The 112,212-nt window shown below is 38.4% G+C and overlaps 10 protein-coding genes and 2 pseudogenes across 16 annotated transcripts; 3 read left to right on the forward strand and 9 right to left on the reverse strand.

Annotated features, from left to right (window-relative positions):
- Window positions 1-5,633: 5,633 nt before the first annotated feature.
- LOC112169071 (early light-induced protein 1, chloroplastic) lies at window positions 5,634-6,310 on the reverse strand. Its single transcript, XM_024306010.2, has 2 exons — window positions 6,188-6,310; window positions 5,634-6,068 (listed from the first exon to the last, which is right to left on the reverse strand). Exons 1-2 carry the CDS (start codon window positions 6,194-6,196, stop codon window positions 5,634-5,636), a joined length of 444 nt encoding a protein of 147 aa, XP_024161778.2. The 5' UTR covers window positions 6,197-6,310.
- A 23,047-nt stretch (window positions 6,311-29,357) lies between these two features.
- On the reverse strand, window positions 29,358-30,061 carry LOC121050033 (annotated as a pseudogene).
- Window positions 30,062-31,998: 1,937 nt separating this feature from the next.
- Window positions 31,999-32,976, reverse strand: LOC112174678 (early light-induced protein 1, chloroplastic). The gene is made up of 2 exons (XM_024312476.2): window positions 32,765-32,976; window positions 31,999-32,602 (listed from the first exon to the last, which is right to left on the reverse strand). Exons 1-2 carry the CDS (start codon window positions 32,912-32,914, stop codon window positions 32,168-32,170), a joined length of 585 nt encoding a protein of 194 aa, XP_024168244.1. The 5' UTR covers window positions 32,915-32,976; the 3' UTR covers window positions 31,999-32,167.
- A 2,173-nt stretch (window positions 32,977-35,149) lies between these two features.
- LOC112174679 (early light-induced protein 1, chloroplastic) lies at window positions 35,150-36,125 on the reverse strand. Its single transcript, XM_024312477.2, has 2 exons — window positions 35,918-36,125; window positions 35,150-35,743 (listed from the first exon to the last, which is right to left on the reverse strand). The coding sequence occupies exons 1-2, from the start codon at window positions 36,062-36,064 to the stop codon at window positions 35,327-35,329; spliced, it is 564 nt and encodes a 187-aa protein (XP_024168245.1). The 5' UTR covers window positions 36,065-36,125; the 3' UTR covers window positions 35,150-35,326.
- A 19,008-nt stretch (window positions 36,126-55,133) lies between these two features.
- Window positions 55,134-55,720, reverse strand: LOC112174587 (SKP1-like protein 1). The gene has a single exon (XM_024312387.2). The coding sequence runs from the start codon at window positions 55,671-55,673 to the stop codon at window positions 55,221-55,223; it is 453 nt and encodes a 150-aa protein (XP_024168155.1). The 5' UTR covers window positions 55,674-55,720; the 3' UTR covers window positions 55,134-55,220.
- Window positions 55,721-57,141: 1,421 nt separating this feature from the next.
- On the forward strand, window positions 57,142-59,681 carry LOC112174199 (subtilisin-like protease SBT1.2). Its single transcript, XM_024311938.2, has one exon. The coding sequence runs from the start codon at window positions 57,142-57,144 to the stop codon at window positions 59,452-59,454; it is 2,313 nt and encodes a 770-aa protein (XP_024167706.1). The 3' UTR covers window positions 59,455-59,681.
- Window positions 59,682-59,861: 180 nt separating this feature from the next.
- Window positions 59,862-61,256, reverse strand: LOC112174200 (photosystem II reaction center PSB28 protein, chloroplastic). Its single transcript, XM_024311939.2, has 2 exons — window positions 61,065-61,256; window positions 59,862-60,638 (listed from the first exon to the last, which is right to left on the reverse strand). Exons 1-2 carry the CDS (start codon window positions 61,138-61,140, stop codon window positions 60,169-60,171), a joined length of 546 nt encoding a protein of 181 aa, XP_024167707.1. The 5' UTR covers window positions 61,141-61,256; the 3' UTR covers window positions 59,862-60,168.
- A 9,584-nt stretch (window positions 61,257-70,840) lies between these two features.
- LOC112172792 (bifunctional TH2 protein, mitochondrial) lies at window positions 70,841-77,463 on the forward strand. 3 transcript variants are annotated; one of them, XM_040508807.1, is made up of 7 exons: window positions 70,841-71,100; window positions 71,204-71,312; window positions 71,826-72,116; window positions 72,225-72,645; window positions 72,738-73,004; window positions 73,145-73,567; window positions 77,334-77,463. In XM_040508807.1, the coding sequence occupies exons 1-7, from the start codon at window positions 70,928-70,930 to the stop codon at window positions 77,345-77,347; spliced, it is 1,698 nt and encodes a 565-aa protein (XP_040364741.1). In that variant the 5' UTR covers window positions 70,841-70,927; the 3' UTR covers window positions 77,348-77,463. The 3 variants fall into 3 exon arrangements, with proteins under 3 accessions (XP_040364741.1, XP_024166044.2, XP_040364740.1); XM_024310276.2 differs by having other exon boundaries at window positions 77,320-77,444; XM_040508806.1 differs by lacking the exon at window positions 77,334-77,463 and adding an exon at window positions 75,193-75,371.
- Window positions 77,464-77,660: 197 nt separating this feature from the next.
- Window positions 77,661-80,970, forward strand: LOC112174861 (MDIS1-interacting receptor like kinase 1). The gene is made up of 2 exons (XM_024312691.2): window positions 77,661-80,313; window positions 80,443-80,970. The coding sequence occupies exons 1-2, from the start codon at window positions 77,685-77,687 to the stop codon at window positions 80,850-80,852; spliced, it is 3,039 nt and encodes a 1,012-aa protein (XP_024168459.1). The 5' UTR covers window positions 77,661-77,684; the 3' UTR covers window positions 80,853-80,970.
- A 7,915-nt stretch (window positions 80,971-88,885) lies between these two features.
- LOC112173536 (auxin-responsive protein IAA11) lies at window positions 88,886-91,757 on the reverse strand. The gene is made up of 5 exons (XM_024311171.2): window positions 91,230-91,757; window positions 90,090-90,412; window positions 89,526-89,661; window positions 89,315-89,376; window positions 88,886-89,227 (listed from the first exon to the last, which is right to left on the reverse strand). The coding sequence occupies exons 1-5, from the start codon at window positions 91,580-91,582 to the stop codon at window positions 89,181-89,183; spliced, it is 921 nt and encodes a 306-aa protein (XP_024166939.1). The 5' UTR covers window positions 91,583-91,757; the 3' UTR covers window positions 88,886-89,180.
- A 214-nt stretch (window positions 91,758-91,971) lies between these two features.
- On the reverse strand, window positions 91,972-98,055 carry LOC112169220 (putative ribonuclease H protein At1g65750). 5 transcript variants are annotated; one of them, XR_005801729.1, is made up of 6 exons: window positions 97,910-98,055; window positions 97,345-97,488; window positions 96,464-96,651; window positions 95,849-96,067; window positions 95,563-95,657; window positions 94,925-95,029 (listed from the first exon to the last, which is right to left on the reverse strand). XR_005801729.1 is itself a non-coding variant. In XM_040508809.1 (5 exons), the coding sequence occupies exons 1-4, from the start codon at window positions 97,966-97,968 to the stop codon at window positions 95,874-95,876; spliced, it is 585 nt and encodes a 194-aa protein (XP_040364743.1). In that variant the 5' UTR covers window positions 97,969-98,055; the 3' UTR covers window positions 94,543-95,029; window positions 95,849-95,873. The 5 variants fall into 5 exon arrangements, 4 of the variants coding, with proteins under 4 accessions (XP_040364742.1, XP_040364743.1, XP_024161988.1 ...); XM_040508809.1 differs by lacking the exon at window positions 95,563-95,657 and having other exon boundaries at window positions 94,543-95,029; XM_024306220.2 differs by lacking the exon at window positions 94,925-95,029 and having other exon boundaries at window positions 95,525-95,657.
- Window positions 98,056-98,934: 879 nt separating this feature from the next.
- LOC112168912 lies at window positions 98,935-102,604 on the reverse strand (annotated as a pseudogene).
- Window positions 102,605-112,212: the final 9,608 nt, after the last annotated feature.

The raw sequence follows: 112,212 nt of genomic DNA on the forward strand, positions 1-112,212 counted from the left end.
GGCCAAAAAACAACTCAAAGGAGTTGAAAATTTCTGTTATGGAATTCTGGATATGCCGACAGACTGGGGATGTCATGAATCTAGATTCCATAGAAAAAAGAAAGAAAAATATTACTCTAAAAAATTCAAAAAGAGTAATCAGAAAAAAATTGGAAATTCAAGAAAAGTTCCAATTACAAGAAGCAGCAGGATGAAGATCCAAAAAAGAAATTCTTCAAGAAAAAGAAGAATACTTATCAACATAAACAACCGAGCAAGAAAGCTTGCAGATGTTGGTTATGTAAAACTGAAGGGCACTATGCCAATGAATGCCCGGAAAAGGGTAAAAGATCTACTAAAGCTCTCTTTGAAAAATATGAGCAAATAGTAGAAGTAGCAAACATGAAAGGCTACGAAATAGCCTATTCTGATGATGAAGATGACCACAGATCAGTTTATTCTGCCTGGTCTGAAGAAGAAGATTCATCAGATGAGTCTGATTCTAAAATAGAATACTTCGAATCCAGACAAATGAATGTTTTAAGAATCAAAAACTGGGAAGAAAGCAAGACAGAATCATTAATGTCTTCTTATCAGGTGAACCCTGGTACATTCGTTTGTGACTACTGCCTATGTCATGAAAAGAATGGTCTCCCTATGTTTTATGAAGAGTCTAAGAAGACTTATCACAAAGAATGCTTCATAGCTGAAGCAAGAAGAAAAACCAAGAATGGCCTTGTCAGCCAATTGGTTGAACAAGAATATGAAGAATATTTCTCTGAGCAGAAAGAGAAAGAAGTAGAAACTCTGTTCCAAAAAGTTATGGAACCATCTTCCTCAAAAATAAAGGAAGAAATCATCGGTGAAGAAAAAATCGATGAAGATATTGAACTGGTTGAAACACCAGAAATTGTTCCAGAAGAATGCAAACCATTCATTCCAAAGGAACAAGCTCAAGAAAATGAGCTTCAACAACCGAAAGTCGTCTCTACAAGTAGATACAGCAACTACATAGAGATTGGACTAAAATTCCCTGATCACAAAAAGTATCATCTACATGCCTTTGTAGATAATGGATCGGGATTTACTGTTGCAAAGAGATTTGCAATTCCAGATGAACTCTGGAAAGAAGATAAGAAAAAATCTGCTACTGGTGTTACATTTGATGGGAGCCATCTCACCATGAAAAAGGTAGCAAAAAATGTTCATATCACCATCGGTGGAGGAACATTTATCATCCAGAATGTTTGGAAATCTGAAGGCCAAGGATCTGATTTCTTGTTGGGCAATGACTTTATTCTCCAACAAAGATTCATTCAGGATGAAGAAGCAATAGGCTTCAGAAAAGGAGAACGGGTGTTCTGGGCTGACTGACTCACACAAGCAAAAAGTGTGGTAGGTCCCGATTTTACTACTCAGTATCAGAGATCGCAACAGAATAATGGTGATCTTACCCCCTACAAACCCAAATTCGAGCCCATACTCCAAATCAAGCAACAAGAAGAATTACTTGTTGACGAATCTTCTGAAGAAGAAGAAACTAGTTTCATCCATGAGCATAACCTCAAGCACTTTCAGAACAAGCTGGAGTCTCAGAAAATTCCCACTCTTGAAAAATCAAGAAACTACTCGAGCAGAATATCGATGTAGATCCTCAGAAGTTTTGGGAAAAAGACCCAGTGGTCTGTGAATTAAGATTACATGACATGAATGCCATCTGTCATGTCAAAGCCATTCCTCAGTACAAAGAGGAAGATCAAAAAGAATTCAGAAAAGATATTGAAGATCTCCTGAACAAGAGATTAATTCAACCTTCCACTAGCCCTCATCATGCTCCAGCATTCTAAGTGAGAAATCATGCAAAAAACTTAAGAGGAAAAGATAGATTGGTGATTGACTACAGAGATGTCAACAAGAAGACTGTCAAAGACGGTTATCAGATTGCTCAACTAAGAGTACGAGTACTGATGAACCAGCTCAGAGGAGCTAAAGTCTTTTCGAAATTTGATGCAAAGTCGGGTTTCTGGCAGGTCAAGATGCATCCCGAGAGTGTCCCTCTCACTACATTTGGAACACCACAAGGTCATTACGAATGGTTAGTAATGCCTTTTGGTCTAAAGCAAGCTCCCTCAATCTTCCAAAGAAAGATGGACAACATCTTCAAGCATGTGGCGGAGTTCTGCGTTGTCTACATAGATGACATCCTGGTCTTCTCCAAAAACAGAGAAGAACACATGAAACACCTCTATGAGGTAGTAAAGCTGATAGTTCAGCATGGAATCATCATAGGAGAAAACAAAATCTTCTTTATCCTCGATGAAGTTGATTTCCTAGGAATAAACATTAAAAATGGGGTGATAAAACTGCAGCCTCATATCCTTGAGAAAATCTGGAAGTTTCCAGATAGAATTCCTGATGCTAAAAGTCTAGAGAGATTCCTTGGTATCATAAACTATGGAAGAGATTTCATTCCCAAAATCTCAGGATTAACAGCAATGTTATTTCCTCAGACAAGTTCCAAAAGAAAATGGAACTTCACAGAACATGATGAAAAAATTGTGAAGCAGATAAAAAATCTCTGCAAAAACCTCCCTCCTCTTCAACAACCAGAAGAGAATGATGAAATTATCCTCCAAACAGATGCGAGTGATAATTATTGGTCCGGTGTGGTTCTGGTAAAAACGCCTGGAACTAACATTGAAAAAATCTGCAAATTTTGTAGTGGCAAGTTCAGCCCTGCAGAAATGAATTATCCCACAGGGGAAAAAGAAATTTTGGCTGTCAAGAAAACAATTTTAAATTCTCCAGCTTTTCTTGGAAAACCCTTTACTGTCAGCACCGACTGTGCTAGAGTAAAGAATTTTAAAAATTTTAAACTTGATAAAGCTGCTGATAGAGGAAGATTAGCTAACTGGCAATTGTTTCTTAACCAATATGATTATATTGTTGAATTAATTGCAGGAAATAAGAATTATCTTCCAGACGCATTGACCAGGGAAATGGCAATGTTTAGCCAAAAAGAAGACGACGAAGGTCGTAATCCCAGAAGCAGAAGGACTGGGAAAGAACATGAACCTGAAGAAGATCCCATGGAAGCTAGGGAAAAAATCCTTAAAAGGTTTCTGCTAAGTCCTAAAGGACTAGCCTCAACTGATCAATCCCAGGGTAAAGGATTGGCTAGCCCGTCTCAAACGGCAGACGGTAAAGGCTCATCAAGACCGTTGATGGCTGCTGCTTTGCCAAAAAGCAGACCAACTCCAACTGGAGTTATAAATATTTTTAATTATGAATTAAGAACTTTTGATACTCCTGTGTTCAGAACTGGCAGGAGACTAGCTTATCATCAGAAGGCAATCCTGGATAATCTTTTATTCGCCTTTCAAGAAAGAAGCAGTGGTCTGATGTTCCCAGCTCTCTTTGCATTAGCTGAAGAACTCTACGAAAATGGAAGACCACAGTTTGAAGAAATCCATACACAGCAGAGTGCTGTCAGAAAAGAAAAAATTCACTTCCTCGAAAGTCCAGAAAGTGCTAGGGTTCCAGTCATGGCACTCAATGAATCAGACTGGCATGAATTCCATAGTCTGATAGGAAGACACAATTCAGAAGACCAAGTTCCTCCAACCCTCTTTATCGTCTCAGGACCGTATGTTGGAAGATACTTAGTCAATGTTCAGAGTGAACATCCTCAAGAACATAAGCTCTAGCTTGTTGAAAATGGTTTTGTCCATAACCTGTGGACTAAAACAAATGATGATCTGAAAGGTTTGCAGCCTATCATTGTCAACACGGTCAAAAATATTAGAAAAAATGACTGTATGCTTCGACTAAAGTTCAGATCCACTCCTCCAGAATGGATCCAAAAGGCAAACGGCGAGGTTGAATATATCCCTCCATATCATTATGTGAGAATCATTCAAAGGAAATATCTTCAACCAGCCTGTGTAGGGTATAATGGCCAACCAAACTCAAGCATTCCATGGATGAAGGCCATGACTCTAGAATATATCAAGAAGATCATCTCTGAAGATATCCACAATACCTTCCTGGCAGTAGGAGAAAAAATTATCATCACTGCTTACGATCATCCTGACGTAGTCAGCAGTGACCTATTCATATCTCTTACCAGAAAGGAGATAGATTCGACACTGGCATGTTTAAGGTGGGTGGAGAAACTTGAAACTAACAACCAATACAAGATGTATGTTGATACAGATGTCGAAGATAATGCAACAACTGTTCAAATGGCCCAGGCAGATAACGACTCGTTTGTCCTCGGCCACAATTCAGAAACTGACGAGAACATGTGAAGCAGCAGGTGTAGAAAACACCGAAAGTACTTTTGGACTTTTCCCAAAAGATACTTTTGCTTTTCAAAAAAGCAGGTGAAAAACATTTCACCTAAAGGAATCTGCTTTTCCCCCGTCCGACCTCCACCAGCAGGAGCACTCAGGAAAGCAGGAAATCACGGAGTCGTTCTGTACATTTTGTTGTTTTGAATTGTAATTTGAGTTTCGTTCCCTATATAAGGAGCTTTAGTTTCTCTTAGAAGGCATTCGGAAAATCCGATATCAGTTCTCTCAAAATAAGTAGTAGTAGCAGTGTGCTTCCTGTCCTGTTAAAGAGTGAAGTAGTGTGCTTTCATTACAAGTAAGTACCGGTTCTCATTCTTATGGATAGCTAAACAGCCCTTTGCTGTTTACCTGAGAATGAGGCTCTGAATAACTCTTTAGTCTGTAATTATGTTTAAATAAATAATTCAGATTGCTCATCCACCTTGTCTTCATTTTATTATTATTATTTTTTTTTTTTTAGCATGTATATCTGTTTCTGCCTTGACTCCTATACTATTTTTAAGGTCTAAATCCTATTTTTCCAAAAGAAAAATTGACTCAGTTTAAGATAGAAACAAGCAGCAGTGATTCCGCCTGTTAAAGTAATCGCTAGGCAGGGAGCCGTTAGATGAAAAACTTGGGCATGTTGAAGGCTAGATTTGTTTTTGTTAAGAGTGTGAACAAGATTTCTAAAGAAAAAGCAAGGATTAAACACCTAAAAGTCAGCATAGGACATATTAGGCGCTAGTTTAGAAAAAACTACCCTTATAGGTCTTTTCCCCAAAGAGTTGTGTACTTGGGCAAAATACAAAATTTGTTGGTGCAAGTGGACAAAATACTTGTGATTTCTGGGTAAACAAGAATTAACCCTAAAAAAATATTTGATCCAAATCCTATTCAAATTTAGTAGATGCACTATATATACAGTCTCTTTCGGATGATATATACCACATACACATCCACTTCTGAAATGAAAATGGAACATCTTTGTCGGAAAATTAAGCGTAAAACGTGAATTAACCCATAGAATTTCAATCAATTGACAAAAAAAGAAAGGATTAGATCAATATATATGAAACTTGATATTCATTGAAGAGAGTATATTAAACCCAAAGAAACCACAAGTTCCATCAGGATACATGCATTCTTTGATTATAAAGATTACAAAGAGAAATTAAAAAAAGACCGAGGACGATCGAGTTAATCCTAGGTGTGAAGCTCTTGTATATTAAATGCTTATATATATGAATCTATAGGGTGTGCTTATACGAGCTAGCAAGCCCTGCCCTGTGAGTTAATTGTAATGACTGTCAGACTGATCTACACTAGGGTTCGACCAGTCACATATTCGGTGAAGGCCAAAGCTACAAGACCCAACATGGCCAACCATCCATTTATGAGCTCTGCCTCTGAGGTCATGATCCCGTCGGATTTGGACTTCACGCTCACTCCTTTCAATAGAGGAACCAAGGATGCCACTGATAGCAAAACACTTGTGCCGATGAACAATGGGACTCCGGAGCCATTGGATATCTGAGCAAACACATCTTGTCCCTTAGATAGTTCAACTGCCAGAGCGGCAACGAAGCCCACCATTGCCAGCCTGCCGTTGATTCTCTCTGGAGCTAGTCCACTGAATGCAAACACCTCCGAAAACTTAGGAGAAGGGGGAGGAGGTGAAGGTGAAGGAGTTGCAGCTGGCTGTGGATTCTTTGAGGCTTTTGTTACAGTTGTTGGTTGCTTCTTTTGACCACCCTGAAACATTAATTAGACACATGGTTAGGACTGGTTGTGCACTACATATGCATATCCTAGAGTTTATGTTGACATACAAATAAAAATTATACGTAGAAGAGAATGATTATCGTAATTACCTCGGCCATAGAGCGCACGCGGAGATAGCTTGAAACTGCATAACTAGCAGGAACAGTACTCTGTAGGTTCAGAGATCTGTTCTTGCCTGCAGCTTCGCAAGTAATGGAGCTTCCAAGGATTGATTGCATAGCAGTTGTTGCATCCATTGTAGATTCAAGCTAATTTTGAAGGCTTTGATTGAAGTTTGTTGAAGATGTAGAATTAATCTTGGTTTCTGAGTGTGGAAGTTGCTTGCCTTGGAGTGATTTATATACTACTTTAGGCAGCAGAGCTCAATTAATGGTTTACATTTTGGCACCCCATCGTGGGTTTGGTGTTCATAGTGATGAGTCATATGACGTGTAGTTATATCGAATTGGAAAATGATTTGTGGCCTCAATGAGGCCTAAGATTTATGGCCTCAATTCTAGGTGTCATGCCATGTCACCTGCACACATCACCTATTTGTCAAATCATGTCATGTAATTCTTAAGCATAAAGACTATCTTATCATTCCAAAATCTAATGGCTCTAAATTATTTTGGTTTTCATGTAAAAATAAAAAATATTTTTTTTTTCTTTTTCTTTTTTTCGTTATATATATAATTATATATATATATATATATATGTTTTTGAATATATATATATATATATATGTTTTTGAATATATATATATATATAATTATAGATATATATTTATAATTCGTAAAAAAAATTATATACAAATATGTGTTTTTGTGTATAAATAAATATATATATATATATATAATTCCTTACAAAAATATATATATATATATATGTATATTGTTTTAGAGAAACATGAATTGAGAGAAAATCGCTGTGTATTCTCATTGATAATAGGGGCCTCTTTATATAGAGGATTACAATGCATAGAATCTGAATTGTATAAGGAAAGGTAATCATACAATGAATGGATATCTCTAAGATATTCTCCGAGATTCTCTCTAATTAAAACTCTATTACCACTAGGTCAAGTAACCTAGAGTTTGGGCCAGACACACAATTAGAGATTTACTTGAACACTCCCTCTTGTGTCGCCCAAACGTGGTGCTTCTCTCGTTGCCTCGCTAAAAACCTTGCCGAGTAACAAAAACCCAGTGGGACAAAAATAACTTCGGTCGAAGGGGAAAAAGAGCACAACACACCATTCACGTTTCGAGACCATACATGTAGACATCTCCCCCTGATGTCTGCATCTCCCCCTGATGACTACGATCATGGGAGTTCGGATAACTTCCGTAAATAATGCTACCGACATGTTTCTCGAAAGTGGAATTTAGGCAATGACTTAGTGAGCAAGCCTGCCCCACTGTCCTCAAATTGAATGTCACGCCCCGAATTTAGAATAAAGAAATTCAAATCCGAAACGCGATAACTTAACAAGCACAAGAAAACACACATAGAAAATTTTTCATTTAAACTAAGCAACAAACAAACTGAGCTCACAATGTCAATACCGACTAGTTCTTTAGAGTCACATATTACATTACAGATAGTTTACAAATCAAACTGAATGACAATTCAATAAGTAAACACACCCACCACAACTCATCACTACCCAGCGGAAGACTTAAAACTAAGAGCACCCTTCCACGTCCACGCTATCGAACGTACACCTTAGATTTGATAATGATCACTCGATATTCTAACCTGCACAATAGACCCTACACCATAGAATAGTGCACCGGGATTGAACAAAACAAACCCGGTAAGCTTTTTAAGCCCGTATGAGTAAACTCAATTAAAGTGACTCACGTCACGCATGCTTATAATTTCTCAACTCGTGAGATGAATTAAAGCAACAATATTTAATTCCACAAAATACATGCTTTCACCATCTTAGCCTAACAAAAACAATATGCAATTAACACAACAAAAACATCAAGTTCAAATTAAACAATAACATGCTCAATAATTTCAACCCAACTAAAAACCCACATGCTCTGTCTCTCAATTCATTTTACGTCCCCACAATCTATTAGATCACTATTCCTTTGCCTCAACGGCACAACCAGGAAATCATACTCATTTCCCTCAACATAACGCGGTTGCCAAGATCATGCCACCCAAACTCATTTATCAATCACTACAGATCACAAGCCACAACTGTACCCACAATAAGAATTAAGCAAAATCAGTAATTCCTACATAGAAACTTAGTTCAGGAGATCACATGAAAACAAACAAAAGAATTCATAGTAATCCCTTCATATGGTTTAGTTCAGGAGATTACTAATAAAACAAACAATACAAAATGCAGTAATCCCTGCATGTAACTTAGTTCAGGAGATTACATTAAAACAAACAATTCAAAAGACAGTAATCCCTGCATATGACTTAGTTCAGGAGATTACATTTAAAACAAACAATTCAAAAGACAGTAATCCCTACATATGACTTAGTTCAGGAGATTACATTTAAAATCAAACAATTAGAATGACACGGAAAATAGATAAAGAAGTCAAACAACTCACACCAGAGTCGATGATCACCTATCAACTCCAAATAAATCATCTCACAACATGACTCGTTTTCAAAACTCGACATCCTTACCCCTTAAGGTAACATACATCACAAAAGTGATAAAAAATCATATTATCCCAACTCACCCATAATATGAAAATCAAGTCCCTCTTGGACAATAAAAGAAAGAACCCACACCACACTCTCAATTAAAAACATGTATTCAAAGGCTTCATGTAACCCTCGTGTTACTCCCCTGAATATACAATGGCAGACAGTTTAGAGCTCTAACTGAATCGTAGCCTGTCACCTCGGCCGAGGTTCAAACCTACGATAATGATTGCCTCTGTCACTACTTGTGACCCGGATCCGTAAACCCGAAAACTTTTAAAGTTCCACGTGACTCAAAACTTTACCGAACTCGACTACTCATTCAACACAATAAGCAACAGTTTCAAAACAATATTCTGAATAAATCACAATTCACTCATATCACAAAATCATCTTTTATTTCCAAAACCATATATTTTCCTCAACATCACATTGCACAACAATAGTAAACTACACATTCAATTCCACCAAGATATATATATTTCACATAAATATATATATACATAGTCATCCACTCAGGGATGCCACTAATACCAACTATAGTTTTATAACTTATACTTCTCGAAAATCATTTTATATCAAAACATTGTTTTCACTTACCCATGAACCGTTGTCGATCAAGTTCATATATTTTAAAACAAATAATTTGTTTCGAAAATGATTTAACAATTAAACAAGTAATTCTGAGTAATAAATAAATCCGTTCGTAAATGAACCACGTGAGATTTACTCACCTCTAAATCCAGTTGCGTCTTCAATACAGCCTAAAATCACAATCACAACCGTCCGCCCAACCAAAACCGTCAATCACCTAAACAAATACGATCCTAACTTAGCAATTGATTCATAACACCCTTAAACGACGATTCAACGGTCGGATTCTCACGGATCGCCCTTGGGATCATCCTATCAAAATTATACAAAGATCCAACGCTGGGATCCTCGCGGATTGCAAACCGAAGATAACTCATAAAACCGAAACCCTAGCATGCATCAACTTTCTCCAAACTGACCTTATAATATAACAAAACGACCATATCGATGCATAGATGAATATACTGAAAACAGAACACAAAAATAAGGCCAGACGCGCCACCACACGCCGCCACAAGCGGTGGTTCAGATTGTGGTCAACCACGGCGGTCAACGCCGGATCAACCACCTCCGATGCCAAAGTCACCAACTACAAACATGTTCAAAATGAAGAGATGAGCCACTTTCATACCTGGAGCAAAGTGAGATTCGGTCTAGATCGTCCTAGATCAAGCTTGGAAGTTGGATCACTCTCGTGCGTCTGATCAGATCCTAGATCGAATCAGGACCATCGAAAAAGTCAAACCTTGATCTAGCGCTCTACACCCCAAATCGAGATGCAAGGCCTATATGGGGATAATCAGCAGGAAGAGACAATCCCAGAACCGCGAAGAGATAGGCCGGGAAGTCGCCGGAGATTGGAAAACCGGTCTGATCTCGAAAGCATAAACTTTGGGCGCTCCGATCTGCTACTTCCGGCGAGGCACCGATGAACCCACCACCACAAAGAAGTCGGCGAGGCAAGTCTAAGTGTTCCTTGGCTTGTCTTGTCGCCGGAGGTGGCCGGAGATGAAAGATTCAGTCGGGTCGGGATGCCGGGTTTCGCCTCTGGTCGGGCTGCGCGGAGGAGAGAGAACTCTGGGGAAGAAAATGGAAATTTCGGAAGTTTTGGGATTTTTGGAAAAATCTCAGATTTTCTTATATTTATAGAAATTTCCCAAATTTCAATCGCTCATAACTTTCTCATACGAACTCCGATTCTCACGTTCCACATGTCTACAAACTCGTATCGATGCGCTCTACAACTTTTGTGAAGGAAGTTTTCACAGAATCTAAACGTATAAAAATTCAAACTTTGTGAACCCCCTAAAACGTGCACTTCGAATTATTATTCGTCCGAAAATAATTCCACTCCACCCTCGAACCACGAAATCATACAAACGAACACTTTATTAATCCCAGGAAACATTTAGGAATTAATAACAAATTTCTGAGGTCTTACATTAAACCTAGTTCACTTTGATCTTTGAGGAGAGTTTGTTGTTGCTGATTATGCTTGGTGTTGTCGCTTTTGATGTAGCCTTGCTTCATTTGTTCAAAACAAGCAGCATTATCCTAAATGCTCGTAGGCTCATCTGTGGTAGACTTCAAACCACAATTGTTCGAACATGCGTAATTATGAATCCAATCCATATACATTCACGAACCATTTCGTGAAGAGCAATGATCTCTGCATTGTTCGAAGATATAGCGACTAGGGTTTATTCTGTAGACCTCCAAGATATCGAGGTCTTACCCATGGTGAGCACTTAACCAGTTTAGGAATGACCTTTGTGTAGGTCAGAGAGATACCCAACATCAGCAAAACCTTCCAAAACACATGTTGTTTTGGGATGGGGATAGAGGACGCAGGCCAGTGTTGGCGGCGTTCCTGGTGTGTGATGGGTCTGAATCCATCATCTCTCTGTAGGGATAGAACAAGCTCATATCAATCATACATCTCAAGTACTGAAAGATATATTTTACACCAATCCTGATGGCGTCGCGTTGGCACAGAGCTATATCTTAGCTAACAAGTTCACAACATATGAGATGTCCAGTCTTGTGCATTGAGCTAAGTACAATAATGCGCCTATTGCACTTAGGTAAGACATTTCTGCCTCTAGCACATCTTCGTCATCATCCTTTGGACGAAGAGGATCATCTTCAGGATCAAGACTACGGACGATCGTGGAGGTGCTTGAAGGTTTGACCTTGTCAAAATGCCTAAGCATCTATCAACACGATGCTCAAGTTCCAAACTGAGACAAAATCGTGTTCTCCCAAAATCCTTCATCTCAAACTCGGATTTCAAGTGTTCAGCGGTTTCCCTTAACTCTTTAAGGCCTTCTAATGAAGATCATGTCCAACATGAACCGCGATAGAATCCGAAACTTGTTATAGAAACGCGTGGGCATATCCCTTCCCAATCAAGTAGTCAATTTAGTGAGCGTTTCAATCTTATTGTAAACGCGCTCCATAGTCTAGAGCCACTTGACTTGGGTAGATGAAGTTCACCATGAACCTTCATGTATATTCCCTATCTAGATCCCCATAGAGATACGTAGTGACCACATTTGTAAGCTGCATGATCAGTTATTCGGAAACTACCAAACTGACAAGGTAGTGGAGTGCAATGACATCTATTACGAGAGAATATGTCTCATCGTAGTCGATTCCAGGCCGTTTTGTGAGAAGCCTTGCGCCATAAGGCGAGATTGTCATCTCTTTTTCTCATCACGCTTTCTAACGAAGACCCATTAGTCAACAGGTTTTATGTTAGGAAGTGTTGGCATCATTGACACAAAACCTTCCTCTTCGTTAGAGAATCCAACTTAACCTGGATCGCATCTTTCCATTTAGGCCAAATCTTTCTACGTTGGCATTCATTCATCAACGGAGCGTGGTTCGATATCATTGGACTCAACAAACTCATGCGCAACGATATGCGCGACTACATCATTAATTATGATGGAGTTTCTATCCCACGTCTCATGTACACTAGTGTAAGTTTCACAGAGCTCTATATTCTCAGGAATAGGTTCTGACGTTGAGGCGTCCCCAATAATAACCATAATCGGCCAAAGTATCCTTCGAACTCACGGGCCTCCCACGCATCCTAGCTGGGGCCGTGGCCGGTAACGCCAGAGTGCCACTCTCTTTGGCGTTGGCGCCATGCCTACCTCCATGTAGGGTGGCGCTATGTCCTCTCGTAGGGACGTACTTCCTTGCAGGCATGTTTGCAGCGTATTTGTGTGATGTCGTCACTTTAGTAGGGATCGGGATGAGACAAAGTGGGGACAGACCACGACAATTCCTATCGTTCCTGCTGAACATATGTGTTCTTATCTCCTCCTAACAATGGAAAGACTGTCTCATCAAAGTGACATCCGCAAATCTAGCGGTAAGGAGATCGCCTAGCAAGGGCATGAAGTGGGGGACGATTGTTGAAGTCTCAAATCCAACTGAGTTGCCCATTCGTTTGTAAGGACCCATTATAGAGCGCTGTGGCGGCGCAATTGGCACATAAAGGCACACTCAAATATGCGTAAGTACGATACTTGTACGCAGTCACTAGCTGTAACGCAGAGGTAGGTTGAGTGGCAGTGGGTCGTAGACGAATTAGCATAGTTGCATGCGATATTGCATCACCCCAAGTGGATATAAGGAAATTAGTGCGCATTACCAATGTCCGGACTACCATCGTAGCCGTTTCCGCGAGACCAATTAGGTGTGTTTATGGGAATATAATGTCCAACATTAGTCCCAATGCAATAACCATCGAAAGTCTTCGATGTAAACTCTCTAACATTGTCAAGTCCAATTGACGGAAGAGGATGATCCGGGGAGTGAGCCCGTTGTCATATGATATGTGCTAGAAGTGTAGCATAAGCAGCATTTATAGATGGACAGTGGCATAACACGTGACCAGCGTGTTTGCGTATCAGCCAATATCATGAGATATTTAAACGTCCGCAAGTTGGTTGAATCAGTCAATAGAATCCCCATGGATTCTATGTAAGAACATAATGAGTATTTTCATATCCTTTGCATAGGACGGTCTCAGTCCTAGTTTCCCTAAGGAACGGGTTTTGTAAAACGAGCGAGAGGCTTTAGAAGCAACCAATGAGAATTTTGGTTGGGCCTGAGCGTCTGAAACGCTATTTGAAGCAAGTTGGTGATTGCAACATCACCTGGGGCGTCATCACCATGATGTACGCTATCCATGGCGTCATGGATAAGGACTATACCAGCCCTAGGCTGGTTGTGGATGGCAGTGATGGTGGTCACACTTAGTCCAGGAATCAACTGTTGATTCATGCTTCATTTCGCTCGAGAAAATAGATGTCCGTGTGAAGTCTTTAGTAGACGGATCATCATATCATGACTAGGATGACCTATCCTGTCGTGACAAAGCCAATATGTGTCTAAATCTAAGAAATCTTCTCTCATAACTTTATTGGATTTTATAGCTCGAATAGTGACATAAAGTCCACTAGAGAGACACATAAACTTCTCTAAGATGCGCCTTTGTTCGCAATCATTAGAGGTATTGTAAAGGAACTCATTTTCATTCTCTACATGCGTTTTCGCATGGAATCCATTGGCTATTCATAGGTGCGATTGGCCCTAGGAGCGTAGAGAGTTTCTGTGACAGTAATTAAGGTGCCATTTGGCAAGTGGAACTTGGGCTATTCCATGTCCTTGAATTAATACTGATGGCCCAGCCATAGTAGTCACAAAAGTCATATGCTCAGAATCAAAGTAGAGTCATAAAGAACTCGAAATTTTATTCATAAGCCAACGGAGTACATCATTATCTCTTAACCATTAGGAGAATCTAATCCAAATGCTAGTGAATGCAAAACAAAGGTAGTCGTTTGACTTCTTTCGGTAACTCCAAAATAAATATGACCAGGTGAGTAGAGAGATGTCGGTGGAGCAAAGCTCGCTTAAGTACCACTTATCTCAAAACCTTCCTAGACATCACACTTATTTTGGATGAGCCTATGTGAAGAAAAACTAAACCAATGACATTTACTACAAAATATATGGCAATTGCCTGTTACATCTCTTGGAAAATAAAGACTTAAACATAATTGGCGATCTATTGATCCCAGCCAGATTTGTAGTCTTCAACCCTTCACTCTAGATCATCTTCTTGATCTTCTTGTTCCATATAGTGAGCTTCTCTTGCTTCACAATATGCTTTGTAGGCGGTGACGATTTCTTAACGAGCTCTACAAATGTGTGCCCAATGATCAGACACTCCACATCGAGAACATACATCTCTTTGCTCAAACTCCATTGATTGAGGCGCTTTGAAAGCGTCATTTAGATGGCTCTTAGTGTTGGTGGCGCTACCAACATGGCCAGAGGCGTTGCCTCCCTCTCTCTTTCCACGTTGACCTCTTCGGTTCCGTGTTCGCCTATATTGGCGGTTACCTTCCCAAGTAGAGCGATTATATGGACCAAAACGTCCAGAAGTATCCCTAAGGTTAGGGTTTCGCTCTTGGCGCCTTCTCTTAGGGGCGCGACTATAATTGGATTTTGGAATATGCTCTGTTCCCACGGATCTCGAATTATAGTTCTTCACAAGGATGTTGTCATGCTTTTCGGCGACATTCATAGCTCCAAGGAGCTCATGAAACCTTGTGATCCGTCCTGCAGTAACATCGATTCGATAGTTCTTAGCAACCATCAATGCAGAGACGGGGAAGGTAGAGAGAGTCTTCTCAATCAACATCGCATTTGTGATCACTTTACCACAGAATTCCATTAAGGATTTAATGCAAAGTGCTTCCGAGTTGTAGTCAAGAATTGACTTGAAATCACAGAAGCGGAGGCTATGCCATCTCACTTCTAGGTCAGGAAGCAGGGAGTCACGGACGTTGCCAAATCTTTCTTTGAGTGAGACCCACAGGCTTCTGGGGTCTTCTTCATTCATACACTCATACTGGAGCGAATCATCCATATGACGAGTCATTAGGATGATGGCTTTCGCCTGATTTGCCTCTAAGGCTGCTCTATTTTCTTCCAAAGCTTGAGCTTGCTCAACAGTTAGCACGTCCTGGCTAGGCTCGAGAATCGTATCCAGGATTCCATCGGCCTTGAGATGCTGGCGGACATCACGAACCCACCTGTGATATCCAGAGCCAGTTGTTCCCAATGGAGTAAAGTCCAATTTGTTTAGGTTACTCATCCTGAAAGAGAACAAGAAAAAGGGTTAGTTTCGGAGCGAAAAAGTTATCACGAAAACATATAAAATTCGTGAGCGTAATCTTTTCCAAGAAATTAGGAATTTATGAGCGTAATCGCTTCCAAGAAATTCAATTCCAAGAGATATTGGATTAGATCGAAACAATGACGTAAGTGGTCGATCATAAATTCTCTACAAACTCTAAGTTTGGAGATCTCAACAAGCTCCAAGCTTAGAGTGAGCACGAACCCCCACATGTCGGCTTAATTAGGTCTCCCCTATGATGAAGAAAGGGGGTAGAAGAAGGGAGGTTGCAAGTCCCCGAGAAAAAGAAGAGAAAAACAATAAAAACTTCAAAAACGGGAACTAAAGGAACCTTTAAAACATACTTTTGAAAAGTGTAGAAAATTGCCAGAATTTGGTTGGAAAAAGTTGCCGGAAAAATCGCCTGTGGCTGGAGTTGGCTGGTAGGCTGCTTCTTCTTCTCTCAGTGGGCTGCAGGCCTCCTTTTTTTTTCTTTTTTTGTTTCTTCTTCTTCTTCTGTCAGTGGGCCGCAGGCCTCTTTTTTTTTCTTTCTTTTCTTCCTCTTTTGGCAGGTGGGTCGCGTGCCCTTTTTCTTCTTCTTCCTTTTATTCTTTTATTCTTTTGGCAGTGGGGCCGCTTCCCTTTCTTTCTTCTTCTGCTAGCTCACGTGGGCTTACTCTTTTTTTTTTTCTTTTTTTCTTTCTTGTAGTCTGGGGCCTGCTTCCTTCTTTTTCTTTCTTTGCTGCTTTGACTCTAAACGTGTGGGCCTTTGTGGATGATAACTGCACTGGGCTGGGCTAAGTGGAGGACGAAGTGCAGGTGTTGTAGACTACTTCAGGGGTGCCCGGCGGTTCAAGGGCGTGCAGACTTCTTTGAGGCCGGTCCGGTTGCTTTCCGGCAGGTTCTTGGAGGTCTGACACCGGTTCACGAATTCTGTAGTCAGGATGCAGGTGGTGGTCAAATATTATGGTAAATGGCGGTATGGAAGGTGGTGAACCGAGCAGAAATTCTTTATTTTTTCAGGGGGCCGGTTCGGTGCTCTTTGTTGAGTCACAAATTACTTACGCAATTGTGCCCCATAATTATGAAAATTGATTTGTCTTCCATGCTATTTTACCTTTTTTAATCCATTTCCTTTTATTTGTAGGAAACCTTGCATTGAGAATAAAATGACTATTTGAGGCTTGAAATGTGGAGATTTGAAGCTAGGGGAAGAAGACACGGAGATTGGAAGAAAATTGCAAATCGACTTTTCCGGCGAACCGCCACTCATGGATGGTCTTTTCTCCAGCAAAGGAGGACCATGGTGGTGAGAATCTCCCATCACTTGAAATTCAAATATCTCCCTACACCTTGTCCTTTTATCACCTTGCCAATTTGGGACCATTTGGGGGACAATGGTGTAAGAGCATCTCTTGCACACTTGGGGATCAAAGATGACACACCTAGCTGATCAAAAAGAGGCCAAAGACCAATTATTCAGATTCTTGGCTCCATTCAATCATCTTCATCCTATCCAAGATCCATTTTTCTCTCTAGAGAAGACACCATCATTTCCACCACTAAAACCACCATCTCCACCTCTAAAACCTCCATTTCCTCCACCATTCAACACCACAACTCATCTTAGAGATCCCAAATTTCACTATTCTTACCAATATCAAGAGCTTGGAGCAAGGAGAAGGAGATGACTACCACCACATCATGTTCTTGGAGACCTATCTCCACCACCTCTTCCGGCATCATAAATAGTCACCCTTTACTCTCTATCTCTTTATGTATTTGATGTTTAATAGAATGTTGAAGCTTGTGTATCTAGCTATGTGTGAGTAGTGAACTAGTTGGGGCTAGTGTTGAAAGCCCTAGCCAAACTTTCTTGGATTGATGCTTTTGTTTATAAATCGATGCAAATTCATGTTGTCATTCTCACATGCTAAGTCAATAGTTGAATGCATTACTTAGACCTAATCAATTTGAGTTATGTGTTTTCCATGACATGAAGTTTTTCCTAGAGATTGATTACCTCTAGGCAAAAAGGGAGCATGAAAGCACACCATGTGTGCATGTGAGGGTAGTGAGCTAAAATCACCTAGAGATAGGATTGGTTTGCTTGCTTGGTTACCTAAACTCTAAGCTTTATGCATTTAGGGGCAAATGATTGAGACTTATCCGGTAATTGAATTTGTCTCTAAGTAGTTATCTCTAGACTTATCCGGTTAGAGTTAATAAAATGAAAGGGGTTTAAGCCTTAGTAGTCCTATCCGGATGCTAAGAGGGTAGTTGGACAATTAGCTTTGCATCATTCATATTCAATTGCTTTAATGCTTGCAAGGGAGGCAAAAGGTGAAACCCGATGCCCTAACTCCCATCCATTTGATAACAACTTGTTTTGTTTAGGTTAGTTTATGTTACTTGCTTTCATTGTTTCAATTTGAATAGAAACCAATCTCAAAATCAAAATCAAATCTCTACACACCATCTTGCACATACTCACCATGAACTTTGGTTCACTTGTGAGCCTTTGTTTGTGATTGTACACTTGCATATTCTTCTAGTTTTTCCTTAGGTTTTCCCTAGCTAGGAAAGGATTTACCAATCCTTGTGGGTTCGACATCCTTACTTAATCCCCTATTCTATAACTTGTACCTCTTGCACTTGAGGGTGGCTTTAATGCTAACACTCTTCCAGCCGGTTCCGGTGACGATGCTGGCGGTTTCAGGCTCTTGAGATTGAGAGCTTCAATATGGGGGTCGGTAGTTGCTAGGTTTTGAAGGCTACGATTTTAGGGTTTCAGGGTTAGGGCTTCATGCTGATAACGTGTTTTAGAGAAACAGGAATTGAGAGAAAATCACTGTGTATTCTCATTGATAATAGGGGCCTCTTTATATAGAGGATTACAATGCATAGAATCTGAATTATAAAGGAAAGGCAATCATACAATGAATGGATATCTCTAGGATATTCTCCGAGATTCTTTCTAATGGATATCTTTTTAATTAGAAAGAATCTCGGAGAATATCCTAGAGATATCCATTCATTGTAGAATTAATATAATTTGGTATAAATATATAATTTGTACAGAAAAATTTATACATATATTCAATGTAGAATTAATATGGTATAAATATATATATATATATATATTAATATATATATATATTAATGTCATAATTCTAACCCACAAAATTTAAAAAAAAAATTGATTAAAAAAAAGTCAAATTTAAAATTGATTCCACAAGAATGGAAAGAAAATATATTAGTATCTTAATTATAACCCATCAAATCTGGTAAAATATTCAACTCTTTTAATAAATGAATTTAATAAAATTAATGGAAGATTAGTTACCTTACACTAACAAGTTAATTAGAAAAGTCAAAAATTAAATTGGATCCACAAAAATGGAAAGAAAATGTATTGAAATCGTATTAAAACCTATGAAATCTGGTAATTGAAGAGGTAAGGAAATATCATTAATAGATTGAATTGATGAAATTCTAAATTCCATCATTTCAAAATTTCTCGATAATTTAATATTGTCTCATCCAAACGCAACGTTAGGAAGTGTTCCTTAAAGGTCAATTGAGACTTCATTAATTCAATTGTTCGTTTATTTTTACATGAAAAAACAATCATAATCTTATTAATACTATGTAGAAATTCAATGAATAATAGGTGTATAACACAGCAATAATCAAAGAAAAAGTGCAAGTAAGGAGGGTGTAAAATAGAAGTCATCGTCCACATTAACATTAAGGTCAGCTAACATGTCTTACACAAACAAATAAGTAATAAGCAGCTAATAATGAGCCAGTAAAGTTTACTGGGGACTTTTCCCTAATGGCATATTTACAATGAAATAGAAATCATCATCCACACTGAAATTTAAAGTCAGCTAACATGTCTTACAATAACAAACAAGTACTAAGTAGCCAATGATGAGCTAGTAGAGTTCACTGGAGACCTTTACCTAATGGCATATTCACACTTAAATAGAAGCCATCATCTACTGAAACTGAAAGAGCTAACATGTCTTGCACGAACAAGTATGTATTAAGTAGCCAATGATAAGCTAGTAAAGTTTACTGCGAATCTTTTCCTAATGACATAATTACACTAAAATAGAAGTCATCATCCACATTGTCTAACAGTAACAAATAAGTACTAAGTAGCCAATAATGAGCTAGTAAAGTTCACTGGGGACGTTTTCCTAATGACAAAATTACACTAAAATAGAAGTCATCATCCACACTTAAATTTAAAGTTAGCTAGCACGTCTTACACGAACATTAATAAGTACTAAGTAGCTAATAATGAGCCAGTAAAGTTTACTGGAGACCTTTCCCGAATGGCATGTTCACGCTAAAATAGAAGTCATCATCCATTGAAACTTAAAATAAGCTAGTGTGTCTTGCACGAACAAGTAAGTACTAAGTAGCCAATAGTAAAGTTCAGCGGGGAATCTTTTCCTAATAACATATTCACACTAAAATTGAAGCCATATATCATTCACATTGAAATTGAAAGTCAGCTAAGTACTAACATGTCTTATACGAACAAAAAAGTACTAAGTAGCTAATAATCAACAAGTAGAGTTCACTGAGAACTTTTTTCTAATGACATATTTACATTAAAATAGAAGCTATCATTCACATTTAAAAATCATTATTGTCTATTGAAAAATTTGGGATCAATAGAACAAGTATACTTTCAAAAATTAATTTCCTCATGTGCAATATATTGTATTCCATCTTAAGCAATTTCTTTTCAGATATCAACTTCCCAATCAATTTAGATATCTAGGTTTCCAAACGAGAACATTATTTAATTCTTTTTAAATTTCCTAGTAAGGAAAACTACTCCAATAAAATAGGCCTAATGTAGTGCATAATTTTCCATCTTCTAAACTCACGTCATTTAATTTTCATATCTTCTAATATCCATTAATTGCTTCTTTCAATAACCATTTAGATTTTCTTGCTGGGTATGTGTAAAAGGTTGGATCTTGTTTATGCAAATAAGATATATGGTTGAAATTCTTGTAAGTTGACAATGGCGACCAAAGAAAAATTAGGATGCAAATCAAATAAATAAAAAATTCTAAGAGTCTCAATTTAATAGAATTTATAATTATCTCCATCATCTGATTCAACTTCGTTTGATATAATCACGTCATCATCTTCCTTGACGTAGGGTACTTGTGAGGTATCATTTCCATCCATTAGTTCTAGTAAGAGTACACCATGAACAAAAAGATTATCACCAGTACGTGTAAGAGAAAACAAAAAGATTGCATACCTTCCTATGGATATCGTTGACCAAGCTTTAGTTTGTAGGCTCTCTACTTTTTCTTTTGTTCTTTTTTTTTTCCTCTTTTCGAAGCTAGAGTTTAAACGTTAGATTTGAGTTTATTGTTATTTTCTTCCTTCCATTTAGATTATAGATGATAATTATAGATGCTATTAACACGGAATATTTTTCAAATTCAATATATTAATGATACTTTCTTACCTCTTCAATCACCAGATTTTATGAGTTAAAATTACGATCTAAATACATTTTCTTTCCATTTTTGTGAATCCAATTTAATTTTTGACTTTTCAAATTAACTTCTTAATGTAAGGTAACTAATCTTCCATTAATTTTATTAAATTTATTTATTAAAAGATTTGAATATTACTTCAATTTACCAGATTTCATGGATTATAATTACTATATTAATATATATATATATATATATATATATTCTATATACACACCACATTAATTCTCCATTGAAAATATATAAATTTTTTTGACTAATTATATATATATATATAACTTTTTTTTTGAACGAATTATATATATATATATATATATATAGATATATACACCCATACTTTTTTTTGGAATATGTATAATGAAAAAAAATCCAAAATAATGAAAAAGAAAGAAAGGAAAAAAAACCAAACAATATTTTTTTTAGAGGAAAATAAAAATAATTTTTTTTTCTTTTAAAAAAAATAATTTAGAGCAGTTATATATTCGACAACATATATATATATATATATTTTGACGAATTATGGATATATATATATATATATATATATTCACAAAAATATATAAATATAAATTTTTTTAGACGAATTATTTTATTATATAAAAAAAGAAAAATAAAAAAATAAAATAATATATCTTTTCTAGAAGAAAACTAAAATAATTTAGAGTCATTAGATTTTGAAATGATAAGATAGTCTTTTTATTCAAGAATGACATGGCATGATTTGATAAATTAGTGAGGTGTATAGGTAACATGGCTTGACACCTAGGATTGAGGCCACAAATCTTATGCCTCATTGAGGCCCTATATCATTGCCCTATGGAATTACAAGACGTACGTGGTTTTGCTCCTACCAAGGCAAAGAAGCAGTATAGAATTCTGTGGTCGCATTTGGTTCAAGATTTTCACAGTTTAGTTACGAGCACATAGCACATATAAGGAATTAAGGTATTCTCCCAAAGGGTAGCTAGTTAGGTGCCAATATTTAAAAGACGAATGATCTTCATGGTAAATTGGCTACTTGTCGTCCTAGCTCCTTGCATTTGTTAGCATAGAGTTGTTTGTTTCTCCCAACATCCAATAAAATTAGATGATCGGACATTAGCATGGCCTGCCGTAATGATGGTTTGCCTAAATTCACAAATGTTCCATTCATTTATTTACAATTGATGTAGGACGAGATTTTTGCCAATTTCAACCAAAAATCTCGAAAAGAAAGAAGAGTCTTCACATTAAGAAGAATAATTTGAATATTGGAAATTGGTATTCAAACAGGCTTCTTAATGATGGAATTAATCATAAATTACTCTTTTGGATATTTCAGGATTCTCGAGTAAAATCTTGATTGAGATTCCAAGCGTAATATTCTTTAGTATCTAGGATTTTATTTTCGATTTTTATTTAATCAGGTTTAATTAGGTTTCCTAGTTTTAGTCAACAATAAATTCTTCTTTATGTTTTCTAATTGTATTAGGTTTATGCTATGTGCCCTATATAAGACACCTCTTAAATTGTAATTTTCATTCAAGTTATCAATAAAAAAAACCAAATATTAGAGAAGTTTCTCTATGTTTCTTATGGTTGTGCCCGTAATTGCTAGTGGATTCTAGCTCATCTCATATGGCTTTCGACGCTTGACGAAGCCTCTTACTATCGTGTTCACGCTTCCCGCATCATTTGGTATCAGAGCGGGTATCGCCCGCTTCTTAGCAGACGACGATCCAAGGGAGAAGTTCACTACCACCAACCTCAACGACGCTGGTTGTAAAGTATCTATCAAAGAAAGTTTCATTGAAGAGGAACATACCGAGGGATTTGCCCTAGGACGACCTCATCAATCCGAAAAAAAAAAAAAAAAAAAAAAAAAAAAAAAAAAAAAAAAAGAACGTTGGATATTTACAACGTCGGATTACGACGACTTCCAAACAACATGTATCATCAAAGACAAGGTATGCTCGGTAATACTTGACTGTGGTCTACGAGAGAACTTTGTAGCAAACAAAGTTGTGGATTATTTTCAATTACCGACAGTGAAGCTGAGTGATCCATACTGGATTCCATATGGGGAGGATAAATATGCACAAGTAACAGAGGTTTGTAAAGTTCATGTCTCTATGGGAAAATTTTATAAAGAAGAGATTACTTGTCATATGATTGACATGAACAACACTAATGTGCTTTTTGGAAGACCATGGCATGAAAGCGTCAATGGTGGTTATTGCAAGGACAACACATATTTATTTAGGTGGGATGCGTACAAAATTAAAATCAAGCCTAGAAGGAAGAACATCAAGAATGACCATCCTGAGATGTGTGAAAAGAAGCATGAAGAAGCCACTTTGAAGATTGAAGAGAAACTTATTAAAGACAAGGAAGCTGATTCATTCATCACATCGATATCCATGTCATGCATGCTTAATAGTGTTCAAGACCAACCCAAAGAGAAGTCAATGGCCATTCCTTTTCAAGTGGAGGAGCTTATGTTTCAAGATGCTTATTCTAAACTTGTCTACGGTATTGGATTCATGGTGATACCTTCTAATTTCGAGAATATTGAAGTTAATGGCTTATCATGTTTTATTCCTACTAACGATCGAGTTGCATACAAGAGGAACTCGAGGTCGAGTTCTTTTCGAGTGGAGGAGACTGATGTAGGATGAGATTTTAGCCAATTTCAATCAAAAATCTCGAAAAAAAAAAGAAGAGTCTTCACATTAAGAAGAATAATTTGAATATTGGAAATTGGCATTCAAATAGGCTTCTTAATGATGGAATTAATCATAAATTACTCTTTTGGATATATCGGGATTCTCGAGTAAAATCTTGATTGAGATTCCAAGCGTAATATTCTTTAGTATCTAGGATTTTATTTTCGATTTTTATTTAATCAGGTTTAATTAGGTTTCCTAGTTTTAGTCAACAATAAATTCTTCTTTATGTTTTCTAGTTGTATTAGGTTTATGCTATGTGCCCTATATAAGGCACCTCTTAAATTGTAATTTTCATTCAAGTTATCAATAAAAAAACCAAATATTAGAGAAGTTTCTCTATGTTTCTTACGGCTGTGCCCGTAATTGCTAGTGGATTCTAGCTCATCTCATATGGCTTTCGACGCTTGACGAAGCCTCTTACTATCATGTTCATGCTTCCCGCATCAACAATCCACCCCTATTTAAGAGGTACCTGGAGTTGTAAAGATGTAAAAAAGGATGATATCTCTATTGAGGTTTTTTTTTTCTTTTTTTCTTTTTATTTATTTTATTTTATTTTGCTCCCTCGCTTTTCTCTCCTCTTGGACGGCAGAGTCTTTCCTCGGTCGACAGACATCTAGGTGTACGGTGTTTCTCCCGTTCCTAAGCTTTGCTATGTTCAAGGCCTTGTGACCAGTGTCTCGATTATCGATTGATTGTATATATGGGTCCAATGGTTTATTTGATGAGGTTATGCATGAGAGAAATTCTTGCATGGGGGCTGCCGCACCACGAGGCGAGGCTACGCGGCCCTCCAATCAAAATTTTTATTTTATTTTTTTGCTCCCTCGCTTTTCTCTCCTCTTGGACGGCAGTCTTTCCCTCCGTCGACGGACATCTAGGGGTACGGTGTTTCTCCCCTTCCTAAGCTTTGCTATGTTCAAGGCCTTGTGACCAGTGTCTCGATTATCAATTGATTGTATAAATATGTCCGATGGTTCGTTTGACGAGGTTATGCATGAGAGAAATTCTTGCATGGGGGCTGCCGCACCAAGTGGCGGTGCGGCCCTCCAATCAAAAACCAGAAATTTTTTCCCCTTTTCAGAAACTACCTCTGCTTTTTTAAAGTAAAATACCCAAAACACCCCTAAACCCTAAACCCTAAACCCCTGCTTTTTCTCTATGCATGATAGCTTCTTTGGTATACATGATGCCTTTTTGTTACCAGTTTTGTCACACCTGTTGGAGCGATACAGGTTCCCCTATAGTCGAAGGCTTTAGCTGTAATGATCAAGATCAATAATCTTTTTTTCTTTTTGAGTGGAAACGTCGTAGATAGGTAGCTAGGTTCTGTTACTTTCGGTAGTGGCATTTTGTTTACTCTTTATTGGAAGGTCATTGTTAGTAATCTGTGAAAATTTTGTCACTCAAAAATAAAAATAAAAATAAACAAGAAGGAAACTTTCCTTGTTAATGTCAATCCTTTGGTTGATTTACAAATAAACTGTACAATCACATCGTGTAAGAACATAAAATTGTAGGGATACGCAATCAGGGTTACATTGGTAGGGTATTTATTACTTATTATGTTTTTTGGCCATTTTTGTCAAAGAGAAATTTGATATACACATCCCTAAATACTTAATACACACCCTCTTTTTTATTTATTTATAATACAATTTTACCCTTTAAATGATGTTAAACAAAAAAACAAAATTGAGTCGTGGCTGAGAAGATCCAACTGTGATGGATCTGGTAGTAGTCTTCTTCTTCCCTTTGGCCAGTGAAGGATCTTGGGATGTTTCTTGAACTATTTTTGGCTAGGAGCACTTCTCTTTGTTCAATTGTTGGGGCCAATTGGTGGCTTCCAATGATAGAATAGCCAAGACTAAGACTTAATTAGGGTTTCAAAAGAATCTTGATCTCACTCCACGTTGTTACAACTTGAGGGTCTCATGATAGGGAAGTGGTTTCTTCTGATTGTGTTGCAACGTTCTTTACTGTACAAGGCCGGCCCTGTGAGTTCGGAGGCTCAAGGCAAAAAAAAATTTGAGGCCCCAAAACCAACATATACATACAGCAAGAAAACTGGGTAAAGTGCTAGATCTTTTCTCCTGGGGTTGACTGCTGAACTCATGAAAGGATATGCAGATCAAGAACTCCAAGCCAATGTAATGCTTACTACAACAACCTTCAATATCACATTGTCCTTCACCATAGACTAAAGCTCCAACATCCAGAAGGAATAAGCAATAACCAAGAATTCATTCAATTCAAGATTCAACATTTCAACATCAACTGGAAAATGGAAATCCGAAATCAACCCATTTCAACAATTCAAGGAATCAAGGCTACTGGCTAGTGGCTACAGTCTATTGCCAACAACTCAACAAGTCACAAGATCAAATGATCAATTAGATCAATATACGATATGATGGATTCCCAATATATGAAATGAATCATATGTTGCTCATGCTCTGATGCTTACCCAGTCACCCAGAACAGCAGAAGTGCAGAACTCCAGATGATGAGAAGAGGAGGCGAGGTCGCGAGAAGCCAACCGAGCAGTCGCCACTCGCCAAGGAGCAGAAGAAGACGGAGACTCAGAGAGTTGGAGAGGGAGAGAGATATCAGGGTTGCTGGAGCTCGGATCAGACTCGGGAGTGCCGGCGTGCTCCAAGTCTCGGTGATGGCGGCGGCGTCTGGGGCGACGGAGGGAGTGTCAACTTCTCCCTTCTTCTCCTTATTTTTTTATTTTTTATTTTTTATCTGCAGGCCTATATAAATTTTTGTCTTTTTTAGGCCCCTAAAAATCTGAGGCCTTTTTTTTTTGAGGCCCTTAAAATTCTAAGGCCCTAGGCCTGGGACTGCTTCGCCTAGGCTCAGGGCCGGCACTGTTACTGTAATAACCCTAGATCTCAACCACAACGAGTGACATATCTCTTTCTTCTTGGGTGTGTGTTCAACGTCTCGGTACAGACCTTTAATTTCTTTTCTTTAATAAAACTATGGAGGCATTAATGGAAGTCTAAAGTAAAAGTTGGACAAATAAATATGAGGGGTGTGTATTAATTATTAAGTAATTAGACATGTGTGTATTAAGTAATTAGTGATCGGTGAAAATTTTGACCTTTTTTGATAAAAAAATAAAATAAATAAGAAGTACGTACATAGAGTTTCTTTGTTAATGTCAATCCCTTGGTTGATTTGCAGAGAAATGTACAGTCATATCGTGTTAGAATAGGGTTGTCACTCGGTCAGTTCGAATCGGTTATAAGTCTTACCTGTAAAACATAAACATGATTGTACTCAATCTAAGAACACATAACATAATTAAGATTAACATAAGCATACCATTAAGATGAACAAAATATAAATCATGTATACCAACTTGAATTAGTCATGATAGATCTTCTCCTCTATCTAATCATGTATGCAAACTTTTATGGGGCGAAACTTATGAATAGCGTGGTGATTGATAGAGAAGGGATCTAAGACTTTTATAGGCATCAAGGACTAGGTACCTCCCATAAAGGATTCTTAGTCCTAATTGATGTAGGCCTTTGTCAAACTATTTCATGTACATTTAGGATTACTTTATAATTAAGTAATCAACAATATATACCGTATCCAATACTGATTATAGATAAAGAGGTCATGGACTCAAATAATTCAAGTACTGTCTAATTACTTATTCTGCAAATAAGGTAGCTAATAAGTTGTTGTGGTTCTTATTGAACATTGATAAGTCCACATTAATTCTTACATTACCAACTTCAATTATATCGACCAAATTCGATATTTTGATTTTCGGTATTACCAACTTTACAACATGTTTTTCTTTGTAATATAAATTAGAATGAACAATACTATATTATTTACTTTGATAAGTTGTTGAAAACTTTATATTCATTTGCTTATCTGATTATAGCTCTCTTTATTTACAGATGACATCAAGTTTTAGTTATTTTCAATAAAACTAGTCATTTAGCTATCTTTTACCAGGTTACTTAAAATACATATACTATTAATCTAGTATTAGTAATAATGTTAATACTATTATGAAAGTAATTGTGTTTACATTTCTTAATATACATGTATGTGTATTGAAAACTAGAGTATATATAGATCATTATTTAGAGAATCGGTAGATTCGGTATTTACCAAAACCAAACCAATTTTTTTAGTAATATTCGATTTCCGTATATCGGTTTCTATTACCAAGAAGTCTGTTTACCAAACCTAAAATATCGGTTGGTGTTCAGTTGGTTCGATAATTAACAAACCAAGTGTCAGCCCTACTTAAGAACATAATATTGCAGGGATACCCAATCAGGGTTACATTGGTAAGGTATTTATAACTTATTATGATCGGGTGTTTTGGCCATTTTTGTCAAAACCAAATTCTTGTGGGTTTAATGAAGTTTGTTGGATAGTTTGCCATTTGATCGATGCACAGTTGCATAGTTAGAGAGAACCTTCCCAAATCACGCCTATATTCTACAATTTCTTCTCATAGATACTGTGAATTATATGGTAGCAGCACTAGGGTTGTCAATTCCGACACGACCCGATAACATGACTCGAAACCCGCACGAAATAAAACAGTTTGAACCTGCGCGATTAAAAAGCGAGTCGGCCGTGGGTCAACCCGCCATGACCCATTTAATAAATGGGTTGGCCACGGATCAACCCGCCAACACGAAGTGAACCCGTATAACCCGATTATGCTATACTTCTTCTTGAAATTTTGGACGTTGGGAGTATTTGATCATAAGAATAGACAATTTGAAATATTTTGCTTTCTAATTATTGGATTTAATTATTTATAAATATATATAATTAATTATATTATTCGTCTTGTGGAGTTTTTAGTGAATTTAATTAATTTATGCATTTTTTTAGTTAAATGGGTCGCATTGTTAACCCTTAAATGTGTCATTTTGTCTAACACGACACGACCTATTTGTTAAATGAGTTAAGCGGGTTGGAAACGGGTAACCCGTTTAATAAATAGGTTGGGTTTGGATTTAAATTTTTGACACGATTATTAAATGCGACACGACAAATATCTTGACCCGACACGACCCATTGACAGCCCTAGGCAGCACACATTCAGTATGTGAGATTAGTCCTAATTTACAGTTATGGGCTCTTTATGCGTTTGGTTTTAAGTTATGTGGGCTTGGTTTAATTTTGGTAATGTGAGCTTTATAGTTATCGCTGCGTTTGCTTCTCTTCAATTTATTTTGTCCTCTTTAATGTTACCCCTTGCCATTGTCCTAAACTTACACACATTTCATGTGATTATTGGTTGTCCCTAGCTACTAATCCCATGGTGGATCAGTTTGACCCAAGCCCTTGTAAAACGAATATGGAAAGTCTTTGTATTAAAGCACATGCTTTGATTATAAAGATTACAAATAAGTGACTGCATTGAAATTTAAAAAAGACTGAGCATGACATGTGAATGAAGACGTGAAGCTCTTATATTTATATACATATATATATATATATATATATATATATATTTTTTTTTTTTTTTTTTTTTTTTGAGAAAAGCTCTTATATATTACATGTGTAATTGCATGGCTAGCCTTCCATTCCAGAGCTCAGCATCTGATGTCATGATCCCATCTGATTTGGACTCCACGCTCACCCCTTTCAACAGAGGAACCAAGGATTCCACTGATAGCAAAACACTGGTGCCGATGAACAATTGGACTCCGGGACCGTGGGATATCTGAGCAAACACATCTTGCCCCTTGGAGGCTTGGATAGTTCAACTTCCATAGCTGCAACGAAGCCCACCATTGCAAGCCTGCCGTTAATTCTCTCCGGTGCTGGTCCGCTGAATGCAAACGCGTCTGTAAACTTGGGAGAAGGGGGAGGAGGTGAAGGTGAAGGAGATGCAGCTGGTTGTGGATTTTTTTAGGCTTCTGTTACAGTTGTTGGTTGCTTCTTTTGACCGTCCTGCAGATTAAATATTAGACACATAATTAGGGCCATTTATGAACTACATTTGCATATTCTACAAATTATGTTCTCATACTATCAAATGGACATTTTACGTAGAAGAGAATATTTACAGTAATTACCTCGGCCATGGAGCGATCCTTGAGATATATAGCTCGACACTGTATAACTAGCCGGAACAGTATCTTCAAGTTCACATATCTGTTCTTGCCTGCAGCTCTTCCATAAGCTACGGAGCTTCCAAGGACTGATTGCATAGCAGATGTTGCAGTCATTCTGGTTACAAGGAAAATAAGCTAGCTTTGTTCGAAGTTGAAGATGTAGAATTAATGTGTACGTTGGTTTCTGAGTGTGGAAGTTGCATGCATGGAGTGACTTATATACTACTTTAGACCCACTCGAGGCAGCAGATCAGCTCAATGGTTCATACTTTGGCACCCTATCATGGGTTTGGTTTCATAGTGCACAGTATGAGATACGCAAGACGTACGTACGTACGTGGCTTGCCGACACAACACAATTCAGCAGTCCAGCGGTTCTTTTTCTGAGGTTGCATTTGCTGCAAGGTTTTCGCAGTTCAGTAACGAGCACGTAGCACAATTACAGTGTTCTCCCAAGACTTTTCAGCTAGCTAAAGGCCAGCATGTAAGAGAAGTAACGAATCTTTTATGGTGAATAGGTTACTGGTACGTGTCCGCTTAGTTACTTCCATTTGTCTAGCACAGATCGACTTGCAATTAATTAGTACACGCAAATAAAAAAAATGGTCAAATTTTAAATTTGTAGTTTTATTTCTAAGTGCCACCGTAGTTAGGAAGTGGAGTTACCTAATTGCTTATAACATTCTTCCTGGTTGCCTTTCTAGACAAAACGTACGTACCATTATATCGCATAAACACGTAAAAATGTACGTGATACGTAATTGGAGTTATGTCCTTAGCATGAATAGACTTGTGACTCTTGAATAAAAGCATGAAGAGATTGCCTAGCTAACGCCTTTCTATCATTCTAGTTTATATAAATATGTGTGTGTCCCTTTAATTCGCGGATATCACAAATATTGCCCCGACCATCATTAGACCTGCGAACTGCTCTATGGCTAAACAGGAGAGAGGTCAACAGCGGCAAGGATAGGAGTCTTACCCATATACGTCCGAGGTTCTAAAGCCGATAAGATTTGAATTTCATTTGTAAGAAATTATATCATAAAATTAGAAGAAAAAAAAAACAAATGTGGATTTCAAAAACAGTTTGCTCAGTTGGCTTGAAAACTGAAAAGAAGGGAGGGAGAGCTGATTGCTTCACATTATATCTGGGCCGGTTTCTATAATTTATATATTTTTTTATTATTATTTGATTTTGTGCTAAACCTAATTAGTTCCAACCACAGTTACTGATTTTATTTAGTAATCATAGTTACTCTTTTGGCATGACAACTTTATGTTAGAATATAACTACCAACACTTGTTTTTTTTTTTTTTATATACTGATGAAATTATTTGGCTGCAAAAGTTGGACCTTTTTTTTTTTTCATGGGAGGCTTTTGCAAATGAAACATTTGTCGGAAAAGTTGTCTCTTTAATTTTTAATACTTTTGAGAGGCTTTTGCCAACGAATAATTGATTGATAAAAGCTTGTTTCTTATTTATGATCGAGAGGCTTCTATCAATGGAATTATGGAAGGATACAACGGCCAAGGTGTGTCTCTTTTATTTTTTTTCATTTTTGGGGAGGTTTTTAACAAAAATAATATGTTGGCAACTGTTTGCCCATTTGTGCTATGGATGATACAGTTATACCAACGTAATTTTTGTCACCAAAGCAAGTCTACCCTTTTATTTCTTTCTTTAGGAGCCTCTTAATGACAAAATATTCGTTTTTGCTGAATTGACGCAACTTTCTTCGGCAAAGTGAGCCGACCCTATTAGAATTATTTCTTTTAAATTCTGATCTAGTTTGACAGATTTTTTTTTTTTTTTTTTGTAGTCGTTTTCCTCGTACAGCCTATTGATGTCCATCCAAGAAATTGGAAGATCTTAATGGCCGGGAAAGCACGTGAAACCCAAAACACAGACACCTAATTACTGCTCAATTCAAGTTCATTTTTCCAATAGGACGGATTTATATCTTTTACATACAATCTGATGATTTATAAACTTTGGCTAGTAATTTAGCATTTCAGTTTGATATTGCCTAAAGTAGATTATATCCAAAGAAAGTAAATTGAAGAGAGTATATTGAGCACTGAGACTGAGATAGTATATTGAAATTTAAAATGACTGAGCACTAAAACACGTGAAGCTTTTAAAAAAACATGCGTAATTAATTACATATATGTGAATTTACAGGGTGTGCTTATATAAGCTAGCAAGCACCCTTTGACTTGTGACGAGTAATGAAACAGCTCTACACTAGGGCACTGCCGGTCACGTACTCGGTGAAGGCCAAAGCTACAAGACCCAACATGGCCAACCTTCCATTCCAGAGCTCTGCATCCGAGGTAAAGATCCCGTCGGATTTGGACTCCACGGTCACTCCTTTCAATAGAGGAACCAAGGATGCTACTGATAGCAAAATACTTGTGCCGATGAACAATGGTACTCCGGGGCCGTTGGATATCTGAGCAAACACATCTTGCCCCTTGGAGAGTTCGACAGCTAGAGCCGCAACGAAGCCCACCATTGCCAGCCTGCCGTTGATTCTCTCAGGTGCCGGCCCGTTGAATGCAAACACGTCTGAAAACTTCGGAGAAGGAGGAGGAGGAGGAGATGGTGAAGGGGCTGCAGGCTGTGGATTCTTTGAGGCTTTTGTTACAGCTGTTGGTTGCTTCTTTTGACCATCCTACAAATAATTAATTAAAAACGTGTTAGGATCACTCAGGAACTATAGCATGTAAAGATGATCAAAAGTGAATGCAAATGTACCCAAACACTTGGAGATATCTGACATATTATGTCATCATATGTGAAAACTTCTGATAATAGAATATGTTTTAGTAATTACCTCTGCCATAGAGCGAACCCTGAGATAGCTTGAAACTGCATAACTAGCAGGAGGAGTACTCTGCAGGTTCAGAGATCTGTTCTTGCCTGCAACTCTTCCATAAGCGACAGAGCTTCCAAGGATTGATTGCATAGTGGATGTTGCAGCCATTGTATCTAGATACAAACTAATGAAGCTAGTTTTGAAGTTGAAAATATAGAATCTTAATTTCTGTGTGTGGAAGTTGCATACCTTGGAGCGACTTATATACTACTCTAGAGTCTAGACCCATTTGAAAGCTCAACGGTTCATATTTTGGCACCCCATCGTGGGTTTGGTTTCCTACTGATGAGTCATATGACGCGTTGTAGGAAACAAACAGGACTTACGTGGCTTCCCTCCACAACGCAAGGAAAGCAGGGTCCAGGTTTCTTTTCTTACGGTGTTGCATTTGGTTCAAGGTTTTCACGGTTCAGTTTACGAGCACGTAGCACGTTTTAGAGTATTCTCCCAAGGTTATATACAGTTGTATTTGTTTGTCTCTTCGGGGACATCCCATGAAATTGGAACCGACTAGAATTACCGATCTTTACGGTGCATTTAGATGAGAAAATTATAAAATTCATAAGAATTTATAAATGATGGAATCTTTAACTCCATCAATCTAAAATTCTATTAATTGCAATTTCTATTGTTTGGTTGCATCTATTTAGGATTTGAAATGTGTAATAAATTAAGAAAGTTTAAAACAAATAAAAAGATAAAATAAAAAAAAGGTCTTGTTTTGGAAATAAAAATTGAATACTGCAAAAGAATTCGTAAATAACACCTATTTTGGTGGAAATTGAAGTGAGGACTTTAAATAAAGAATTCCTTCGTTTTTTTTTTCCACAGATAAATTTAAAATTGCCAATCTGATAATGCCAAACGAGGGAATTGGCTTTTAAGAATTATGAAATCCTCACTTTCAATTAAATTCTATCATTTTTTCCCTCATCCAAACACACTTATGGTAATTGGTTATTCCTCTTTTGTAAGTTTTGTTAGCCTGACATAATTTATTATTGAAGCACGTACTTATCCCTACAACTCCATTTATCTCAATGATGATGAACGAATGCAGTTGGTTTTAGTCCCATTGAGGCCTCGTACCCTTCCTAGCCGTAATTAATTGCTTCTGTTTACTAACTTCTTTTGTCTCTTGAATATACTCATGAGTGTGACGGTCATATTAGAGATTGCTGAGGAATTCAAAAGCAAATTAATATGATTATTTTATCGATCCTACTATATCCTATGGCTTACAAAGCTGGACATGGAGTTCAATGAGTATGCTTTACCAATATTTTCTAAGTATTGTTTTCACTTTTACTTACTTACTGTCACATGTGTGCTACAGATTACAGAACAGAGATGGACTGTTCATAAGAGAAACATATTTCAGCACACTTCCACATCATTTAGTTGCGAAATATTAACTAGCTTTGTTCTAATCAAGTTGATGTGTTTTATTTGCCAAAATAATAATAATAATAAATTGATGTGCTTGAGAAGCTTGATGTTAGAGTAAAAATTTATGGATGCGGTCATTGTTATATTATCGGGTGTGGTTAATTTGATTGTCATGATTATTATTTTCATGGAATCAAAAATTTAAGTTGGAGAAGAATTGGCCAACGAGGGTTCAGAGTTGCTTGCCCGTTGAAACCTTTCAAACAAATTATATGTTTTAGGTAACGTGTAAACACTTGAAACATAGGGAACACTGATTAATTTTTAAAAGCAAACAGATCAAAATTAATGCAACTTGATAACAAAATTCCACTAATTGTTGAGTCATAAAAGTAAACACAAGTTCTTCTAACCCTAAAGGAACTACATATACATGATTGTAAAGAAAAATTCCTTTAGCTAGGTTCACTCATAAGCCCCTTTTTTTACTATGGATGACTTATACCAACATAATTTTTGTCGCCAAAGTAAGTCGACCATTTTATTTCTTTCTTTGGGAGGCTCTTAATAACAAAATATTCATTTTTGCTGAATTGACGCAATTTTCATCAGCAAAGTGAGTCTAATACTAAATTTTTGTTTAGTTTGACAGATTTTTTTTGTTTTGTACTCGTTTTCCTTGTAGAGCCGATTGATGTCCATCTAATTGGAAGATCTTAATAGCCGAGAAAGCACGTGAAACCCCAAAACACAGACACTTAATTACTGCTCGATTCCAGTTCATTTTTCCAATAGGCCGGATATATATATATCTTTTACATACTATTTGATGATTTATGAACTTTGGCTAGTAATTCTTTGTGATTAATTCATTTATTAAGATGTACAGGAATGCAAAAGAGGTGATAATTAAGCATTTGAGTTTGACATTGCCTAAAGTAGATTATATCCAAAGAAAGTAAATTGAAGAGAGTATATTGAAATTTGGAATAACTGAACACTTGAGTATGAATCTAAAGACTTACGTGAAGCTCTTAAATAAGACGTGTAATTAACTACATGTGAATTTACAGGGTGTGCTTATATAAGCTAGCAAGCACCCTTTGACTTGTGACGAGTAATGAAACAGCTCTACACTAGGGCACTGCCGGTCATGTACTCGGTGAAGGCCAAAGCTACAAGACCCAACATGGCCAACCTTCCATTCCAGAGCTCTGCATCCGAGGTAAAGAGCCCGTCGGATTTGGACTCCACGGTCACTCCTTTCAATAGAGGAACCAAGGATGCTACTGATAGCAAAATACTTGTGCCGATGAACAAAGGTACCCCGGGGCCGTTGGATATCTGAGCAAACACATCTTGCCCCTTTGATAGTTCGACAGCCAGAGCTGCAACGAAGCCCACCATTGCCAGCCTGCCGTTGATTCTCTCCGGTGCTGGTCCACTGAATGCAAACACGTCTGAAAACTTGGGAGATGGTGGAGAAGCTGCAGGCTGGGGATCCTTTGAGGCTTTTGTTACAGTTATTGGTTGCTTCTTTTGACCATCCTGCAAATGAACCACGCAAGCTTAATATCAATGATGTACTGCAACATCTTAAGTTGAACAAAATTCATCCCAAAAGTAGCCACACTCTAGAGATATTTGATACATTATGTCGTCGTACAGAATAAAGTTTACATATATGAGGCTTTCTGATAAGAAAATATTTGTTGTAATTACCTCGGCCATTGAGCGAACCCTGAGATGGCTTGAAACTGCATACCTAGCCGGAACGGTACTCCGTAGGTTCAGTGGTCTGTTGTTGCCTGCAGCTCCGTAGGCAATGGAGCTTCCAAGGACTGATTGCATAGCAGTTGTTGCAGCCATTGTAGATTCAAGCTAATTGAGCAGGCTTTTGATTGAAGTTTGTTGAAGATGTAAAAATCAATGTTGGTTTATGAGTGTGGAAGTTGCATGCCTTGGAGTGACTTATATACTACTTGAGGCAGCAGAGCTCAATGGTTCATATTTTGGCACCACAACATGGTTTGGTTTCATAGTGATGAGTCATATGACGCGTAGTATGGAATTACAAGACATACGTGGTTTACTGGTTTTGCTCATACAACGAATCGAACCAGACTAGTAGTTTGGTGACTTGATGCTGATTTCTGTGGTCGCATTTGGTTTAAGGTTTCACAGTTTAGTAACGAGCACGTAGCGCATTTACAAGGTATTTTCCCAAAGGCTTCTCAGCTAGCTAGGTGCCAATAATCAAAAGACTAAAAATCTTCACGGTGAATTTGCTACTTGTCGTCCTCGCTGCTTACATTTGTTAGTATAGAGTTGTTTATTTCTCCCGACATCCGATAAAATTAGACATGGTGACCTTGCGCTCTGATGGCTTGCCCAAATTGACAAATGATCCAGTTTTTTTTTTTTTTGAATTTGTATTTGTATTTTTATCTCTGAATGCCACCCAAGTTAGGAGGTGCTTAAGACATTTTTTTATGGTTGGTTTACTAAAGAAAATGTACAATTACATCACATAGCATATGAAATTGTACATGATTTCCAACCGTTTAAAAATTTATTACTATTTATCAACTATCAAATTTATTACCAAGTCAAAGGATTTCATTAGTTATATGCCTTAGGTGTTTTTGGCATATTTGTCAGTTCCGAATTCATATGGGTTTGATAAAAGTTTGCTACGATTGATGCACAATTAGATAATTAAAAAGAGAGCTCTTACCAGATCAAGCTCATATACAGCTTTTCTTGTTTAGGTATCGTCAGTAATATGGCGGTGAGGATAATCCCAATTGTTCGCAATTGTTTTAGGGTCTCGCTTTTGGATCTATGAGTCTTTTAGGAAAGAGAGCTTAGACATAATCTAATTTTGTTGTTCATGAAATTTAGTGCGCTACTATAACAAAAAGATCGTTGTATTCTAGATTTCTAGGAGATATTTGCTATTGAAATCTCTAAATACCAATCAGGAGGCAATTTCCTCTTAAGAAGATATAACTAAGTTCTAAAACTGACCCAATTATTTAAGGTTTTACTTAGTTTGATTAATGCATTCTATTTAGCGTTTTGTTTGCATGAATGACTTCTTGATTTTCTTGTACACATTGAAATTAGACCACTAAATTTACCAACATTATGTAGCCTAGGCAATGAGTCCTGTTTAATTTTGATAATAGGACGTTGCTCTGTTGAAGATAAATATTGATAAATTTTCTTATAATTGTATATATAGTATGGTTGATATTGTTAGGATTATATCTCTTCAAAAGGGTTATACAACATAGGGAAACATTTTACTTCAATACAGATGAACAAGTTGTAGATTTCTTGGCATAGCCGCATAGGTATTAAATGTGATATCTCATATTGGGTGTGTTGATAGATCTGTGAATGGATCAGATCGACCTAAATCCAAATCCGTTTACTTAAAAAAAAATTCGATCCAAATCCGTATCCGCCGGATTAACGGATACCCGATCCGCTAATCCGACCCGTTTATAATTTCAAATATTTTAACATTTTAAATAGTTATATTAAATTTATATCATGATTCTTCATAAAATATTAATAAAAGATTAAAACAACATGAAAAGTATCACCAAAAGTAGAATTACAATATCAAAATTCTTAATGCTTCTTGGAATCTTGGGTGATTGACCGTCCCTTAGATTTTTGCAAAAAATTTGTATTAGAAATTCTTCATATTTTATATTTTTAAAAATAATAATATATTAATAAAAAATAATATTTTATTATTACAAAAATGGGTCAGATCATTAACGGATCGGATCGACCTAAATTCGTATTTGATCCGTTAAATAAAAGGGTTAACGGATTCATATCATTAACGAATCAACGGATCAAAATTTTCTATCCAAACCCGTCAAATAACCACAGATCTGTAGCAGGTCCAGATCAAAATCCGGTTCATTTACAGGTCTATGTGTTGATCACTAATCTAAATGACAATGAAGATAAAGAGAATCACTCATATTCCACTTCAATAATATTATTAACAGTAAGAAAATAAATTTTTTGTGAGATCTATGAGAAAATTTGGAATGATGACCCCATTTTTATTTTGGGTGGGGGATATGGTACTGCTTCATAGGATCCAACTTTTTACATCAAAATTACCCCCACTTCTTTTACAATTTTGCAAAAAGCATCCTATATTTGTGTGTGTGTGTTTTTTTTTTTTTTTTTTTTGTGAGAAATCCTATATTTGTTCTAGAATACAAACTTTTTTACTAACAAATTGTCCATTATTTAATATTAGAAAAATTACATATGTATTTGTATTGACATTCGAGTTACTAGTAAATATCTTAACGTGTTGAAGGATGTTGAATTATAGTGTACTTCTTCAAATTAGGGTTTTGTTCTAGAGTTGTAATATGAGAAGGTTCTAGATTTCCTAGTTATATTCAGATTCTATTACCTTGTATGTACTTTGTAAATCCCAATATAAAGGACTCCTTTTATCAATAATAGAATACACAATTTCTCTCACAATTCTCTCGAATCATATTTTCTTACAACACGTTATCAGCACAAGCCCTAACCCTAGCCCTAAAAACCAAAACCCTAAAACTCTCCTCACCAAAATTGCCGCAAGCCCTAGCACGAGTTAGCCTCCCCACTGCCGCCTGTTGCCCTGCACGCGCCCCTGCGCTCGCTGCTCCCCGTTCCCGTCCTGCCCCTGCTGGCCCCGCAGCCCTTCTCTCTCCTGCTGCCCCCGCAGCCCTACGCTCCCCCGCTGTCCTCGCAGCCACTGCATACAGCTAGCCCACGCTAGCATCTGTCCCCCGCAGCCTGTGAGCCTGCCCGCCTACCGCAACCCGAGCACCAGCCTGGCAGCTTCCTGCATCTCTACAGCCCCACAGCTCCGCAGCCTCGCACTGCAGCACCACAGCCTCGTAGCCTCGCAGTCCTGCAACCCCGCAGCTCTACTGTTTTCCTCACCTGCTGCCACTACAGCATCACTGCAGCCCCTGCTCCCCCTCACATCTGATACTGCTGCAAGCCTCACTTCACCATCTCCTCGGTTAGCTTCGCTCCATCATACCTGCATCAACATGCGCATGACTCAAGCTCCGAATCAACAAGTAAGTTTTTAAAGATTAAAGTTCCTGCTTTCTTGTCTTTTAAATTCCTTTATTTTATTCAGGGATTTGCAACCTCCCTTCTCCTCCATCCCACCTTTCTATAATGTGGGTTCGATTATTTAATAAGCGGAATTGTGGGGATTCATGCTACATACGAACTAAGAGCGCTCGTGATATTCGAACTAAGAGCGTTTGTGATCTTCGGACTAAGAGCGTCTGCAAGCATCTATTTTTGACCATATCAAACATCATTGTTTCGGTCTAATCCAAATATTCTTAGAAATAAATTTCTTGGTAGCATAGCTCGAAAATCTTATTAATATTAGTTTTCGCGGAAGCATTGACTCCGAAACTAATTCGTTCTTGTTTCACTTTTCAGGATGTCGAACTCGAACGGACTCAATTCTGTTCCATTGGATTATGCAGGCAAAAGATACCTATTGTGGGCTCAGGACTTTGAGCTCCATCTGATTTCCCGTGATCTATTGCACACAATCCAAGAGATTTGTTATGAAGAAACTGCTCCAGACCCTCAAACTGAGATTGACATTTCCAGGGCACTTGCCCTAATGATGCGTCATATGGATAGAGACCTCTAGTTTGAGTTCATGAATGAGGATAGCGCTATAAAGCCGCTTCATGAACGTTATGGTAATGTTCGTGACTACATCCTTCCGAATTTAGAAGCAGAATGGAATGATATTCGCTTCTCTGACCTTGATACAGTCAAGCAATTTTATTCGGAATCTCGCCGCATCAAAGCAATGATGCGCATCTATGGCAAGACGATCACAGAAGACCAATTGATTGAGAAAACCCTCAATACCTTCCCTGTCTATGCTATGAGGTCCTCTAATTTATGACGTATGACGGATCACAAGTTTTCAACAGCTTATTGAAGCTATGGCCATTGTTGAAAGACATGGCAACGAGCTTGTGAGAAGAGAAATTGATAGGCTTCGAGATGGCCACCAAGAGCATCGTTCCATGGCTAGAGAAAGTCGCCATAGACGTCATGATCCATATGATCGAAATGCTCATGAAGGTAATCGCCAAAGGCGACGATCACATGACCGTAGGAGCCGTGACTTTGAGGGACGAAGGGTTGGAAACCATGTAGCCGACGTTGGCCATGGTCATAATTTTCCAATGCCTCAGGTCCTAGGGCCCATGCACATTGCGCCAATGCGCCTCAATCAAGGGAGAATCCTCTTCATGGTATATATTTTTGATATGGAACGTCTGATCAATGGGCCTGAGTTTGTACCTATGAAGGTAGCTGCCTCACGGTGATCAAGACATTGAGTTAAAGAAGACTTTAAATCTGGCGATGAAGACAAAATGCCGCAGATTTCTTCAATATAGTCTTTTATTTTTTCAAGAATTATGTAATGGCAATTATGCCTTAATCAATAAATGATATCTTGTATTAACTCTCTCTCACTAGGCTCACCCAATTAAGTATGATGTCTAGGAAACTAGTTGAGATTAGTAGTACTTAAGAGAGCCTCGCTCCACCGACATCTCTTCTTACTTTCCTGGTCATGTTTAATTGGAGTTACCAAAAGGATTGAGTGACTACAGTTTGTCTTAGTTTGATTTTTATTTTGGATTAGATTTTTGGTTACGAAACTTTGATGTAATAATTGGTTATTAATAAAGTGTCGATTCTTTTATTTCATGTCTTGGACATACTTTAATTCGAACTTTATTATTTCAAAGATATAAGAGCCAATGATTTTCATGTGGAAACACATTGTGAGAATGGAAAAGAGTTCCTTTGCATCACCTCTAATGACTACGGATATAAACAAGTATTAGAGAAACTTATGTGTCTCTCTAATGGGTTGTATGCAACCACTATTCGTATCACTGAACCCAACCATGTCATGAGAGATGACTTATGGGATTTTGACACATATAGCCTTTGGCACGACCGTTTGGGACACCTAGGTCATGATATGATGATCCGTATACTAAAGACTTCACACAGACATCTATTTTTTCAAAACAAAAAGAAGTAAAAACAGAAATTCAGTCCAAGGAAGGGCACATGCACCACACGGTGTCGTCCCTATGCACAACCGGCCATCAATGGTGGGCGCCACCTACCCCCTGTGGCCCAAAGATGGCTTTGACGCCGACAATGCCTCCCTGGCCCATTTTTCTACTTCTAAAGTCTATTGTGACTTTGTGGCTCAACCAAATTCTTCCTTGGTTGCTTCTAAGGCCCATCGTTCTTTTTACAAAGCCTGCTCTTTAGAAAAATTAGGATCGAGACCATCCTATGCAAAGGACCCAACGAAAATATTTCCATTCTTACAGAGAATCCAAGGGGATTCAGTGGACCGATTTAACCAACGTGCGGACTGTTTAGATGTTGGTTGATGTGTGGACATGCTGGTCACGTGTCGCACTATCGCCCACTCGTAATGCTGCTTATGATAAACTCCTGGCCCAAATCATATGGCTACGGGCTCACTACCCAGATCATCTCATTCAGTCAATTCGACTTGATAATGCTAGAGAGTTTACATCAAAACAATTTTCGAAGACTATTGCTTATCATTGGGGATTGATATTAGGCATCATATTCCCATGAACACACCCCCATGGTCTCACGGAAAAGCCATCATTAAATGACTACGATGGTAGCCCGAACATTGGTAATGTGCACCAATATTTCCGCTTGGGCTTATGCAATATCGCATGCAATTATGCTAATTTGTCTACGACTCATAACCACTCAATTTTTATTTGCGTTACAGCTAGTGACTAGGTGCGAGTCTAAATATCCCGTACTTATTGATGGATTTCCTGCAAGTATACAGGGTGGATGTAGTATAGTAATGGAAGAGAAGGGGTTGTCGTTCCCACAAGGATATTAAGTCAATTCACAATATGAAAACCTAAATTAATTAAAACTAAAAACACACAAAACAAGAAACACAAATCGACTAAAACAAACAATGACTCAAACTAGGACTTACGATTTTTACGGTTTTGAAAGAGATTATGATAATGGAAAAATTTCTTGAAAACAAAAACTTAGAAAGTAAATCTAAATAAATTGGAATTGAAAAGAGTTTCTAATGATTAGAAGTGAGAACGTGATGATGATGAGCCTAGGGTGTCGGAATCAACCACAAGCAATCTTATCTACGTTTTGAACCAACCAATGGATTCTTTCGTTTCTCCAGATGATAATTCCCGTATCTAAGTCATTCTCAGGTACTCTAGACCATAGTTTTCCTTAAGTGCATGATTCTCTCCCTCTCGGGTAAAGGTTGTATATCCTAACTATGCAGTTTATCCTTCTTAGGTATAAATTTAACATGCAGGACTCATTATGCTTTAGAAAACAAGGGAATCAAGCAAATCATTATTCTTTCTCAAGTAATAATGTAATTTATAATTCTTAATCACATGAAGCTAATATGAATTATATTGCAGCTATGCCTCAAATTCATCTTCTGATAACTAGATGCAAATCCCTAAAGGTCGCGAACCAATAAAACTTTAACATAAGCAACAATTCAAGCAGAGATTAAGAATTCATCTGAAAAGAAACTAATAATCCATCAATTGAATATCAAAACATGTAAACAATCATGCTAGGGCCTCATCCTAGCCCTAGAAAAGGAGTTTAGCTACTCATGTTCAAAGAAAACATAATAGAAAATCTTAAAAACATAAAAGAACTTGTTAAACAGAGATGGAAGGTGAACACGTGATGGCAGCAGCTTTCTTTGATGAAAATCTGATATTGAATGGTCCTTCTCCATCTTGACACATTCTCCTTTTATAAAATGCAACTTTTCCTTCTTGCTTTAGGCCTCTGGAACTCCTTAATAACTTAGCACAAAAGAAAGGTGATGTGGCACTTCTAAAATTCCAAGGAAACATATGTTGGGCTCTCAGAGGGTCCATAATGCTATATCAATTTTCCCAGAATTTTGCCAAGTCATTTAGGCCTTGAAAACTCGAGCTCTTAGAAACACATCACAGATTCGCGTATCGACTGGACTGTCTGTACTTAAACTGCCATATCTCCCTCTAGCGATATCGAAATCACTAACCTAAAATTCTCCAGAAACTAGACATTCGGAGCTTTCTGTGCATATAAGGCTCATTTTCTGGTTGTCTCTGGATCAGTACATTTTAATCCTCAAAGTTAGCTGTTCTGCAGAGGCTGCTTCAGTTGTTAGGATTGCAAACCACCCTTCAATCCTTTTCCTCTCGTTTTGCTTCTTTTTCTCATCCTTTCTCTTCATACCTATAAAAATACTAAAATAAGTAAATGAACCATAAACAAGGAGAACTAGACATAAAAATCAAGATTAAGAGGCATAACAAATTAGGAAAATATGAGCATATCAAATACCCCCAAACTTAGTCTTTGCTAGTCCTCAAGCAAAACAAGAATAGAAACTAATGACTAACTAGAAAAAACACACAAGAATAAAGAAAAGTTCCTAATCCTTCCAATCACCTCAGAGAATCAATCTCAAAATTATAGCATCCAAATAACAACAATTATCAAAACAAGTCCATAAAACTTTCAATCGAGTGCTAATAAATTCTGATAACAACCATGCTTGTATAGACAGCCATAAATCAATACAAATTTCCACAATCCAAATAGACACATGAAAATCAGCTTCAACTTCAAATCTCACCAAGGATTTCACTCAGAATAAAGCGCTCAGATTTTCTGGGTAATTCTGCTCACTCATGTTTATGTGAGACGAAGGATATATAAAAGCAAAATAGCTCACATAAATGTTAAGATGGAAAGGCTTTTTCTGGAAAGTAAAAATAAAGAATGATCTCATGCAAGAATAAATATCACTTGAATTATAGAATTGCCCCATAGGCTCACCTCTTTGACTCATCTCCACAAATTGCCTCACACTTTTCCTAGGATCATAAAGGTCTTTGTTTCAGTTGTAATGGGGCTAAGGGTTTTGCCTAAAAGAAACGAAAGATAAAGGAATTCAAAGGTTCTAAGAAATCAATAGAGCAAAAATAAGTCGAGACTTAAGATCGCCGAATTCTCATAGTTGTTACACTTTTACTTCTCAAAAGAACAAACAAGGAAGGCCAAATTTCATTGTGTTGGACCTTGGCTTCAATCTAACCTCCTTATACTCCAAAAGTCTTCATGAAAACTTCAAGACATAGCTCTAACGTTTGTGATTCTCAATACTTTAGTCTTCTGAATTTTCTGTAATTTTTTTTTTCTCACACCATTGAACAATGAAGACAATCAGCACCATAAACTCCAAGTTTCAAATCTTACTTCTTGGTACCACGTCAACTTCCTCTATTTTAACACACAGCCTCATTTTTTTTTCTTTCTGTCACTTTCCCAATGCAGCTTCTCATTCTTGCTTTCACTTGCCAAGCTTGGAAAACTTCCTTTCAGAGCTCTTCTATTGTAACGTCAAATTTGTTTTTCTTCTTCTTCTCTTTAGCTCTGTTTTGCATTAAAACATCCCATATCCAAGCTGCTACTACAAGTTCATGCTTTAGACAACAGCAATTTCCTTCGAACAATAACTAAGGTGTGTCCAACTTTTTTTTCTTTTTTTCTTGTTGTCACTATTCAGACACACGCTTTGCATTCAAAACTACTTAGACAATGATAACTCCTTAACTGAAATTTAGGAGTATGACCTGCAAACTCCACTTTGCCTTCAAGTACACATCACAAACCCTAAACTTGTTTTCTTCAGTACACATTCTTTACTCCAAAGTTCCTCATATGCATCTTCATAGTGCTCCATCAATTTCTCAGAACATAGGTAGGACATGTGTTTAAGGGTGAAGGGTTGGGAATATGTGTTTAATGAAAGAAAAGGCTTATTTTGGCTCAAAGGGCTATATATCTAAGGGATAATATATCAGGGATATAGGCTTTTGGCTATGGTGGTGATGATCCTAATTGCCTTAATCCCTTCCCAAAAATCATGTGAATCAATATAAAGTCTCGAGAGTCATTGAAGCAAGTTCCAGGACAAAATAATGAGATCATGTACAACCTATCTAACAAGAAAGATCACAGAACTATATAAAGCACTCTCAAGAATAGGCAATAGGCTCAATACTCACATAGGTTATACAAGTCTACACTAACCGTCACATGCTTCTCTAGATCACAAATTTTCATATTAACAATGGCTGTTGTGTTTCAAGCATAATCACCATAAGAGAATATTAACAAAAGATTGATGTCCAGACCTAAATTGATGCTTATCATATTCATCAGCTCTAACAAAAGATTAAATTCACAAGTTCTCATCCTAGGTGTTGGAAGAAACTAAAGCAAAAGACACACAAAATAACACGAAGTAGAACTTTTTTTAAATTTTTTTATTTCCAGTATTTTCTACTAAGCTATATATTCTACCACATGTGAAGCTAAAAATATAAAAACTAGAATCTAAATTCCTCCCCCCAAACTTAAGTGAGACATTGTCCTCAATGTTGAAAATATTAGCTGGCAGTAATGCATCAAACAAGTAAGGGAAGAAGCACAAAAAGTAAAGAAAAGAAAAGAAAGAGTTTAGAGCTCCCTGGATGTAGACGAAGAGGAAGAAAGGCCATGCCAAGACATGCTCCAAGTAGAAATCTCCATGGTTGTTGAAACTTAACTCCTGGAATGGACACGGAAGACAGAATTATTTGGCCAAAATTTGTCGGGGCTCATTGCTAAGCAATGACTCTCGTAGCTCTGGTCGAATCACATAAAATCGACATATCACACGTCAAAAACGGACACTTCTGCTGCAAGTTAGCAGATTCAGTACTCTCCTTTGCTGAGCTGCTGTGCATCACCACTTCATCCTCCAAAAACATGGGTTGCCTCCCAAAAACGCTAAGTTTTAAGTCTTCAGCCAGACTAAGCAACTCTCACTTGTACATAGGGTCCATGAGGTACATAATCTCAAAGTGGTTTGCTTGAAGAGTCACAGCAGAAACTTCTTCTACCCTTGTAGATAGCTCTGTAGATTTCTCATCCTCATTCACAGCCTCAGGTAATTCCAAGTAAGGTTTTAATCGATGACCATTAACCTGAAAGAAATAGTCCCATCTTTCAAATTTTTTATCTCCACAACACCATGGGGGGTATGCCTTAACAACTAGAAAAGGTCCAGACCACCTTGAAAGCAGCTTGCCAGGAAATAATCGTAGTGTTGAGTTAAACAATAAGACCTTTTGGTTTGGCTCAAAGAGCTTTGGCATCAGAGCTTTGTCATGAGCTATCTTTGTCTTCTCCTTATAAATTCTGGCATTCTCATAAGCTGCATTTCTCATTTCATCCAACTCATTTAATTGAAGCTTCCTTAAAGTCCCTGCTTCATGAATGTCAAAATTTAACTTCTTTAATGCCCAATAAGCTCGATGCTCCAACTCCACCGGAAGGTGACAAGCCTTTCCAAAGCCAAGTCTATAAGGAGACATGCCTAATGGAGTTTTAAAGGCTGTCCGATATGCCCAACATGCATCACTCACCTTTAAAGACCAATCTTTGCGGTTTTGACTCACTGTTTTCTCAAGAATATGTTTAATCTCCCTATTCGAAACTTCGACTTGCCCATTTGTTTGGGGATGGTAGGGAGTAGAGACTTTATAAGTAATGTTATACTTCTTCATGAGAGCTGCAAAAGACTTGTTAATGAAGTGTGAACCTCCGTCGCTGATAATAGCTCGCGGTGTGCCAAAACGAGTGAAAATATGCTCCTTTAAGAAACTCAGAACCACCTTATAATCATTGGTCCTTGTAGGCAGTGCCTCTACCCATTTAGAGACGTAATCCACAGCAACAATAATGTAGAGAAAGCCATGAGACATAGGGAATGGACCCATGAAGTCAATTCCCCAAACGTCAAACAATTCGACCTCCAAGATATTTGTCAATGACATCTGCGACTTTGAGAAGATATTCCCCATTCTTTGGCACCTATCATAGGTTGTGAAAAAGGTATATGCATCCTTGAAAAGTGATGGCCAATAAAATCCACTTTGCAATACCTTGAGAGCAGTTTTCTTGGCTCCAAAATGTCCTCCACATGCATATGTATGACAAAAGGTGAGAATACTTTGAGTTTCTTCATGAGGGACACACCTGCGAATTATTTGATCAGGGCAGTACTTCAATAGGTATGGATCATCCCAAAAGTAGTTCTTCACTGTAGAGAGAAACCGCTTCTTCTGTTGCTTGTTTAAATCTGCCGGTAGAAACTTGCTCACCAAGTAGTTTACTATGTCAGCATACTAAGGAAGGTTGTCAACAACGAAGAGCTGCTCATCCGGAAAATATTCATTAATTGGAGTCACATCATCGCTAACATCTTCCTTGATCAATCTGGAAAGGTGATCAACAACTACATTTTCGGTCCCTTTTTGTCCTTAATCTCAAGATCAAATTCTTGCAAGAGCAGGATCCATCTTATCAATCTTGGCTTTGCATCTTTTTTTGTCAATAAGTATCTAAGGGCTGCATGATCAGAGAATATTGTCACCTTAGAGCCAATCAAATAGCTCCTAAACTTTTCCAATGCGAAAACCACCGCAAGCAATTCTTTCTCTGCTGTAGAGTAGTTTAACTGAGCATCGTTCAAGGTCCTACTTGCATAGTATATAACATGAGGAAGCTTATTAACTCGCTGCCCTAAAACAGCTCCCAAAGCATAGTCAGAAGCATCGCACATAATTTCGAAAGGAAGATCCCAATCCGGTACTTGAATGATAGGCGCATGTGTTAATTCCTTTTTGAGAGTTTCAAAAGCCTTCAAGCACTCTTCATTGAACTCAAACACAACATATTTAGCCAACAAATCACATAATGGTTTATTGATTTTTGAAAAATTAGGGATGAATCTCCTATAAAAGCCAGCATGCCCTAAAAAAGACCGAACTTCTTTAACTGTAGATGGAGGAGGAAGCTTCGAAATCAATTCCACCTTAGCTCTATCAACTTCAATACCCTTTGCTGATATTATATGCCGAAGTACAATGCCCTTCTTCACCATGAAGTGGCATTTTTCCCAATTTAAAACTAAATTGGTTTCTTGACACCGTTGAAGCACTAAGGAAATATGGTAGAGACATTCGTCAAAAGATGAACCAAAAACTGAGAAATCGTCCATAAATACCTCTATTATTCTTTCCATCATGTCGGAGAAGACACTCATCATGCATCTTTGGAAGGTTGCTGGAGCGTTGCATAATCCTAAAGGCATTCGGCGATACGCGAAGGTTCCGAAAGGACATGTAAATGTAGTCTTTTCCTGATCTTCTGGAGCTATTGGAATTTGATTATAACCTGAATACCCGTCCAAGAAACAGTAGTGACTATGGCCTGCAAGTCGCTCCAACATCTGATCAATGAAAGGTAGAGGAAATTGATCTTTTCGAGTTGCACTATTTAACTTCCTGTAGTCAATACATACCCTCCAACCTGTGACTGTCCTTTGAGGTATGAGCACATTCTCTTCATTTTTTACCATTGTAATTCTGGACTTTTTAGGCCCCACCTGCATTAGACTCACCCATTCGCTATCTGAAATAGGATAAATAACTCCAACATCAAGCAATTTCAAGACCTCTGCACGAACCACTTCTTTCATGTGCGGGTTAAGGCGTCTTTGAGGATCTCTAGTAGGTTTAGCAGCATCTTCTAAGAATATTCTAAGCATGCATATGGAAGGACTTAACGCCTTAATGTCTGCAATTGTCCATCCCAAAGCTGTTTTATGCTCCCTTAAAACTCTAAGTAATTTCTCCTCCTCTGAACTACTCAAGTCTGAAGCAATAATCACTGGAAGAGTCTATGAATCACCAAGATATGCATACTTCAAAGTTTCTGGAAGAGGTTTCAATTCGAGTGTAGGAGGCTTGACAATAGAAGGGACAAGTTTGGTTTCAGAGTGTTGCAAAGGTTCAAAGTTTGGAGACCATCTAGGTGCATATGTACCAGCAGCATTTAATGTTTCTTGAGCTTCCAACACTTTACTATTTTCAAACTTCATTTCTTGTTGAGCAATACACACTTCAAGAGGATCTGTAGAGCTTGTTTCAATGAAAGATTGCTTCACAAGGTGTTGCACCATATCCACACTAAAACAATCATAAGGATCTGCAGGTTTCTTCAAGGCTTCAAAAATTCTCCAAGAAATTGTAATATCATGCACTGTCATAGTCAACAACCCTTCTTTGACATCAATTTTTGTACCTGCAGTAGCCATGAAGGGACGCCCCATAATGAGGGGAAGAGATTTGCCTCTGATCTTTGTATCTTCCATGTCCAAAACAATAAAATCTGCTGGCAGAATAAAATCTTCAACTTTGACTAGCACGTCCTCCACTATGCCTCTTGGATACTTCACGGAACGATCTGCAAATTGTAGGGAGATATTTATGTTCTGCAAGGGTCCAATACCAAGAGTTTTGTAAACCGAGTAGGGCATTAGATTCACACTGGCCCCAAGATCAAGTAATACTTTCTCAAAGTTTTTCTCTCCAATGGTACATGGGATTGTAAAGCTGCCCAGGGTCCTTAAGCTTCGGTGGCAATTTTCTTTGAAGCACAGCACTCACTTCTTCTGACAACATCACTTTTTCATCTTTTTCAAACCTCCTTTTGTTAGTACAGAGCTCTTTTAAAAATTTTGCATAAGAGGGAATCTGTTTGATGGCATCTAGCAGCAGAATGTTAATTTGCACCTTCTTGAACTGCTCCAGAATTTCTCCCATATATTTATCTCTTTTTTCTTGTCTTGCACTCTGTGGGAAAGGTAATGGAGGGTTGAAAACGTTCTCCTTGGAGGCTAGCCCCTCTAAGGTCTTTTTAGCCTTTATAGGTGCAAAAACATTAGTTTCCTGTGCTTTTTCTGCTAGGCAGTCCCCACCCACGAGTTTGGCACCATCTTTGGTCTCTTCAATGTTATCTAAAGGTGACACAGTACCTCTGGAATCAGACCTTAAGACCTGGTCATTTTGGTTCAGGGCCTCCTTTGTTGAATTTTCAACTTCTCCAGGCATTACTACCTTGTTATCAATTACTTTTCCACTTCTCAGTATGGTAATAGCCTTGGCATGCTCTTGACCTCTTGGATTAACCTTAGTTTGACTTGGAAATTGGCCTTGTCCTCTCTCCATTCTATTTAAAACAGTAGCTATCTGTCCCACCTGAACTTCAAGCTTTTGTTGACTCTTTTCCAAGTTTGATTGGCTTTATTTCAACGTTGCAACTTCATAATCATACTTTTCTATTCTCTTCAATATTTGAGCCAACATATCTTTAATGGAAGGGTCTTCTTGTTGCACATGGGGTGGTTGATAAGCTTGCTGATATTGTCTTTGTTGAGGTTGAGAGATTCCAGCTCCTTGATTATTGCTCCATGAGAAGTTTGGGTGTTGTTTCCGACCCGGATTGTAAGTGTTGGAATAAGGATCATTCCGAGGTCTCCCATTGAATGCATTAACTTGCTGCACCTCATCTATCATAGGGTTTGCTGGGCACATCTCAGTCTCATGGGCATCACTAGAACACAGAGCACAGACTTGTCTTGCTACCTTACTCACCAATGGTGTCAATAACTTAGTTAATGCTGCTACTTGCTCCTCCAAACCTGACCTTGTTTGAACTTCATAGATGCCTCCTCATTTTGTTGATGAAGAATTCAATGCCCTAGGATCCCTTACACAGTAATCCCAATGCTGAGAGTTCTCACAAATAGTCTCAAAAGCCTGAATAGATTCCTCTGGAGTTTTATTCATCAAACTTCCACCTACTGTGGCATCAACCATTCCCCTGGTCTGAGGATTTAGTCCTCTATAAAAGTATTCAACCTTCTGGTAATTTTGAAAACCATGGTGAGGGCATTGACGAACTAACTCCTTGTAACGCTCCCAACTTTCATGAAAAGGTTCACCCTCAGGTTGAGTGAAAGTAATAATAGCTGTCAGTAGAGCACTTGTCTTTCTTGCAGGGAAGAATTTTGCAATGAACTTTGATGAAAGATCTGCCCATGAATTTATTGATGCTTCAGGAAGCGAGTCAAACCAATCCTTCGCCTTATCCTTTAGAGAGAATGGAAATAGTCGAAGTCTAATTTGCTCTATGTTAACTTCCGTATAATTAAATGTTGAGCATAAATTGAAGAACTCCTTGACATGCTTGTATGGATTCTCATTCTCCTTCTCCTTCCCATAGTATGTTGGCAAGAGTTGAATAGTTGTTGACCGAATCTCGAACTGCTGAGTTATGGGTGCTAAGACGAGACAAGTAGGCGCGGTGTAGTCTGTAGGAGCAGTATAATCTCTCATGCGCCTTGGTGGTGGTGGGGGTGGTGGATTATTATTATTCGGAGGATCTTGTCCATTGTTTAGAACCAAATCAGCCATCCTATCAGGTGGTAATCTACTGCTCAGTTGTTGCCTTCGTAGATGTCTAAGTGTCCTCTCAAGTTCGTGATCAATAGGAAGAAGATCTAAGTGTTGTGATCGCCTTCCGTGCATAAGCCTTCAAGAATTAGATTTGTGTACCTAGAGCACCAGAACACGAGGTTAAATATTGACTTTTAAACACAATGACTAGGAAAAGTAAGCCAAACTCGAATTGGAAAAGGAAAAGAACAGCTTATGTCTAAACACAAAAGGAAAAAGAAATCCTGTTTTGTCAAGGTAAACTTCCAGGTTTGCACACTGTCCACTCTTTTGATGATTTCTCCCGGCTCAAAACTCAAAATCCCAATCCGCTTCTTGCGTTGGAAACTAGACTTCCGTATCTTTCCAGTGATATATGACACTCCTAGAGAAATAAGAAAATAAAAGTTCGTAATCAGCTTTGTAAAATAGTTCCAGAACGTAAAAGAAATAAAAACTGGACTGCCTTATTTTAACACAACTTTTTTTTTTTCGACTCCAACCTTGAAAAACTAATCAAGTTAACACAAATAGAATTAAAGTAGGAATTCAATATTTTAAATAAAACTAAATTATCCCCGCAGCCGGCGCAAGAAACTTGATGGATTTCCTGCAAGTATACAGGGTGGATGTAGTATAGTAATGGAAGAGAAGGGGTTGTCGTTCCCACGAGGATATTAAGTCAATTCACAATATGAAAACCTAAATTAATTAAAACTAAAAACACACAAAACAAGAAACACAAATCGACTAAAACAAACAATGACTCAAACTAGGACTTCTGATTTTCACGGTTTTGAAAGAGATTATGATAATGGAAAAATTTCTTGAAAACAAAAACTTAGAAAGTAAATCTAAATAAATTGGAATTGAAAAGAATTTCTAATGATTAGAAGTGAGAACGTGATGATGATGAGCCTAGGGTGTCGGAATCAACCACAAGCAATCTTATCTACGTTTTGAACCAACCAATGGATTCTTTCGTTTCTCCAGATGATAATTCCCGTATCTAAGTCATTTTCAGGTACTCTAGTCTCTCCCTCTCGGGTAAAGGTTGTATATCCTAACTATGCAGTTTATCCTTCTTAGGTATAAATTTAACATGCAGGACTCATTATGCTTTAGAAAATAAGGGAATCAAGCAAATCATTATTCTTTCTCAAGTAATAATGTAATTTATAATTCTTAATCACATGAAGCTAATATGAATTATATTGCAGCTATGCCTCAAATTCATCTTCTGATAACTAGATGCAAAGCCCTAAAGGTCGCGAACCAATAAAACTTTAACATAAGCAACAATTCAAGCAGAGATTAAGAATTCATCTGAAAAGAAACTAATAATCCATCAATTGAATATCAAAACATGTAAACAATCATGCTAGGGCCTCATCCTAGCCCTAGAAAAGGAGTTTAGCTACTCATGTTCAAAGAAAACATAATAGAAAATCTTAAAAACATAAAAGAACTTGTTAAACAGAGATGGAAGGTGAACACGTGATGGCAGCAGCTTTCTTTGATGAAAATCTGATATTGAATGGTCCTTCTCCATCTTGACACATTCTCCTTTTATAAGATGCAACTTTTCCTTCTTGCTTTAGGCCTCTGGAACTCCTTAATAACTTAGCACAAAAGAAAGGTGATGTGGCACTTCTAAAATTCCAAGGAAACATATGTTGGGCTCTCAAACGGTCCATAATGCTATATCAATTTTCCCACAATTTTGCCAAGTCATTTAGGCCTTGAAAACTCGAGCTCTTAGAAACACATCACAGATTCGCGTATCGACTGGACTGTCTGTACTTAAACTGCCATATCTCCCTCTAGCGATATCGAAATCACGAACCGTAAAATTCTCCAGAAACTAGATATTCGGGGCTTTCCGTGCATGTAAGGCTCGTTTTTTGGTTGTCTCTGGATCAGTACAGTTTAATCCTCAAAGTTAGCTGTTCTGCAGAGGCTGCTTCAGTTGTTAGGATTGCAAACCACCCTTCAATCCTTTTCCTCTCGTTTTGCTTCTTTTTCTCATCCTTTCTCTTCATACCTATAAAAATACTAAAATAAGTAAATGAACCATAAACAAGGAGAACTAGACATAAAAATCAAGATTAAGAGGCATAACAAATTAGGAAAATATGAGCATATCACTTATGCATATTTGAGTGTGCGGTTTATGTGCCAATTGCGCCACCACAGCGCATCAAAATGGGTCATTGCAACGAATGCATATATATATATATATATATATATATATATATATATATATATATATATTTATGTTGGATATAAATCTCCAACTATGCATCCGCTATGTAGAACCCTTGACAGGCGATCTCTTTACCGCTAAATTTGCGGACTGTCACTTTGATGAGATAGTCTTCCCGTAGTTAGGGGAAGGTTAGAATGTCAACATTCAACAGGAACGATAGGAATTGTCGTGGTCTGTCCCCACTATATCTCATCTCGATCCTCTAAAAGTGACGAGATCACATATACCTACTGCAAACATGCCTCCAAGGGTAGATGCCCCCTCAAGAGGACATGGTGCCACCCAGAAGAGATGAGCACAGCACCACCACTATGGATAGTGGTATAGTGACGCCACAATGTGGCATAATGGCGTCATAGGTCATGGGTTCCGCTAGAGAGCGTAGGAGACCCATAGGTTCGATGGATTCTCGTACTAGGAAGAGAGCGAGTTTTGGCACAACTTGATCCATTGATCATTGATACTCAAAATCCGTCTCATGAGAATATTATGGATTGTGGTTATGTCAAATAGACATCGTTGGGGGACGCCTCAACGTTAGAACCAACTCCTGAGAATATAGAGACCTCTACCAATTACACTAGTGTACATGAGGACGTGGGATTATTGAGACCAGTGACATCGAACCTTGCTCTGTTGAAGAATGCCAACGTAGAGAAAATTGGCCTAAATGGAAAGATGTGATCCAGGTTGAATTGGATTCACTAACGAGGAGGAAGGATTTAGGGTCTAAGATGGCAACACCTCCTAACATAAAACATGTTGACATTAATAGGTCTTCGTTAGATAGCGTGATGAGAAAAAGATATGGTAATCTCACCTTATGGCTCAAAGCTTCTCACAAAACGCCCTGAAATCGACTACGAAAAGACATATTCTCTCGTAATGGATGTCATTGCATTCCACTACAGTAAGTAAGTAAAAGTGAAAACAATACTCAGAAAATATTGGTAAAACATACTCATTGAAACCTTTCAAACAAATTATAGGTTTTAATTAATTAACGTTTAAACACTTGAAACATAGGGAACACTGATTAATTTTAAAAGCAAACAGATCAAAATATATTAATGCAACTTGATAACAAAATTCCACTAATTGTTGAGACATGAAAGAAAACACTTCTTCACTTCTTCTAACCCATAGAGGCAAATAAGAAACTACAAATATATGATTGTAAAGAAAAATTCCTTTAGGTTCACTCAAAAGCCCATGAGTTCTTACTCCGAATCTCTTCTTCTTCCCCAGGAGGGAAGTCGTTCTTGATGTTGAAAGTCTTGCGAATCTCTTCAGGAGTCTTTCCCTTGATCAAGTCCGCGGTTTTCTGGGCGGTCAGCTCCAGCAAGCCCTTGATGTTCAAATAGTTGGCTGCCATGATGACGTCAAAGAGGGTGTTCGTGTCGAAGTCGACAAAATCTGCGTCCCATGCCCTGAGAGCCTCCTCGCCGCCCTCCTCCACGTGCTTCTGGCAATACTCGAGCACCTTCGCGAGGATAACTCCGGTGACATTAGGTAAAGGAATGGTGTTGTTGGCACAGTCGTCCTCCACCATGTGCTTGATCATCTGGGATTGGAGGGCTACCGCCTCTTCAATATGAAAAGTCTCATTGTCCGAGCTCTGCAGGACTATCATCTTCTTTTCAGTCGACATTATTCTGAGAATTTGGGTTTTAAGGTTTGCTGAGAGCGAGCTAGTTCTTCAAAGTTGTTGCTGATGGGAATGCCTTATCCCTGCAGTGCCCTCTATTTATATTGAGAAAGATGTGTACTGTGCAGTGCAAGGAAAAGTTTGTGTCAGATTTATATTGGAAGTCTAATGCAATTGGGATTGGGAGGATCATTTCCTGGTATGTTTTGGACTTTGGAAAGTGCATGTCCTAAGTCGTAACCATTCTTATTGGTCCCTAGCCATACATTTGGGGTGAGCTGAAGATTTCTATCTAAATTCGGCCCGAACTCAACAAGACCCAGGCCCAAATGTCAAAACGGGCGGGTGTTAGTCTCTTTCAACGAACGGAAGCTAAATGACAGTGACATTTTTCGACTCAAAATAAATATTTCAATGTCTAAATAATGTCATTATTTTTTGATTGAGTTTTAAATCATTGTGAAAATAAATAATAATACTAGATGAATCACATTTTGAAGATATTAGGTTTTTCATGAAAATCTTAGTATATATTTCTATTAGTCTTTTTACACAAAACGAGCAAAAAGTCAAGATCACGCAAATATGAACTTCATCTCAAGATAGGCCGAAGGAAATCAAAATGAGTGTCAGGCATATCCAAAAGGATGCATGAGAGGACTTGCTTGCAAAAGGACCCTCCCCCAAGTCTCCTCCCCATCATCCATCTACATTCCACAACCACCTTTTTTTTCATTATCCACTTTTCCTTGGCCTTCGGAACAAAAACTTGCTTCGTCTTTCAACCCGAAGCATTTCTCTATTTTTTGACTAAAAAAAAAAAAATAATTCATAAGACTAGTTTCCAATGCTTAAAAAAAATTAGTGAATTGGTTCCCATGGGGTTATAACAATTGTGTGAGCACCAGTGCCCGAAACCGAGATTTTTCGTAACAGGGATGCTTCATCGGCAATAATCCACAAGCTCCATGCGGCGGACGAAACCATGGAAACCAAATCTAGCTATAGAGCGTGTACATAAATGCAGAGCTCCCACAAGAGGCATGCATTAAATGACCAACATAGTTTTCTATTCTTAGTACAAGGATAAAAAGGAAGAAAAAAAAATACCAACTGATAACTCCCTAGGCATCAAGTTGAGAAACAGAGATTCACAGAATTCTGAACATATCGGCTGCTTGGATATAAACGAATTAAAGCTTCACCAAAACATCTCGTGAAGCTTCATAGCTCGAAGCTCTTCACAGTCTTCAACATAGTTCAGCTCCACCCAGCTTAAACCATATATACCTGAGCCAGCTTCTCAAAAGATCCTCGTGATGCAGAGCTCTTAAATTTCACGAGTTCTGTATTTCAAATCAGACTTCACAGAAACAATGCCTCCCAATCCCAAACCCCGTTTTGAGTTCTTTCCTTCTCCTTCAAATACCCCACAATTCTTTCAACAAATCATCCACATGCAGCAGCAGCAATGGAGTATACCAAATCACATTTCTTTGTTTCAACACTCTTTCTTTGCTTGCTTTCTCTTCGGGCAAACACGCTCCAAACTTACATAGTTCAGCTCCACCCACAAGGTGTAACTAGCTCTTCTTTCGCATCCAAAGCCGATTGGCATATCTCTTTTCTCGAACAAACCATGTCCTCTGTTGACGAAGATCCTTCTTCTCGCCTTCTTTACTCTTACCATTCCGCCATGGAAGGCTTTGCGGCTCAGCTGTCAGAGTCAGAGCTCGAGTCCTTGAAAATGCTGCCTGATGTGGTTGCAATTAGGCCTGACCGAATTCACCAAATTCACACCACTTACTCTTACAAGTTCTTGGGGCTCGACCCTGCTTCCAAAGAAGGCGCGTGGCACAAGTCCTCATTCGGTCGAGGAACCATCATTGGGGTGCTTGATACTGGAGTCTGGCCCGAGAGTCCAAGCTTCAATGATTATGGAATGCCGCCGGTTCCCAAGAAATGGAGGGGGATTTGCCAACAAGGGGCAGACTTCAATTCCTCAAATTGCAACAGAAAACTCATTGGTGCCAGGTTCTTCACCAGAGGCCATCGTGTGGCTTCCATGCCAAACTCGCCTGACGGTGTTCAAGATTACGCATCTCCCCGTGATACCCAAGGGCATGGTACTCACACATCATCAACAGCTGGGGGTGCTTCAGTCGGAATGTCAAGTGTTTTGGGCAATGCAGTTGGTGTGGCTCGAGGGATGGCTCCCGGAGCACATGTAGCGGTGTACAAAGTCTGCTGGCTCAATGGTTGTTATAGCTCTGATATCCTTGCTGCAATGGATGTTGCAATTATAGATGGAGTAGACGTTCTCTCCCTCTCTCTTGGTGGCTTCCCCATTCCACTTTTTGATGACACCATTGCCATTGGAAGTTTTCGAGCAATGGAGCATGGAATTTCAGTTGTATGTGCAGCAGGAAACAATGGTCCAATTGAAAGCTCAGTTGCCAACGAAGCTCCTTGGATTGCCACCATCGGCGCGAGCACATTAGACCGGAGATTCCCGGCCATAGTTCAAATGGGTGATGGAAAAGTCCTTTATGGAGAATCCATGTACCCAGGAAACCATTTGAAGAGAAGTACTGGAAAAGAGGTTGAAGTTGTTTATGTGACTGATGAAAATACAGGAAGTGAATTTTGCTTCAGGGGGTCTCTCCCAAGAGCAAAAGTACGCGGCAAGATAGTGGTCTGTGACCGTGGTGTCAATGGTAGGGCGGAGAAAGGTGAAGTGGTAAAAGAAGCTGGAGGAGCTGGAATGATTTTGGCCAATACAGAGGTAAACTTGGAGGAGGACTCTGTTGATGTCCATGTCTTGCCTTCGACTCTGATTGGCTACAAAGAGTCCATTCACTTGAAGGCTTACATAAACTCTACTAGGAGACCAATGGCTAGAATTGTGTTTGAAGGCACAGTTATAGGGAAGTCCAGAGCACCAGCAGTAGCTCAGTTCTCAGCTAGAGGACCCAGTTTTTCGAACCCTTCAATCCTCAAACCTGATGTGATTGCTCCGGGAGTCAACATCATTGCTGCTTGGCCTCAAAACATGGGTCCCACCGGCCTTCCAGAAGATTCTAGGAGAGTGAATTTCACTGTCATGTCAGGGACTTCAATGGCATGTCCTCATGCTAGTGGAATTGCTGCACTTGTACGCACAGCTCATCCGAAATGGAGCCCCGCAGCTGTCAAATCCGCTATTATGACAACTGCTGATGTAACTGATCATTCAGGGAATCCGATAATGGATGGAGGCAAACCAGCCGGAGTTTTTGCAATTGGTGCTGGACATGTAAACCCTGTGAGAGCTGTTGATCCGGGGTTGATCTACGACATCAGGCCGGAGGAGTATGTCACTCATTTGTGCACTCTTGGATACAAGAAATCGGATATCTTAACAATCACTCACAGGAATGTTAGCTGCCTTGAAATTTTGAAGATGAATAGGGGTTTCAGCCTCAATTACCCCTCCCTTTCAGTAACTTTCAAACACGGCATGAGAAGTAAAATGATCAGAAGACGAGTAACAAACGTAGGGAATCCGCATTCCACTTACTTGCTGGAAGTAATGGCACCTAAGGAAGTTAGAGTGAAAGTTAAGCCTCAGAGGTTAGTTTTCACAGGCATCAACCAGAGTTTGAGTTATAGGGTATGGTTTATATCGAGGAAGAGAATCAGAAAAGAGAACATGAGTTTTGCACAAGGACATTTAGCATGGGTGAATTCTAACAATAGTAGCTTTCACAAGGTCAAAAGTCCCATCTCTGTGACTTGGAAGTAAAGGTCGTGCTCAAGCTCTACTCAATAGTCCATTGTTAGTGACTCACTGGATTCACATTTATGAAGATTCAAGGGTGAATATCTTATCCTGTCTTTGGGGGGAGAGAAAACTCCAGACAAAAACTATGCTGTTTATCATCTGATAAAATTATAAGCTTTCATTGTATTAACTACTAGTCTTCGATGATGTTTTGAGTAATTAGATTAATTACTTTATATGTTTTAGTGGTGATATAGGTTTATATTACCCTCATTTAAACTCGATATTCAATAATATATCCCTGTTTTCTATCATCTACATTCTTGGTTGAGCAGAACTTAATGTATATACCTGCAATTTGAACTCCTAGCAGAAACAAGCTCACAAAGTAATCATTACCTTAAACAAGACTGAATCCTGAAACTAAATGATCAAATACATTGAATGACTCATTTAACCTGTCGCCATCATTGTATCATTTCTTCAAATTACAGTAGAGTAATCAAAAGAAAGAAGGCTTTGAAACATAAACTATCTCACCTCTTTAACTCGAATGCAGAAGACTGGCATACATCTTAATAACAGAAAAATTGGTTGAATCAGAAGGAACATGGTGTACTTACATCAAGCTACATTGATGGACTATGATTCTCGAGGTTCATTTGACTTCGAAAAAGGCCAGCACTGCTAAGATGCCATGGAAGAGCAAGATAACAGATTACGATATACATTGCCTCATTTTTTGATGAAACTCAAGCCATTGTCATTAGCATAGCGCTCCATGAATCTCATGAATCTGTCCCATTCTCTTGGTGTCCGCATTATATACTTTGCTTCAATTCCTGCAGGCTTTCCGTTGACAAATTTTGCGTTAACATCAACAGATGAAATGACCCCTTCTTCATCAATCATGTAAAAGCCAGTGATATCACCAAATTCGCCAGATGAGTCGAAAACAGAAGGCTGCTCAAACCTGAATATAGCCACGCCATTGGTACCATCTTTTGATTTGGTTAGCCTCACATCTGGTATTGTCTGCTCATCAGTTCCTTGGATAAACTGAATTTTTGGTTTTGCCATCATTTTGATGGATCTAGATGCTTGACTAGACCGCCTTAGTGGCACCCATTGGGGCCGAGAAATGCGCAAAGACTGGCCATTGAATGTGGACTCTGCACTTCTATGAACCGCCCAAGATAACAACCCTATCCAACAAAAAGAGCACATATTATCTAAGTCAGTATTAGAGTTATATTCTCTCTTATCAACAAGGATCTCTCTAGTTACAGTAGGTAAGGACCTAGTTCAAACATTGCTTCTGTGTTTTGGTAATTAATAAGACTGCTTTTAGTGTTTTGTCACCAGCATCAGTTCACAAACACAAAGAACTCTTATTCTTTCTGACCAACTGTCAACTCCAATCTCATCAACTTAGAAAGTTCTGAATTTGACACAAATTAAACTTAAACAAACCCATCAAAAAATGTCTACCCCATTTTGTTCCTTCACCTTTAATGGCCCAGAAACATAAAAAGGAGAAAGCTTGGTGTACCTAAAGCAAGTCAAGTACTGGGTTCTTGAAAGTGATCAAAATTACAGTACATGCAGTGAAAGCAAGAAGCTTGAATTACCAGAATGAGAGCGTGATTGCTGGAGACAGTGGGAGGCTGGAGAGGAGAATGCAAGTGAAGACTGCAAGGTTGCCATTGCACAACTGCAAGCAGAGAGAGAGACAGAGAGAGACTTAGAGGTGGCTGGTTAAGGAGAGGAGTTGTGGTTTGAGGATAGAGTGGTGTGTAATAAGGACAGCCATTCACTCTGAAAACATTCTAGCTTTTCAATGAATTGGTGGATATTGGAGAGTGAGATTGTCACTTGTTAGATTATGGTACCTTGTAATTGTGGATCATGGTCCATGAACAACCTACAAATCACTATCACCCCCAAGGAAGCTTTGGGCCGGATAATGGGTAATCCATACAAGGAATTGGATAATAGATGATTGAGATTTGAGAATGATCATCCAAAGGTCCTTTTTTTTTTTTTTTTTTTTTTAAGGGCAAAAAAAAATAGTGCAAATATAGGTACCATGAGGATTAGCCCTGTAAAATGGGCGGGCTAGGCCGGCCCGGCTTTAAGATATGATGACCTACATATTGTCTGGTCCCAACTTTTGTGGCCCTAAGTGTTAATTTTCAGCCCAGAGTCTGGTACGTGTCATGTTCATCAATATTCATGTAGAATAAATCAAAGTAGTTTCACTTCACACCCACTTCAAACATATTGGATGTGAGATGAAACCCCAACCCCATCCTCAAACCGTAATCCTTGATGAATTGTCTAGTTCATCAATATTCATGTAGAATAGATCCATTGATCAATGTAGTTTGATTTTTCTAATTAAACCCTAACCCCAATCTACTTTTCTAATTACTGTGTTTTCTCTTAGTTCAATGAAGTTTGATTTTTTTAATTAAACCCTAACCCTAATTTTCTTTTCTAATTACTTTGTTTTCTCTTAGTTTTTACTTCTTTAACTTTGCAACTATGTCATTTCATGGTTACGATCCTGGGGATCGTAACAGATATATTTGATGTGCTTTTGAATGAATGTCACAGCCATGCGAAGTAAACTTTCTTCACGTTATGTGTTGTGACTGTTATGCATTACTCTAGCACATTTACTACTTCTTAATGTGATAGCAAGCCAAGAAAATGTAGTTTCTATATATTCTCGTTCTAATCACATTTTTGTTGTGGCCATTACTCTAGTTTTAACCCTAATCTGTTAATGTGATTGGAAGCTTAGAAAACTTAATTTTTATTAACAAAAAAAAATTATCGATTGTGAGGAGATATTGCTTTAATTTATTTTGCAAGGTAGTACTTTGAACTACCATTAACATAATCCGACAATAATTTTTTCAAAACAAACTAATACTTAGAAATACTAATCCAAAAAATCATTCAAAATATTATTCTCGTTGCCGAATTCATTCTCTATATGTAAGTGGTTAATGGTGTCACCAATCAGTCATCCCATTATAGCAAATGAATTTTTATCTTTAATATTTAATATCTTAACGTGCGTAGTTATTATTATTATTATTTTAATTTTTTAAATAATTTTGTAAGGTTACATATGCTAATAGGACCAAGTAATTAAACAATTCAATTCAAGTGCTTTAACCCAACATTAATATGTTTCAAGGAGTAAAGTACTAAAAGCCATCATCAACAAACTTAAAGATACGTTCCTTGAAAAAATATCCCCAGTAGCTTTATATCACTCTGTAATAACTTGCATTTTGTCTTGTATCTGCAGCCCAAAACAGCTGCTGATACTGTCCAGGAGGACCAAGAGGAGGATCCACCAGAAGTTGTATATGAAGCCCTCAAGGCGTTCTCGCTTCGAAACCTAGTGATGGTACATCGAGTCACCCCCGATGATGTAGTCCATTTCCTTAGGAAAGTGTATCTTGAGATTTATGGAAAATATGTTTTTATTTTGCATGGCCAGGTCAAAGATTTGCTAATAATAAGACCGGTGGAATAGGTCAGCACCACACCCCAGATGTTCAAGATAACTACCTTGTGTACTATCATGACCCGAAAAGAGCGGATAGGCAATTGATCCGCCTGGAGTGTCCAGTGATGACTATTGAGTGGGACTTGTTTGATTTTCTTTTAGATGGCGTCCGACCGTATGACATGGATCTTGTTGATGAGCTTGTCTCGGATAATTTCTGAAGAGAAATATGGATGTCTCACCGAGTCACTGTTATCAATTTGAGATTTTGGGTTCAGAAAGGTGTTAAGATCTCGGTTGTAATACCCCGAAAATTTGTTATTATATTTTTGAGGATTTTTTGAAATTAATTTAGTGGTTGTTGGTACGAGTACGTAGTTTGAGGATGAGGCGCAAGTATTTCGGACAAATAATTACTCGAAACGTTTTATTTTTTAGGGGTCATAGGGTTGACTTTTATTTGTTGGGTTCTCCGAAAACTTTCTTCACGAAAGTCGTAGAATGTGTCGATATGAGTTCGTAGATATGTGGAACGCAAAAATCGGAGTTCGTATGTGGAAGTTATGGCTATTGGAAATTTCATATTTTTTTGGAAATCACTATAAATAGAAATTTCCGTTTCCGTTTTTGGAAATTTACTATTTTCAATTTTGGAAACTTCCATTTTCGGAAATTCAGAAAGCTCTCTTCTCTCCCCTAAACTCCGACCGACCCGACCCGTATCCGAGTTTTCAACCCGGCCGGCGTTCCTTTTTCCGGCAACATCTAACAACGAGACCAACCTAGACAGCTTCGACTCCTCCATGAGCTCTTCCCTAGAGGCGATACACCCACGGCAGCGCAGCAAGGAGGCGAAAACGAGAGCAGTTGGACCCGATCGGTTCTCCTATCTCCGACGACGGCAGGGCTTCAAACCAACCTTGTTGAGCTCGCAGCAGCCTTCTCTGTCGATCCTTGGTGGTGGTTTTGATCAATTTTCAGTGTGAAGTTGCAACTTGAGGTGAACAGTAATTTCTAGCTTATGGCGGCGATCTAGACTGAGTTGGCTTGAACTCCAGGTATTAAAGTTACTCTACATACTTGGTATTCTTGACAATTTGGACGGTTGGATTGTTGTGGTTTTGAGTTTGGCCGGCGGCGATGTGTCATCACCTGTGGCGGCATTTGGCAGCTATTTCCTGTCATGTCAGGGACAATTTTTGGTTTTATTTATTATCTACTCGTCGATACGAGTATTTTGATATATAATACGTAATTTTTGGAGATCATATGAATTTGTTAGATTTTTACTTTTTTTGATTGTGTCGGTCATCTATCCATGAGGATCCGGCCTTTCGATCAACTTGTAGTTTTGTCATATCGATCATAGCAGTATTCCGGAGACATTGGGTGGTCTCGGATGAGGTTTCGTCTCGATTGTCATTACTTTCGAGTTGTAGTTCAATATGGAGATTCAAACTTTAACTTCTTTGTGATTCGTGTACTGAATAGAGGCTCTACTTTCCTTAGATGCTTGACAGAGCGCATTCTGTAAGATATTTAGTGAAGTGAAGACGCAATGGGAATTTCGAGGTGAATACGTAATCTCACAATGTTCATTTATGAACAGGTTTACCTTATCGTTTTGGGAGTTATTATTTAACTGTAAACTATAGTTGGTATTAGTAGCATTCCTAAGTGAATGACCACGTATATATATATATTTACGTGAAATATATATGTGTTGATGGATTTGTTATGATGAAATCAATATTTGTAATAGGGTTCATATTATTGTTTTTGAGGTTGACTTTTCCGAAAACAATATATTGTGAAAAGTGTGGATTTCTATTGTTTTGAAAAGTGTTGAGAATTGTTGAACATTTTTAGATCAGGGGTGACTTGTTTAAATGTGGGTCTTTGTACCGGGAGTAATTGATAGGCATCAATTATGGAGAATCTTTTAGCTTAGATTTGGGTAACATTTTGGGTCTACTGCGACTTGCTTAATGTTTTTGTCTTTTACCAGGAGTAATTGATAGGGATCAATTACAGGGAATCTTTTATTATAGATTCGGGTAACATTTTGGGTCCAGTGCGACTCGCTTAATATTTTGGTATTATACCTGGGATCCAAATACCTGAGGGTTAAGGATCGGGGATCACAAATTGTGATCGAGGGTCACGAATGTGACCATGGCATGTTATCTGGAATCACTTCTTGGTCGGGTTAGTGGTTACGATCAGTTAGAGCTCTAGTCTGTCTGCCAGGATTTTAATTGTATCTTATAGGGGTAATAGTTGAGATTACTTGGAACTCATAAGTACGGGTTTGAAAGAGAGTTTCGGGAGTATTCTTTCTGTTATTGTCCATAGGGGACTTTGGGTTTCATATTCATTTTTTTGTGTGATCAAATGGTATGATTTTTGTCACGGAGTGACATATGCATCTCCTTCGGGAAAAGGAATCAATGCGTGGGTCGTTTCTCATTCATTTGAATGGGTGGTTTCTTGTGGTTGGTGTGAGTTGCTTAATGGTTGGTGTGAGTCACTCATACAAGCTTTCATAAGCTTATCAGGTTTGTTGTGTGGCAACCCGGTGCACTATTCGATGGTGTAGGGTTAATCATGTAGGTCAGGATAATCGTGGTTGAAGCTGAGGTAGCTTGTTTGCAGGTTTACAGTAGGAAGTCAATTTTGTGACTTTACCGTTGATAAGACTTCCGTTATGTAGTAGCTCTAAAGAGCATTTACTTATTATTTTGTTATGACAATTTAATTCGTAAACTTGTGTAATATATGACTCTAAGGAGCAAGTATCTATTGACTTTGTGGATTCAGGGCATCAGTATGTACTTGGTTTAAAAGGAAAAAGTTTTCCAGGTATTTTGTATTGATTGATGAACTATCACACGACCCAGACCTACATATTGTTTGGTCCCAACTTTTGTGGCCTAAGTGTTAATTTTCAGCCCAGACCCTGCTCATGGGCTGATAAAGTTCAGGCCAATAAAGCATGCGGCCTGCCTTGTATTTTTTTTATATTAAAATAAACAACTCATATACAATAACTAGTCTATTGTGAGTCGAACTCACGACTTCTTACTTACAAAATGAAAACTTATGTCACTAGACCAAATGACTCGCCTTGTATTTGACTAGTGATTTGTGAAATAATATTGACTTCTATTAAAATTGATATGATTAAGTTGACAATCGAACTCAATTTTTTTAAAAAAATTTTAACCTTTTCAAATCCACCCATTAAATAAAAAATTAGTTATAATCAGTGTTCTAAAAGAGGCCGCCTAGGCACTGGGCGGCAGCAGACCGAGGTGAGTAAGGGTTGATCAGTGGACTTAGGCGGGGAATTAGGCGGCTGCCTAGGCGGTCTGGGCGTCCGACTGGGCTGCCTGGGCGTCCGTCTGGGTGGTCTTGCCGATTAGGCGGTTTTCTTTTTGTGAGACATAAACTCCAAAACAACTATATTTTCTCCCCAAACCATTCAATCCCCAAAACTGCAAATAGACCGTATTCGCTCTCCCCACCGCGCCTCTGCTCCACGTCTCCACTAGAGCTCCCCCCGAGCCACCGCAGCTTCCTCCCAAATCAAGATCTTGAATCTGAGAAGTGAGAACTGAAACCTTGTTTTTGTAGAGTTATTCATGAGGTGATTGAACAATGAAAAAGAAGAAAAATTGATGAAGAAAAATATGAGAGACAGTGGAGGGTGGTGGACTGGTGGCTGTTGGTTTTGCGCAAGAGAGGAAGAAAATTTCAAGAGAGAGAGAGAGAACGGCGGGGCTGCTATTTGTCGAGAGAGAGAGAGAAGATAGATGGGCAAGTGGGGCGTGTCTTCCACTTTTCCACGTTTCCTATATTAAATTATTAATTATATAAATATTCAATCAATTAAAGAAGAATGAAGATAGAGAGGGAGAGGGGAGGAGAGTAGGAGAAACAGAGATGATTTTTTTTTTTGTCTTTCACGGTACCCTTTTTGAAGTCCACTTCCCTATGTCCCTCCTTTTAATTCATTGGTTATTAAGTTTGTGGGCAACGGAATGTTGAAATAAAATATAGTTTTATAGAATATCTTATAATTATTTTTATAAGTTATAAAGTCTTCATATATTCATTTAAAAGTTTTATATATATACTCTTATATATATTTTTATATGATATAAAAATTAAAAAGTATAAAACCGCCTAGGCGCCTGGGCGCTCCTCCCCAGCCAACCGCCGGACTAGCGCCTAGCGATTTTTCGAACCTTGGTTATAATAATATAAATCGATTGACAAAATAAATCAAATCTAAAGTTACAACTTGTAGTTCAAATGAAATTATGATACATTTAACATAGTTATTTAATATGCTCTAAATAATTATTTTATATCAAAAAAAAAAAATTGTACTTTTCATAGACAGGACTGATTCGGCCCTAAACTTTACTAAAATAAGTAAGGCCTGGGCCAGCCCATACCGTAGCCTACGTAAATTGGGTTGAGGTAAGCCCGCCCATTAGTTTGGGCAGGTCCAGCCCATAGCCCAAAATTGGGGCTGGGCTTGGTCATGTCGACCGGACCTGGCTTGATTTTAGAGGCCTAATGAGAATAAATAGTCCAAAACAACGACACAAAAAAATATTAGGTATTCTCAAATGAGCATGATTTACAGCAATAACATATCATCAAATTTCAATTTGCACCATTCAATAGTACCATTCACTATTTTTTAAGAAATTTAGGCTTGGCTAACATTAGAAGTAATTGATAGACAATACCTTGAAATTTTAACTTTGAAATGAAATTAGATGTAATAATATACTATCTAATGAGAGTATGTCATACCCAAATATGCGGTCGGCTACTCGGCTTTCCACTTGTTTCCCCTGAATATAAAAGATAAGTGTCTTTAAATTTTAACTTTGTTTGTTCCCTGTTTATGAGATCTTAATAGATCATAATCTTTTTAATGTGTCATATAGATCATAATTTTTGTTGCTAAGGATGACGGCGTAGCCTACACATAATCATTCTTTCCTACTAAATTACTAGTGTCATGATCGAATGAAAGGATTAGGGGTAATGATGCTAGTATTTTATATGGGATTGGATAATTTGTTCAAGATCATGATCTCAATTCCATGATGATTTGCCACTTGTCAAAAGTTGCTAATTCTAAGAAACAAATTGTTCAATCATGTACATAGCAATCATCCCAATTTTGTGTGTCGTCTACGGCTCTAGCTAGTTTCCACTCTTCACGGCAATCAATAATTTCTTTACAACTATTGATATAGGACAAGAAAACGATGAGATCCAACAGTAAAATAATTTGCGGAACATTTGTTATCTTTAGGACTATAGGCTTGTTTGATTCTCTTTGTTTTTCAACATATATCAATGAACTTTTCACGCACTGTGGATATGCATGTTTCTTCAAATTTAGGCACCGCACATATCAAACTTCTCGAACATCTTCAAGACACGAATACATGCAGTGACAACAATTGGGAAGTAGTTATTCAACGGGATAATTTCATCATCTTGAAGGGAAATATAACCAGAATACTTAAACTTTATCCTACAAAAGCAAGAAAAAAGGAATACATGAGATTTTTTTTTTTTTTTCATGAGAGAGGGCAAACTTGCATCCCCCAAATTATTAAAAAGAAGAAGAGAAAACAATTATTTAGAGAGGGAAAGACATGAAACATTTTCTTAAAAAGATTGCTGAATAGAACAACAAAACAGAACATCAAAGTAAAAACATTATACTAAAAATAAAAATCAGGAAGTCCCATAAAGGAATTTTTACAAAAAGAAACAACGGAATTCGGAGACCAGTTCCACCAAACCATAGACAACTTTTCCAAGTCAGAGATGAGTTAGTTTGTTGGTTGTGACTTGTGAAGTTGAAACCATCTCCATCTTTTCCAAACCGTGGGAAATTTAATGGAAAAGAACAATTCAATTTTCTCTTGTTATCAAGAATCATGAGACTATGGTCTTTCTCTCGAGAACTCAGTTTTCCTTTTTTGATTAGTCAAAGTCAGCCGGAGATAGCTTCTTAGCTAGGCATGATCTCCGCGTTCAAAAGTGTTTGATGGGATTGTTTTTTTTAGTTTAAAGAGGTAAAAGATGTCGAGTGAGTGAAAGACGCAGAAGGAGTTGAGGTTACGAGAAAATTTATCAAACGAATTGTCTCGAAAAATAAAATAAATTAAAGAGCTAAACAATTGAAAATGTTAGGAAAATGTGACTTAAATTAAAGCGTTTGAAATCTCACAACAGAAAGTGAAGAATCATAATACTTTTTATATAAAAACTTCATACTCGTTTTTACTTGGGTGGTGACTAATGTGAGACTCATTGGTCGCTTTAGCAATGAATTTGGCTCTCTATTGCTAATATGAATAAGATTCCACCACGGTGTTCATTTTCCTATGAAATCATAGATCGATCTTTGCCATCACGTTGGTTTTTAGTGTTCAAGAACTATTAACTGACTTTTTCGGGTCAGCACACTCGGCCATAAAATCCAGCGGGACCCGAACCGTTAACGACTTATATTGAATATTCATATCCCATAGATACATATATATATATATATATATATAGTGTAGCACAACTTAAAGGAAGAATTGGTCTGGCTCATATTATAAAGGTCCAAAATGAGTAATAGTTGTGTTCCACATTTCTGTGTTGTCACAAAGCCAGAGTTGAAAAGTTCGATGGGTTCTATTTGAAGTTCACAACCCATAATTTGCCGTAGCATTTAGTCATTTACGATATATGGTCCGGTATGTAACAGCGATGGTTCAATGAACCCCATTAAAGCACCAGTATGTTACAGATAATTCGTATTTGACTTGCTTTGCGTATAGATCACCACCAATTTCTTCTAGCTCTTTGATTACTACTGATCCACTTTTGTGTGAAAAACAAGATCGGTTCTTTGAACATGATTCTGACGACGCCTTTGGTCGAGTTACCATCTCTCTGTGTCTCTATTTATGATAAACCAAAATGTCAAGCCACCTATAATTAGGTACCACTCTAGAAAATCATATGATATCTAATTCCAAATCAAATTTTTTGTGGCGGTCATTAAAATCGTCACCGATAGAGTTTTTTTATTTTTTTTTATTTTTTTTAACATTAAAAAGGATTGGACCCTTGATCTAGCTGTTAGAATGTTCTCACTCTTTAATTATTTGGACTAACTCGAAAGACTAATATCACGTCAGATTAGTTGTGGAATCAATCATCATAAAAACGCTCTGAATAAATTTTATACATTAAGGATTTAAGGTCAAAACATTCGATTTCATTTCAAGAAAAAAAGAAAAGAAAAGAGGAAAGTATTGGTGTCAAATTTCATACGGTAAATGTGACTCGTGTCATTACAACCCCATTATAACTCTTCTCAATTGCTCGAAATCTACTACATATGCATTATTTATATATTATATTATTGTAGATTATAAAATTTTGAATAACACTTTGAGTCAAAACTTAGACCAACGATTTAAGTACACGCGTTAAAATTCAGTAAAATCTCAAAAAGAAAGAAACCTATAAATGATAGTACAAAAAGCATGAAAACAAACGCCTATTTTGCGGCAAGGAAAATAGCACAACCCTGTCAAACACTGCGAAAACAAAAAAACATGAAATTATTTAAAATTATAATAAATGACGTAAGCGATGAAACTGGAGAAGACGGGATTAGATGTTTGCCTAGCTGTTGACTAACGGCGGCTTAATGGAGAGTGGAGACTACGAGACCGAACCAAAACCCCTAAATATTTTCTCCCGCAATTTTGGACATTTCCGGACCCATCATGGACCCCTATAAATACCCCCAACCAAAAATTCACAACAATCCAATTCACCAAACTCTCTCTCCCTTTTTCTCCATCATACTCAGTCCAAATCAAAATTCAAAGAATCACAGAGAGAGAGAGAGAGAGAGAGAGCATGATGGACGAAGCAGGCCTCGCTCGTCGGCTCTGGATCAAGTTCAAAGACGACTCCGTCTTCGCTCTCTACACTCCCTTCTTCGTCGGCCTCGCCTCCGCCACTCTCGACTCTCACACCTTCCGCCATTTCGTCGCTCAGGACCTCCATTTCCTCAAAGCCTTTGCTCAAGCGTAAGCAGATTTTCGATCAAATTCGTTTGAACCTTTTCGTTTCTTGCTCTACTCGTCGATCACTGAATCTTTGATTTTCTGGTTTTTTTTTTTTTTTTTTCAGGTACGAATTGGCGGAGGATTGCGCCGACGACGACGATGACAAGGCCGGCATACGCGCTTTGAGGAAGCGCGTTCTCCAGAGGCTTCAATTGCACGATAAACTAATCCGAGTAATTAATCAATCTTTAATTGGAAATTCTTGTTGACTTGTGTTTGTTCGTTTGGCTAATGTGATGCAATGTATTCTAATTTACTGGTTATGTACTTGCTAAGCTAAGAATTTTGGACTAAGTTGAAGAATGTTGGACTATTGAATCCGTAATTAGTGGAGTTTTGGTGTTTATGTAATGTAATTATGCAGGAATAGTTGCAGGAATGATGACGTTTATCATTTTATATGTAATTATTGAGGTCACTGGTACTATTGGACTCATAGCCATCATATTCATTGCCATATTGGATAAGTAATTATGTTGTACTGTTGTTATCCGTTTGGTTTTTTTAACCGAAAGAAGAATGATGATCTTGAATTCTTGATCATTTATTCTAGAAGCAGGAATAGTATTTAGACATATGCCATTACTATTCACAAGAGTTTCACTTTGCTTGTTGTAATGTCCTGTTTCTTTTAGCTTCAATTTGTATTCTTGCTAGTTATATAGTTGGATGAACATGATGTGCAGGATTGGGGAATTGAAGTCCCAGATGAGGGTGTTTCTAATGATGCAGCAACCAAATACACAGATTTCTTGCTTGCAACAGCATCAGGGAAAGTTGAAGGAGGAAGAGTTCCGGGTAAAATTGCTACACCATTTGAAAAGACAAAACTTGCTGCTTATACACTTGCTGCTGTGGCTCCTTTTATGAGACTCTATGCGTATATTAGCAATAAGATTCAGGGTATTCTGGATCCTGATGATAATAGTCACATCTATAAAAGGTGGATAGACAGTTTCTCGTCTAAAGATTTTGAGGTATGGATGGATGTCTAATTATGAATGTGTATTATTTCTTCTTATAATTTTTTTTTTTTAAGTTTCTGTTCTGACATGAATATTTTTTATTCATTACTCTGGATTCAGGCAACAGCTCTACAAAATGAAGAGATGCTAGATAAACTTAGTGTCTCTTTGACTGGAGAGGAGCTTGAGATTCTAGAGAAGCTATATCATCAAGCTATGAAACTTGAAGTAGATTTCATCATTAATAGTGGACTGCCAATTCCTCATAAAGATGTAGTCCCTTTGTCTCGGGTGCATGACTTTACCGACTGCCATCTTACCATACTTTGCGACTTTGACTTGGCATGCACTACTTTCGATTCCTCTGCCATATTAGCAGAGATTGCCATCAGAACAGTACCAAAGGCTGAAACTTATGGATCTGAAACCCAACTTGTCCGGTTGTCTTCAGCAGACTTAAAGAGCACATGGGATATTCTTTCCACCCAATATACAGAAGAGTTTGAACAATGTGTAGAAACCATCTTGACCAGCGAGAAAGGTTTGTTCAGTAATTGATATTAGAAATGTATTTTGATTTATGTCTTCATAGGTAACATGGCATGAAAAGATTGTGTTCCTAAAATTTTGCAGTGGAAGGATTCCATTATGAAGATCTATGCAGTGCCCTTGAACAACTTGCGGAGTTTGAGAGACAGGCAAATGAAAGGGTGGTTCAGTCAGGAGTGCTAAAGGGTTTAAATCTAGATGATATAAAACGGGCTGGCCAGGCTCTTATTCTTCAGGATGGTTGTAGAAGCTTCTTTCAGAAGATTGTGAAATATGAAAACCTTAAAAGCGATGTTCATGTACTTTCATACTGCTGGTGTAGTGACCTCATTGTATCAGCTTTTTCTTCAGGTATCACTACCTGGAAGATGCATTTCTGCTTGCGCTTTTTTCATTTAAGAGCTATCATTTCATTGTTAATGCAATTTGGCCCTCTTAGGTTCAAATTTCAATCAAATATCATGAAATTCATTTTGGTTTCCATTGCGCAGGAGATCTAAATGCCTTGAGTGTACACTCAAACGAATTGGCTTATGATGAATCGGTTACCACTGGGGAAATTATTAAGAAATTGGAGTCTCCAATGGAAAAGCTTCAAGCTTTCACTGGCATCCTAAAGGGTCCCTGCAGGAGTAGTGAAGACGAGCACAAGCAATTGACAGTTTACATTGGAGGATCAGTTGGTGACTTTCTTTGCCTCCTTCAAGCAGATATTGGTATTGTAATCGGCTCAAGTTCATGCCTAAGGAGACTAGGTGATCATTTTGGCGTTTCTTTTGTCCCATTGTTCTCTGGTTTGGTGAAGAGGCAGAGACAACTTGCTGCCGATGAAGAAGGTTCCTCTCAATGGAAGCCACTGTCTGGCACTCTGTATACAGTCTCTAGCTGGGCCGAAATACATGCATTCATTTTAGGTACATAAGCACCTCCCCCTCTTAATCTTTTCTTATTGTTAAAACATACCCAAAGAGAAATTCGTCGTAGTAGCTAGACTATATGTAGACAGTTGGTGGCCAAGTTTTAATTTCAGTGCCACCGGCCATACATTTTTCGTTTCTCCTTAGTAACTGCCAGAGAAAAACCATAAAATCTCAGTAGCATCACATTGAGAGTCGGTGTAGAGAAATATCTCACTGGAAACTTTCTGACAGGAGAGAGAAAGAGAAGAAGAGTAGTAGTGTGAATTTGTTTGTCTATAAATTTTGTAAATCACAGATTCTCTATTCTTTTTACCCACCTCATTGCTTCTGATGATATATCTTCCAGAAGCGTTTTGGAAATTATTGGGTATACTCTGTGATTTTGTGGATCATATTATATACTGTTGCATTGATTCAACTTTGCTTTTTCCTCGAGAAAGTTTATGAAATACAGATGCATTACTTTTATCAAAATTATTTGAAAGAAGGAAGATGGTACCTCAAGTTTTTCTGGCATTTGATCATCAGATTGGGCTTCGGCTATGGATACTATATTGAGCTTCTTGTTGGACTGTTGTGGGTCTTTCTTAGGCGTAGACTGTGTCCAAATATATCAACCAAGAAAGATTAATTCTAAACATCATTAATATACTAGTTTATAAAGAGGAGAACTGGAGTATATTAGTTTTGTGCAAGGTTTAAAATTTGATTCGAATTTCCAGTGTTCATTGAAAGTTTGATAAACATCGATCAGTATTGGTAAATTAAAGTTTCGAAGATATTTTCGATTTCGGTTATATATTAATAAGGATGATATTGAAAAATTTTGTCGAAATTTAGATAATGAGAAGAAATTTGAACCCTTGCTTTTGGTATATATCTCATTAACCAAAAAACTAAAAATCTTAAGAAAGGTGCAACCATCTGGCGGTTTCACCGTCATTCGATTGGTTCGATACTCGCCAAATCAAAGCAATGATTCTCAACCTTAAGAACAAGGCAATGATTGTGAACCCATCAACTGAAGCATCAAAATACTGTTTTCCCTTAATCCAGAACCAGGAGGAGGAAAACATTGGTTTAGACATATAGTGTCAGAGAGAGACCCAAAGGCCATGAACTGGCATATAGTAGGTCTAGCTTAGTGCTAAGCACTAGGATTTCAATCTTGATTAGTGTACCTAATCAAATCAAAAATGGGTCCCAGAAATCCATGGGACCCCAACTCAGGCATGTGCCACACGTGTAGCAGACACCAGCACCAGTGATCTTTACCATCATGAAAGGTTGGCTTTGGTGTGCATCAGCATAAAGCCATGTGAAAGCACGTAAGCACCCATAACCCTTCTTCTTCTTCCTTCCCAAATCTAGGGTTCAATTTACAGATCCAATTCAATTAAGTCACACCCCTAAAATCCCTTAATCCTCAGCATTTAGCCAAGTCTTTGTTCTTCGTCTTCTTCTCTCTCCAATAATAGGGTGGAGGCACTTCCCAGGGAAGCTGCTTTTTCACATGGCCTCCCTCCCCATCTGGTTCTAAATTTAGCAGAATAGTACAGTCATTGTTATAAACTATAGTGCCACTATGTGACATTATCAATTATTTTACATTGGACCAGGTCTACATGTGCATGTGAAACTAGGCAGATTATGAACAAAGGGAGCAAGGGGGGAAAGGAAAAACAAAGACTTTAATCTGATGCAGAAATGGTAGTTGGCGGCCTGACCTCTGCGAGATCATCATTCATAATGTGCACATCACCTTCTTTCATTTCCTCCTCCTCCTTGAATCTGATCCTCCCCTTTTGTACTGTGTTTTCTCTTTTCAGTTCAATCACTTGGGGGCACCACATTTTCTCCCATTAAAGTCGCATCATATTTGTCCACATATTTTCCTTCTTTCTTAAGCAAGAATGCACGCACAGAAAAACAAAAATCATTTTGCCTGGTCATGAAACATGTTTTAGGGCCATGTTTACTGCAGATTCCTTCTTTTAAGACGTCTCATTGTAGTCTAAAGAAAAAAAAATCATATCAAGAATTATCTAGTCGATGAATTAATTATCATTATTTTTATTTCAGTTTCATACAAATGAATTTTTTGTAGATATTATATAGACTAATAACCGAACATATCTTGATATGATTGATTTTTTGTTAAAATTGATTTTTTTTGTTAGAAGTTAAAACTACGTACAAAAAGCGAAGATGAATGCTTTTGATTTTTTGAATTACCCTCCACTTGATATTCAAATATAAGGGTATATTTAGACTTTAGTCCTTGGAAAAAATAGGGGACACTAACACGGACATAGGAAACCTACCCTGCAAATTAACATATAGGCATGGCCCCCGTCAAATGTATGTTTTTAAAATTGGATCAGAGTTTTTTGTCTTTGTTTTAATCTTTTGGTTCACCCTGTAACATGCTAAGATTCCCTCATATCAATCATGAGGAATAATTGACATGTTCATCGAATTATCGAGTATAATTAACCATATAACTTGGTAGATAATGGGTATGAACTGGCGGTGCTTTTATATTGTTTCATCCACAAACTGGAAAAACGAAACTTCAAAAAGTACTCTGCAGTATATAAAATTTAGAAACTTAACAAACTAGCTAGTAGCTAGTAACAACCATCATTTGGGTTTGATATATGTTACCGTATACACACGTTTTGTACTTCTTCTTTTAATTGATTCAATCATGAAACCCAAATCTTTGTCATACTTAGAAGTTACCCTTTACAAGTAGAGAAACCTAGGATCATGGGAAGTTGGGAACCCATATCATTCAAGCATGTTGGTTATAGTTCCATATCTTTGTGTGAGGCTTAAGATATAGTGGCTTTTAAGAAAAACCTGTACAATTAATGTTCTTGGTGTTTTGAACATAAAAGATGTGGAACATTTCCTTTTCTTATATAAAACGATTGATGAAAAAACTAACGGTATTTGAAAATTAAGAGACTTGATCAAATATTCCGAACGTCAATAATAAATACAAAACTCTCGACATTTGATATGCATTCAAGTAAAATGATATGTATAATAAATATACAATTTGGAGGTTCTCAACTTTGCAAGTGGCCTGGTGGTTCTTGCCTAGTTGGGTGTGCTCCCCAACCTAGGTTCGAACCCCAAAGCTGTCAAAGCGGCCAGGCACTGTGCTGCAATGCACAGTTGGAGCATTTCACATACGCCGAAGGGGTTTATCTTGGGCCTGGGAAGCCTTTGGGTTCCCCTTGACAAAGTCCAAAACAATTGCCTATATCAAAGTCCAAAAAAAAAAAAACTTTGAAAGTCCAAAACAATTGCCTCATTTTGCTATGTGAAGATATATGAAATGTCTAAAGAAAGCATGAGTATTCAAATTTTTTTTTTTGAAAGGCGAGTATTCAAAATTTTAGATACCTGAAATGGGAAATAAAACCCTCCACATGAAATAATATCCAGAACTGACTTGGAGGTCTTAAATTTTGAGCGTCCAAGATGAATGCATCATAATCAGGAGACGAAAACAGAAGGATTGATTAAATAGGGTTCTGGTCAATTGACTCTTTTGCTTTGAATTGGGAATATGTGATCCATTTTTCATTGGGATCGACACTTGCCCAAATCCCAAGACCAGTTATAAACATAGGGTTACAGAAAAAATAGTATTAATAGTGAAGGAGAGAATTACCTGAAATTTACCTTTTTTTTTTTTTTTTTTGTGATTATGATGACCGACTACTCTAAAGTTGACTATATACAGGATATAAAAGATGACAGAGAAGAAGAAAGAAGCACTGCATGAGAGAGCCTAGACCACATTCTCTCCCATGTTTGGTGTCGGAGAAACTTCCAATGAGTCCAAAACCCTCACAGCTGTTCCTGCATTGGCCAAGATCTCACGAGCTAGCTCATCAACCAATTATTAGCAACTAATCAGTCACCCCAAAACCCAAAATTCAACCAATTATTTATATACCAACACATAATCTTCATCCAATCTTCTTTCCACTACTTCAGTTTCACTCTCTCTGTCTAACTCTAGCAGTTTCAGATTCTGAAAATGGTGGAAAATCAGACAGAGTAGCTCAGTAGCCAATTAGAAGAACCCAATATGAAGATTTTGCTCATCTTCTTCTTCTTTCACTGTTCCATTGGTTTTGCTTCTTATGGTTCTGCTGCTGTGGCTAACAATGATGAAGCATCTGCCTTGCTTTCACTAAAAGCAGGTCTGATTGATCCTTTGGAGAGTCTTAAGGATTGGAAAGTCCAATCTGATCACTGTAACTGGACTGGTGTATGGTGCAATAGTCAGGGTCACGTCGAGAAGCTTGATCTCTCCCACATGAATCTCAGTGGTTCAGTCTCAGGTGACATCCAATGGCTCAAAAGTCTCACTAGTCTCAACTTGTGCTGCAGTGCATTCTCTTCATCATTGCCGAAATCCATGTCGAATCTCACAGCACTGAAGAGCCTTGATGTCAGCCAGAATTCCTTTGTTGGTGATTTTCCAGTGGGACTTGGAAGGGCGGATGGCTTGTCATATCTGAATGCTTCCAGCAACAACTTCTCGGGTTTTCTGCCCGAGGATCTTGGCAATGCCACAATGCTCGAGACCCTGGATCTTCGAGGGAGCTTCTTTGAAGGGGAGATTCCGAAGTCCTTCAGGAAGTTGCAGAAGCTGAAGTTTCTTGGCCTCTCTGGGAATAACCTCACAGGTCAAATCCCATCAGAGCTTGGGAAACTTTTGTCATTGGAGAGCATCATTCTTGGGTACAATGAGTTTCAAGGTGGGATTCCATTGGAATTTGGAAATCTCACCAACTTGAAGTATCTTGATTTGGCAGTCGGCAATCTTAGTGGTGAGATTCCAGCTGAGTTGGGGAAGCTGAAGCTACTAGAGACAGTGTTCTTGTACAAGAACAACTTTGAAGGTAGAATCCCACCTCAAATCAGCACCATTCCTTCGTTGCAGTTTCTTGACCTATCCGATAACAAGTTATCGGGTGAAATCCCATCAGAGATAGGTGAGCTGGAGAACTTGCAGCTACTGAATCTCATGTGCAATAAGTTGTCCGGTTCAGTACCATTGGGACTTGGAAACTTGACTCAGTTAGTGGTTCTTGAGCTGTGGAACAATTCTTTATCAGGCTCTTTACCAAGTGATCTTGGTAAAAATGCTCCATTGGTGTGGTTGGATATATCATCCAACTCATTCTCCGGTGAGATTCCAGCGACATTGTGCAATAAAGGCAATCTCACCAAGCTCATCCTCTTCAACAATGCCTTCACAGGTCTAATTCCAGTTGGCTTATCAACCTGTGTTTCACTTGTTCGTGTCCGAATGCAGAACAATCTTCTTTCAGGGACAATCCCAGTTGGTCTTGGCAAGCTTGGGAGGCTTCAAAGGTTAGAATTGGCTAATAACAATCTCACTGGTGCAATCCCAGATGACATTTCTTCTTCTACTTCAATTTCTTTCATTGATCTCTCTCGAAACCACCTCCATTCTTCTGTTCCTTCAACAATTCTCTCTGCTCCAAGTTTGCAAACCTTCATGGCCTCGAATAATTTCTTAGTAGGAGAGATTCCAGACCAGTTCCAGGACTGTCCTTCACTTTCTGTGCTTGATCTCTCATCAAACAGTTTCTCTGGAACCATTCCAGCAAGCATTGCTTCATGTGAGAGATTGGTGAATTTGAATCTTGCCAACAACCAATTAACTGGTGAAATCCCCAAGTCAATTGCCATGATGCCCACATTGTCCATTTTGGACTTGTCCAACAACTCTCTCACTGGTGGAATACCAGAAAATTTTGGAATCTCTCCAGCCTTGGAAACTCTCAATGTCTCATACAACAAGCTAGAAGGTGCTGTCCCAGCAAATGGTGTGCTTAGAACAATAAACCCAAGTGATCTTGTAGGCAATGCTGGTCTCTGCGGTGGTGTCCTCCCTCCTTGTGCCCGAAATCCAGCATTGGAATCGAGGCATAGGAGCTTGCACACTAAGAATATTATTGCAGGATGGGTGATTGGCATTTCATCAGCTTTAGCAGTTGGAATTGCACTTCTTGGTGCAAGGTCTCTATACAAGAGGTGGTATTCGAATGGAAGTTGCTTCGAAGATAGATTCGATGTGGGAAATGGAGAATGGCCATGGAGATTAATGGCATTCCAGAGGCTTGGTTTCACAAGTGCTGACATTTTGGCTTGTGTGAAGGAATCAAATGTGATTGGAATGGGAGCTACTGGCGTTGTCTATAAGGCTGAGATAACAAGATCAAACACAGTTGTTGCAGTTAAGAAGTTGTGGAGACCAGCAACAGATGTTGAAACTGGAAGCAGTGGTGATCTAGTGGGGGAAGTGAATCTCTTGGGGAAGCTAAGGCATCGAAACATTGTTCGGTTACTAGGATTTCTGAACAATGATACCAATTTGATGATTATATATGAGTTTATCAACAATGGCAGCCTTGGAGAAGCCCTTCATGGCAAGCAAGCTGCGAGGTTGCTTGTAGATTGGGTTACAAGGTATAACATAGCAGTCGGAGTTGCGCAAGGTCTTGCTTATCTCCACCATGATTGTCACCCACCAGTCATTCACAGAGACATCAAGTCCAATAACATACTACTCGATGCAAACCTTGAGGCTAGGATTGCAGATTTCGGGTTGGCAAGGATGATGGTCCGAAAAAATGAGACAGTTTCCATGGTGGCTGGTTCATACGGCTACATTGCCCCTGGTGAGTTTCACATCTTAATCTTGTGTTTTGTTTCCTTGTCAAACTATTAATTGAATCGTGAATAATTCGTTATATAAAGTTTCTGTAACTTTTTCCCTCACTAACATTGTAATTTTGTGACTTGATCAGAATATGGATACACATTGAAGGTTGATGAGAAGATTGACATCTACAGCTATGGTGTGGTTCTATTGGAGCTTCTAACAGGAAAGAGGCCATTAGACCCTGAGTTTGGAGAGTCGGTAGACATCGTGGAATGGATTCGAAGGAAGATTAGGGACAACAAATGTTTAGAAGAAGTATTAGACCCCAGTGTAGGAAATTGCAAGCATGTTCAAGAAGAGATGCTCTTAGTCCTTAGAATAGCACTTGTTTGCACTACCAAGCTTCCCAAGGACAGACCCTCCATGAGAGATGTCATAACCATGCTTGGAGAGGCTAAGCCTCGACGGAAAAGCAGTAGCATCAACAATGATGCATATGCAACTAACAAAGACCAGCCAGTCTTTAGTACCTCACCTGTAAATGGTCTTCTATAGGGACAGAATTATGAGTTCCCTATTTGGTCATCATTATTTTGATTTTTCAAGTTGTATGTAAGATTAAGATTGTATTTTTGTTAATGTTTGTAATCAGTGGTTCGTATTTGTGTATGAAGATGAGGATTGTAACCAGAGAATATTGTACCCATTACCAGAATAACAACAACGTTCAACATAAGCCTTGAGCTTAATTTTCCCTAAACTTGCTTACAATTTATAAGGGGAACCCATCAAATATATTCCTTCTTACAAACACAAATATAACAGGATCCTAACTAATAGAGACAAAACTTGAAGCAACATCAGATGGGATACTTTGATCTTCAGTTACAACTCTAGTCCTCTTCCCATAAACAATCTTCCCTTGAGCACTCTGATTCGCCTTGAGAGGATTCTCACTCATATTCTCCTTGAGGAGATTTCTCCTCACCCAGATTCCCCTTGAGGAGACTACTCCTCACCCATCGCCTTGAGGGGATCTATTAGAACATTTCCTGACTACAACTCATTTTAAAAATTTTACACCCCACAAAAACTCCATTATATATGTTTCTGTATGAATAACTGAGTTATTATTATTTTTTCTCTAGTTGTTAAAGTAAAATGACAATTGGAATTGGTCTACTCATTTCATTTCATAACCCCTTTATATAGGAAGATAATTACAATGGAAAGAACAATTACAATGATGACATTAACTACTGATTGGTCCGTAATCCATGCTGATTGATGGTAATTGCTAATTGCTTGATTTCCTCTCCGTCAATCACTTTGACGAAGGCACATAATGTGTTTTTCCTTTAACACTCCCTCTTGTGCCAAGTCAAAGATGAAATGGTGCATGAGTTGTTGCCTCACTAAAAACCTTGCCAAGTAACAATAAAAACCCTGTGGGACAAAAAATACACCTTGGTCGAAGGAAAAGAGCACAACGCACCTTTTACATTTGAGTATGACATGTGTGTGTTAGACTCCCCCTGACGTCTACACCTCCCCCTGATACTTACATTAATCAAGGGAGCTTGGAAAGTCTTCGCATTCCTATGCTTTTCACATGTTTCTCAAATGTGTCCTTAGGCAGTGATTTGGTGAACAAATCTGCCACATTCTCCTCAGACCTTACTTGATTCACTTGAATCTTGAGGAGGACCTGTTGTTGCTGATTGTAGAAAAACTTTGGCGATATGTGTTTTGTATTATCACCCTTGATATATCCTCGCTTCATCTGTTCGATGCAAGCTGCATTATCTTCATAAATGCAAGTAGGCTCTTCAGTGGTAGAACTCAAACCACTGGTCCCTCGAATATGTGTGATGATAGCTCTTAACCATACACACTCATGAACCGCCCCATGTGGAGCAATGATCTCTAAGTGGTTCGAGGAGGTAGCCACAAGAGTTTGCTTGGTTGATCTCCAAGATATCTCCGTGTTCCCAATGGTAAATACATAACCAGTTTGGGAACGATCTTTATGTGGGTCAGAAAGGTACCCAGTATCAGCAAAACCAACCAAAACGTTATTTGGCGTTTCGGTGTAGTGAGTGGCGCTTTCGCCATCAACATTTCCTTTAGGGATTGCAGTTCCATCTGCGGTCCCTCTTGTCTCTCTGTAGGGAAAGAACAGTCCCAAGTCAATGGTTTCTTTTAGGTATCGGAAAAAGTTCTTGATACCATTCCAGTGACTCTGCGTTGGCGTTGAGCTAAATCTAGCTAACAAGTTCACTGAGAATGCAATGTCTGGTCAAGTACATTGGGCTAAGTACAACAATGCGCCTATTGCACTTAGATAGGAAATTTCAGCTCCCAACACCTCTTCGTCATCTTCCTTTGGACGAAATGGATCTTTCCTTGCATCCAAACTTTGACCGATCAAGGGAGTGCTAGCAGGATGCGCTTTGTCCATGTTATATCGCCTGACTTTTGGACATATGCAGACTGGTGGATTAGTATTCCATAAACTCGGTGTTCTAGTTCAAGGTCTAGACAGAATCGAGTTTTCCCAAGATCTTTCATCTCAAATTCAGATTTCAAGTAGCTTGCGGTTTCTCTTATTTCATCAAGAGTACCTATTATGTTCATCTCATCGACATATACAGCTACAATTGCAAATCCGGAACTTGTTTTCTTTATGAATACGCAGGGGTATACTTCATCGTTCTTATATCCCTTCCCAATCAAGTAGTCACTTAGACGGGTATACCACATCCGCCCGGATTGTTTCATTCCGTAAAGTGAGCGTTTCAACTTAATTGCAAACGCACTCCGTGGTTTAGAGTCACTTGACTTGGGTAATGTAAGTCCATCAGGCACTTTCATATATATCTAGATCCCCATAGAGATCTGTAGTAACCACATCCATAAGCTGCATTTCCAGTCCTTCGGAAATTACTAAGCTAACTAAGTAGCGGAACGTTATAACGTCCATTACGGGAGAGTATGTCTCCTCGTAGTCAATTCCAGGGCGTTGTGAGAAACCTTGCGCCACAAGGCGAGCCTTGTACCTCAGGACTTCATTCTTCTCATTATGCTTTTTGACAAAGACCCATTTATGTCCTACAGGCTTTACACTTGGTGGGGTTAGCACTACCGGACCAAATACCTGTCTCTTTGTCAGAGAATCTAATTCTGCCTGGATTGTTTCTTTCCATTTAGGCCAATCTGCTCTTTGTTGACATTTTGCAACAGAGCGTGGTTCGATATCATTGTGCTCTATGATTCCTTGAGCAACAGTATATATCATCAATGTGTATGGAAGATCTTTCTATCAACTCATACGCACTCTCATAATCCTTTGAGATTTATTCGTTCTCTGGAATCATTTTAAACATCGGAGCGTCCTCCAGTATTGATTCATGGACATAACTATAATCAGAGACAATCTCATGAGAGTGATTCTATACATTGATGATTGGTTTGTGCCTTACTCGCCCTCTTCTTCCTTGGGTGAGTGTCAATCGAACCAAGTGGCCTCCTCCTCTTCCTTGGGGAGCCAAGACCTCAACCACACCTCCACTAAGTGTGGTTGTAGTGCCTCTATCTGCGGCACCGTGCCCCTTTGTTGGGGACTTCTAACCTTGCAGGCACATTTGCAGCTGGTATATGTGATCTCGTCACTTTTGGAATATCAGTAAACGCATCAGGCATCGAATCTGCTACGTTCTGAAGATCGATTATTTTTTTCACTTCACTTTCACTTTGTGAAGTGTGGGGATCAAAAGGAGACAAAGTGGGGACAAACCACGACAATTTCTGCCGTTCCCTTGGAAAATCCTTTTTCCTATCTCCGCCTAACGACGGGAAGACTGTTTCATCAAAGTGACAATCCGCAAATCTAGCGGTAAAAAGATCGCCTGTCAAGGGTTCCAAATAGCGGATAATTGTTGGGGATCCGTATCCAACATAAATACTTAATCGTCTCTGAGGACCCATTTTGGTGCGCTGTGGGGGCGCAATAGGCACATATACTGCGCAACCAAATATGCGTAAGTGTGAAATGTCAGGCTCATATCCAGTTACCAACTGGTACGCATGAAATGGTTGGCTAGCAGTGGGTCTGAAACGAATAAGTAAAGCTGTGTGCAATATTGCATAATCCCAGGCAGATATAGGCAGGTTGGTGCACATAACCAATGCCCTAGCCACCATCTGTAGCCTTTCGATGGTGGCTTCTGCGAGACCATTTTGTGTATGCACATGGTGTACATAATGCTCTACGTCAATCCCAATAGACATGCAATATGCATCAAATGCTTTTGATGTAAACTCTCCAGCATTATCAATCCTTATAGACTTGATAGGGTGATCAGGAAGGTGAGCCCTTAAACGTATAATCTGTGCTAGGAGTTTTGCAGCATTTCTTGTGGACAATAAAATGACATGTGACCAGTGTGTCGAAATATCCACCAGAACCATAAAGTACTTAAAATGGTCCGCATTCTGGATGGATAGGTCCACAAATATCTCCTTGTATCCTTTGTAAGAATGAAATGTTTTATTTTATATCTTTAGCATAGGAAGGTCTCGATCCTGTTTTTGCTAAAGAGCAGGCTTTGCAAAACGAGTGATGTGCCTTTGAAATAGTCATTGAGGCATAATGGGAGGGAGGTAGTGCTTCTGGTACTTCAGAAGGCAATGACTGCATTTGAGCAGTACTAGAACCGACACCTTGCAGTGTGACGGATTTTTGTCCCATTTTATTTTTCACTCGAAAGAAGGGATGTCCATATGAGTTCGTTAAAATACGGATCATCATGTCACGACCGGGGTACCCTAGGCAGTCATGCCAAAACATGTATGAGTCAGTGTCCCATATTTCATTGTTGGTGACAGCATAGGATTCAATGATCCGAATCGTAGTGAGGTACAGTCCACTAGATTGACTCATAAGTTTCTCTAAAATGTGTTTCCTTCCACATTCATTAGAGGTAATATAAAAGTATTCAGTTCCATTCTCACAATTTTTGTTTTTACATGATAACCGTTGGAACGAATATCTTTGAAACTTTAATAAGGTTCGATTAGTTCTTGGTGCATACAGAGTATATCTCATATTCTTTAGAGTATTTGTATTTAGGTAGAATGATAATCTTTTCATTCTAATAATTTTTCCTCTAGATGTATTGCTTTACATCTTTATAGTGCAATTTCGAACCATGTAAATATGTGTAGTAAATAAATTTGAATAAATTCAGTGCTTCAGAATAAAATTCAAAATTTATTAATAAGCCAACGATAATCAAATCAAGGTCTTTGTTCAGAAATCTAATTCATCAAACCATTCTTTCAGACCAAATAATAGTCTAATTAAAAATGAGGCATTATGCCTTCACATCTGTCTTTGGAAAATAAATAGATAAAGCAGGTCAGTCAAAATCTAGTGTATCCATTGACTGAGCAAGTTCCTTGTTGCCATTGAGGTCTGCAATTGTGAGGTTGACATCTGGGTCATGGCCTCCTTCTTCCATATAGTGAGTTTCTTGTTCTTTAGACTCCCTATATCTCTTGTAAGTGGCTGCAACTATGTTGCTTGCTTGGCAGTTCTTGTACCAATGTCTAATGACTCCACACCTATAGCATGGTTCATTGCCAACTCTATCCTGTTTGACTGAAGGGTTCTTAGGTGCCTTTTGCACCTTGTTTCCATCACCTCCATGTCCTTTTCCACGTGGTGCATTGTTGCCACGTGGGTAGGGATCAACACGTCCAAACCCCTTTGCATCAGAGTTCTTTCCACCTTTCATTTTTCCATAATTAGCCTCGGGAATTTTCTTTGTCCCAGTGGGCCTAACATTGTTGTTCAAGATAACCTCATTTTGCCTCTCAGCCACTTGCAGTAAGCTGATCAACTTATTGAAGGTTGTGATTCTTTTGTTGTCAAACTCCAGCCTATACTTGTCCGCTAGCATAAACGCTGAAGTAGGAAAGGTGGAAAGGGTCTTGTAGATCATTTCATATTCTGTGATTTCCCTTCCACAGAAATTGAGACGTACCTTTAAGCGTAACATTTCCTTGTTGAATTCTGTGACCCTTTTATAGTCAAGTAAGCGGATTCCATTCCACTGAACAGCCAGTCCTGGGAGCAAAGTATCGTGAATGCTCCCAAAACGTCCCTTAAGGGCATCCCACAGTTCTTTGGGTGTCTTCAACTGAAGGTACTCCCAGCGTAGGCTGGGATCAATATGTCACCTCAGAAACAGTAAGGCATCTGCTTTCACCTTATTAGATAGTTCATCATCTTTGGTAATGGTGGCAGTGTAGTCTTTTGCCACAAATGCAGTTTCTACATCGGAAACCCAACGGTGGTACTCAAGTCCTTTTGAGTCCAAAATGTCAAACTCAAGTCGAGTTGGATCAGCCATCTACATAAAACAAGAGGGAAGGTATAAATTACGCAGTCATAAAGACATCCACGTGAATTATTTTCCAAAAATATGAATTAGAGTTCAAGACCAAGATTCGTAATGGTCACATTTTTTCGATGCTATGTGAAAATACTTTATCACAGTAAGTGTGTATGGATAATGCGCATGAATTTTCATTATCATGGCAAAACGGATTTTATATGTTGCATTCTAAAAATTAATCATACCACATTTAAACATAGCATATATAAAAATAAACTACATGGCATGCTCAAATTTCACAAATATACAACAAATTATATACCACACATAATAATAGCAAGAATATATCATGCATAAAATAAAATGTAAACATAGCATAATACAAAGCATGTGTAGGGATAATTTATATAAGCGTAAATAAAATGAAATTTTGAGCATGTTTTCATAATAAACCATAAACAATAAAATATAAAAGCATGCTTAAACATAATTATAAATCATGCTTAAAGATAATCATATAAAACCTAAATAATAAGGTATGCTTAAAATAATCAAAATTATTTAACTAAACATGCTCAAAAATCCTAATTAAATATACCATAGCATGAAATTAAATAAATAAAAGAAAACATACCTGGTTTGGAGAAAATAAAACAATCCTAGCGCATGCGCATGTTGATGCAGACGTGCGTAACGATGCTTTTAGGCTTTGAGAAAAACTGGGTCGCTTTCTCTTTTTGTTGTTTTTTTTTCAGCAATGGGCCACAAAACCTTTTTTTTTTTTTTTTTTTTTTGTCTCGGCCACAGGGCCTGATTCCCTTTTTTTTTCTGGGCCGAAGGGCCTTTTCTTTGGCCTTCTTTTTATTTTTTTATTTTTTTTATTCTTTGGGCCGGCTCTATACTGTGAGCCAAGTCACCTTCTTTTTTTTTTTCTTTTTTTTTTTCCTTTTTCTTCCTTCTTTCTCTCTCTTCGCGTCTTCTTCTTCCTACAGGTTCTTTGTTTGCAGGTGGCTGACTCAGGTCGTGGGCGAGCGCCGGTGTCCGGGCGTGGATGTGAAGGTCGGTCTGCAGCGAGGTTGGGAGAGCGCTACTATTCGTGCGCCGATCTGGATGTGGAGGCCAGTCTGGGTTGTAGGCGGAGGCGGAGGTGAGCAGCAACGCGGTGGCAGGGGCTGCGCTGGGCAGATTGAAGGTGCTGTGGGCTGGATGAGTCCGTGCTAGGATCGGTGGGCTGCTGGGAGGAGAGGGCGGGGCTTTGTATAGGGGAGCAGGCTGCAGGTGAGCGACTAGGAAGACGGCGCAGATCAGAATCGGGCTGGAGGAGCGCCGGATTGTGCCGGAATTCGGTCGCAGTCGGAGCTGGGCTCGGAACTGTAGCCGGGTTGGGTCTTCTTTGGAGGTTACTTCTAGGTGGGTGTCCAAAGGGAAAGCTTGGCTGCAGGCGGGCTCTGCGCGGGGCGCTGGAACTGCGCGGCCGGGGGGAGAGAGATTTTTTTTTTTGTTTAGGGCGGCAGAGGAAAAAGAAGAAAATATTTTGTTTCTTCTAGGGTTTTTTTTTTTTGATAGAAAGAAAACTAGAAAATTATGATCTTTTCTCTTGGCTATTTGCTCTGAGGGTGCTGATATCGTGTTAAAGTAAAATGACAATTAGAATTGGTCTACTCATTTCATTTCATAACCCCTTTATATAGGGAGAGAATTACAATGAAAAGAACAATTACAATGATGACATTAACTACTGATTGGTCCGTAATCCATGTTGATTGATGGTAATTACTAATTGTTTGATTTCCTCTCCGTCAATCACTTTGACGAAGGCATATAATTTAACCACTAGTCAGATTTTACATATATCTCTTCATTTTTCACTAATCATATTTGACAATATCAAAGAAATTTTGCCGAAATAGAAAAAAATAAAATATTTTTCTTGTCTAATATATCAATCACTCGAAAAATATCTGGAAATATATCGGCAGATATTTCAAACGCTACACGCCTACACCAAGTCACTTCATGCACTTTGTTTTTTACCTCCCTAAGGTCAGGTCCGCTAATATGTACAAATTTTAGTTTCAGAAATTTCGTGAATATGACAACTCACACTTTGTCAAAACTTAATATCACACAATTTCTCTCTCCATTAGAATGGGCGAAAGGAGCCCACAGCTGAGCAAACAAAAGCAATTGAGTAACCCCCATATATACATCAGCAAAAAAATTCATCAAAGGCATGTGTATTATATTTGTATTACACTAAAATATAAGATAGCTGTGGCTTTGAAAAGCAGGGACATACTCCTAGAGAAGGCACAGCAAGAAAGAAATGAAATCACATTCCACATGAACCAAAAATGAAACAGAAAACGATGGCTTCTCTGCTTCTCCATATGCTCCAATTATACGTTTTACTCACTTTGTACATTTTAAAACATAGGTTGTTTTGTATCTTCTTACTGAAGTTCTGACAAATGGTTTTGTATCAGCTCGCGCATCTCTGCCTTGCATTCCTTTCCTGCAGCCTCGGAGCTGCAAATTAAAGTAAAAGAGTTAGTATCAGATGCATTCCAGCTTTTGGAGGCAACTTTTGAAGTTTATTCTTGCACATCTACATACCAAGTCCATTAGCCTCAGATGTCCTCATGATTCTTAGCCTCTTCACAGAACAAAGAAACATCCTGAATGCCAAAAACGTAAAATTGCATAAGATATGAGAAAAAGACTAACTGAAAACCAGATCAGTCAACGAGAAACAAGCAAATATTTACTGAAGCGTATAGAGATTTGTGTTGCACATGAAGCGACTATGATTATTGAAGAATCTTACCCCCAAGGAACATCCCCAACAAGCATCCAGTCGCCTTCTTTGTCTTCATAAGTGAGTGCAAAATCAAATGATCCATCTAGCAATTTTGAGGGTGTAGTTTCTCCCACCATTATATCATGCTCCTGACCACCAGAACCTAAATATAGATACACATAACACCATTAGTCAAAGGAAAAACAAACAATTTCTATCATTAGTCAGCTATATGATCAAATTCTCTCTTCTTGTCCAAAAAAAAATCCATGCATTTTGAGTGACAGAATTGTATACATATGACAGTAATCTTAAATCCCAACACATCCATTATTCAATACATACCAATATCTTTCGACTTATCCTATTAAGAGAATTTTGACGAAATTGTGACGAAAAAGCATAACTTTTTGGATTATTTTTTCCTTCATTTAATTGACATTCCAAGAAAGCAAGCAAGAAGATACCAACTTCCACAAAAGAATCATTGAGCAACTTACAATCTAGTCACCCAGATTTAAAAATAAAACATTTGACTACACCTATGGATCTTCAATTTAAATAGGGAATATAATGGCTAAGAGTACTAACGTATCAATTTCGCATTTGCAGAGGGTCCCTGGAACATATCCTCCAAAGTTTGTGCTAGGGCTTCATAGCTGCTATGCGCAGTTAGGTTAACCTTCCTTCCGATTGCACTTCCATCCATATTCACCTTCACAAACAGGGAGCTAGTGAGGCGTCCTCCCTCCTTAGCATTTGCATTGTTTTCTTGACCACCAATGTTACCCTTCCCTGAAGTAATCTGGCATTCACCTTTCTCCGAGTTAAATACTTCAGTGGCTGAAGATTTTGCTTGATGAACCAAGGAATTCATTCTATAAGCTCTGATAGGAGGCCATCCCACAACCTGACTGCTTCAACACATGACAAAAATGTGATCCCATCAGAGAAGCAAACAATAAATTAGAACATATAGATACCATCAAAAGAATTAACATAACTCAATATGTATGGCTTGAGAAAGGTAGCATCTAACAAGCACGATATGATCCATATATCTCATACAAAAATGAAATGAAAGAAACTGAGATTACAAGATCAAAAATAACTGAAGGACCTTATAGAATGAATAACTAGAAACAAAAATAACTATATATGTAGATCTGTAGCGTTGGCCTGATGAGATGACGTAACACATAGGATCTATGGATCAGAATAACCTTATACCCTATATATAGAGAATCAGAATAACCCCAATTGGCCACAAGGATGTAAATACCCATCTGTGCCATTCCATCAGATTCAATCCAGTGAACATGCCTATCCCTGTAATCTTTGTGCTAAATACTGCATTGGTTCTTAACTACAGGACTTTTGGGATCTCATCTGTTCATTATTATTATTACTGTGCACTCCTTGTATGATTCTGAATCTACTAATGCATTTATGCTAAACACTTTCCTTTTTTGGCTTTGGGGCAGTATTAGGTATTTTCAAGCCGTTCTTTGATATCAAACCGAAGACTACCCCTTATACCTGTTGGTCATTAACATCTAACACCAACCAAATCAACAAAATAAAATTTGGGAAACTATAACAGTAACAACAACTTGATCCAGCAAAAAGAGAGAGCCTTAGAGTACCTAAAACAAGAACCAGCAAAAATTGAACCACACATTAGAAAAGCTCAAAACAGATCACTTATAAAAAATTGGAGTCAAGTCTTACTTGGCACCATTAGCCGCCGCCACAGAATCAGCACTCCTCTTAGTCCCAGCCGTAACATTAGCACTGCTCAACGAAGAAGACGACGACGAAGAAGAAGCAGCGGCCGCCGACGACTTAGAGTTAGAACCCACATAACGGAAATCCTTGGCCGTCAGAATCCTAGCATAATTCCCAACTGGGCCTTGCTGGGCGGCCTTCCCGCCACCGCCGAGACTCAGCCCAAGACAGAGCTCGAGGTCAGACTCATCTGGGCTACAAGAATCCTCAGAAGACATAGCAAAGTTCTCATCTTTGGACACGGTCGACATGTTAGTCACAGACCCAGTTCCTAAACCTCCAGAAAAACCCTGCATTCAAATCTTTCCTCACGATTCAGCACAAAAGCTCAGAGCTTTAAGAGACCCAGAATGGCTTGAGCTTGAGGGTATTGATAATGGAAGAGTTGGGTTTGGTGATTGATTTGCCTGGTCGGTTTTGGGAAATTGAAAGGAAAGTTAGGTTTTTGCAGGCTTGGGTTTGGTGCGGTTGGGATTGTTTTAGAGAGGGGAAAGCTCTGAGAGGAGTCATAGCTATTATGGGTACGACGGCCCCACCTGTCTTCTCTACTGTCTCCTTTTATGCGCCTCCATCAAATATCTTCGCTTGCTTCTATGCAAATAGTCCTCCATTCCCACCATCCTCTAAGTTAAAGAGCATTTTCCAATTTCTCGCATCACGCGGCTACGATACATTTGCTAATTTTAACGGGAACATTCAAAATTTATTCTGATTTTTTTTTTTTTTTGGAAAGGAGTTTGGAACCCAGTCTAGCTGGGAGGCTCAGTCACACGCCCGGTGCCATTTATTAAATTTAAAACTTGCATCGAGGGGACATATAACCTGAATCCCTAGCCACATAAGTACTATTACAATAATCCTCGTAGATAACATCCTGAATAATAGCAGGAGTCTCCTCTAACCACACATCATCAATACAAAACAAACTAGCTAGGTGTGCAAGCCTATCTGCAACACCATTAGCTTCACGGTAGATATAACGAATCCTAACAGATTGAAAAGAAGACATATAATCCTTAGTTCCTTACAATCATCTAGAATCTGACTAACCTGCGAAAAATTCTTCTCTCCGCTATTAAGTGCAGCAACAAGAATGGCAGAGTCGCTTTCAATCTCAATGTCAGACCAACCTTGATGAATACCAAGAAGTAGACCAGCTCTACACGCCTCAGCTTCCATATTGAGGACTGAGTGTGCATGTAGAAAAGGCCTAGCCAAAGCAGCAATACCCATGCCAACATCATCCCGGACTACTACACCAATGCCTCCACAACCCACATCCGCTCGAAATGCTCCATCCACATTTATCTTCAATCTCCCTCTAGGAGAGCACTGCCATTTCATGGGTGCCTGCTTCTTCTTTCTCACAGCCTTTGGATGGTACTTCTGGAACTCAACAAGGTGACGCACAGCCCACTCAATCAACATCAACGGTTGGAAGGCATCATTCTTCCAAACCATCTTATTTCTTTCGAACCAAACAGCCCACAGCCCCATGAAGAAAAAATCACACTGGTCAACAGACAAGATGTCTAGCATATCCAACGTCCATGAAGAAAGAGTCTTGGCTGGGTGCTCAACGGGGTTTAAATGCAAAGGCCCATACAACCAAAAGCAAAGTAATGTTGGGCAATCTTTAAATAAATGTGTACCTGATTCACATGCAGCCATGCAGAACGTGCACTTCTCATCAGGGAGAGAAACCTTCTTTTGTACTAGATTGCATTTAGTTGGCAAGATTCCCTTAATCAACTTCCACATGAATAACTTAACTTTTGGGGGAACAGAAGCACTCCATAGCATATGCCAGTAACGCCTCCAAGCACCACCCTCCCCCATCGACCCAGATGCACAATCTCTCACCGTTTGCGCCTTATGAAAAATGTAGTAACCGCTCTTAACACTATAAATGCCTTTCCGATCGTAATGCCACACCAACCGATCATCAGAATTCCGTAGACTTAAGGGAATAGCCGCAATAGTATCAACTTCATGACTTGTGAAAAGTTCTTCCAGGAGCTCCATTACCCACTCTCGGCCACCCTCATCTATAAGATCAGCTACCATAAAATCCTTTGTCCCTTCCATCAAAGGAGAATACGGTTTGAATGAAAAAGGTAAAGGCACCCATGGATCGCGCCAAACCGAAATACTCTGGCCATCTCCAACTTGGAACCGCAGACCCTTCTTCAAAACTTCCCTACCAGAGATAATACTCCTCCAAGTATACGAGTCCCCCCCTTTCACCTCCGCTTCCAAAAAAGAACAATGAGGATAGTATTTAGCTTTAAGGAGTCTAGCCACAATAGAAGCCGGTTGTTGAATCAATCGCCATCCTTGCTTGGCCAAAAGAGCCAAATTAAAGTGATGCATATTTCTAAAGCCCATACCGCCTTCATTCTTAGGAGAACAAAGTTTTTCCCATGAAACCCAATGAATCTTCCTCACCGACTCATCTCCCCCCACCAAAACCGGGCCATCAAACGGTGCATCTCCTCACACAAATGCTTCGGAAGCTCAAAACAATTCATCACATACGAAGGAATCGCTTGGCCCACCACTTTAATTAAAATTTCCTTTCCAGCCACACTCAGAGTTTTCTCCCTCCAACCTTGTGTACGGTTCCGGATTTTCTCCTTTAGATAACTGAAGGCTTCTTCCTTAGATTAAATTTCCGATTCATATAGATTAAATTTAACATCTATTATTTCTCCAGTGTTGAATTTGTTAATATGAAATCGGGATGATACATAGTATTTTCATGATTTGTAATCAAATTAAAAAAATACTTATGATATGTAGTTTAAACGTTTAAATTAATAAACTTAGAATAATATTGAATTTTCAATGAGGGCCACAGACCAAGGAAAAAACAAAGGAAGAAGCTAGCTAATGGTCACTCTAGAACGAGCAGTGATGTCATTAAAAATATTAATCACAAAAAGTTGGGAGACTTTGAAGGATGCAAATACCAGGTTAGTATGAAACACTAGTTCTGGTTAGAGCATCATCAACTGCCATATTTCTCTCTTTATGAATGTGATTGACATGGACGTAAATGAATCTTATTGGTCTTGTGTTCCATAGGACATAGTTTAGATTTGGGCCAACATTTTGTTTTTTTTTAGAATCCTTTTATATTATTGAGGGAAGATGATATTGATGCCCGGTTTCGGCCAAAGGTTTTGACACTTGATTTGATTGGTTTTTCAAAAATTAACCGACTAAAAAAAAAAAAAAAGATGAAGATATTCTCTTTGGGCTTCCAGAAGAAGAGCAGAGAGGAATTTTTAAGGAAAAGAGAAATTTAAGTGGCGAGAAAATGAGATTATCGTAATTATCTCAGGGCGGAGCCCGCAAGTCATACGCTCCAAACGACAACCCGACAAGGCGGGCCCACGACCTACTGGTCTCGACACGGCGTTGGAGTTAGGACCGCGATGGGGGGACCCAGGCTTGGCAATCACGTAAATAGCGACACGTGGGGACCATTTCGAGCATCGAATTTAGTGATGACAGCTCAACGGACGATCAGATTGGCCCCACGGTTCGGGGAGACGTTTCCCACTCGGTCGCCAAGTGGCGACGGCTCAGCTGACCGACGGCGTTCGCGGTTGTCTTTGCGACTGGGAACAGAGTCCGTTATACCGTGGGCCTGCTCAGGTCGTGCCACGTGCCACGCACCAACTGTGACATGGTGACTCTTTGTTTCTGTACTCTTTTTTAATTATTCCTCCTAGAGGCTACAAAAGAAGAAATAATCAGGAAGAGTAATTAATTACATGATGTGCAATTTTGCCAACCAAAATTGAATTATGAGAAAATGAACCAAGAAGTTGATGCCATCTTCAATTCAACCCACATGAATTATTACGCTCATTGTTAATTATCTTAATGAAGATAATGTTTTTAGAGGAACAAACAAGAGGTTTTTAAAGCGGTTTTGTTAGAAGGTCGGCCTCAGAATCAGAGGTTAACCTACTATAATCAAAATCTAGGAGCTATGGTTGTATTTTAGTGTTTGACAAGGCCTCAAGTTTTTAATTCAAAAAAAGACACAGTCTCAAGTTCAAATTAGTGTTCTGATTCATCGATGGAATCAAGGATGTCAAATCTGAGGGTCTTAAAGAATTTAATGGTCAGCTAGAAAAATAAAAGATGGTGAGATTTCATTGTTTTGTGAGGGAGATCCTTGTCCAAAGTAAGTCAAATCAAGGCACGTTTTCAATTGTTTTGTCTTGTCATGAATGGACAAATACTAAAGCAATTGTTATACCTTTTTCAGAAATTAGTCGATCACAGAATGACATCGTGAAACTTCATTTCATTTTGGTCTACACCAAACATTCCGTGACGAAATTTTCATGCCATCTGTTATTAAAGAGAAAAGAAGACGGTTTTTTAGGAGACAGGCCAAAGAAATGAGACCAAAAGCTTTACAAGCTGTCGAGAACTACTGTGCTACTGGTAATTCACTCTGAAAGGTGCTACTGGTAATTCACTCTGAAAGTTTTGACCCTATTATCACCTTCTACCAAGCTTTTCATGAAAAAGATTATCACCTTGCGCTGTGTTGCATTTAGTGCTCTATTTCTTCTCTGGATTCTGAGATTCTTGAGTGCTGCAACTAGGGCCGGTGCATGCTGAAGCCGTGCAAGCAGGCGCTGGGATGGTAATCCGTATTGTTTGCTGCTTCTCTTCATTTTCAGGAATATGGAGGAGAGCATCCATGATTAAGATATCCCAATTGCGAGGTATGAGATATGAAATCCAGGAATCATCTGCAGGGAGAAAGAAACTAGCTGATCAAAGTACTAAAAGAGCTATCAAATCCTAGAGTGATAATGGAGTTCAACTCTAGCATCATACACAATGTAGTTTGCATAAGCTCAAAGTGGTCCTTCTCGTAAAATTTGAACACAAATTCAAATAGAATGGTTGTTGGAGAAAAAGTAATCTGGAAAGGACCGACCATTGGCAAAGACAATTGTTACAGATCAGCAAAGGTTTGCTTATCTATTAAATGGTTTTAGATGAAAAATTAATTGCGCATGCATGAAGAAAAATCTGAACATCAAAATAAGATATATGATGAAGCGAAGAACGTATGTCTTCAAGAGCCTGTGCTTGTGGCTATGCGCACACGACTATATATGTGCATGTAGATCAATACTAACCTCCATCACGTACAGCCTTCACGCTGAGAACTCCTGTGCCTTTTGGTCCATACACAGGAAATTTGCAAGATACAGATTGCCTCTTATGAGCTACTCCAAGCTGTGCATTGTACCATGGGCCCTTCAAAACAGGTTCCCCTAGAGCATCTCGAATGGCTGGGTCCTTACTGGCTTTCTCCATGGCCTTGCTGTAAATAAAAATTTTAACAAATGGGTTAAAATGAAACATTAATTTTGCATATTTTTGACACACTGAAATGGTCCAGGGTAATTCCTTGACCTCTCTATACCCCTTCCCCTACAAGAAAAGTTCTCATGTCTCCCTCTGCCTCCCTCATTCTTCTTACATACTAAACAACAACAACAAAAACCAATTCCTCACCAAACTTTGCTAGGGACACCTAAAGTAATATAAGCAGCCTTATGGCTAGATTCTTTCTCTATAATGTTTGTAATCTCTGTGTTCTATTATAATGGTAACTATTTGATATTTCTCATCAAGATTACAATGTAATGTTAAGAATATGATGCTAGAATTCAGTCAAACAAAGATATTGATTGAACATTTGAACCGGTAAGTATGGTAGAACCAGTAATACATTTGGTCCAAACTAGTGGCAAACACAACAAATTAAGACCACATTTACAATTACGAGCTTAGATTCTAAATTAGAGTAGAACAGCTCTTCATTTTGGGGTCTGAGAATAGAACAGCTGTACAGACTACAGAATGTAACTATCCCAACCTCCACTAACCCCCAAGACATCGTAAAATTATAACAACTAGCGAAAGATATTGTTTATGAAAATACCTAAAGCAGCTATCTAAAGTTCCCTATTTGATCAACCAAACCAAATCTGTCATAATGTTCAAGACATACCTGCTACAGCTCTGATAAATAATAAGATCATCAAGAGCACTCAAAGCAACGCCGCCGGTAACAGTAATCAAAAGATAATTCACAGCCTTGCGACCAAACCATTTGGTCTTCCCTTCATCCACAGTTTTCGCCGAAGCAGCCACACTGCAGTAAAGCCATCTCAATTACTCACACATTGATATCATCATCAAGTTCATGCTCATTGCAATGAGAGATGCATTCACATCATGGTCTCAAAACACCAAAAAAGGGTCCACTTCAGAATCAAAAAACACAACCACTCATGTTATACACACAAACCTAATTAACTTTCCAAGCATAACTTCGGTTACTACATACATTTTGGATCCAAAACTACATCACGTTTTGATACACAAACTAAAGTATGAAGCTTTAGTCCATAACAGTATCACAGAATTGAAAAAACAGATACCCAGATAAAAATCTTTGTTAAATCACCTAGTGATGCTATGATAGCTGGTATTGAAACTAATGGGTGCTTGGTGAATCAAACTTCCACAGGATTTAAAACATAGAACCAGAATTTTCAGAAGAAAAAGAATACCTGGAAAAGTGTGGAGCTGAGGAGCTCTTCAAGAACGAGACGGCCCTCCTTGCCAGCATTTCTCTGCTCTCTGGTTTTTGCGGTGATGTGGTGCGCTTTGCTTCCAAGCAATCGACCGACTGAACCGTCTTCCCTTTTTACTAGTAAAGAAGATGGGTCGGGTTTTCCACCCAAACAATGAGAAACATGGGCCGGGTCGGATCTGAAATGTGAATTAGAGGTTTTTTTTTTTTACTTTATTTTAAATTTTAAGCTTTATTTTGGAAGATCATTTCGATTGGGATCATTTCTTTGTGTCCATTGTTGAAGCCTGCTGTATTGTTATGATTTTCACATTGCCACTTAAACGATTATACCGGTTTAATTTAGTTTGATTATATTTACAAGTTTTGATTCGCTCTATACGGTAATCAAATAAAATAAAAAAACTATAATTTCATACGATTGATAAGAAATGAAGTTAATCAATATTTGCGTGTTGCATGAAATGTCAAATAACTGAGAAATTGAATAGTAATGATAGTTGAGGGCCTTGAACAAACTAGCATAGATTGAGGGGTTTGTCATTTAATGAACTTTAGCCTAATATGCTTCAGTCATTTTTGATGTGCTTCACAGTCACTTGTCTTTCCTAACTTCCCCAAGGAACCTTGTTTAAATGTCTAATCTTTCTGATGTTATGGCTTTGATAGAATCATTCACCACCTGCCGAAGTAAGCATTCTTCTTTCGGTAATCATTTACCGGAAGTATTTTACTTCTGCTGGGCAGCTGGGGTAAGGAATGTGTTGGGGACTAGGGAAGATTGATACCAAAATATCAGGACGATACAAATATAGCACTCTTTTTATTATTACATAATCACTCACCGACAATATATGACTAATCTCTTAGTCGAATTCAGGACCTTCCATTTATTAAGGGGAGAGACTAATTTCACTAGACCAAATGGTCTAGGCACAAATTTAGCATTCTTTGGGATACAAAAAAATGAAAAGAAAAAAAAATCCTATGGGACTAAAAGAAATAGGAAGAACACACCTCACAATCTCATATTTTTGTACTTCCGCAACACTGATAACACTAGAAGGGATCAAACCCTTAATCTATTGTAGTTCTAACCTATTTCCCCATCCCCCCTCTCACCACTATCTTATATTGTTATTTCCATATGGCACCGCTACCATCTTTCATCTCCCACGCAATTGTTCTTCTCCTTTGGTCCTGTAGGACCTTCCTCCCCAGAAAGCTCAACTGGAATTTTTGAAAAGATGTTCTCCACAGGATATCTCAACATCACAGGCAAAACATTGATGATCTTATCCAGCTCAGTCCTTGAATTGTATACAATTTTTGGACCCCATTCTCTCATAAACTGCAGCCAACCTGGCTCAGTAACAACTCCATGTCCAAGATACTCCGCCTCAACTACTTCATATTGGCGGCTTGAATCCACAGAAAACTCACTGCGAGCAGCATCATTCCTAATTCCAATCCCAAGCTTTGCAGACCCCTGAAGGTAAAAGTCCCAGCATGTGGGAAGTTTGCATGTCCATTTTTCGTCGAGTAGATAATGACTTTGTTCCCGCTTATGTACTCCAAAGCGTATGCATCTACCAATTGACCACCACTGTGCTGTGAGAAGTATATACTACAAAGCTCTCCGGTAAAGTTGCATATTCGGAGTGTGAAATGCTCCCAGTCACTCACATGCTGTCCAATCTTGCTGAGAGCGATATCCACAGGTCCGACTTCGAGAGTGGCTGGTCCATTAAAGGGACAAAATACCCACATTGCAATGTCAGTAAAAGTCCCACCAAGAGCTGGTTTCACATGAACGTAGAGTTTTGCACTTTCCAAGTTTCCATATATCACATTCTTTCTTCGATCACCACTAGGCAAGTCTATCCAAAACTGCTTATCATTTGTCCCCCCACCAGGCAAATTTGAGCCACTTTCATCAATTGCTTCGCCCACATCTGTGCCACTTTTGTACAATAGCGCTCCATTTTTGAAGAACCAGGCAACAGAAGGTGGCAAGTAGACCTCTTCTGGATGAAAGAAAACAGTGGGTCCATAATGATTGATAAGTGAATGAATTTGATCAAGATTTGGCATTCCAGAGAGCTTAGGATTCAGATTCTTCAAGCACTCAATCTGCAGTTCCTCTCCATTACTCCAGTGCCTACTGCAGAAAAATGTACCTACAGAGACCCCTGTCCCCATCATTCCCCGATGACGTGGTCTCATAGTCCAAACTTGAAAAGGAAGACTTGCAGATTTGATGCTGGTATTAAAAAGTAGGCTGTGAGTTTCGCATGTGTCATTCAAATCAGCTCTAACACACCTTACTTCATCCAACTCAGGTTTTCCTGGCTTGTTGGTAACTAAAAAGCCCATTGCTCTGTAACCTTCAGGTGGATCAGGTAACCAAAAGTAGCCACATGAACCATAACTTTCCTCATTCCCATCACCAGGGCTCCACACCAGTGTGTAATCAAGTGGCTCTCGAAGAGCTGCCGACTTCACATGCTCCTGAACACCAGCTGTTTCTGGCAAATCTACTTCTCGAACTACAAGAACATAGCCCTGTAAAGGCTTACCATTGAGTTGGCAATAATGACCCATGCTACGGAATCCATCAGGAATTCCTGCTGGCTTATAAAATGTAACTGTTTTTTTTCTTGTCCTCTGGCAGAGTGCAGGCCCAGATTCGTTCAAATCTGGTGATCTCGGAAACCTCTATTTCTCCAATACTTATTTTTCCAGAAGCAAAACCTTCACCTGAAAAAGAAAACACAATGCTTAAATCATTTAGAACGCAATCCAAATTGTCATATCAAATAAATAATTTCAATCACCAGAGCCAAATTTCCAATCTCAGGTTCACAAAATCTGGTCATGATATATTTTCACCATTCTGTACTATCAATTCTCGACCAGTAAGTTTCTCCTTGACTCTATATTCTATATATTTGTTTCATTAAGTCAATACTTCATCACACTTGAAGATATTGTTTCTGAATTTGTACAACCTCAAAATTTTGCATGCTCATCAATAGTCAGCTCCAAAAAAAGCTGAATATGAGGCATGAAAAGACTGAAAATTTTTCAGAACCAGCACACTAAAATTTATCCTGATAATGAAGATAGCTAAATAAATATAAGAATCTCACTTGTTGCACAGAGTTGACAATATCTATCACTAACAAAATAGGAAGAGACGAAAAATGGAATACTTACGGAAATGGAGGCCAAAAGAACATATAAGCTATATATATATATATATATATATATATATATATATATATATTACCAAGTTTAGTTTTATTCATTTTCAAGAGAGAAATATAGAATAATCTAGAAATCTTTGTATGAACATACATGACGCACCAAAAGAAAAAGAATAATATCATCCAGAATAAGATGAATTTCAAAGTATATTGCAGCACAAAACTAAGAAGCAGATCTCTCATTTTTCTTTATTCAAGTAAAGATCAATAGACCCCAAGTGCTGGAGCTTTCATGAACTAAGAAAAACAGAAGTTAAATTGTCTGCCTAGCAATATGAATAGCATGACTGCATGAACAATAACTCAATGGAGCAAATAACAAGAAGCAACAAACTGAAACTACCAAGCAAAATTGTAACCTATTACAGTATTCAAGTAAAGGAAGAATAAATAGATCCCAAGTGCTGCAGTTTCCAGAATAGCAATCATGTACTCAGAAAAACAAAACAAAATAAGTGCCTAAAGACAACATGAATGGAAACCCAGTACCAGAAATTCAAGCAAGTAAAGAATATTAAAAGTTGCTTTCAAGGCTCAACAAAAGTGCATTCTCTTCTAACTCATATCTACTTATCTTCAATTTAAAGAACATGATCAATGAAAAGAAACTAGTTGAGCAATTTACTTGTTGCTGTCAAGCCTCGAAAAAGTGCATTCTTTTCTGCATCACTTATCTTGAACTTAAAGTACATGATCAGGGTCATTGAACCAAAGTGCAAACTTCCATAAAAAGAACTAGGTCACCAGAGCAACTATTCAACAATGATATTACGAATTTCGACAAGTAATACGTGCATTGCCTACCAGAGTATACAAAATCACATATGCAGACAGTAAAGAGAGTTGATGATGATCAATAAGGGCCTCTTGCATAGATTGTGATTTGCATGTCAGCAATTAAGCTCAAATTCAAAATATGCTGAATTTTCCGAAGTCAAATGCTCATCATTTTTTTTTTTGGCAGAGAATAAAAGGAACCCAGTAAGCACTAATTCAATGCAACTACCAAACATCCATTTCATCAAAAACAAAAAGAAGCAAACTTTACCACCACAATTGAATGCATTCAGCACAATCCAAAAACCCTTCACCCCAAAATCCATGAACAACCCAAACACTAAACAAAACCCACATTCAAATTTCCAAAAAAATCAAATTTTTGCACTCAAATCCTCATACCTGGAGGCCATTGAGGAATTGGAGCAGGCAGGGAGAAGGGTTCAGGCTGTGGTGGAAATAAATCTTTGAGTTGATTCCAATAGAAGCACTTGCACAAGAACATAATTGGCCCAAGTGAAACTCCAAGTCAGTCTTATAGCTAGAGAGAATGGGTTCTCGTATATATGAAATAATAGTGTAACAGTCCAAGATAATCCAGTGTGGTTGAATCATTGAAATTGAAAGCGTACCTGGTGATGTCATAGACAAGCAAAGCGCCAGCGCTCCCCTATAGTAGGATCGTGTAATGGATCTGAATGACTCTTGACCTGCCTGATAAATTCATATTTGATTGAGAATAGAATAGCTTCAGAATTCCATGTATATATATTCCAAAAAGAAAAAGAAAAAGAAAAAGAAAATTAAAGCATGAAGCAAGGTGACAAACATCTCAAACTATTGCTATTGATGGTGATCATTGTTAAACAGCGACAAGCGTGGCCCGTGACCCGTCATTGTACCGATATTGTCTCAACTTAACCACCTGTTAGGTGTTGGGTTTTAATTACAAAAAACCTCGGTACAATTGGGTGAGATCCACCCACTTATAAGTTATATTTTATTTGTCACTTTTCCAATGTGGGATCTTTTCTCTCCAACAGGTCCCCTCACGTGCAACCTAACTCTAGGTCTGCAAGTGAAATTAATTAATCCAATTCCCACATTGGAAATTGGGACACAAATCTCATATCGAAGACTTTGTCAATACAATCCAAGGCCCACATTGAACACTTGGTAATAATTCAATAGGAATATTTCGATGGCAATACAAGGAACCCCAATTTGGGCTCATGATACGTGCCTACGTGGAGACGCAATTGCAGAAGGACCCGCTTTGATACCATATTAAACAGCAACAAGCTTGGCCCGCGACTCACCATAGTACTGATACTGTACCAACTTAACCACCTGTTAAGTGTTGGGTTTTAATCACAAAAGGCCTCGGTACAATTGGGTGAGATACACCCACTTATAAGTTATATTTTATTTGTCACTTTTCCAATGTGGGATCTTTCCTCTCCAACAATCATCCTAGCTCCAAACTCAACACCAATAGTCAAATCGTGCACGGCCTGGAAGCTCTTGTCGGTGAATTGAAGAAGAAGGCATGATTTGCCAACTCCTGCAAAACAACAAATCATAATCGAAATCGAAATCATATAAAGGGTTGAATCAAATTCCGGGGGCGGAGAGACACCTTCTAATTTAGGATTCCGGGAGCTGAATCAAATTGGGGAGAAGGATGACGACGAGCGAGATCCGCTTTAGGCTTTAGACAACCACATCTATGGAGTACCCATCCACCCATTACTTAACCGCCCGTGACCGACAGGCGCCAATTTCCGGCTTGGTGCAGGTGGACCTTGATCCACAGAATACTCTTTGCTTAATAAGGAGGCACTTGAGGACCCAAAAAGGCCGAGCATTAAGCATGGAAGACGTTCTCTGCGTTTTTACTCTTCTGTCTTTTCAAACAGGACATTACATCTTGGCACGCATGATTGAGATTTCAGAGAGAGAGTCAGTCACTTTCATGGATTACTAACGTATGCACAGGTCCCCTAGTTTTCAGACTTTCTCTGATCTGCATTCCCAGGCACCAAAATGGGAAATGCCTTATTGGAATCACTGGGAAAGGGCTTTTGTAATACACATTACCTAGGGCCACCTATTGACTTGTGCGTGGATAAAAAATAGAGTGAAGGTTGAACTGGGTTTATAAAATGGAAGGACGTTGAAAGTTGGGGAGATGCAGAGACAAGGCTTTTCAAGCTGAGGTGGTTTTAAGTTTAGGACGATGATAGAAATTGGGAAGCGTTTCACCCATTCTGTCTTTTCATTTTGAACATTGGCCTGCAATAACAGGACAAAGCCCCCAATAATAGGACAAAGCTGCAATATGAAAGAAGGTGATTAAGAGAGAGAATCATGGATTCACGCATGCACACAACCCCTAGTTTTCTCTGCCGGGGGATCCAGGGACCAAAAAGGGAAAGGCCTTATCTGGAATCTCTACACACACACAAAGCAAAGCAGAAAGATAGCAGTATCTTTGTATAAATACTTATAGCTTCTTTCTCAACAAGCAGCAAAATGGCTGTAGCTTTGACAACTAGTTTTTGCATTTCCAAGCCCAACACCGCCACCACCATGTCAGCCAAATAGCCACCCTCAAGTATAAGGGCCAAGTTATAGTGTAGGGATTATGGGTATGGGATATCGTACCCAAGGGGTTGGAAAACCGACTCTAATTGGGGAAAACCTAAATGGTGCTAGATGAATATGCAAATGTACAAATTACAAACAAGGGCTCACAAGTGAACCAAAGTTCATTATGAATATATGAAAGATGGTGTTGTGGTTTGATTTTGGTTTTGGAGATGGTTTCAACTCAAATGAACACGCAATAAAAACTTGAAATGTAAACTAGATGTGATAGAATGGATGGAAGTTAAAGCTTTAGGTTGTTCACCATAACCTCCCTCGCATGCATTGATGTTCAAACTATAAGTAAAACAATCTCAAGTATCCAATTACCCTCTTAGCATCCGGATAAGAATACTAAGGCCTAAACTCTTTTGATTTTATCAATTTCTACCGGATAAGTGCGAAACTAACTACCCAAGAACAAGTTATATTACCGGATAAGTATCAATTCCTTGCTACTAGATGCATAAAGGTTTGAGTTTAGATAATCAAGCAAGCAAACCAATCCTAGGTCTAGGTGATTTTAACTCAATACCCTCACATACACACCTAGCGTGCTATCATGCTTTCAATTTTCAAAGCTAGCTACTCTCTAAACATTGGTCATGTAATGACAAATGCAAAGTATTCAAATTAGCTAGACTCAAATACAAACATTCACTTCTTGAATTAGCATGTGAAGATGATATGGAAATTGCTTCAAATAAGATTCAAACATCAATTCATTACAAGTCTGGGTAGGGCTTTCAACCCTAGCCCCAACAATAGACTACTCACACATATCTACATAAACTAGCATCAAAAAAATGGAAAACATTAAGCTATCAAAGAATAGAGTTTAGAAATGACTAGGGATGATCACAAATGAAGGATGATGAAGTGGTTGATCACGGAAACTTTGTCATGAAGATGATGTGGTGGCTCCTCTTGTGCTCTAGCTTCTTCCTTGAACTCCTTCTTCAAGACTTGAGATGATGATGATGCTTGGTATATGTGAGATGTTATGAGTAGGGATGTAGTTGGGAAATGAAGTGGTGGAGATGAAGGTTTTGTGGAGGAGATGGTGGTGGATTGTGTAGAGAATAGAGAGAGAAAAATATGTAGTGGCTAAGTGTGGTTGATGCCTCTTCCTTGAGAGAGTGGGTGGTTAAATAGATGGAGAGAGAAAGGTGTTGAGAAGCAAAAGAGAGCAGCTCACAACTTCCAAGAAGCATGGAGGTGGAGTAGAAAAGTGGTAATAGATCCCAAAATTAAGGGAAAATGTCATGGGAGTGATGGTGTATGTTGGAGTAGGAAATGATGAGTGAGGGATGGTGATTAAACCTAAAACATGATGGATATTGGAGTATTAATGATGATGGACTTTTGGGTAATAGAGTGTTTGGTTGAATTGGAACCAAAATGGTTAGAATTTGGTTGAGATAGAATGATGGTGAATGGATGTAATGACATGGATGCTATGGTACTCATCCTCCTTGCTCCTCCATGAATGTGGCCGGAAAATACATGGCACCACCGTGAGTGGTGGTGCACCGCCTCTTGTGCGGCCAAAATTGGTGGTGCATGGAAAACTTGCCGGAGGATGAGTACCCACCCACCCATCACGTGCCTCCCATGTGGAGTACCCATCCACCCATTACTTAACCGCCCGTGACCGACAGGCGCCAATTTCCGGCTTGGTGCAGGTGGACCTTGATCCACAGAATACTCTTTGCTTAATAAGGAGGCACTTGAGGACCCAAAAAGGCCGAGCATTAAGCATGGAAGACGTTCTCTGCGTTTTTACTCTTCTGTCTTTTCAAACAGGACATTACATCTTGGCACGCATGATTGAGATTTCAGAGAGAGAGTCAGTCACTTTCATGGATTACTAACGTATGCACAGGTCCCCTAGTTTTCAGACTTTCTCTGATCTGCATTCCCAGGCACCAAAATGGGAAATGCCTTATTGGAATCACTGGGAAAGGGCTTTTGTAATACACATTACCTAGGGCCACATATTGACTTGTGCGTGGATAAAAAACAGAGTGAAGGTTGAACTGGGTTTATAAAATGGAAGGACGTTGAAAGTTGGGGAGATGCAGAGACAAGGCTTTTCAAGCTGAGGTGGTTTTAAGTTTAGGACGATGATAGAAATTGGGAAGCGTTTCACCCATTCTGTCTTTTCATTTTGAACATTGGCCTGCAATAACAGGACAAAGCCCCCAATAATAGGACAAAGCTGCAATATGAAAGAAGGTGATTAAGAGAGAGAATCATGGATTCACGCATGCACACAACCCCTAGTTTTCTCTGCCGGGGGATCCAGGGACCAAAAAGGGAAAGGCCTTATCTGGAATCTCTACACACACACAAAGCAAAGCAGAAAGATAGCAGTATCTTTGTATAAATACTTATAGCTTCTTTCTCAACAAGCAGCAAAATGGCTGTAGCTTTGACAACTAGTTTTTGCATTTCCAAGCCCAACACCGCCACCACCATGTCAGCCAAATAGCCACCCTCAAGTATAAGGGCCAAGTTATAGTGTAGGGATTATGGGTATGGGATATCGTACCCAAGGGGTTGGAAAACCGACTCTAACTGGGGAAAACCTAAATGGTGCTAGATGAATATGCAAATGTACAAATTACAAACAAGGGCTCACAAGTGAACCAAAGTTCATTATGAATATATGAAAGATGGTGTTGTGGTTTGATTTTGGTTTTGGAGATGGTTTCAACTCAAATGAACACGCAATAAAAACTTGAAATGTAAACTAGATGTGATAGAATGGATGGAAGTTAAAGCTTTAGGTTGTTCACCATAACCTCCCTCGCATGCATTGATGTTCAAACTATAAGTAAAACAATCTCAAGTATCCAATTACCCTCTTAGCATCCGGATAAGAATACTAAGGCCTAAACTCTTTTGATTTTATCAATTTCTACCGGATAAGTGCGAAACTAACTACTGAAGAACTAGGCCTCATCAAAAAGCCAGTAAAATATTATATTATATTATATATATATATATATATATGTTTGTGTGTGTTTATATATATATATGTAGATATGTGTGTGTGTATACACACACACACACACATATAGATATATATTTGTGCGTGTGTTTATATATATATATATATATATTTGTGTGTGTGTGGATGTTCTTATACTTCTATATAGAATATGTGCATTAGTGCATATATATATATATATATATATATATATATATTCTACATATCGGTTGACCAATTCGATCGGATTCAAAAATACGGTGAAATTGGCTAAATTTTTTACCACACTCATAATTTGTTGTAATAAACTTATCTAACGGTCGGTTTTTCCATTTTCTTTGAATTGATAGGGGTTGCTCTTTGGAGTGTATAATATATAAATATAGGTTTATAAGAGTAACTAAGTTTGACCTAGTTGATCGAATTCGAAACAAGAACCAAATTGGCTGAATTTTCTATAACCACCATAAAACATTACAATCTCTCCATCGAGCGGTTGGTTTCTCCGAATTCATTTTCCACTTCATGGTTGCTTTAGAATGAATCGCAACAATTTAAATGCAATGTATAAGTCATACAACTTTACGAGAAAAATTGGTATAGGCCAATGTGTTTGTAATTAAAAAAAAAAATTTATCTGATGTCCACGCACATCCATCGATGGAATATTTACAAACGTGATGTGAAAAAATAAGCACGTTTCGCGGTCGTCATGCCATCGGTCAACTAAGAAGACGTACAAGTGACGACGGTTGACCAATTCGATCGAATTCGAAAATATGGTGAAATTGGCTAAATTTTTTACCACACTCATAATTTATTGTAATAATGTCATCCAACGGTCCATTTTTCCATTTTCTTTTAATTGATAGGGGTTGCTCTTTGGAGTGTATGATATATAGATATAGGTTTATAAGAGTAACTAAATTTGACCTAGTTGATCGAATTCGAAACGAGAATCAAATTAGCTGAATTTTTAACAATCACCATAAAACATTACAATCTCTCAATCGAGCGGTTGATTTCTCTAAATTCATTTTCCACTTCATGGTTGCTTTAGAATGAACCTCAACAATTTAAATGCAATATACAAGTCATACAACTTTAGGAGGCAAATTGATATAGGCCAACATCTTTGCAATTAAAATTGAAATTTTTATCTTATGTCCATGCACATCCATCGATGGAATATTTACAGACATGATGTGAAAAAATAAGCACGTTTCGCGGTCGTCATGCCATCGGTCAACCAAGAAAACATACAAGTGACGACGGTTGACCAATTTGATCGGATTCTAAAATATAGTGAAATTGGCTAAATTTTTTACCACAATCATAATTTATTATAATAATCTCATCCAACGGTCGGTTTTCCCATTTTATTTAAGTTGATAGAGGTTTCTCTTTGGAGTGTATGATATATAAATATAAGTTTATAAAAAATATTATCTTTAAAGATTTATTTGTAAATAAAGCCCGCAAGGCCCGCCCCGAAAAAGCCCGCAAGGCTTAACCCGACCCGGCCAGAAAAAGCCCATGAGGCCCGCATTAAATGGATGGGCTTGGACCCTTCAATTTACAATAAAGCCTGGCCAGGCCCGACCCGTTGATGAGGCCTACCAAGAACAAGTTATATTACCGGATAAGTATCAATTCTTTGCTCCTAGATGCATAAAGGTTTGAGTTTAGATAATCAAGCAAGCAAACCAATCCTAGGTCTAGGTAATTTTAACTCACTACCCTCACAAACACACCTAGTGTGCTATCATGTTTTCAATGTTCAAAGCTAGTTACTCTCTAAACATTGTTCATGTAATGAAAAATGCAAAGTATTCAAATTAGCTAAACTCAAATACAAGTATTCATTTCTTGAATTAGCATGTGAAGATGATATGGAAATTTCATCAAATAATATTCAAACATCAATTCATTACAAGTTTGGCTAGGGCTTTCAACCCTAGCCCCAACAATAGACTACTCACACATATCTACATAAACTAGCATCAACATAATGGAAAACATTAAGCTATCAAAGAATAGAGTTTAGAAATGACTAGGGATGATCACATATGAAGGATGATGAAGTGGTTGATCATGGAATCTTTGTCATGAAGATGATGTGGTGGCTCCTCTTGTGCTCTAGCTTCTTCCTTGAACTCCTTCTTCAAGACTTGGGATGATGATAGACAGCTGAGGGCAACTGAATCTGAAACAGAAATTTAAATAATAGACAGCTGAGGGTAAAATATGTATAACATAAAAAGGAGCTGATTATTTTGGGCCCCAAAGTGGTACAAAACAATTTAGGTGGCCTTATGACTAATATAAGTCTACGGTACAGAATCAAAGTAAAAATCATCGGAGCTAATATGAGAGCTCTCGCTCTCTTCCTTGTGCGGCGGCCAACCCTAGGGTTGTGCTTTCCGATCGTTGATGGTACCCTTGGTACCTGGCTGCCGAGTTCTCTGAACTCGTGGATTCTCTCCGTCCAACCCCTTGGTTGTTGCACTCGAATCTTGTCAGTTTCTAGATGGGATTCAATCACTTCTGTTTGGCGTGATATTGCTCGTCCTCCGGCAGGTTCCAGAAGGAGACTCCTTTGCGGCTCTGTGGATCCAAATCACATTTGGGATCCTAGCTCTTATTTTCCGGTTTGCTCTCAGGCTAGTAGGGTTGATGCCGTGTGGTTCCGACGTTGGTTGGAGTCACGGCGTTCAGACCATCTCCGGCGACGGAGGTTTGACTTCTGGTGGATAAAGGCACTGAGATCAGGTTCGTTGGGCAAGAGGCATCTCGATCAGGCCACCTGGTTGCAGTGTTCTCACGTTAGTCTCTGCCATGCTATCCTGAAGGTGCGGCGGTCTGTTTCGGCGGCTCGGCTACTTGGTGGTGTGGCTTAGGAAGGGTGCCCAACCGCTCGGGTGCCCAGGCTGTTTTCATATGGGCTGGATCTTGGTTATGCAATTGGGCCTAGATCTTGGTCATGTTTGTTTTGGCAGACTTGATTTTGGATTCTGGTCGGATTTGGATCCGTATTTGGGACCCGGGTCGTCCTCAATTCTAGATCTTGGATCCAAGACAACTGCTCATTTTGATCTGGTATTGGTTCTGGTTCTTGGGAGTTCGTTTGCTAATTTTTAAGTTTTTAACACCCTCGGTTACTTTCGAACTCCGAGTGAGTGAATCACCTCCCCTAGGTGTTCGTATCATTGGTTACAGTTACGGTTACTATTACATTTACACTGCTCTAGTGACATATGCAGTGCAGCGATGCCAGTCGGCATCAAGTCACATGGTTACCTGGCTACCTTTCCTTCTCGATGCGATTGTGCATCTAGTTATGCTTTATTATTTTTTCTTTATTATAGATGTGTCTGTGCATTTTGTTATGTTTTATTGCTTTCTTTCGATGTTTTGTGCATCGCTCCATGTACTCCTTAGTTTCACTTAATATAGCTTGTTGTCTTTCCTTTAAAAAAAAATGACTAATATAAGTTTTAAAGTGACACTTTTTTGTAATTTTCTATAAATATAATTAGATAAAAGTTGTACTAAATTACTATATTATTCGTGGTCACCAATTATTGTCGATAAGATAGATATTTATGTATCATTGTTGGTCCTTAAAGATAAATTTCCCTTCCATACTCCACCCATTTTGCTAACTCTAAGGTTAGTGTACATCAAAGATGAACGAAGACAAATCTCGATCACACGAACTAACACGCCAACTCGTGCAACGCATCAATCAGGACTCAATCAGAGATGGGACCAACTCATAATTATTGTAAGTGAAATTCTAACCTTAATATCCAATCAGAGATGGGACCAACTCATAATTATTGTAAGTGAAATTCTAACCTTAATATCCAATTAGAGATGGGACAAATCAATGAAACATTGTAGCTAAAGGGGGAGATGGAGTTTCGTTTGACTGAGTTTCAAGGTAATCTTACGTCACTACATTCCATGAAACATTGACAATTCTATATATTAAGAGAAGGTGCAAACTATAAGTGGTAAATTTTTCTTTTTGTAACAATCGATTCAACGAACGTTGGTGACTGAAAAATATTGCGTAAGAAATGTTTATGCGCTATAACAAAAGATGAACCTGGACCATTTTGATAGATATCATTCTCCCGAATGAGTTAAATTATATAATTGATGATGATACACCATAGAACTAGTTCAGATGATGATTGATTTGTATAGTGAGTCTATGTCCCCGTCTAAGGCATTCCTTAGCAAATTATCTATTCTTTTTTGTTTTTTACATTATCTAATCTTTTTAAGAAAATAGTTAATTGTCATTACAGTCTGCAATCTAATAATTTGAACAGTTAAAAATATAAAAAAACTTTCAAAGGGATACGGTATTTTTATTATTACCTCATTGCTGCTAGATGGTTGGGCTTCTAATTAATATTAATATACTCTATACCCAAGCCCAAAGATGAATTTACTGTTCATAACCGTTCAATGATCAATGACGTGACAGTTTTGCCCTTCCCGTCCAATCAAATTACACTCTTGACCTGTCAACATTAAAGCTCAATCCAGTATGAACAGTAACCTGCAATATCGCAA

This window comes from Rosa chinensis, chromosome 6, assembly GCF_002994745.2.
Source record: "Rosa chinensis cultivar Old Blush chromosome 6, RchiOBHm-V2, whole genome shotgun sequence".
Classification (NCBI taxonomy): Eukaryota; Viridiplantae; Streptophyta; class Magnoliopsida; order Rosales; family Rosaceae; genus Rosa; species Rosa chinensis.

Excerpts from the sequence above, each read along its gene's own strand:
- LOC112174678 (XM_024312476.2), bottom strand. The coding sequence starts at position 32,914 with ATGGCTGCAACATCCACTATGCAATCAATCCTTGGAAGCTCTGTCGCT. Across the intron at positions 32,603-32,764 it reads GGGTTCGCTCTATGGCAGAG|GATGGTCAAAAGAAGCAACC; the intron begins GTAATTACTAAA and ends AATTATTTGTAG.
- LOC112174679 (XM_024312477.2), bottom strand. The coding sequence starts at position 36,064 with ATGGCTGCAACAACTGCTATGCAATCAGTCCTTGGAAGCTCCATTGCC. Across the intron at positions 35,744-35,917 it reads GGGTTCGCTCAATGGCCGAG|GATGGTCAAAAGAAGCAACC; the intron begins GTAATTACAACA and ends GTTCATTTGCAG.
- LOC112174587 (XM_024312387.2), bottom strand. The coding sequence starts at position 55,673 with ATGTCGACTGAAAAGAAGATGATAGTCCTGCAGAGCTCGGACAATGAG.
- LOC112174199 (XM_024311938.2), top strand. The coding sequence starts at position 57,142 with ATGGAGTATACCAAATCACATTTCTTTGTTTCAACACTCTTTCTTTGC.
- LOC112174200 (XM_024311939.2), bottom strand. The coding sequence starts at position 61,140 with ATGGCAACCTTGCAGTCTTCACTTGCATTCTCCTCTCCAGCCTCCCAC. Across the intron at positions 60,639-61,064 it reads GCAATCACGCTCTCATTCTG|GGTTGTTATCTTGGGCGGTT; the intron begins GTAATTCAAGCT and ends TTTGTTGGATAG.
- LOC112172792 (XM_024310276.2), top strand. The coding sequence starts at position 70,928 with ATGATGGACGAAGCAGGCCTCGCTCGTCGGCTCTGGATCAAGTTCAAA. Across the intron at positions 71,313-71,825 it reads TGCACGATAAACTAATCCGA|GATTGGGGAATTGAAGTCCC; the intron begins GTAATTAATCAA and ends CATGATGTGCAG. Across the intron at positions 73,568-77,319 it reads AATACATGCATTCATTTTAG|TTGACTATATACAGGATATA; the intron begins GTACATAAGCAC and ends ACTACTCTAAAG.
- LOC112174861 (XM_024312691.2), top strand. The coding sequence starts at position 77,685 with ATGAAGATTTTGCTCATCTTCTTCTTCTTTCACTGTTCCATTGGTTTT. Across the intron at positions 80,314-80,442 it reads ATACGGCTACATTGCCCCTG|AATATGGATACACATTGAAG; the intron begins GTGAGTTTCACA and ends TGACTTGATCAG.
- LOC112173536 (XM_024311171.2), bottom strand. The coding sequence starts at position 91,582 with ATGCAGGGTTTTTCTGGAGGTTTAGGAACTGGGTCTGTGACTAACATG. Across the intron at positions 90,413-91,229 it reads GCGGCGGCTAATGGTGCCAA|TCAGGTTGTGGGATGGCCTC; the intron begins GTAAGACTTGAC and ends GTGTTGAAGCAG. Across the intron at positions 89,377-89,525 it reads GTTGGGGATGTTCCTTGGGG|GATGTTTCTTTGTTCTGTGA; the intron begins GTAAGATTCTTC and ends TTTGGCATTCAG.
- LOC112169220 (XM_040508808.1), bottom strand. The coding sequence starts at position 93,674 with ATGGGCTTTAGAAATATGCATCACTTTAATTTGGCTCTTTTGGCCAAG.